Here is a 144,179-nt window from a genome sequence, read left to right as displayed (position 1 = left end):
ATCGCAACGTTGTGTGCACTCAGATCCAACACCTGGGCCCGAGAATGGCTCGGCGATGTAACGTATGCAATGTCTACAAATAACGAAATGCAATTTTGCGATGACAAATATTGTTCAGAATCATACTCAACTTGTATAAGAGATAACTTCCCCGACATCTCTAACCATTGCCAGTAATAGTCAATTCCAGCAACGACGAAGTTTGCTCCACCAAGTATGAACGCAAGTACCAACAAGCATGCCGTGGAACGGTAGAACAGCTCATTACCATATGTCCACGTTGTTGACGGAGAGTAGAGAGAGAGGTGAATGTTTCTCCAATTTTTTGGTTGCACGAAGCAACCATAATACTTCTCCAGCAGGCCAGGTCGATACCCATTACTAATACGACTTGTCAGACACAATCTTAGCAAAACTTTTCTAGTTCTATGAAAATACACCAAGTTTTTCCACAGAGCGATGTTGCGTTGCAACCTGCCACATAATACGTAATCACTTTGAATTACATATTACAAGGCAAAGCACAACATATCAAATGCCCAGCACAACATATCAAATACCCAGCACAATATATTGAATGCCGGTACAACACAATATATTGAATGCCCAGCACAACATATTGAATGCCCAGCACAATATATTGAATGCCCGGTACAACGCAATATCTTGAATGCCCAGCACAATATATTGAATGCCCAGCACAATATATCAAATACCCAGCACAATATATTGAATGCCCAGCACAACATATCAAATACCCAGCACAATATATTGAATGCCCGGTACAACGCAATATATTGAATGCCCAGCACAATATATTGAATGCCCAGGACAACATATCAAATACCCAGCACAATATATTGAATGCCCAGGACAACACAATATATTGAATGCCCAGCACAATATATTGAATGCCCAGCACAACATATTGAATGCCCAGCACAACATATTGAATGCCCAGCACAACATATCAAATGCCCAGCACAACATATTGAATGCCCAGCACAACATATCAAATGCCCAGCACAATATATTGAATGCCCAGCACAACATATCAAATGCCCAGCACAACATATCGAATGCCCAGCACAACATATCAAATGCCCAGCACAACATATCAAATGTCCAGCACAACATATCGAATGTCCAGCACAACATATCAAATGCCCAGCACAACATATCAAATGCCCAGCACAACATATTGAATGCCCAGCACAACATATCAAATGCCCAGCACAATATATTGAATGCCCAGCACAACATATCAAATGCCCAGCACAACATATCGAATGCCCAGCACAACATATCAAATGCCCAGCACAACATATCAAATGTCCAGCACAATATATTGAATGCCCAGCACAACATATTGAATGCCCAGCACAATATATTGAATGCCCAGCACAACATATCAAATGCCCAGCACAACATATTGAATGCCCAGCACAACATGATATTAGTCAGTCATGGCTTCCATAGATTGAGTCGCCTTGTTTATATTCCACAGTTCATTTCCACTAAGAATGTTAATACATCATCAGACAACTTTCCAATAATGCATCTTCCCTATTTAATGCGATAATTTCGTATATTTGTATCCTTGATGATTTTGTTGATCAAAAATGGCTGTACTATGGTTAGTGCCATTTATGGAAATAAATTTACATTTATGGAATCGTTCCGTGCACTGATTCACCGTATTCTCTGTCTCTGCACAGGTCACTGTAGTTTCCATTGGTTGTAACAGTACGATATATCCTGTTGATTTCTACTTCTTACGGTATCTAAAACGTCTCACGCCGGTACATTGGTAACTATCTCTATATAAAGTGATTTTTAAAACTAGCTTCGGAACCGTTGGATACGAAATTACCGGATTTTAGGGATGGGGCTCTGCCAATTTACTCTATTGCTGACGCTCAGTATAACGACTCCCTATCCCTTGATGACGGTGAATGCAAAACGCTAGCTGTGTCCGTTAATTGCCACTGTAATATCGTCCCAATGACTTTTGTCGGGGACCGTCGCATCATGGAAAATGTAACGGTGATATGACGGGAAAAAAGAGCGATTCACAAATTGCTCATTCAAAAACTGACTATGAGGCGCGTTTTATACCTTGGAGATCGATTCATCCTGAATAACAGTAGTATACCTCATTTCAACAGAGTCATGTAATGGTAATTCCCCCTGGCTTTACTTATAAATGTTTTCAACTGATCATTCCTATCGTGTACGCACAGAAAACAGTGACAGAAGTCATGTGAAATGAACTGAAAACACTCCCTTTAGATGCGATCATATCAAATCTTTGCTATTAATGTAACGTTTTCCTTGAAAATTACACAAAGTCGGTGATCTCAATTTGGGCAAGAATGAGGTTGTTGTGCCTGTTAAAAGAAAGCATCTTAAACTGAATTTGCTTGAGGGGGAATACACTCAAAGCCACGCAGAATTTGCTTAGATGATGCTTGAGTCAAAGGAAATTTTGTAATCCCCCGAAAAGAAACTGAAATGATCATCTAGATCGTCATCACCTTGTGGCAGAGATTTTAAAGACAGCGGCAAAATTCCTTAACCCTTTGAGCGCCAAAGTCAATATTTGTCACCTTTATAAATGTGCCCCAGTCAATTTGTTCAGATTTTTGCCAAAAGTTTGGTGAGAAACTGTAGCTAATGAAATGTGATGTCCATTTGATCCAAAATTATGACAAAAATTACAGAAAAATTCATAAAATTGGTAAAATGTGCACTGATATTTTGGTTGGAAAAATTACAGCACTCAAAGGGTAATAAACATCCGTTCAATGTTGTATGATATTGGAGTTCTGTAATACAAGGAAACAAACCTTCCATTCTTCTGGAAGTTGATGCTCTGACTCTTTCGTTCGGTGTATTGTGTAAAACTAAAGGTGAAAATTTGAACGAGTCGACCTAAATTCATCTATGTCATGCTGTGATCTAGAGGCCTGAAGACACAAACAGTAAGAAATGAAATACAGTTTGTGTAATGTATATGACCAGTACAAACACAAGCCTCAAACTGACTGTATTTACCTGAAAGGCTCAGGAATAGAATGAAATGTTTGACATTTATAGAGATAATGACCAGGCTATCAATTTCATTCTTCTCCCAATGCCATGTTGAAAACCTATTTTTAATCTTTTAGCAAATATACGAAAATACAAGCGAAATGTTATCCTGTTCTGCTTTCGAATACGTAGTAGTATAATTCAGTGCCGAAACAGTTAGCATATGAACACTTTGGTTTTCAATAATATTGAAGTAAAATGTTTCAAGAAATTGACTGTCCTACAGAAAATGTCTTACAGAAATTGACTATGTTAACAAATCAAACATAAATAAAATAAATAAAAGTACACTAAAAAAGTTTAGTAAATTGACTTTTTTTCCATCTTGAGTACAACTTTGTAATGAGCTACCCCCTCTTCTTCCAAAGACTCTGATAGCGTCTAGTTAATTACCTTGGTGGCATCGCAATCATGTGTTTACATTATCGAAATGAAATGGACACCAAATAACGTTGTTCCTGTCTTCTTGAAATGTTACACTGTTTTGAAATCTGAAAAATCGTAGAAGAATTGTTATCAGCTGATTTGTTTTTGATCTGCTCAAATGAAGAGTACTTGTTGCAGCAACATCTCTCTGCGTTATAAATCGAGCGCCCCCAAGAGTCATCACCAAATGTGTGTATGTAGTCCAATAGCTGGACAAATGAAGTTCGTATCCTCATGTACGAACGGTAGGTTCGAATACCGGACAGTGGATCATTCTTTGGAAAATGAAAAAGCAATATTTCGAGGAGATTGTACGTCCTTTCACTGCATGTGTTTGATTTCTGGTATAATCCACGATGACAGGGCTCTTATTGTTCGACAGTATTTGAAGAATTTTCATGCCGAGTGAGGGCGCAATGTTGACTATGCCGTCAGGAGCGACGAATGAAAATAAAATCTTTGCGTGAGACTATTTGTCATAATTATATCTTTATCAAAATGTTCATTTCATAATTCCTTACAACATTTTGCCATTTCAAACATTTTATTCTTGAACTTTATTAAAAGTCTTTAAACCTATTTCAATTGGTTTGCTGAATAGATCACCACAACAACAGACCATCTATATCCTGTTCCACAGTGGGACAGTCAGTATGTGTTTGATATTTATTTGTGCATGACTTTATTAATCATAATTTGGTTTTACAACTGAGATTTTAAAAATTTGCGTATAAAAGTAATACGTCAAAACATGTAGCTAATGTACATTTGTATAGTGCACGGGATTGTAACCGCTACTCGTGCCTCAGATAAATGCAGACGCAGCTGCTGTGTGGTCGTATGCTTAACTGAATGACTGAATGTCGATGTGAGAAACTCGCTATTTATATCAGATTTTCCCGCGCTGTCTAGAGATAATTACAATGACCGAAAGTTGAGCTAAAATATATCAATTTTGCCTAAAACCTCTCGCGCAAAGTCGGAACGCATATAATATAAAAGTCGCACTCAACACTGTGCACAGTGCGACTTTGAGATGCGTATTTTTAAAAAGGAAAAAGTAATGAATGAATTCATAGATCACATGCGAGATATTTTTGAGTTGGAATTATTATTTATGTAAAATCTGACAATGATCTACTGAATATTAACCTGAAAGGCAGCTGCAGTGATACTAATCAATTAACAGCTTACACCAGATATTAGTATGATAACCCCTAAACTTATAATATTTTGACTACATTAAATTTTTTCTCAAACTTTAAATGAAATGGTATGTTTTTTTTATAATTTTATTATACAGTAATGTGAAAAAATAGGGGAAATGAATTATCTCCATGTCTAGAGTTTATAAGTCCAGCTAATCAACAGTCATATAAACTATTGAGTGGGGGCTTGAGTCGGTGATCAGGGCTCGAAATGAACTTTTTTGCCTGGTAGTCCCATTGGGCTACCATTTTCTGAAGTTGGTAGCCCAGTGACAAGGTCTGATAGCCCAAGCATGAGTGAAGAGGTTTTTTTGTAAAGGATATTTTATTTATATCTAAACAATGAAAGATTTATTTTTCATGATTCTATCCAGGAAGTGAATTTTCTTGTCATTTGACATCAATACCTGCAGATCATAGCTTTAGGAGAACGGTACATGCGATGTAGCATGTGTAATGGACAACGGTGACGCCTCAAAGTTTGTCGACCTATTCACACATACGCTGAACTTATATGCAAGTTTTGATGTTCGCCATGACAACGATTTTTTAACTCAGCACGTGTAAACATAACATGGCTAAAATAGTTGGCTATGAATTTCAGGATGTATGACAACTTTGTACACTCATGTTCCTAACACTTTCGTGGCAATTTTGACTATATTTCTCCACCATAGTACACTACACCTGTGACTATTTTAGTGTTCAAGTGATCAAGGCTACTTGATACAGACAGAAATTCTGCTTGTACAGGCCCTGCCAAGGGTTGTATCATGGGATGATCTCGTACACTTCGGAAAGCGTAATTTGTGGATGGCCCGACAGCTTTTTCTTTGCAGTTTGAATAACTTTGTGTTTAATTGTCATTGGTACATTGAGGGTTCTGAGCTTATTAAGCACTAGAGAATTGTTAGTTTAAAATGGTCAATTTCTTGTCTTGGAACCTTAAATAACTATGACAATAAATATTCATTGGCGATCATTTCCCGAGCCTGTCATCCAAGTACATCAGTTCAGATAATACTTTATTGAAAGTTTGTCATAATAAATTCGACTGCACTGTTGCCTTTTAATTTGCTTAACAAAGTCATAGTCTGGCCTTTCTGCGTCCGGCTGGGTTGACTGTATGAGCGTCGGTCATCTCGCCCATTAAGTAATATCATGTCCTAGACTTTGGTAGTCAGTGTGGGCTACAATTTCATGGGTTTTGGTAGCTGTGGACACGGGACTACCGATAATTTCGAGCCCTGGGTGATGTTCCTGATATTGTAACAACTGTTGATTAAAGTTTAAAATTGTTACAAAAGAATGGTTAAAAATTCAACATGAAATTTAAAAAGTAATTAACACAAGATGCAAACATTTTGGTCGAAAATCAATCTGTGGCAATCTCACCTGTTTACAGAAGTAACATTCAATAGGTTAATATTAGAAATTAAACTTAATTTTATTGATTTTCTGCTAGTTGTACGTATGCTAAATCAAGTGAATACTGAAATTTGCCCTCAGTTTTTCTATTTCCTATTTTCACTGACAATGTATGATTTCGAATTAAGCACAATTATTATTGTCGATAACAGAGTGCGGCAAAACGCTATATTCTATTTTCACCGTTCCCTGTCCCATTTCTACCGCTGGCTGCCATTCGAAATAACGTCAAAAACGATATTTTTCTCCTCGAGATAAGTTCGATTTTCACATGGCCGCCCATTAGCCACGGATCCTATTTGCAGGGCGAAGGTCATAAGCACGGAAGCAGAGTCGACGGTTTTGCAAGGAATTCCAACTGCTATCGCCCATTTGCTGGTCATAAATTCAATTCGACAGTCAGATTAGGACTGTACTCTTTTTTCTTCAGTAACTTCTTGCAGATGTCTAGGTATCGCTTCAGCATGTCTATAAAATAAAATGTAGAATACTGTGTGAAGTAAGGAAACTTCAAAGATTGATGCACGTGGCAGATAAAGGCCATGTTAAGCAATCGGAGTAAACAGGTCATTGACCCTAAATTTCGCAACACAATTGTCTCGCCTCGTAACTGAGATTATTCCACTCCAATCTAATTATCATATATCCATTGTTGCATACTCAGAGAAGGAGTTCAATTAACGAATCTCGCTTATACTGACTATGGAAGGGGTAAGAGAAAATTTAGGAGGCCATAAAAAATGGTTATTCAGGGGGAAGGCCTTGAGAAATTCCAGAGTGCTAAGAGGGGGCCTCTGTCTTTTCATTTAATGCAAATCATCACGCCGATAAATCTTGTCACGGTGAATACTATAGTGCTGTCCGTAAAATGTGAGAAATGACTGTTAATGTACAGAAGAGGTAGACAGTGGGCTACTGAAAGACATTGACACAAACTGGTCAATTTAACAGATATACTAGTTTGAAATTGATTTGTTTTAGTTAGCCCACGAGACTCATTGTATAACATACGAATATCTTTGACGAAATTTCAATACCATATTTGTTGCACAGCTAAGCACTTCTAATTCCCTATTCTAGTGGATTGAATTTACAAACATACACAAAACGATTGTGCCATAGATAATAATGTATAGTGAAAATAAAATTGGGTGACATTCCAAAATTAAATTTCTCGTACACAAATGCCTTCCTTATCACCGTATTCTAGTGTAGTAAATTCATATTAAATGTCAAACCCAAATAAATGCACAGGTACAGCTAGTTTTGTATTGAAATCAAAGTGAGACTTGAGTGGACACCGTGGGTCATCAGTATGTATTAGGGAGATGGTGCAGTGGCAAAGAATGTGAAATTTTCAGAAGAGTTACTTTCAGAATGTGCTTAGGAATACAATTCAGAATAACATTCAGACACTCACTATGTGAGATAATATTCTGTATATTCCAGAAGAGTGCTTTCAGAATGTGCTTTGGAATACAATTCAGAATAATATTCAGACACTCACTATGTGAGATAATATTCTGTATAGAAGTAACAAGTCATTGACATTGACATAGTCCCCACTTGTAATAGGAGTATTAGTCTTGATGGGGCAGGGAAATGAGGTCATTAAGAAGTATCACTGGAGTGTATATGTTCAGATCTATGGACACATAGGTCGATGTCATTGTTCCCATTTTGAAACAAGAGGCATGTCTAAGTTATGGTTCTAAATCGGGAAAAAGATCAGACCTCTAGCTGTATTGGCCAGCCAAGAAATACATATGTGCATAATAAATGAGGTACAAGATGTGACATCTTAAGGTCTACTATCCTATCAAAATTGAAGCGTAAAGAACTTGTGGTTACTGAGTTATGCATATATATGCATATTCAAGGTCAAAGGTCATCAAGGTCACGTGACATTTTGAAAAAAAAAACCATTGTATTGCTAATTAATCCATATATGCCAAAATTCAGACCTCTAGCTCTATTGGCTTGCCCACAATTATATATGGGCATAATTAACGAGGTAAAGCATGTGTTGTCATAAGGTCTCCCATCCTACTAAATATAAAGGACATAGCACTTGTGGTTACTTATTTATTGACATAATCGTGTATTTTACGTAAAAGGTTATCGAGGTCACATGACATTTTGTCAAAAATTTCTATCCTATAGTCTGTCCCTATATACTAAAAATCATACATTTACCTCTATTGGCTTGCTCAAAATTAGATATGCACATAATTAATGAGGTACAATATGTGGCGTCATAAGGTGTCCCATCATACCAAATATGAAGGGTGTAGCACTTGTGGTTACTGAGTTATGGACAAATATGTATATTTGAGGTCAAAGGTCACCGAGGTCACGTGACATTTTGTCAAAAAAATTGTATTGCTAAGTTATCCCTATATACCAAAAATCAGACCTCCAGCTCTATTGGCTCGCTCAAAATTAGATATGTGCATAATTAATGAGGTACAATATGTGGCGTCAAAAGGTGTCCCATCATACCAAATATGAAGGGTGTAGCACTTGTGGTTACTGAGTTATGCACAAATATGTATATTTGAGGTCAAAAGTCACCGAGGTCACATGACATTTTGTCAAAAAAATTGTATTGCTAAGTTATCCCTATATACCAAAAATCAGACCTCTAGCTCTATTGGCTCGCTCAAAATTAGATATGTGCATAATTAATGAGGTACAATATGTGGCGTCATAAGGTGTCCCATCATACCAAATATGAAGGGTGTAGCACTTGTGGTTACTGAGTTTTGGACAAATATGTATATTTGAGGTCAAAGGTCACCGAGGTCACGTGACATTTTGTCAAAAAAATTGTATTGCTAAGTTATCCCTATATACCAAAAATCAGACCTCTAGCTCTATTGGCTCGCTCAAAATAATCGCAATCATACCAATCCATAATCCAATAACACTAGGTCAAAATTTGTAAGACAATAGTTGTAAACATAGACACAAAACAGCACAGAACAGACAGTAAATAGACGGTACAAACAAAGTCAAATTCATGAAAGAAAGATATATGGACCTCTGGCCAAAAGACCAAGAAGTGATGTCAGGTGTTTCGAAAATAGTAAGCGCATCCTGCCCCACATGTGGCACCCGCCATATATCAATCTGTAAGTCAGATAGGTAGTGGTCACTAACTAAGGCCCATGTCACCGATGCCATCAGTGATCATTTGTCGAAGAGAGATATTGTATTTATCTACCAGCTTGCGATACCTGCCAAAAAAGCGTTTGAATGTAGAGACAAGTCTTGCTCTGGTGTAACCTTGATTTAACAGTTTGAAAGAGAGATGGCCATGTCTCTCTACAAAATCACCATATGAACTGCATGCTCTTGCATATCGTATAAGCTGGAAATGTATACCCCATAAGCAGGTGAGAGTGGAATATTACTAATGAGGTGTGGAAAATTAATTATACTAAAGTTGAAATCATCTCTCTTGTCATATAGCCTAGTAGAAAGGTGACCATTGGAGTCAAATTCAAGTAAAATGTCCAGATATGAAGCAGAAGAGGCCGTTTCTGTAGTTTTTTAATCTCCAATTCTGGAGGATAAATCATAGCGAGATATTTACTGAATTCAGAGTTATTCAATGAAATAACATCGTCTATGTATCTAAATGTAGGTTGAAAGTACGAGCTACAGAGACCTTTTTCTGCTTGATAAGGTTCTGGATAAATTCTGCCTCGTATGAGAACAGAAATAAGTCGGCAAGTAAGGGAGCACAGTTAGTGCCCATGGGAATTCCTATACACTGTTGGAAAATGTGTCCTCCAAATTCAACAAATATGTTGTCAATGAGGAAATCAAGCATACTGATAATGTCTTTCTCGGTATAAAACACTTTAGCATTAGTTGTATTTTTAACAAAATATGTAGAATTATACCCTAATACCACATATTTGTAACGGCGTGAACCGTTTTTTGTAGAAAAATGCTTGGTTGATGATGTTTTTCAAGCGTTCTTTCAATTTATCATGTGGTATTGTGGTATACAATGTGGAAAAATCGAAAGTTTTAATAGATGTTATTTTTGAAACAGATCTTGATTTCAAATTTTCCAAGAGTTCCTTCGAATTCTTTAATATCCACATTTGATTTATACCACTCCGAGAAAAGACAACATCACAATTAGATATGTGCATAATTAATGAGGTACAATATGTGGCGTCATAAGGTGTCCCATCATACCAAATATGAAGGGTGTAGCACTTGTGGTTACTGAGTTATGGACAAATATGTATATTTGAGGTCAAAGGTCACCGAGGTCACGTGACATTTTGTCAGAATAATTCTATTGCTAAGTTATCCCTATATACCAAAAATCAGACCTCTAGCTCTATTGGCTCGCTCAAAATTAGATATGTGCATAATTAATGAGGTACAATATGTGGCGTCATAAGGTGTCCCATCATACCAAATATGAAGGGTGTAGCACTTGTGGTTACTGAGTTATGCACAAATATGTATATTTGAGGTCAAAGGTAATTGAGGTCACGTGACATTTTCTCAAAAAAATAGCATTGCTAAGTTATCCGTACATACCAAAAATCAGACCTCTGGCTCTATTGGCTCGCTCAAAATTAGATATGCACATAATTAATGAGGTACAATATGTGGCATCATAGGGTGTCCCATCATACCATATATGAAAGGTTTAGCACTTGTGGTTACCGAGTTATGGACAAATATGTATATTTGAGGTCAAAGGTCACATGACATTTTGTCAAAGCGTCTGAGATATCTGCGTGAACGGATGGACTCACATGGATGGACTGACGGACTGACATGACCCAATCTATGAGCCCCCTGGACTTTATCTGTGGGGACTAAAAACTGTGTCACTGCATCCTTTTGCAATATGAATACGATGAGAAACTAAATTTTTATTTTTCTTGGCCTTATACATGGGAGTCTATGGACTGCCTTATACATGGGAGTCTATGGACTGCCTTATACATGGGAGTCTATGGACTGCCTTATACATGGGAGTCTATAGACTGCCTTAAACATGGGAGTCTATGGATTGCCTTATACATGGGAGTCTATGGATTGCCTTATACATGGGAGTCTATGGACTTCTTTATACATGGGAGTCTATGGACTGCCTTATACATGGTAGTCTATGGACTGCCTTAAACATGGAGTCTATGGACTGCCTTATACATGGGAGTCTATGGATTGCCTTATACATGGGAGTCTATGGATTGCCTTATACATGGGAGTCTATGGATTGCCTTATACAGGGGAGTCTATGGAGGCGAAAACTAAAAAGTCCTCTAACACGGCCAAATTTGATCACATTGTGAAACAAATCAACGTGCATCTGTATGAGGTAGAGTACTATCCTTTTACCAAGTTTGAACGAAATCGCTCCAGGCGTCTCTGAGATATCTGCGTGAACGAAAAAAGTCATAAAATATGCAAATGAGCAATTAATAAATAAGCCACACCCACCAAAATCTAATCAGATCTAAGTCTCATCATGATAATACCAAATACCAAATTGCATGACATTGGACCTAAGGGTTCTTAAGTTATGAGTGGAACAAAATCTGTCTACGGACGGACGGACGGACGGACAGACGGACAGACGGACGGACAGACGGACAGACGGACACACACACAGACATTGTGGCGACATAGGACACCTTTGGTGCTTCGCACCACGGTGTCCAAAAATGTGTTAATGAATCACAGTTTGCGCCATTTTCATATTGGCGTGGGGCCTCGTTCTTCCGACGATAGTACGATAGCTAATTTGATAATCAAACTACAAAAATGACATGAAAAATAATAATAATAATAAAAAAATTAATAAAAGAGGAAAAAAAATGACATGAGAAATTGAATGGTGACAAACACATACCTTTACGACATTTCTCTCTGATATTTACAAACGCAAGATTACACCCTTCAGCTCCTGATAACCAATCACATCTCCAGGGGAAAAGCGTGGTAAAACATCCCCCGGCATTTTCCTTGCTTCTTCAAAATCAAACAGTTCTTCCACTTTCCCTGAGCCGAATGTGATGACGTAGCCATTAATGCCATGGTAACCGTTCCAAGAGCAGGTTTTCGGCTGCTTTCCGACGTTGCTGTCCAGGGTAACTACCAGTGGATCACCATCTTCTAGGCACATCCTGTACAGTGGTATCGCCTGGGAAAACATTCGAGGGTTGACCTCCATGACCTTAACATCTCCATTCGGTTTCAGAAATACTTCCACGTCGATGAACTGATTGTCAAAGCCTTTCTCTACGGCTTTACCGACCACAAGATCAAACACGTTCCAAAGACGCGTCTCCGTCTCACCACTGACGTCGCTGGACGGAGGGTACACAACACCCATAAACGCCGAAGGGTGACTTTTCCAATACACGTTTTCGAATATGGCCCTGTGGAGTATCTGTCTGTTGAAGACAAAACCGTCCACTGTCAGAGTCTTTGCGCCTTTCACTAGCTCTTCGATAATTGCACAATTATGGGCAAATAAGGGGTAGTCTCTCAAGTTCAAGTATCGGCAAAAGAAAGGCTCAAAAAGGTGTTGGTTGCCGCTGACATTGCGGCATTGGGTTATCTGCTCATAAAGATCGCGTAGAGTCTTGATTTCGCTGACCCCAAACGATGCCGTTCCAGTGCAGGGTTTGAAGAAAGCCGGCATGCCAACAATGTCCAAAACATCAGACAAGTGACCTTCAGGGATGGTATCAACATCGACAACTGTGTGCTTCAATGAAACTTCAGGAGATTCTAACTGTTGACGGGTATAGTACTTGTGGATAGCTAGGCCCACGGATTCAATCGACGGTCCCCGCAAGTGGGAGTACTTGTCGACTAGGGCGGCTTTTACGGAGGCACCAACATCGGTGAAACAAATAACTTGGTCAATGTTTTCTCTTTCTACAATATCTTCACACGCCTTCACGTACTTAACGAGGTCCAGCCATCGCGCCATTCTCCGCGGTTCGCCACACGAAAATTGAAAGCATCCAGAACCCTCTGAGGTAATGCCTCTATAAATGAGGCGTAAGATTCGTCCCTATCGGTCGGACATAAAAGCAAGATAACAGCTTTGTCCATTTTGACATCAGTGTATTGTAGACGACTGTATGCGAAGATGTCGCACGTGCGCAGCCGATGAAAGGATGAAAGAGGTCAAATAGAGTCAATGACAATCACCAACACCGGCCTCGGCGATTCTATTACAACCAGAAACTTGAACTCCGAGGGGTGGTAGCTATCTAGCTGTGGAAACGCAGCTAAGGCCAAACAAAAAAATATGTGCTGTTCCGATTACCCGACCCAACCCAATTTTAACCCCCCCGACCCTAGACTTTTTAGAGCCTCGTAAACCCGGAAGTAAAAATAACGGTATGAAAAAACGTGAAACGCATGAAATCACGCGAGAACTATGACAAATAGCGCGAATCACGCGAGAACTAATACGTCATTCTTCTAGAAGTGATGCCAGACGCTCATGAAAACTTGCGACATGATGACATCGACACTGACAGTTGTTGCACACCGAACGGTGTCCGGTTTTCAAACTGCTGTATCTCAAAAAGTGTTGGGTCTAATTCAATAAAATTATTGATAAAAAAAATTCCAATTCAACTGCTCGTTCTACCATGGGATTTTTTTTGAAAATAAAGAAAAAAATATCGTGTCATTTTAAAATTAGCGCTCAAAATCCAGCATTATTTTCGCCATACAGCGCTGCAGCGTGCCGTACTGCGGCACGCACATTTCTCAGGCCACTACTTCCTATGTTAGAATGGAATGGCTCGTTACAGTATGTTGTTCAGTGCCTAAACGGCGTTTTGTGGGTAGGTTTTCGCTAAAATGCAGGGACAATTTTCAGTGATCGGAGTTAGTATACCAAACAGCAACTGTTATATTAAATTTGTGGAAAGTTTGAAGCATTTTCACGGCCGTTTTTTGATGTAATCTTTCATTTACCTTGTTGTTGTCATTTCCGAACCGCGCCATGCACAGCGCGGCCATGCAGGCCAAGTGAAAACCCGGAAGTGTTTTGTGATAGTGAATCGAGCAAAATTTTGGTCAATTTTACTTTTTATAGTCATTCTATCATTACAATATAAACCCGTACACCAAAAACTGTGTGTTAAGGTCAGTTCTGGACAATGTGTGGAAGTACACTCAGTGTGACAGAATTCGGACAGGGTAGTAAATTTCGCCTAAAGTCGTTTCGTAAATGACCAGCAATACGAAATCTTATTACCATACCTTTCGAAACTTTATTGTGGTTATTCTCAAACTCAGTTGATACGACGGGAGTGATATTTCGGGTCAAAGTTGCCAAAATTTGACCCCATGTCGATGGCGTAGTAATCGGACTGCAATCCCAGAAATCGGACGTCGTGTTTGGAATGTGATTAGGAGCTAAGTATTGATAATTTGAAACTTCAAACCACCAATTTTTAATTTCGATGTGTTTAGAAAACTGTATATAAGAATATTTCATGATAATTAGTTATGTTTAATCCATGGACGGCTCAACTATATTTCGACGTCTATAGCGCTGGATATCGGACACGGGCTGCCTCTGTGTGTGTTGCTTTCGGCACCTTGTATCGTACGGTGGCTAACTTCGCTAAGTTTGTTCAGTGAGTATTACTTATAATTGTTTCAATTGCATATTTTGTTTGTATTAAAATCGCACAGGCATTATTTAATAAAAATAGCGAGTATATTTCATCGTATGGAATTATTTACCTGTCAAGTTTTTACGCGGTAAGTCACTTACTACGTTTACACATGCTAAATATTGTCTGTCCGAAAACTTGTACACTTCTTACGTTCATTAAATCTACTTTTTTTCCTAGAAAGAACTGCACAGTTTTCGTTAAAACTACATGCAATCGTAGTGAACAATGGAAAGAATATTTTCAAAATCATTATTCTCCCCCACATTCAAAATTCAATGCTAAATCAGGACTTTAGTCAAAATTTCAGTTACAATTTGTGACCGCCGCTCGTAGCGAACTCAATAGCTTCTACCAAAAAAACTATCGAAAACAAGACAACATTGTCACCTTACTTAATATGAGGTCACACGACCAGTAAAACGCTATCGATACGGAGCGAAGTGAGTGTAACTAACAGCATGTCACTAAATGTCCGAAAACTGAGGTCGTCCGAAAACTGTCACACTGAGTGTAGTTTCAAAATCTGTGCGTTCGGAATTTACCGTGAATTTTGCCGTACGTACGTACTTCGTTGAACAGCCCCAACTGCCAACGCTACAATCAGCTGTTTTCAAACATTAACCCTGGTACCCTGTAGTTTTGCGAACATTAACTGTGTTCATTTTCATCTGTTGATGTTACACAAAATTTACAAAATGATATTTGACAACAGAAATGAATACTCTTTCAATGATGTACCGGTATGGGAATAAAGTCAGAATGCCATGGTTATTATTATAATAATGTATGTAAACAACCTTAAACGTAAACTGGGGAAAATGACAGATAGGGGTAGTGCAGGAATCGGGAATTGATAAACAAGACAAGTTGAAAGACGGGCAAATGAAGAGAGAATGAAAAATCTAAGGAAAGGAAAGGAAAAAATCATAACCCTGGCTCTAGATTTCAATGCTAAAGGAAAATTGACTACAACAAGATGACAGCTTTTTAGGGGGGAGTAATATTCTTGTGTAAAAAAGGACAGCTCCAGGGGGATTATTCTGTACTGTGAGTTGATCAGTTGAACAATGACTTATTTTATTCATATTCCTATGATTTTTGGTTTTTTGAATATCAGAATTTCTCAAATGTAACACTTAAGAAATTTTACAGATCTAATTGTTATTACTCAAGTTTAACTGTCCAAATTTGACAGAGCTAGCTTAAAAACTCTGAAAATTACAGTAGTTTGAAAATGGCGAAAAATAGCTTTTTGACTGGTAGTATACACGTAACACGGTGCCTTCCAATTAATTTTCAACTCTGTCTCACAAAATTTTTGGCATTTTCAAGTCTCTGTGTAAAGAAAACAAAGCTCCTTATACCGTACTCTTACAATATATTGCACAAAAAGTATTTTAAAGCAGATTAGTTAGAGAATTAATGTTATTATACAACTATATTTTTTCATAGGGATACCCACAAAATGACTCTCAGCCATATGTTGAAATTTTTTGACCTTTTGTCAAAAAATCGATTCTAAAAAAATCGTAACCCTGGAAGTAGACAAGATAGAACCATTATTCAAACAGTTTTTTGAATCCTGAGACAAGATCTTCAAGAAAACATACAATTCAGTAAGTTTAACCGAGAACAAAAAAGGGCCTGGTATGCCTACTTATAGCAGGCCTCGTCTCAAACAAAATGGTGACTCGCGATGGACATAACGTGTACTCAATTTTGTTTCGCAAATGCGATCATGGTGAAGAAAGGTCGATTTTTATCTTCTGTTAAACAGAACCGAACATTCGAAGAAATTTTGGAGGAACACCATCCGGTTTTTCTGAATGTAAAATGTATTCTATTCAAGTTGAATGTGCCAGTGATGCTGCTGGGGCGTGGTTGTAAGTACAACAGACAAATATACAGGTTGGCGAGGCTACAAACAACTTCAACGTAAAGCATGTGCGTTTTTCTTGCGAGTGACTGCTAAAAGCTGAGGATTTACCTTTAGATAAACAGTTCACTTTCGTGTCAAAGAATTATTATTCAGCCATATCAATTTCCATGGCAGTCTAATAAACCACACACTTCAATTCTACTGATGAATATTTTATTTTAATATATTGGTATTCAATTTGAGTGCGTTTCATGAGGAAATTGTTCACTGGTAGTTTGTTGGAACGCGTACAAAATGCACATTGAGAAAAAAAAAAAAAAATAAAAAAAATTTCCCTACCTACCTACCCTATTTTTGAAAACCATGTAATCGGAACAGCACATATTTTTTTGTTTGGCCTAACTGTGGCGCGGGCGGGGTAGCGTGTGACTATGCGGATCATCAAAAGGTCAATCCCGCCATGGATAGGTGACCTTGAACATTGACATGTCCATATACAGCCACCACCTCTGCGGATTGAATGCATTAATATTGGGAAAAAGGTGACTTCAAAATTATTATGAGCTAGACGGCACAGTACTGTAAATTTCTCATAATTCATTGCGATTTGTATCCTCAGAGATTCCCCAGATAAGTCTACCAGTACCAGGTCTCCCATGTGTAAACAAATTCATAGACTAGTTGTAAAAATTCTGAAAACGTACTTTTAAGAACACCATTCTTCTCAATTCTCATTTCAAATGATTTGGAAAATTATGCAAGATTGAGAGAGGAGATAGCATTTTTGTAAAATTTTCCACTGATTGTGTCTTCAGCCATACAGAATAATGTGATGGAAAGTAGGGAGACCAGTTGCATCTGTTTTTTGAAACAAAAGGATTTTTTTCCAATGGAAATGACAAAAGAAATTTGCATTCTAAGTTTTCTCAGAGAATGACCCCTTCAGTTCGTCATAACTTGCCGCCTAAAAAGTATGGCATTTGTAATACCTACAGAACATGACTCCATGGTTGTTTAATGGTTATTTTGAAACTTTTGCTGAAATTTCTAAACGTACTTTTACTGGATATTATTTAACAATTATTCTGATGCTGAACATTAGTGCTTACATGCAGAACTGAAAAAGTTTTTAGAAAAGTAACCTTCATGGATGCAAATCAAAGAGAATTGTGGGTAATTTATTGTACTGTGGACAGTGTGTACTTGAAATACTTTTGAGATTGTTGGTGGGTATTAAGGGTATACAGTCACCTGTAATCCAAATATGCCCATATATGGTCATAGGGGCGTTCCTTGGTATTCAAAATGCCCATGTGAGGGCGCTTGTGATTGGTTAGATTTTCTATGGTAACTGTGGCAAAATTGGAACAGGTGACAGTATACCTTTAAAGGGACAAAGTCGGCCATTTTTTCATGAATTTTGTTTGATGTGAGATACTACTTGTATTGTTTGACATGTCGAAAGATACTGAATGAATGGGTGACCATGCACATATTCGACCCCGGTTTTAGACATGATCAATGAAACCATCGCGAAAATGAATTAATGGTCATGACCATTTCCGATAAAACCACTCTTCTCCGAGTTCTTGTCAAACGGCATTGAAATTTATGATGTAGGCAAAATGATAAAAGATGGTGAAATGTATATATGTAAATCTCAAATTTCTATCTAGTCGAAACTGCTTTCGTCTGAATCACTGAACTGATAGCTTTCGAAAGTTCGAATTTTGGCTAATTACTTTTTTCCGTTTTCTGGCAATCTGCATACTATTTTCCCCTAAATTTACCCACTTTTTGGTCAGCCTTCAGCTTTTACTTTTCGTCAAAAATCACCACTTTTCAGTCTTCGGCAGACTTTCTGCATCCTTCAAAGATCTAATGGCTCATGATAAAAGTCTTTGTTAACTGTCCTCAGATTTAAAACCTACCAGGTCAGCGAAACTCTGAGTTGGCTGGGTTTATTTCTCACACGGACGCATGATGCCCTCCCACCAACGCAATTGCGGGATATATAGGTAAGCAACAAACAACACCACTAAGGGGTGACGTCAAAAGTTCAATGTAGGATAAAAAACTTAATTCCCTTAGTTTCCCCCGAAACCCCCCCCCCCCCCCTAGAAACTTAATTGACTTATATTGAACCTGTTGCCAGGCTCTTTCTATGTAAAGCGAAGCTAAGGATCAGTCAATTTAGGGGTGAAATAAAGTAATGCATCGTTAAAGCCCCACTTGCTGTAACTCTTGAAATTTGTTGACCTCAAATTATCTACCTATTCTCTCCTTTCTGAAATCTACCCTCTGAAGAGATATGAACTTTTACTGCATTAGGAAACCATTCCTTTCAGAAACATTTGACATGTAAATTAAAATTTTAACGGTCATTTTGATTTCCTGGCATTTTCAAAAATTGGTAATATTAAAAAGGAATCAGAACATACAGTGTCACAGTTGAAAACATTCACCCCTATGCATTACATTGGACTACTCTGTGCAGTTTATATGAAGATTTCAGTGCAGATATGCATAGTATCAAGGGTTTTAGCTTTTCTGCATGGGGCTGTGATTTAATGTTTGGGCGAACATTTAATCGCAGTGTAATCTTTATCTTGTTCAAAATTGCATATATAGCCCCGGCAGGTAGTTAATAATAAGTGTGTACACAGACCTAAATGACTACATTGTCACCAACTTATTTTAGTTTGAAAGTAAAATCATAAAAATAATGCTAAAAGATACAGCTAGTGGGGCTTAAGATTGGGAACACACTTTGTGTTTCATCCAATGTAAATACAACATACTAACAACAAACTTGAAGTTTATCAATGAATGAACAAGAACAACAACAATAAAGTCCAGGTTTCTCCTTCCAGAGGCATAAAACTATCTCAACTGTCCTGGTGGTTGTAACAACTCAGTTCACACTGCACTGCTCCATTCAGGCGGACTACACGTGCACCAGAAATGTAGCAAAATACAATTATAAATTCCGAGTGCAACCATAGACAGTAGAGAAACTACCGTCTATGGTGCAACAGAAGCCAACAGCCTGCATTGTTTACACTAACTAGGCCAGATGCAGCTCTGCACCGTGTTAAAACAACTCCCCCCGCTGGCCGCTGGCTTCAACACGAAAGTGTGCATTTCTGCTCTATTTTTTCAAAATATTCATTCCCCTGGCAATTTTTACCTTAAATCGATTTGTAGGATAGAAACTTTTTTAGGTCAACCCCCCACCCCCACCCCCAAACTAAAAGAATTGTTTTTTATCCTTCATTGAACTTTTGATGTTGCCCCTAAGTGTGCATGCTTTTGCGCAAAGAAGATTCAGTTTTTATATTTGTTGACTGATGCTTGATGGTCCTCTTGCACGTGACACTGAAGTAGCAAATTAGTATCGGTGCGGAATTTTAAAGAAAGCCAAATTCTGTTTCTTTTCCCAAGTTCACCGACTCACTAACAAACGGGACGAAAATGAAAAATTTCGTATTTCCGGTTTCTCCGTGAACTATATACAAGCTCAGGAGGCAACGTCCGCCCGAACACACACAATTTTAACGCTGAGCGTAATACGGTTCTGTGAGGAAGTATGGAAACCCTCATACACAAGTAGGAGAAAGCTTGATAATATCACTTTGAGCTTTTGAATAGTGATACAAGGTGTGTTTAATAGTCTAAGAGCAAAACTAATATAGTTACAATTTATCTCAGGAAATCAGGAATGTAAATTTAAGGACAGATCAATATGCAGGAATGAATTATTCACAAAGGGTAAATTGTCATTTCTTTATATGTTGATACAATATCAAACATTCCACAACCATCGTCATATACGGGATACAAAGGCGGACAAATGCGATAGCCTCTTTTCAGTCAGTGCGGACGATTGGACATCTAACGAATATCATCGGTAAACGCTGTTTGCGCTCATGTGGTTGTAGGAGTCGACATGGTATCGATGAGCCTGAAGCTGCAGAATGAACACCAAGAAAGTGTCAAGTTCAAAAGCAGAAAGCTATTCAATAAACATACAACTTATCTAATAGATATATAAAGGAAAGAACACATCAACTGAAATGCGTCTCAGTCAGGAAAATATATCCAATCGAGATAAACGTTTTTTGTTCCGTCTCACAAGTCAGCCACAATTGAAATTTCAAACGTATCGCAAGAAAGTGCAATGTCATCTGTGTAATAATGACCATCAGAACAGTTCTCGAGACCTCAACTCCAGTGTCCCTCTGAGAGCGAACATTTGTTGGCTCCAAAACGATGCCTTCCACACTCCCGTCTGTCGCCGTGTTTGACGTTGAGAAGGTATTGGTGTTGCTCATCGGTCTTGTAGGTATAACTAGTTCTTCAGCGGCTGTACTGATTGATTCAATATCATCAGCCACAACCGTGTTGTTCAGAGGAAGTCTTGCGATGCCGATGTTGCAATTCGTAATGTAGACTGACAATTGCTTGAAAACCTCATCTACCACGGTAACATTCACCTCATCTGGTTGGAAACTAAGGCTCTGAACAGTGTCGTCGGCAGCATTTTTTGCATAACCTCTCAAGAATAACTACATCGAACGAAAGAAGAGAGAATGTTTAGTATTGAGAATTTGACATATCACAAGACTGACCATAGGCGGCGCTTTTGCTTGTGGTCATGGTAAATTGTTGAAGTTTTCCGAATGCGATCGCATTCATGGTATTTGAGTCACTTTTGTTATTTTTGACGTCGCGCTTCATTCAGTTAGTCGGATATTGAGTACCGCATTATGAATATATTGAATTCTGTAAAAGTGAACAAAATAGTCAAGAACACCTTCGAATTCTCTGCAATCCATGTTTTCCGAGTTTGTTTTATTGTTTTAAGGGAAGGAAAGTTTGTGCTTGAAATCTAGTTAGCAGTAAAGACTGCTTGTTATGTTTTTTTTCTTGGTAGTATTAGAGTGTGACTGCCGACTCCATAGCTGAAAATCCTTCCTTTGGTGAGAAAAATTATGTACGATATGGTAAAAATGCAAAAACAATGAATTTACCATTAAGTTAATTTTTAGAATTGCGCGTTCGAGGAAGTACCGTATTCCTGGAAAACTTGCACAGGTATCCGTAAGCCGTGAGTGCGGTTGGTGTTGATCACACCAAAGAATTGCTGGAACCATCGTAAACTTCGACGGTGATAAAGAAGTTCATATCTCCCCTGAAGATCAAAGAAATGCAACAAATGAGTCGGAGTAAAGTTACTCTTTTAAAAACAAACAGGAGTAAGAGTTATAGAACGATCGATAAAACTCGAAAAACAACTTCAACGACACAAGGGATCTCCGATAGGATTACTCATAGAAGCCTATCATTCATTCTAAGACGTGTATAAAAGTTTAATCTCCAGACTTGATATTTTTACCTTTGGGCGCAAGTACTAAATAAGGAGTTGTAAAATATCAAAAACGAGTACCAGCAGTGCACTTGAGTTGCAAAAAGCAGAAATTCTGGAGGTTTAGTCCTCGATTCCTCCTACCTCACTTAACCCTAAGTTCATGTTGGTATCGATTAAATCAAAATGCCCAGGAACACATCAAAGTATTGCATTCTTGACTTGCAAACAGGTTGTGCGAATTTATCTGAATTTTCAAACAATAGTATAGTTTTCAACGCAATGTATCTATTTCAACTTCAATTAAACACTGCATAGTTCATGGGATATATCCATCATGCAATACACTCTGAGGCCAAAAACATGCGTATTTCTGTCAACATGACTGCAGGAAATAGGTCGTACGGGAACTATTGTATTTTTTTTATTTTTAATTTGCTGCGGTCTATCAATAAAAGTCAAAAGTTGGCAAAATCATCAGTGATGAAAAGATGGGAAGTTTAGGGTTAGGGATCTTGAATACGATAGGTCGCGTGACCGGACACGCATATTTTAGTCTTTACCGACCAAGTCATTGATCAGTCTTCACACTTACTTTGGTTAGCGATCTATGACGTGATAATGGAATCGGCATGTCCAATGCCTCGATGTAATTCAACTCCATCCGATTGTCGCCTTCATCAGTCGGCAGTGGGTCCCAACACTCGATTTTCTGAGCACGAAAGGCAGAAGAGCAAACTTAAGAAACTCTTTCGAGAAGATATAAAAATAGTGTTTTGAGTGAAATCAGAATTTTGAATCTGAGTCCCCTAGAATTTCTCACAAAGTAATTGGGTTTTGCAAATGATCGTGTGATTGAAGTTATAATAACATTTTCTGCAAAGATGGACAACCAGTCGATCGGCATTCATAGAGGAGAACACTTAGATTAGACTCAACAAAAAGGACCTTGTGTAAAAACGTGCTAATTCGTTATAAATAAACCATAACCGCAACTTTAAATGGCGGTACATATTTATCCCTTTAACTTTCAGTGAGCACGTTAAAGTGCAAAAAACTCTGATGAACCCAATTGAACGACAATTCTGAAATGTGACTGTCGAAGGTCACTCCCACTTTCAAAGCCAAAATGGTCATTTGACGTCTCGCCAAACTTTCTCCGCCAACTTCTACAATCATACCCTGACATTATTCAATACAGTTGTGGAATTTTCAGTGAACTTTTTCATATATACGCAATATACAAATAAACAAGATACGAAACGAGAGAAATACGTTCAGTCCATGGCTCTAATATAACGGCTCGAGCGTGAAAATGGAAATTATAGAGGGCGCTTTACTATGTTAAACGAAGGAATGGAAAGACGCCACTGCCCCTTATACATGGCTTCGTAGGAATTCCAACGTCTTTCCGTTGGTTTCCATAGATTCAAAATGCACTTTGGGAAACATGTCAACGAGATAGAAGCTAGACTGAAAGAGTCTGAGGGGTAGCTAAGCATTTAATTACAGGAAATTAAACTTACTAATTTTTAATATGTAAAGGCTGTTTGTTGTGGGGTAGTTTGAACAAAATGAACATTTGAGGGGAACCCTGCTACCTGTTCGCCAGCGCTGTTTTTTTTTTATTTGCTCACTGACAAACAGAATAAATTTTCCCCACAAGCCTAAAAAATTACCCTTTCACGTCAATACTAGAAAACTAATACCAACCACCCATTAAGAGCGAACACTTTTACCGCAATCTGCAATCGCAAAACCCTTGAACGTAACCTCACAAACTCATAAAGCTAGCTACAGACACATGTTCTATATGAACTATACGAATATACTTCGGTAGTATGATGCAGGCATGGCCATATACATAATACTGCTTGACAATGAACTTCCAATAGTATGATGTGTAAGGACATATCAGTGGATCTTTGAGGTAGTTAGAACAAGAATATGCAAATAATTTTGCCTTCCAAGATTTTTCTCAGCGTTAGCAGGCTACACATTTTTTTCTGTACCGCCACATTTTTTTCTCAGCTTCAAAGTCTTGAAATTAAAACTCCACTGGTAACACTTCAGATACTTTTTAACAATTTATCCATCCCTCCAGCGTTTTACAGCACATCATGTACTTGAAATCTGAAAGAAAAACTTACGAACTTTCGATAAATTTGGTTAATCTTCATTTGAAGAACATCCAATTCTAGGAGAAGAAGTTGTTTGTGTAGTTCAAGGGCAGGGTTCTCATTCCCCGTTGCCAACGAAGAAGGTTCCGAAGTAGGGTTTTCCCTAACAGTTATCAGATCTGTAGTAGTGAGTGAAGCGTCCGTCAATTCGCCCATCCTGTTGACATGACCAACAACTGATCCAGAATCTTGCACGGCGCCCTCTTCCGTCCGTGGGAAATGTCCTTGGTCCCGTGGCTCACTTTGGGTTGTTGATAATTTCTCAGTTGTAGATGCATAGAAATCGGTCCTTTGCCTCGCTAGAGAGGCTGCGCTAGCTATCCATACCGCGTGTGTCAACAGAAATGTCAAAACTACTGAAGAAAAATCCATGTCAAAGCCATGCAACCTGTTCACTTAAGCGATAACGTTGTTACGTCCGATACCAACACCACCGAGATGCACACTACAGCATTTTTCAAACGGTGATGATGTTACCTATATTTATATTGACGAATGTTGACTGATTCATAAAATTAAGGGATATACATATAGCAAAGTGAAATGTGTGCTCTTCAGTGTAGCCTCATCGTAGAGCTAAATGCACTGACATCAAACGATTTCAGTATACCATAGGATGCATTATTCTAATCTAATAATCAACATTTACAAATTTTAGTAAAATTTAATTACGCGCCCACGTCGGATGAACAGTACGTAAGCAACAGGTGTTGACTTCATTTTTTCAGAATTATTATTGACCAGTTTTAATTCAGTTATTGGGCCATTTCAGCTTGCCCCTCTGATGTTTGTATCAATCAATGAACAAGCCACCGATGTTATTGTGACAGTTAGATTCGATAATATACCAGTGACAATAGCTATATTACAATTAATTCTACGGATACCAGAATCACTGTCGATAAGATCAGTAGAATTTCGATATTAATTATGGAAAAACGATACCGTGCGTAAAAGTAACTACATACCTAATTGCATGACGTCTTTCGCCATCCGATACACAAATGTATCTTTTTTTCGGAAACAAATATCTTATCCGAGGGGAAAAGACTAGTAATGATACGATTCTAACAGACTGCTAATATCGATGGATGAAGTGCTCCTGCCAGCGACTTGATCTTCAAGTCCACAAGTAGTTTAAGTTAGTCCAGGTACCATGTTCTTATATGGCATAAAAGACGTTACAAATTTGACGATTAGGAAATTTATCTACGATATAGCGTTTCCTGATTTGCTAATTGCTGGTAATTGAAATAATATTTCTTTATAGACAACACTATCAATGAGAATCCGATCAAATGGGAATCCTCCGACAACTCCCAAGAAATGATCACATTTACCGTCACTTACGAGTAGCTCATGTTTTGACGTCTTTAGACTTACCATGCCTATGACGAGCCCTGATTTGATTTCTCAAAAGCCGTGAAACTAAAAAATATCTATGTATCAACGTACTGTACATTTCCATAACGGAAATGTCAATTCCAAGAAACGACGACTCTAGTGACATTTTTGTTATAGTTGTTTCCGTGTGATGACGTCAGCACGATAAACCACGAGGAACTTTCATTGGTGGAATCAGGTCAGAAATATGCCCAGTCTTATATTTATAAATATCTTATCATTCCTTAAATTCTCGTCGGTTTAAGTTATCGGACTTAACAAATGACTGTGTCCCTAATTTTCTATGTGGCGCCTGTTCCAATTCAGGAAAACAGAAACAGTACATGGGAAGAAGAACAGTTTATTTGACAAGGAAAGAGAAGGTAAAAACACCAGCGCTTACGAATTATGAATGTTAACAGCCCTGGCGTCAAGGACTTTATCGCGATAATTTTTAAATGTTGTACGTTATGTTATATATTATACTTTTTTCGTTTGTCGTTTATCTTATGGCGCATTAGCCGATCACATATGTGATAAAATGACATCGTAAGATTATCACATGACAAATACATGACACTGTGCATGCAGTGAAGGAGAACAACTTCAACAAGAAATCTTCAGAAAACCAGTTCTATACGACCAAGACACTTTAGGTTGATAGTATAAACCTCTAATGGCAGTAACTACTCCAACGTATTAAAATAAAATAAACAATAGCAACGAAAATCTGTGCTGAGACCAAGACACCCCTTTACCCGCCCGCCCCTGGGACCTGACATGTGAACTGCCCCTATGCTCCTTGGGGAAAATTCACACACATTTGCATGCACAAGTACGATTGTGTGGTACATGCAAGCGTAAAATGTGTGAATTTTTCGTCGGAGGGCGCTTTCCAATTTATGGCGTAAAAGGAGAGACCTCACCATTTGTTTTATTTGCTCCTTTGTTGGGATAAATTTATCTTTTTCAAAAAAAACGAAGAAGTATTTGAGACCTCATCCCTTGATATGCCAGTAGGACCATTTGCCATAATTTAGGTATACTTTGCCTCCTGTGACTTGCTCTGTGTTATCTTTCACCTCCTCAGTGATCGCAATAATAAATTGTTTTCAACAATTTTTTCGTTCTTCCGATACCATGAAGACGTCCTTCCTGCAAGCGGCCTTACACATCCGTATGTACTTTACTGCATGCATTGTCATGACATCTTTTTGACTGCCTAAACTATGATTCTCAGATGCCCCTGTAATCAGTAACATAACTCCAATGTTCCAGAGTGGCAAACATAACACGTGCCGGTTTCATGGCCAGCTGAAATCAATATTCAACAATGGGGCAATATTGTACTCTTTCGTTTTGTTGTGTGTTATCATATTGCTAGTTGACTCCCTTTTTGTCGTAACTTTATTGTGTCTTCTGTTTCAGATGCCCTATCCCCGCCAAAACCGACCCAGCATAATAGTAATTGGCGGACAACAGGGAACAGAAACTGAGAAACCGACGACTTTGCAACGAGGGCCATTATCAAATGTCCATCGAAGTCACACGATGTACATTGAGTAATTTGTACGACACCGAGAGTTCAATGCTTTAAAAGTATGAAAACAAGCAGTATGTCCTCACAGGAAACGGTTTACAATTTAGTATTTTTTTTCATTTATTTGACATCGAAGACGTGAGACGTCCGTCAAGACTGATCCATGGCTGTCATTTAGTTCATTTTTACTTATTAAAGTTTCCTACCACCGGACTTATAAGACTGAATTTTTTTCATCGCCGATGAAAAATTACCCGTCTTGGGCCGTAATTTCGAACAGTCCCCTTTTTAGCCTAATTTTTATCCCAACGATTTTATGACTCGTCTTTTGTAACAGTTTTCACATTTTTAATTTCTTTTTTCATTTTCCACCGTTATTTTGCTCTTTTTTAGATCCCTGATGAAGATCCTCTGTGCAAGACTGAAACGTTAGTCATCGAATTTTTTAGTAATAAAACTATTTGTGAAACCTGACGCTTGTTTTTCCTCATCGATCTCATCAATTTTACTTAAGCCCGAGTTACACAACAGGATCTTGTTTCATCCAACAAATTGTTTATATTTAGAATTTTCATGTAAAGCGTATGCCTTAAGATTTGAAGAATCTTTCGAAGATAAACATGTCTTTAGTGATGAGTAGCATCGCTTTCTTTATTTATTTATTTGTTTGTTTAGTTATTTATTTATTCATTTATTTATTTATTTGATTCGCACAAATAACAATGATAAAATTCCATACATATTAAAAATTCCATTTGAAATCTGAAAAAAAAAAACTTTGGTTATTGATATGAGAATAGGGCAGTAAGGTCGTAGTCTTGAATGATTTCCGCTGTGGCCCGTCATAGTTCAAACGATGATGACAATGAAAAACAGAAAACAAAAGACAGTCGTGTAAAATGCCAAATACTACTCATTTATCAAATGCATTCATTGTCAGATCTAGACAAAGCCACATTACATACGCTACGTACGGTGGGTTATAAATTTCAAATTATTCCGTAACGCGGTAAATGGGCAAGAAATTCCAGATTTTACAATGGGCGAGGAGAAAATTTCTGGCAGTTGGTACCGGAAAATAGGTAGAGGGAGGGGAATGCAGTGGTTCATAGAACTTCAGAGAAGATTTAGCGCTTAACATAGAGGGGAGCAATGTCCCAAGGTTGAAATGATGTTTTGCTTGCACAGTTTTGCGTTTATCTTGGTCGCCACACACGTACATCTGATCAAAAGACAGCGCTGTGCTCATACTTGCATCAAATAATTTTGTATGTTGGAATATGAACATCTAGTTGGCAATGGAGAATTTCAATGGTGCGGAGAGGGCAGCGGGGAGCTTGAATAGTCGTGGGGAGCGTTCAGACCATACTGGATACTGGAGGAGAGTGGGCATCATAATTAAGTGGGAGGGCAGTTACGAACAGCTCTACTTTCACATCAAAGATTTTGCCAAGGTCAAAACATGTAAAATCGGTGTATAAGCCTCCAAACATATTTTGTGATGATTTTGTAAAACTGACGAAATTTTCCCGTTGGCGGCACCTGGATACTTTAGCTTTGATGTTATACACGCAAAGTGTTATGATTGTGGGCCGTCTGAATCGATGGAGCTGTTGCGAAAGGATAAGACCAGCCTCTTTCATGAATATCTTATGATTTGAGTTCGGTTATATATATATATATATATATATATATATATATATATATATATATATATATATATATATATATATATATATATATATATATATATATATATATATATATATATATATTTCAAGTTGGTAAGATATTGAGCAAATTCGGAAAAGGCCACTTTCTTTTCAGTACGATATCATCGGTTAAGTAAAGTTTTCACCATCAGCGTGTCATCATTTGCGTTGTTACACAGAGTGAACGTTCACCGCAATGTGCATATGCTCTTATTGTTCTGATCACCGTGCCACCACAGGAGAACTTTATAGGCTCATGGTGGAAACAAAAAACGTGACTCACTGTCACTTCGTCTATAATCACACGCCTAGAAAAGACTGCGGTCGAAAGTAGTAAAAAATTACTGTTTAACATTTTCAGTATGCAGAAAAAATGGCGATACTCGTGTCTTTTGGGAAGGGTAAGCTTATTGTTGTCATGATTATCATACTGGTCAAATTTTTAAGATAATTTTCAGCCCATGTGTGAACTTTTGAACTACAATATGGCTTTATTGAAGATACAAAGATATGATAGCAACTTTGCAAAAAGCTATTCGTGGCGAGACTTAACTGCTAATTCTAGATCAGACTAAACTGAATGTGAATCCGCCCAGTGTTGAAAAATTGGGTTCGACGTCATCTAATTAATTGCTTATTTCCATATTGAGTCATATCATGTCAATGTGCCCTCACTGCATTTGATTTAACTTGAGTGAACTGAAATATGTATTGTAGGTTGCATATTGACAAACTTTTCAAATTATGCTTTTATCTCAGGAATGGCTTTAGTAAACTTGGTCAAAGAAAGACATAGGCATACTTTCTTAGGAAAGTACGGTGCCAATTTACAGAAAATTGTACACTGTCCACTTGTATTGAAACACGAAAGGTTTTTCCATAGCTGATTAGCTCAATACCCATTAATCGTGTCGATGAACTCTACTAATGGATACTTGGCGTAATTACTAGTACATCGGATTGTGCTGCAAAAGTAGGACGAAACCAGGCTTTGTTACATCTTCGGCAGTTGACTAATTGGGGTGCCCTGTTATCCGATACCACCGCTAAGGGCAAACAAGGAACAACAAATGTTCAAGAAATAGTCATGATCAGACAACAAGTCACGGTGTATATTTAGTATCTCTAATACATGATAACATAATATTTATTATATGCAATACACAACATTTGTCTAGCGAAAGCAGAGGGTGAAATCCCATTGTTTTTGGGTTTTTTGGGGTTTTTTTGTGTTTTTTTGTGTTTTTTTTTGCCGAGTTAAGGTAGAACGCACCTCGGGGACAGACATTCGGACTCTCAAACTTTTACAATTCTCTTCTTATATACCACGTGTGGGGGTTCATTTTAAAGCTCTTGGTGAAAGAAAACTTTTCATGGCTTAGTTTATCGAGATTCGAAAATTTTTAGTTTTCTCCATAGAGTTAACACATAGATGGCGGCCATTTTGAATTTCTAATATCGGTAAATCTTGGGTTATTGTTTCTCTATTAGGGGAACACCATTTGATTTCTGGGGGGGTATGGAGGATTTTGAGAAAAAAAAATTTGTCGCCAGGTGAGATAGAAGAAAAAAAATTGATCCTGTCATGGCCTGAGAAAAAAAAAATTGTCATAACAGACAGAAGTGAAAAAAAAATTGTCACAATGCACCAGAAATTAGCAAAATTTGGAAACCCTATTCTCATATATTCTTTGCCGGCGCGCCGCCATAGGCGGCGCAAATGTTTTTACCACAAGCAATTCTTATGTTTTTTTCCCAGCACTTATGATATAAGCATGCACTACATAGGTCTACTTTACACCTCCGTACACTCAATGTTTTCCTTCCCTTTTCTGACCCAAGAAATCATATATCAGGATTTCTGTTGCAATATCTCAATGGCATAGGCACTATCTAAAGGGGACTTTTTGACTTCTGTAAATTGTGAAAATTTTAAACACAAGACAGGAGTCAATAAACTAGTGTTAAAATCAATATATTATTCTCTCAATATAAATATATTAGGAAGATGTACAAGTTGACAGTGAAAAATTGAGGAACAACAATATAATGAAATACAAGGGAGGGGGTCATGCACTAAAAAAATTGAAAACTTCAGGGAGCGTTACTCAAAATGTTGAGAGGAAGAAGGGGGCGGGGTTACTCAATTTTTTTTGGCGAAACAAATTGAAACATCTCAGATTGCACTATTGCACACATCCATTTCTCAAAATTTTCAATGCGAGAGGGGGGCACTACACTGCACCGTGGCGCACATCATTTCTCAAATTTTCACAGGATCTAGGACAAAACTTAACTGTTGTGAATTCATCCTTTATTATCACAGAAACATGTTTTCATTTACCTCAGTTCAATGACCATTTTGACAGTTAAACATACCATATTCATGCTTTTCATTAGAAGCTGGCAGCTGGAGAAATGACACAAGAAGGTCACAGATTTTCCATTCCTGTATATTTATTTATCTTCTGTCTCTGGCAAACAGAACTGTTTTTCACAAATTGTATTGTCATTGTTTGGTTGTTGAATATTGTGACACAAACACTGATCATGTATAAAATGTAAAAAAATATTGCAGTGTTCAATGTCATTTTCAAACAGTTTTACCGAGTGCAAAACAACCTGAAACTCCTCTCAGATTGCACCATTAAACACATCAATTTCCCAAAATTTCCAATACAAGAGGGGAAACCCCCTCTCGTGCTCTCCCCTTGGGGTGTTCTAACAGTTTCACATAGTAAAAAAATTAAAAAACACCTCTCAGATTGCACCAGACTGCACCATTGCACACATCAATATCTTAAAACTTTCCATGCAAGATAGGGGAAAGCCCCTGTGACTCTTTCCCCCTAAGCCTCTCGCATGTTCCCCCTGTACTTTCAAATTCTGCCCGGTCAGATATCCTAGTGAAAACCCTGTCATAATACCCATCCAAATTAAACAATATATTATATGGTTAGATACTACGTGAGCTTTTATATCTTTATTTTATTGTGACTTGCAATTTCATTTTGATAGGTTCACCTTTTTTGAACCATCATGAGATAACTGATGATAGTCTAGCAGAGTACATCAGGATTTCAAAGGTCTTTACTGTTGCTGTATTTTGTAAATTTACAAATACATGTATTTGTATTTAACTTTTCTAAGTGGGCGGGATCAGTCAAATTTTAGAGTTAGAGAGGGGAGTTACTCAAATTCATCATGGTTGAGGGGGGGCGTCACTCAAAATTCTGAGTTTCAGGCCGTAAATAATGACAACGCATCACAAACTTGATGACAAAGAAAAAAAAAATTTGCATTGCTACTCCATTTGAAAAAAAAAATTGACGCAGCTCTGACAGTAGAAAAAAAAAATTGCTGTCACTGTGACAGGAAAAAAAATTTGCTCCATACCCATTTCCTCAATACCCCCCAAAAAAATCAAATGGTTCTCCCCTTACCAAAATTTGCACGGTGACCCCCTATTTTTATTCTTGATTTAGAAAGAGAATGATTGAAAGATTCCTTGAGGAAAGTTAGAGCAAAAGTTTAAGTCTTTCACTTTCGAGTTGCATACTACCTTAAGGTAGTCTTCAGGAGTTGCTTAGGGTGGGTCGGTGTGATTTTAGGTATGTGGTTCCTCTAAAACGTGACTCTCCCTGTTCTCTTTTCCGAAACGTTACCCTCCCCACAGTCACCTGTGGTCTATTCCGCTCTGCGTCTATACGCCCATAGACGTGTCTATGCGCCCCATAGATGTGTGTATATATGCCTCTTCTTCTCAGGCATATGTACACCACGCAGCGCGGAATAGACCACAAGTGACACTGACTGTGCCCTCCCCTCTTCCAAAGTTGCGAAGCGCGACATCCTCCTCCAGCTACAGACTAGGATTAATTGATTGTGAGATCACACAGCGTATTAATCAGAGTTTTCTTTACAGAGACATGTACAGTAAAAAGACCTTGAACTTCAGGGGGTAAAAAGCAGTGCTGAGATGTCAGCTGCTCGGTCAAAAAGTATCATGACAATCAGCAGGGAATTCTGTCCCATGCAGTGCGTCCTATTGTCTTCATTCTTTCAACTTAGCAAGGGGTTAGGGGTCACATTTTTTTTATTCTTAACTAATTTTAATCGAACAAATATTGGCAGTCGGTTACACATATTACAGGACACCACCCATTGAAAAGAAAGCAAATATATTCTAACGTTCTCGAGAATTATTTGAAAATAGTTTTGGATTAATACAATGGTATTAGCTTCCGCCAGAGTGATCCTCCTTCCGAGTCAGGCTTGTTACCAATGTAAACGTCCCGTACCTCCCTCATGACAGTTTTCCAAACATAACCCTCCCCATTAATATTTTCCTGGTCCATCCCTTCGTAATCAGAATGTTCGTTGATTTGACTGGCCGATCATTAACATACAACATCCTCATAAAAAGATTACTCTAAAAAATTAGTAACTGAAGTACAGAAGTTTGAAAACGTAAGCTTGGGGTTACCATTATGTTATCAGCAACTGTAAGAGAACCTGACAACCCTTTGCTGTTATGGTATCGACCAGTACGTCATCATTCGTTTAACGGCAGCAATGGTGGTGCTGAGGGGAGTTCCGAGGATTGTTTCACCAGAGTTGCTCGACGCTTTAGCTCGTATGGGCCATGGAGATGAGATAGGTATATGCATAGTAAGGTGTCGGGGCAGATATGGTACTTTGCTTGAATTTGAATTTCGCGAGTTTGTACTTGCGATTGTTGTCGACAAATCCGTGCAGGCCTTTGCGCTACACATCTGAAGCTCCAAGCACACGTACGGTACAGCATCACAATGTGAGCTGAGCCGAGCTAAGTTCCTGTGTTTGAACCTCAAATTAAAGGCTGTGCTCAACCTTAACCACAGACAGTAGAAGCTATATGTCTGAGGTTCAAACACTGCTCTGTGCAATATTCAGATATTTTCGTTATTGGACCAATTACAAACGCTCTTGCTGCGAATCCGTAGCCTCTGCCACTCGGGTAGCTTGGTCATCGTAGTCGTACGCAGGGCTAACAGGGACTTGTTCAAAGGTATAATGTAGGCCTAGATGTCGATAGAAATAGTATACGGATAATGGATAATATCATTATTTGACCCAATGCAACTGGCTCCCATTGAGTCCCAAGGTCCACTCTCTCTAGCTTTTCATCTCCTTACATGTAATGATAGGATCCTTATACTGTCTCTTATGACATTTACATTACGTTTGAACACGGTCCCTATAACCTTGGTTTGAAACGAACAACAACACAATACAATTTTTGTTGAATTTTATTGGTCAACAACAACAAAAACACGACTAATATAAACATAAACATAATACAAACAACAACAACAACCAGATTTCTTGGTCCGCTGTGGTCAGAGTCACACTGCATATTATAGTAAGACTAGAAACAATTTGACCCTGTAATGATAGCTGTATGCATTACTTGTAATATATGTAACATATTTTAATAAAGGATTTATGTGGCCTCAGTTTAATTGCAAATTTATAACACTACATGTAATGTGCAACTTTTCATGGTTTCCACTGGGACTCTTCACTTTTCAACCCTTGCCATGTTGTTTAGTTCACACTTTAATATCAAAGAAGCTCACGAACAGTGGGTTTGGACTTTGGCGTCGCAATTCCCAATCACCTTGTCTGTGTTCCAGTCAACATGTCACAGCCAAGGAAAAGCAGAAAGAACAAGGAAGACTGCCAAAGTCAATGCATGAAGTCAAATAAAAAGTGTGATTGAGGTTACCCAACTTAGCCTTTAATTAAAAATCCCAAACCCTAGACTCTTCTTTCGTTTTTCAAAATCACTCATGAGTTTGTCAATGTTTGCTGTTTTCTCGATGGATGTTACCTCATTTAAAATAGGAAATCAAGTTTCTGTCCAACCTTCCTCATTTCCAAAAGGCATGTCCAGAAGAGGAATGCATTATATTACACAATTCCGTGACAGTTTCTTTATGGTATATTTTGTCTAGTAAGCAAAGAATGATTTAAGCAATATATGATATGATCATCAATGACTGTTTCTGGATTTTTAAAGGTCTACTTTGCATGAAATAATGTAAGAACGTGAGACATCTCTCATATTATCAAATTCACACACGTCAGTGTGAACGTTGAACATGAATATTTCATTGTGTTACATATCGATGATGCCCTACAATTTTAATAATTATATTCATCTTCAATGACAAACTGGCAAACTTCAGGAATGTTTTTTTAAAGATACTTCATACCAACTGTGTGACCTTTGACCCCTATTTTGTGGCTAGATGTCAATGCAGCTTGCCCAGTAAGCATTTCATCTGTTAAAGCCCAATAGCTGCAAATTTTATGCATTATTTTCATGATTTTATTTTAAAACCAAAGTTGGTTCGTGTAAATGTGCTAACTGACAGACATGTATAGAAGTATCACTGCTCACTGATTTGGACCATGCCTATGTGTTTTAGCAAGTTAAATAATAAACGGGTGCCACACTCATAAAATGGCACCCGGACAGAAAAGAACAAAAAGTGCAGTATTTCCTACACATACACATCATGGTCATAAAGAAGCAAGCATGATGCCATTTACTTGAATGCACAACACACGATGGCCAACATTTTGTTGTTGTAATATTTATTTTGTCTGTCACATGATTACTTTTTGAAAATGTCAGGAAATCTAAAATTATGTCAAAACGTTTGAATTTACATGCCAGTTTCTACACTTTATCCAGTTTCGACACTTTATGAAAGTGTTATACACTTTTCCAGTCTTTAATGGGTCTTATTCACAGAAAACTCTTGGAAAATGGGGGTATTTTGAAATCGGTTTATCACACATTCGCAGCTATTGGGGCTTCACAGTAGTCTGGTTCCCTGACCCATTTCCCGGTAGAGGGCGTGGGGAAATATAGGGTCAGGTACCGGGTAGCCATCTTGAACAGAATTTTGTTCAAGATGGCGGAGGTTAGTCACCTGACAGAAACATGCTACAACAAATATGGCTGCTGCCATGAAAACGCCGGTCAAAATTCGACTGGATCAGAATTATGTTCGAACACTGGTATCCGAACCAAAAACATTGGCACACGAGACGGGAAACATAAACTGAAAGGATTAATCCAGAAGTACGGGGAAATAGAGATGATTGAAGGCTGGCCGGCTGTGATATCGCAGCAGTACTTGTTGCGTGTATCGAACGCGCTAGGGTCATTGAGGTCATCGCCGACTGTGGCGTGACCCCAATGACCCGAGCACGTTCGATACACGCCACAAGTACTGCTGCGATATCACAGCTAATTGAAAGCAAACTTTGTTGGAACTGTGAACGACGATTGATTTCGATGGATAGAATGGTGTCCGAATTTCGTGAAAAATGCCAGGCATCATGTCGACGTTCTAAAAGTATTAAGAGGTGTGCTAAATCACAGTGGCTAAATCATGGAGGTAGAAAGTCTTTCTTTCTACCTCCACGGCTTTGTGGTACAAACAAGAAGTTGGTGTCAAGTGAGCCTGAAAGTGCGAAACCCAAGAAAGATGAGAAAAAGTTACAAGTGTTACTTTCATCCAATCACAGCTTGTTTTATTTTAACCCAATAGCGTCCATGTTTACATTAGCCGGTACCTGACCCTATATTTCCCCACGCCCTCTACCGGGGAAATGGGTCAGGGAACCAGACTAGCTTCACAGTACAATAAATTACCCACAATACTCTTTGATTTGTATCCTTGAAGGTTACTTTTCTAAAGTCTTTTTCAGTTCTGCATGTAAGCACTAATGTGCAGCATCAGAATCTGTAATTTTACCTTCGCAACTTTCTCTTTGCACTCTATTCAGTCGTGGCACTTGCATATTTTTTGTAAAATCTCTGAAGCTCATTGACTGCAATTTTTCAGCATACAAATCTTTGTAAAAATTCACCTGTTCACTCAAAATGCTACTAAGGTCAGTAACAACTCTCTCATCTCTTGTTTTCAATTTACAATATTCTTTTTCATATGGTTCCTCTTTTCTAAACCAAGAAAATATTTTGTACTTTTTTCACCTTTTCAACCCAGCGTGATCTTGCTATGACTTGAGCTCCCTCTGCTTCCTTCAGCAATATTCCGTTTAAATCAGCTTGGGTTTCTTGGTAAAGAGCGAAGTTTTCCATTGATGGTTCGACACAAAGACACTTCTCTCTTTTCACAAGCAGCTCCTCAAGGTCTTGTTTCTTACTCCGCTGTTTTCTACTCTTTTTACAACTATATGCAATTGTGTACTGCTTTAACATTTTTTTACATAGCTCCCATTTTGTTTGGTGACACTCTAAATGCTCATGAGTATAACAAAAATTTTCGATAGCAATAACTAAGTTATTCAAAAACACAGTATCTTGCAACAGGCTATTGTTGAATTTCCAATACCCTGGCCCTTTTTCGTGCCTACAAAATTCAAAACTCAATTCAACAGCCATATGGTCGGTTCTATATGCAGGGTAAATCTCACACAAACTTGAGGCTTTCTTTATATCAGGCGAAATAAGGAAAAAATCTAATCTATACTGTACTAATGGTGCTCTTCTCCTCCATGTATACTCCCTGTTATTTGGATGTAAGTATCTCCAAATATCACACAGATTGAAATGACTAATAATTTTCTGTAAGGCTAGCCTAGAAGTAGTACACGTGTCTCTATCTGTTTCTGTTACAAAAGGGAATTTGTCAATCACGGGGTTTAAGGTTAGGTTGAAATCACCGCATAAAATAATACTTCATTTACAAAATCTGAACTGAGAATGCGATGAATATACCTAAAAAAGGAACACTTTGCCACATTACTGTTCGTGCATAAACATTACAAATGCTAAAGCTACATCCTTCCACACTGAATTAACAATAATCAATCTTCCTGCATCGTCCTTTCGGACAGTTTCAATTACATATTGTAATTTGTTGGAAAATAAGACTGTGACTCCACAACTATGTACAGTACCATGATTGAAAAGAATATTCCCACCCCACTCGTTTTCCAAAAGATTTCATCTTCACTTTTGCTGTATGTTCCTGAAGACAAATAATATGATAACCTTTTTTGTGGCAAGTATTGAAAATAACTCTTCGTTTTACTTTATCACGAAGACCCTTACATCAATTGAAATAATTTTGCATGTCATAATAGCATGAAACAATCGTTACACTGAGTGTACAGGTCTGACGACATCTCCAGTCTTTTCTCTCTGATCTTCTGGTGAACGAATTGAATTGTCTTTTCCAATGGCAGCCCATAAGCTAGCCTATGGTAAAAAGTAAGCTCAGCAGAAAACTAACAAGACGACACATTTAACAAAAACATATGCGAGTCGGTAATACTCTGACTTCACGGTACCCTTCAAAACATGCAAGTAACAGTCATTCAATACCAATATTTTGTCTGTTAAAAGTCTAACTCATATTTTTGACATGTCCCTGTACCAAGTAAAATATATTTTATACAAAGAATTGCCTTTTGTAATGTGTCTAGAAAAAAATAATTGGTAGAATTTGAGATTAGTTTTGATGATAATTTGCGACATAAAACGTTGGGGTATGAGGTAAGTTTTGATCTTATTTCATGAAAACTATAGAAGATATTGCATATTGCAACATATCATTTTAAAGGAGAGTAAATTAACTTTCTAATGGTACCCCATTTGCCTCGTTATGTTCAAAATAAGCTCAGCAGAAGACTTACAAGAAGACAGGTTTAACAAAAACGAATGAGAGTCAGTAATACTGTGATTTTGCGGAACCCTTCAAAATATGACTGTAACAGCTACAGGATCCCAATATTTTTTCTGTTAAAAGTTTATTCCAAGTTTCTAACATGCACATGTAGCAAATAACACAAAGGTAAAACACAGTTTTGCCTTTTGTATTATGTATAGGTAAAAATTGGTGGAATTTAGATTAGTTTTGACAGTAATTTGTGACATAAAACTTTGGGGTATGGGGTAAATTATGGCCCTATTTCATGAAAACTATAGAAGATATTGCATATTGCTATATACCATTTTCAAGAAGAATAAATCACCTTTCTAATGATACCCCATAACCTAGGTCATGTTAAACAGTAAGCTCAGCAGATCACGTACAAGAAGACAGGTTTGACAAAAATCCATGTGGGTCACAAAATCGTGATTTTGTGGTACCCTTCAAAACATGACCATAACAGCTATTGAGTCCCTATATTTTGTCTGTTAAAATCCCATTTCTTATTCTAGGGATCCAAAGGCTTCTGAAAATTACAAGTTTGTTATCCTGTGGGGTTGGGGGGGAGGTGCATGTAGACGCCCCCTCTAGCCTCGGCCTAATAGATTGTTAGTAATGCTGGCTGTATAAGTAAGACAAGGAGGCACAGACAATTTTCCAAATACGCCTTATCAAAATTATTTTATCGAAAAATATTTAAAAATTAAATTATAAAAATAGACAGTCATCAATAATCTATTTACTTGTTGGAGAAAATTGCAATACGACTATGTGTGCACGTTTTAAAGTCTTCTTTTTAAGGCTGTGCATTAGTTCATTGCATAAAATGCCCATTCACGATATACCAGTGTAGCAAAATTTGCTATTTTAGTGACTAGAGACAATAATGCATGGTAAATACCCAATTTTGACATTTATTTTCTTCTTCAGTACGTTGCAATCAGTAAAGAACATCCATAAATCTCTTTGATTTGCTTCATAAGGAGGAAACAATAGTTATCGTATTTTCTTCCGGTTAAAAATACTGAATTGCCAGAAAAAATCGATTTAAAGTTATCCAATTCTATGACGTCATATTTTTTACTAAAACTTTATGCATTTTAGAAAGACCAGTATCTCAGCTTTCTAAAACTATAAGGTTTAGGGCATTTCAAGCCAGTTTACTTCATCAAGGAAAGAATGTTGTACCCCTACCCCTAGCTTTTGCACACCCCATACAGATACACGCAATTCAAAATTGACTCCAGAGAAGTAGTGTTATAGTTAAATATCTAATGTTAACACTGTTTTCTTGTTTAATATGTTGGAATAAATAATTCAAACACAAAAAGCTGTCAAAAGTTTGCTTAATAAAAAGTAAATCACAATTGTTACATGGTATTTTGGGTAAAAAATTTCAAAATTGTCAAAAACATTCATTTTAAAGTCGTCCTATTCCATGTACACATATTAATTTTGCTAAAATTGGTGTTTCTCATAAAGAGCAGAATCTGAGCTTTCCAAAAATGTATGGTTTGTGCTATTTCATGCTAGTTTACTTAATGTAGGGGAGGATATAGTACCCCCTACCCCTACCCATTTTTCGCCATTTTTTGCGGTACATGCAAATCAAAAACCAGCCCAGATAGGTAGTGCATCCCAAAATATCCAATGTTAACATCTTTTTTCTTGTTCAGCAGGTCCTAAAGAACAAAAAAAATACCCATGTAGTAGGGATGTGGGGGGTGCACGGTGGGCCCCTCCAGCCCACGGACTAAATTACATATTACAAGGCAAAGCACAACATATCAAATACCCAGCACAATATATTGAATGCCCGGTACAACACAAAATATTGAATGCCCAGCACAATATATAAAACGCCCAGTACAACATATCGAATGCCCAGTACAACATATCGAATGCCCAGCACAGCATATCCTATGCCCAGCACAACATGATATTAGTCAGTCATGCTTTCCATAGATTGAGTCGCCTTGTTTTTATTCCACAGTTCATTTCCATTAAACATCATCAGACAACTTTCTAATAATGCATCTTCCCTATTTAATGTGATAATTTGGTATACTTGTATCGTTGATGATTTTGATGATCAAAAATGGCTGTACTATGGTTAGTGCCATTTATGGAAATAAATTTACATTTATGGATCGAATCGTTCCGTGCACTGATTCACCGTATTCTCTGTCTCTGCATGGGTCACTGTAGTTTACATTGTTGCAACAGTACGATATATCCTGTTGATTTGTACTTCTTACGGTATCTAAAACGTCTCACGCCGGTACATTGTTAACTATCTCTATATAAAGCGATTTTTAAAACTTAGCTTCGGAACCGTTGGATACGAAATTACCGGATTTTAGGGATGGGGGCTCTGCCCATTTACTCTATTTCTGACGCTCAGTATAACGACTCCCTTCGATGACGGTGAATGCAAAACGCTAGCTGTGTCCGTTAATTGCCACTGTAATATCGTCCCAATGACTTTTGTCGGGCACTGTTGCATCATGGAAAATGTAACTGTGATATGACGGGAAAAAGAGCGATTCACAAATTGCTCATTCACAAACTGACTATGAGGCGCGTTTTATACCTTGGAGATCGATTCATTCCTGAATAATAGTCGCGCCAGCGGCTTACTACGCATGCGCTTATTCATAATATACTATGCGAGTAACCGGAAGTGTACCCTTCTTTCGTGGGCGCCGCCATGTTTTTTTTTGAGTACTCGTAAATAAACAAATACGAAACAAATTATTATTATATAACATGCCATTTATAAAATATACCTCTTTTATTAGCCAGTAAATGTTATTATGCACCTTGTCGCTGATACAGAATATCGTTAATATAGATAAAGGGAGAAAACAGTCGCGCATATGAACGGTGGCATACGCAAAGAATGCTGGGATTGAATTTTAGAAAAGCGCCCCCAGTGTCAATAATTAAATTCAAAAATTGCCAGTTTTTAGACGGAACGCTATAGTTTTCAGCTTGCAAGTGGAAGTTGGGCAGTGCGGTTACCATTGCAATGATAATGATTGCATGATACGTCCCTTGTTTAACGCAATAGGCTGTTATCAATGTAAAACTTGCCATTTTTGTCCAAAATTTTTACACGTTACAGAAAATCTACAGGCCTACCTGCACTGCTGCAGGGTTTGACGTCCGCGCGTGTACGTACGTGAACTGCTTTCATCAGAGGGAAACTGGGCATAGTTGTCATATATACGTTTATGAAGTAACAATTAATTACATTTTATCATGAATCAATACAAATAACATTGCCAATCTTAACCCCTGGCGCGACACCAAGGGCTGAGCCCTATATAATATTAGTAGTATACCTCATTTCAACAGAGTCATGTAATGGTAATTCCCCCTGGCTTTACTTATAAATGTTTTCAACTGATTATTCCTATCGTGTAAAGAAAACAGAAAACAGTGACAGAAGTCATGTGAAATCAACTGAAAACACTCCCTTTAGATGCGATCATATCAAATCTTTGCTATTGATGTAACGTTTTCCTTGAAAATTACACAAAGTCGGTGATCTCAATTTGGGCAAGAATGAGGTTGTTGTGCCTGTTAAAAGAACGTGCGGCATCTTAAACTGAATTTGCTTGAGGGGGAATACACTCAAAGCCACGCAGAATTTGCTTAGATGATGCTTGAGTCAAAGGAAATTTTGTAATCCCCCGAAAAGAAACTGAAATGATCATCTAGATCGTCATCACCTTGTGGCAGAGATTTTAAAGACAGCGGTAAAATTCCTTAACCCTTCGAGCGCCAAAGTCGATTTTTGTCAGCTTTATAAAATGTGCCCCAGTCAATTTGTTCAGATTTTTGCCAAAAGTTTGGTGAGAAACTGTAGCTAATGAAATGTGATGTCCATTTGATCCAAAATTATGACAAAAATTACAGAAAAATTCATAAAATTGGTAAAATGTGCACTGATATTTTGGTTGGAAAAATTACAGCACTCAAAGGGTTATAAACATCCGCTCAATGTTGTATAATATTCGAGTTCTGTTATACAAGGAAACAAAGCTTCCATTCTTCTCGAAGTTGATGCCCTGACTCTTTCGTGCGATGTATCGTGTAAAACTAAAGGTGAAAATTTGAACGAGTCGACCTAAATTCATCTATGTCATGCTGTGATCTAGAGGCCTGAAGACACAAACAGTAAGAAATGAAATACAGTTTGTGTAATGTATATGACCAGTACAAACACAAGCCTCAAACTGACTGTATTTACCTGAAAGGCTCAGGAATAGAATGAAATGTTTGACATTTATAGAGATAATGACCAGGCTATCAATTTCATTCTTCTCCCAATGCCATGCTGAAAATACCTATTTTTAATCTTTTAGCAAATATACGAAAATACAAGCGAAATGTTATCCTGTTCTGCTTTCGAATACGTAGTATATATAATTCAGTGCCGAAACAGCTAGAATATGAACACTTTAGTTTTCAATAATAATTGAAGTAAAATGTTTCAAGAAATTGACTGTCCTACAGAAAATGTCTTACAGAAATTGACTATGTTAACAAATCAAACATAAATAAAATAAATAAAAGTACACTTAAAAAAGTTTAGTAAATTGACTTTTTTTCCATCTTGAGTACAACTTTGTAATGAGCTACCCCCTCTTCTTCCAAAGACTCTGATAGCGTCTAGTTAATTACCTTGGTGGCATCGCAATCATGTGTTTACATTATCGAAATGAAATGGACACCAAATAACGTTGTTCCTGTCTTCTTGAAATGTTACACTGTTTTGAAATCTGAAAAATCGTAGAAGAATTGTTATCAGCTGATTTGTTTTTGATCTGCTCAAATGAAGAGTACTTGTTGCAGCAACATCTCTCTGCGTTATAAATCGAGCGCCCCCAAGAGTCATCACCAAATGTGTGTATGTAGTCCAATAGCTGGACAAATGAAGTTCGTATCCTCATGTACGAACGGTAGGTTCGAATACCGGACAGTGGATCATTCTTTGGAAAATGAAAAAGCAATATTTCGAGGAGATTGTACGTCCTTTCACTGCATGTGTTTGATTTCTGGTATAATCCACGATGACAGGGCTCTTATTGTTCGACAGTATTTAAAGAATTTCCATGCCGAGTGAGGGCGCAATGCTGACTATGCCGTCAGGAGCGACGAATGAAAATAAAATCTTTGCGTGAGACTATTTGTCATAATTATATCTTTATCAAAATGTTCATTTCATAATTCCTTACAACATTTTGCCATTTCAAACATTTTATTCTTGAACTTTATTAAAAGTCTTTAAACCTATTTCAATTGGTTTGCTGAATAGATCACCACAACAACAGACCATCTATATCCTGTTCCACAGTGGGACAGTCAGTATGTGTTTGATATTTATTTGTGCATGATTTTATTTATCATAATTTGGTTTTACAACTGAGATTTTAAAAATTTGCGTATACAAAAAGTAATACGTTCAAAACATGTAGCTAATGTACATTTGTATAGTGCACGGGATTGTAACCGCTACTCGTGCCTCAGATAAATGCAGACGCAGCTGCTGTGTGGTCGTATGCTTAACTGAATGACTGAATGTCGATGTGAGAAAACTCGCTATTTATATCAGATTTTCCCGCGCTGTCTAGAGATAATTACAATGACCGAAAGTTGAGCTAAAATATATCAATTTTGCCTAAAACCTCTCGCGCAAAGTCGGAACGCATATAATATAAAAGTCGCACTCAACACTGTGCACAGTGCGACTTTGAGATGCGTATTTTAAAAAAGGAAAAAGTAATGAATGAATTCATAGATCACATGCGAGATATTTTTGAGTTGGAATTATTATCAGTGTTCGCGGTGACTTTTTTCTCCTCGCGTACGGCATACGCATTAGTCTGCTAAAATTGCGTAATGGCTGGATTTGAGTGCGTAATTTCACTTCCGCACTCGATTGATGAAAAACTGACAGCAAAATACAATGTGCCGTTGAATAAACCTACACTACATATTCGGATCGTACGATGTAACATTATTTCAATGAAAACAGTTTAACGAACAACTTGAACAATGTTGAAACGTAACAGCAAAGGGTATACATGCAACCGTCACAACACATCGGGCAACCCAAAAGTTAGAGTTATGGCAGCTTATCCAGACGGTTTCTGGACGTTTCGGCACCAAGTCGTTTCGGCCCAAGACGTTTCGGCCTTCCAATTTCAGGCCCCAAGTCCGAGTCGTTTCGGCACCGCAACCCAAGACGTTTCGACACCGCTGAAGGCTACCTGTGGGAACTAGTGCTGGAGCGTAATGTTACAAATCAAAGTACTAAAAAGTATAGTGTCAACTAAACATTCACGTACATGCTTAATCTTTGTGAGAACATGGGAAGAGAACGTAAGAAAAAACTTCATATCATTTTCAAATCTGTGACACAAGTTTATCGATATCAATAGCCGCCGACACGGAAAAAGTTTGAAAGCGGTGAGGAAACAGCACGGCAAAATTCAAACAAAATGCACATAAAGTACTGGTCAGAACACAAAGGTCACGCTTACGAATATGACGGATCAGTCAACTAATTACTAAATAGTTTGAAAAAAAATCGAAACACAGATGCCGAAACGTCTTGGGTCGCGGTGCCGAAGTGACTTGGGACCGGAAATTGAGAGGCCGAAACGACTTGGGCCGAAACGACTTGGTGCCTGAACGACCAGTTACCATCCAGACACTTCTGCTCTACCAATGAATCATTTTTTTCACGGACTCGTAGAGCAAAGTTGAAAGAAATTAAAACAGATTTGTCTGCTTCGACGCCATGCTGCATGTGTGCTTGATCAAAATTTGGGAACTACGCGATAATCGTGCTCGGTTGGCATTTATATAATTTGTCGCAACATTTCTGTCAATCACTCACTTTCAGAAACTATCGCTCGCCTGAAAATTAGCAACGTAATTCATTGGCACAGCTGACATGATAAACGTGCCCAACGTGATAACGTGTGGACTACGATGCCAATTTATCAGACAACGCCCAGAGAATCCAAAACTTTCCACACAAAATGAGTGTTTGACAGAAATGTGTTGCAACAATTTCGTCTGGTTTTCGCCTAAGCTCAGTCGTGGGGAGTGCTTTCGGTGTTATCCTTTGCGTATAGAAAACGCATAATGATGAACAAAATGCGTAGAGAGTCAATTTCAATGCGTAAATACGCACGATTTTTGCGTAAACGCGAACTCTGATTATTTATGTAAAATCTGACAATGATCTACTGAATATTAACCTGAAAGGCAGCTGCAGTGATACTAATCAATTAACAGCTTACACCAGATATTAGTATGATAACCCCTAAACTTATAATATTTTGACTACATTAAATTTTTTCTACTCAAACTTTAAATGAAATGGTATGTTTTTTTTATAATTTTATTATACAGTAATGTGAAAAAATAGGGGAAATGAATTATCTCCATGTCTAGAGTTTATAAGTCCAGCTAATCAACAGTCATATAAACTATTGAGTGGGGGCTTGAGTCGGTGATCAGGGCTCGAAATGAACTTTTTTGCCTGGTAGTCCCATTGGGCTACCATTTTCTGAAGTTGGTAGCCCAGTGACAAGGTCTGATAGCCCAAGCATGAGTGAAGAGGTTTTTTTGTAAAGGATATTTTATTTATCTAAACAATGAAAGATTTATTTTTCATGATTCTATCCAGGAAGTGAATTTTCTTGTCATTTGACATCAATACCTGCAGATCATAGCTTTAGGAGAACGGTACATACGATGTAGCATGTGTAGTGGACAACGGTGACGCCTCAAAGTTTGTCGACCTATTCACACATACGCTGAACTTATATGCAAGTTTTGATGTTCGCCATGACAACGATTTTTTAACTCAGCACGTGTAAACATAACATGGCTAAAATAGTTGGCTATGAATTTCAGGATGTATGACAACTTTGTACACTCATGTTCCTAACACTTTCGTGGCAATTTTGACTATATTTCTCCACCATAGTACACTACACCTGTGACTATTTTAGTGTTGATCAAGGCTACTTGATACAGACAGAAATTCTGCTTGTACAGGCCCTGCCAAGGGTTGTATCATGGGATGATCTCGTACACTTCGGAAAGCGTAATTTGTGGATGGCCCGACAGCTTTTTCTTTGCAGTTTGAATAACTTTGTGTTTAATTGTCATTGGTACATTGAGGGTTCTGAGCTTATTAAGCACTAGAGAATTGTTAGTTTAAAATGGTCAATTTCTTGTCTTGGAACCTTAAATAACTATGACAATAAATATTCATTGGCGATCATTTCCCGAGCCTGTCATCCAAGTACATCAGTTCAGATAATACTTTATTGAAAGTTTGTCATAATAAATTCGACTGCACTGTTGCCGTTTTAATTTGCTTAACAAAGTCATAGTCTGGCCTTTCTGCGTCCGGCTGGGTTGACTGTATGAGCGTCGGTCATCTCGCCCATTAAGTAATATCATGTCCTAGACTTTGGTAGTCAGTGTGGGCTACAATTTCATGGGTTTTGGTAGCTGTGGACACGGGACTACCGATAATTTCGAGCCCTGGGTGATGTTCCTGATATTTTAACAACTGTTGATTAAAGTTTAAAATTGTTACAAAAGAATGGTTAAAAATTCAACATGAAATTTAAAAAGTAATTAACACAAGATGCAAACATTTTGGTCGAAAATCAATCTGTGGCAAATCTCACCTGTTTACAGAAGTAACATTCAATAGGTTAATATTAGAAATTAAACTTAATTTTTATTGATTTTCTGCTACTTGTACGTATGCTAAATCAAGTGAATACTGAAATTTGCCCCTCAGTTTTTCTATTTCCTATTTTCACTGACAATGTATGATTTCGAATTAAGCACAATTATTATTGTCGATAACAAGTGCGGCAAAACGCTATATTCTATTTCACCGTTCCCTTCCCTATTAGTGCATATGCGAGGTATAATGATATTCAAATATGCAGATTACATTAATGAACATTGTTTCGGTATTAAAATTCTATGCTAATGACCCTTAATCAATGTGGAATATTCATGTACCTCGGATCTTGCATTGTATATCCCTTCCCATTTCTACCGCTGGCTGCCATTCGAAATAACGTCAAAAAAGATATTTTTTCTCCTCGAGATAAGTTCGATTTTCACATGGCCGCCATTAGCCACGGGTCCTATTTGCGGGGCGAAGGCCATAAGCACGGAAGCAGAGTCGACGGTTTTGCCTGGAACACGATTGGAACTAATTTGGGAAAATTGGATAAGAGTAATTATTAGGAAAATGTAACGAACGAAATCTTTACAGCTGAAATTTTACAAAATGATAGAATAGTGTAAAATTTGAAATATTGTTCTCATCGGACAAAACAACGAAAACACGATGATTATTGCATACCTCTTTCATCGGATTCATTTTTTATGAAAATAAGTTCATTTTTGTGTAAATGTACTGAAGAAACGAGACAAAATGCTTAAAATTTTCTCTAATTGACGAATTTTGAGTCAGGGCACTTTTGAAATGCCCCTGACTTTTTCATGAATTCACAGAGTAATATCATAGTCAGAGTGGCAACACTTGCATGCCTTTTGTTCCATGGTCGTCTCTGTAGACTATTGGCTTTTCATATTAAAATGAGCTTAAAAAGGTGTTAAACTTTTTGGAGGCTTGTTTGTGGTTGATAATTACACGAGATTATGCGAAACATACGACGAGATGGCATCGTACTGCCAGTCGCGTAGCAACCATAGTTACTTTGTGAGCTCTCAGGCCAGAAACACTGCCTCACGCCAATCAAAACATAACACGCCAGCAGTTTCATAAACATGTCCTTTCTTGGCGCACGTGTAAAAGACGGTATGACTGACCGTAAACCATTGAGTAAAACCAGACAGTATCGATAAAAGACTTTCAATTTGGTTCAAACACACTCATTATATATTCAAAAAATATGAGAGGAATTTTTAAAACGGTAAAACCCACTTTCCTGAAGCTCAAAACACTTCCGTTTTCGCCAGCACATCAATTCCGATCAGCACCACACGACAACAACAACACAAGCTTTGTCGAACATACTTTCGCTGAACAATTGGTGAAAATCCGAAATTACCGAAGGGTGCATGGTCGGCACTCTTCGGAAAAGAGAGCCAAGAGCTTCGTGAGGCGAGGCAAACATGGATTGCTTACGTAACCGCTTCACGCCTTAAACAATAGCTGTTGCCACTCTGTCTGATATTACTCTGTGATGAATTTAAGGCTTCATAAATATAAAATTGAGTCAGGGCACATTTTAAAAGACCCTGACTGACTTAACTGTAAATCAATCGAAAAGCTTCATTTTGGTCGAGGAAAAATGACAAACTGATATTATTACTAGTGTTTCAGTAATGAGAAACTACAGACAAACTCTCATATTTTCATCCAAATGTAATATTGTTCATATGTTTTTGAACAATATTGCATTAGATACTATCATGCACTGATTCTTACTCATAAGATTTCAACAGCATCGTAAATTGTGTATAAAATTTTAAAGATGGTAAGCAAATATGGTGTAAAATTAGAGAAATTTCTAAAATTCTTGAGAAATTCTGCCAATCCAATTATCCCAATTTAGTTCCAATCGTGTTCTGGAATTCCAACTGCTATCGCCCATTGATTCATAAATTCAATTCGACAGTCAGATTAGGACTGTACTCTTTTTTTCTTCAGTAACTTCTTGCAGACGTCTAGGTATCGCTTCAGCATATCTATAAAATAAAATGTAGAAAACTGTGTGAAGTAAGGAAACTTCAAAGATGGGTGCACGTGGCAGACAAGACCATTTAAAGCAATCTGAGTAAACAGGTCATTGACCCTAAATTACGCAACACATTCGTTTCGCCTTGTAGTTGTATCTGAGATTATTCCACTCCAATCTAATTATCATATCCATTGTTGCATACACAGAGAACGAGTTCAATTAACGAATCTCGCTTATACTGACTATGGCAGGGGAAAGAGAAAATTTAGGAGGCCATAAAAAATGGTTATTCAGGGGGAAGGCCTTGAAAATTCCAGTGCCAAGAGGGGGCCTCTGTCTTTTCACTCAATGCAAATCATCATACCGATAAATCTTGTGAATACTATAGTGCTGTCCGTAAAATGTGAGAAATGACTGTTAATGTACAGAAGAGGTAGACAGTGGGCTACTGAAAGGCATTGACACAAACTAGTCAATTTAACAGATATACTAGTTTGAAATTGATTTTTTTTAGTCAGCCCACGAGACTCATTTGTATAACATACGAATATTGACGAAATTTCAATACCATATTTGTTGCACAGCTAAGCACTTTTAATTACCCTATTCTAGTGGATTAAATTTACAAACATACACAAACGATTGAGCCATAGATAATAATGTATAGTGAAAAAAAATTGGGTGACATTCCAAAATTAAATTTCTCGTACACAAATGCCTTCCTTATCACCGTATTCTAGTGTAGTAAATTCATATAAATGTCAAACCCAAATAAATGCACAGGTACAGCTAGTTTTGTATTGAAAAATGTGTTAATGAATCACAGTTTGCGCCATTTTCATATTGGCGTGGGGCCTCGTTCTTCCGACGATAGTACGATAGGTAATTTGATAATCAAACTACAAAAATGACATGAGAAATTGAATGGTGACAAACACATACCTTTACGGCATTTCTCTCTGATATTTACAAACGCAAGATTGCACCCTTCAGCTCCTGATAAACCAATCACATCTCCAGGGGAAAAGCGTGGTAAAACATCCCCCGGCATTTTCTTTGCTTCTTCAAAATCAAACAGTTCTTCCACTTTCCCTGAGCCGAATGTGATGACGTAGCCATTAATGCCATGGTAACCGTTCCAAGAGCAGGGTTTTGGCTGTTTACCGACGTTGCTGTCCAGGGTAACTACCAGTGGATCACCATCTTCTAGGCACATCCTGTACAGTGGTATCGCCTGGGAAAACATTCGAGGGTTGACCTCCATGACCTTAACATCTCCATTCGGTTTCAGAAATACTTCCACGTCGATAAACTGATTGTCAAAGCCTTTCTCTACGGCTTTACCGACCACAAGGTCAAACACGTTCCACAGACGTGTCTCCGTCTCACCACTGACGTCGCTGGACGGAGGGTACACAACACCCATAAACGCCGAAGGATGACTTTTCCAATACACGTTTTCGAATATAGCCCTGTGGAGTATCTGTCTCTTGAAGACAAAACCGTCCACTGTCAGAGTCTTTGCGCCTTTCACTAGCTCTTCGATAATTGCACAATTATGGGCAAATAAGGGGTAGTCTCTCAAGTTCAAGTATCGGCAAAAGAAAGGCTCAAAAAGGTGTCGGTTGCCAATGACATTGCGGCATTGGGTGATCTGCTCATAAAGATCGCGTAGAGTCTTGATTTCGCTGACCCCAAACGATGCCGTTCCAGTGCAGGGTTTGAAGAAAGCCGGCATGCCAACAATGTCAAAAACATCAGACAAGTGACCTTCAGGGATGGTATCAACATCGACAACTGTGTGCTTCAATGAAACTTCAGGAGATTCTAACTCTTGACGGGTATAGTACTTGTGGATGGCTAGGCCTACGGATTCAATCGACGGTCCCCGCAAGTGGGAGTACTTGTCGACTAGGGCGGCTTTGACGGAGGCACCAACATCGGTGAAACAAATAACTTGGTCAATGTTTTCTCTTTCTACAATATCTTCACACGTCTTCACGTACTTAACTAGGTCCAGCCCATCGCGCCCTTCTCCGCGGTTCGCCACACGAAAATTGAAAGCATCCAGAACCCTCTCAGGTAGTGCCTCTATAAATGAGGCGTAAGATTCGTCCCTATCGGTCGGGCATAAAAGCAAGATAACAGCTTTGTCCATTTTGACATCAGTGTAATGTAGATGACTGTATGCGAAGATGTCGCACGTGCGCAGCCGATGAAAGGATGAAAGAGGTCAAATAGAGTCAATGACAATTCACCAACACCGGCCTCGGCGATTCTATTACAACCAGAAACTTGAACCCCGAGGGTGGTGGCTATCTAGCTGTGGAAACGCAGCTAACTGTGGGCGCGGCGGCGTAGCGTGTGCCTATGCGGATCATCAAAAGGTCAACCCCGCCATGGATAGGTTGACCTTTGAACATTGACATGTCCATATACAGCCACCACCCCTCTGCGGATGGAATGCATCATCAGTCCGGGTTATGTCCATAGAGAGGGTATTACGATTGACCAATCAGCGAACCTGCCGCCGCCAACGTCATGAATAATTAACCATGCAATCCTTGGCTCGCAGATTGTAATGAGTTCGGAACTTTCGGCTAGATTTCACTCTTTATTTTTAGCACTAGGTAGTTTTTAGATGTAGACGTTATGCACAATGTTCAGTACGGTCGAGATGGCGACTGACACTGGTGGTTATTACATCGAATATTACTTCTTTGGATGATTTTCCTGGCCAGGTACCGCTCCTCGAAATCAGGATTTGACCCTTGTAAATTTACAGCAAGTTATTTGTCGCCAAATATCGCCTATTTTTGGTCAAATTTAATTTAACCTTTCCATCTGTAGCATGGAGAATGTTTCAAGCTTTGCAACAATGGGTCAACTGTTCTTGTCAATGATCGGAGCACGATGGAGCACGATTTTTTCGATCACCATGCATTTCCCGGTACGATTGACCCTTCGCTCAGAAAAACGCGCGCAGAATCAATCGCCGAGAAGTTAACCAGAAGCTGGTAAAGAGTACGAAAAACGTCAAATAACTCTTTGTCGAACATGGTGTAGGGTAAAGAAACTAAGAACGGTAGAACGTCGCAAATTGACTCGAGACCTCCGGGTAGCCAACATTCTCAATCGATCGGTCACGGTGGATCTGTCAGGTCAGATCGCGATCTCAGCATAACATTTCAAAGTGAACCCATTTAACCTTTAACCGTCATTACATATACAGTATGTGATTGGTTCTTGCCTTAACCTCATTACATATACGGTACGCCATTGGCTTTTCCCAACTATCCTCTATATGGACATAACCCGGACTGATCATTAATATTGGGAAAAAGGTGACTTCAAAATTATTATGAGCTGGACGGCACAGTACTGTAAATTTCTCATAACTCATTGCGATTTGTATCCTCAGAGATTCCCCAGATAAGTCTACCAGGTCTCCCATGTGTAGACAAATTCATAGACTAGTTGTAAAAATTCTGAAAACGTACTTTTAAGAACACCATTCTTCTCAATTCTCATTTTAAATGATTTGGAAAATTATGCAAGATTGAGAGAGGAGATAGCATTTTTGTAAAATTTTCCACTGATTGTGTCTTCAGCCATACAGAATAATGTGATGGAAAGTAGGGAGACCAGTTGCATCTGTTTTTGAAACAAAAGGATTTTTTTCCAATGGAAATGACAAAAGAAATTTGCATTCTAAGTTTTCTCAGAGAATGACCCCTTCAGTTCGTCATAACTTGCCGCCTAAAAAGTATGGCATTTGTAATACCTACAGAACATGACTCCATGGTTGTTTAATGGTTATTTTGAAACTTTTGCTGAAATTTCTAAACGTACTTTTACTGGATATTATTTAACAATTATTCTGATGCTGAACATTAGTGCTTACATGCAGAACTGAAAAAATTTTTAGAAAAGTAACCTTCATGGATGCAAATCAAAGAGAATTGTGGGTAATTTATTGTACTGTGGACAGTGTGTACTTGAAATACTTTTGAGATTGTTGGGGGTATTAAGGGTATTAAAGGTATACAGTCACCTGTAATCCAAATATGCCCATATATGGTCATAGGGGCGTTCCTTGGTATTCAAAATGCCCATGTGAGGGCGCTTGTGATTGGTTAGATTTTCTTTATGGTAACTGTGGCAAAATTGGAACAGGTGACAGTATACCTTTAAAGGGACAAAGTCGGCCATTTTTTCATGAATTTTGCTTGATGTGAGATACTACTTGTATTGTTTGACATGTCGAAAGATACTGAATGAATGGGTGACCATGCACATATTCGACCCCGGTTTTAGACATGATCAATGAAACCATCGCGAAAATGAATTAATGGTCATGACCATTTCCGATAAAACCACTCTTCTTCTGAGTTCTTGCCAAACGGCATTGAAATTTATGATGTGGGCAAATGATAAAAGAGGGTGAAATGTTCATATATAAATCTCAAATTTCTATCTAGTCGAAACCGCTTTCGTTTGAATCACTGAACTGATAGCTTTCGAAAGTTCGAATTTTGGCTAATTACTTTTTTCCGTTTTCTGGCAATCTGCATACTATTAACCCCTAAATTTACCCACTTTTTGGTCAGCCTTCAGCTTTTACTTTTCGTCAAAAATCACCACTTTCCAGTCTTGGCAGACTTTCTGTATCCTTCAAAGATCTAATGGCTCATGATACTTTGTTAACTGTCCTCAGATTTAAAACCTACCAGCAGCGAAACTCTGAGTTGGCTGGGTTTTTTTTCTCACACGGACGCATGATGCCCTCCCACCAACGCAATTGCGGGATATATAGGTAAGCAACAAACAACACCACTAAGGGGTGACGTCAAAAGTTCAATGTAGGATAAAAAACTTAATTCCCTTAGTTTCCCCCGAAACCCCCCCCCCACCCCCCTAGAAACTTAATTGACTTATATTGAACCTGTTGCCAGGCTTTCTATGTAAAGCGAAGCTAAGGATCAGTCAATTTAGGGGTGAAATAAAGTAATGCATCGTTAAAGCCCCACTTGCTGTAACTCTTGAAATTTGTTGACCTCAAATTATCTACCTATTCTCTCCTTTCTGAAATCTACCCTCTGAAGAGATATGAACTTTTACTACATTAGGAAACCATTCCTTTCAGAAACATTTGACATGTAAATTAAAGTTGTAACGGTCATTTTGATTTCCTGGCATTTTCAAAAAATGGTAATATTAAAAAGGAATCAGAACATACAGTGTCGCAGTTGGAAACATTCACCCCTATGCATTACATTGGACTACTCTGTGCAGTTTATATGAAGATTTCAGTGCAGATATGCATAGTATCAAGGGTTTTAGGTTTTCTGCATGGGGCTGTGATTTAATGTTTGGGCGAGTAATCTTTATCTTGTTCAAAATTGCATATATAGCCCCGGCAGGTAGTTAATAATAAGTGTGTACACAGACCTAAATGACTACATTGTCACCAACTTATTTTAGTTTGAAAGTAAAATCATAAAAATAATGCTAAAGATACAGCTAGTGGGGCTTAAGATTGGGAACACACTTTGTGTTTCATCCAATGTAAATACAACATACTAACAACAAACTTGAAGTTTATCAATGAATGAACAAGAACAACAACAATAAAGTCCAGGTTTCTCCTTCCAGAGGCATAAAAACTATCTCAACTGTCCTGGTGGTTGTAACAACTCAGTTCACACTGCTCCATTCAGGCGGACTACACGTGCACCAGAAATGTAGCAAAATACAATTATAAATTCCGAGTGCAACCATAGACAGTAGAGAAACTACCGTCTATGGTGCAACAGAAGCCAACAGCCTGCATTGTTTACACTAACTAGGCCAGATGCAGCTCTGCACCGTGTTAAAACAACTCCCCCCGCTGGCCGCTGGCTTCAACACGAAAGTGTGCATTTCTGCTCTATTTTTTCAAAATATTCATTCCCCTGGCAATTTTTACCTTAAATCGATTTGTAGGATAGAAACTTTTTTAGGTCAACCCCCACCCCCACCCCAAACTAAAAGAATTGTTTTTTATCCTTCATTGAACTTTTGATGTTGCCCCTAAGTGTGCATGCTTTTGCGCAAAGAAGATTCAGTTTTTATATTTGTTGACTGATGCGTGATGGTCCTTTCGCACGTGACATTGAAGTAGCAAATTAGTATCGGTGCGGAATTTTCAAGAAAGCCAAATTCTGTATCTTTTCCCAAGTTCACCGGCTCACTAACAAACGGGACGAAAATGACAAATTTCAGAATTTCTGGTTTCTCCGTGAACTATATACAAGCTCAGGAGGCAACGTCCGCCCGAACAACACACAATTTTAACGCTGAGCGTAATACGGTTCAGTGAGTGAGAAGTATGGAAACCCTCATACACAAGTAGGAGAAAGCTTGATAATATCACTTGAGCTTTTGAATAATGATACAATGTGTGTTTAATAGTCTAAGAGCAAAACTAATATAGTTACAATTTATCTCAGGAAATCAGGAATGTAAATTTAAGGACAGATCAATATGCAGGAATGAATTATTCACAAAGGGTAAATTGTCATTTCTTTATATGTTGATACAATATCAAACATTCCACAACCATCGTCATATACGGGATACAAAGGCGGACAAATGCGATAGCCTCTTTTCAGTCAGTGCGGACGATTGGACATCTAACGAATATCATCGGTAAACGCTGTTTGCGCTCATGTGGTTGTAGGAGTCGACATGGTATCGATGAGCCTGAAGCTGCAGAATGAACACCAAGAAAGTGTCAAGTTCAAAAGCAGAAAGCTATTCAATAAACATACAACTTATCTAATAGATATATAAAGGAAAGAACACATCAACTGAAATGCGTCTCAGTCAGGAAAATATATCCAATCGAGATAAACGTTTTTTGTTCCGTCTCACAAGTCAGCCACAATTGAAATTTCAAACGTATCGCAAGAAAGTGCAATGTCATCTGTATAATAGTGACCATCAGGAACAGTTGTCGAGACCTCAACTCCAGTGTCCCTCTGAGAGCGAACATTTGTTGGCTCCAAAACGATGCCTTCCACACTTCCGTCTGTCGCCGTGTTTGACGTTGAGAAGGTATTGGTGTTGCTCATCGGTCTTGTTGGCATAACTAGTTCTTCAGCGGCTGTGGTGATTGATTCAATATCATCAGCCACAACCGTCCTGTTCAGAGGAAGTCTTGCGATGCCGATCTTGCAATTCGTAATGTAGACTGAAAATTGCTTGAAAACCTTATCTACCACGGTAACATTCACCTCATCTGGTTGGAAACTAAGGCTCTGAACAGTGTCGTCGGCAGCATTTTTTGCAAAACCTCTCAAGAATAACTACATCGAAAGAAGAGAGAATGTTTAGTATTGAGAATTTGACATATCACAAGACTGACCATAGGCGGCGCTTTTGCTTGTGGTCATGGTAAATTGTTGAAGTTTTCCGAATGCGATCGCATTCATGGTATTTGAGTCACTTTTGTTATTTTTTGACGTCGCGCTTCATTCAGTTGGTCAGATATGATTATATATTGAATTCTGTAAAAGTGAACAAAATAGTCAAGAACACCTTCGAATTCTCTGCAATCCATGTTTTCCGAGTTTGTTTTATTGTTTTAAGGGAAGGAAAGTTTGTGCTTGAAATCTAGTTAGCCGTAAAGACTGCTTGTTATGTTTTTTCTCGGTAGTATTAGAGCGTGACTGCCGACTCCATAGCTGAAATTCCTTCCCTTTGATGAGAAAAATTATGTACGATATGGTAAAAATGCAAAAACAATGAACTTACCATTAAGTTAATTTTTAGAATTGCGCGTTCGAGGAAGTACCGTATTCCTGGAAAACTTGCACAGGTATCCGTCAAGCCATGAGTGCGGTTGGTGTTGATCACACCAAAGAATTGCTGGAACCATCGTAAACTTCGACGGTGATGAAGAAGTTCATATCTCCCCTGAAGATCAAAAAAATGCAAAATAAGTCAGAGTAAAGTTACTCTTTTAAAAACAAACAGGAGTAAGGGTTATAGAACGATCGATAAAACTCGAAAAACAACTTAAACGACACAAGGGGATCTCCGATAGGATTACTCATAGGAGCCTATCATTCATTCTAAGACGTGCATAAAAGTTTAATCCCCAGACTTGATATTTTTACCTTTGGGTGACTAGTACTAAATAAGGAGTTGTAAAATATCAAAAACGAGTACCAACAGTGCGCTTGAGCAAAAGGCAGAAATTCTGGAGGTTTAGTCCTCGATTGCCTCACTTAACCCTAAATTCATGTTGGTACCGATTAAATCAAAATGCACCAGGAACACCTCAAAGTATTGCATTCTTGACTTGCAAACAGGTTGTGCGAATTTATCTGAATTTTCAAACAATAGTATAGTTTTTAACGCAATGTATCTATTTCAACTTCAATTAAACACTGCTTAGTTCAAGGGATATATCCATCATGCAATACACTCTGAGGCCAAAAACATGCGTATTTCTGTCAACATGACTGCAGGAAATAGGTCGTACGGGAACTATTGTATTTTTTTTATTTTTAATTTGCTGCGGTCTATCAATAAAAGTCAAAAGTTGGCAAAATCATGAGTGATGAAAAGATGGAAAGTTTAGGGTTAGGGATCTTGAATACGATAGGTCGCGTGACCGGACACGCATATTTTAGTCTTTACCGACCAAGTCATTGATCAGTCTTCACACTTACTTTGGTTAGCGATCTATGACGTGATAATGGAATCGGCATGTCCAATGCCTCGATGTAATTCAACTCCATCCGATTGTCGCCTTCATCAGTCAGCAGTGGGTCCCGACACTCGATTTTCTGAGCACGAAAAGGCAGAAAGAGCAAACTTAAGAAACTCTTTCGAGAAGATATAATAATAGTGTTTTGAGTGAAATCAGAATTTTAAATCTGAGTCCCCTAGAATTTCTCACAAAGTAATTGGGTTTTGCAAATGATCGTGTGATTGAAGTTATAATAACATTTTCTGCAAAGATGGACAACCAGTCGATCGGGATTCACAGAGGAGAACACTTAGATTAGACTCAACAGTAAGAACTTTGTGTAAAAAGGTGTTAATTCGTTAATAATAAACCATAACCGCAACTTTAAATGGCGGTACATATTCATCCCTTTAACTTTCAGTGAGCACGTTAAAGTGCAAAAAACTCTGATGAACCCAATTGAACGACAATTCTGAAATGTGACTGTCGAAGGTCACTCCCACTTTCAAAGCCAAAATGGTCATTTGACGTCTCGCCAAACTTTCTCCGCCAACTTCTACAATCATACCCTGACATTATTCAATACAGTTGTGATATTTCATCGAAATGTTTCATATGTACGCAATATACAAATAAAAAAGGTACGAAAAGAGAGAAATACATTCAGTCAATGGCGCTAATGTAACGGCTCGAGCGTGAAAATGGAAATTATAGAGGGCGCTTTACTATGTTAAACGAAGGAATGGAAAGACGCCACTGCCCCTTATACATGGCTTCGTAGGAATTCCAACGTCTTTCTGTTGGTTTCCACAGATTCAAAATGCACTTTGAAAACATGTCAACGAGATAGAAGCTAACTGAAAGAGTCTGAGGGGTAGCTAAGCATTTAATTACAGGAAATTAAACTTACTGATTTTTAATACGTAAAGGCTGTTGTGAGGTAGTTTGAACAAATCAACATTTGAGGGGAACCTGCTACCTGTTCGCCAGCGCTGTTTTTTTTTTATTTGCTCACTGACAAACAGAATAAATTTTCCCACAAGCCTAAAAATTACCCTTCACGTCAATACTAGAAAACTAATACCAACCACCCATTAAGAGCGAACACTTTTACCGCAATCTGCAATCGCAAAACCCTTGAACGTAACCTCACAAACTCATAAAGCTAGCTACAGACACATGTTCTATATGAACTATACGAATATACTTCGGTAGTATGATGCAGGCATGGCCATATACATAATACTGCTTGACAATGAACTTCCAATAGTATGATGTGTAAGGACATATCAGTGGATCTTTGAGGTAGTTAGAACAAGAATATGCAAATAATTTTTGCCTTCCAAGATTTTTCTCAGCGTTAGCAGGCTACACATTTTTTTCTGTACCGCCACATTTTTTTCTCAGCTTCAAAGTCTTGAAATTAAAACTCCACTGGTAACACTTCAGATACTTTTTAACAATTTATCCATCCCTCCAGCGTTTTACAGCACATCATGTACTTGAAATCTGAAAGAAAAACTTACGAACTTTCGATAAATTTGGTTAATCTTCATTTGAAGAACATCCAATTCTAGGAGAAGAAGTTGTTTGTGTAGTTCAAGGGCAGGGTTCTCATTCCCCGTTGCCAACGAAGAAGGTTCCGAAGTAGGGTTTTCCCTAACAGTTATCAGATCTGTAGTAGTGAGTGAAGCGTCCGTCAATTCGCCCATCCTGTTGACATGACCAACAACTGATCCAGAATCTTGCACGGCGCCCTCTTCCGTCCGTGGGAAATGTCCTTGGTCCCGTGGCTCACTTTGGGTTGTTGATAATTTCTCAGTTGTAGATGCATAGAAATCGGTCCTTTGCCTCGCTAGAGAGGCTGCGCTAGCTATCCATACCGCGTGTGTCAACAGAAATGTCAAACTACAGAAAAAAATCCATGTCAAAGCCATGCAACCTGTTCACTTTAAGCGATAACGTTGTTACGTCCGATACCAACACCACCGAGATGCACACTACAGCATTTTTCAAACGGTGATGATGTTACCTATATTTATATTGACGAATGTTGACTGATTCATAAAATTAAGGGATATACATATAGCAAAGTGAAATGTGTGCTCTTCAGTGTAGCCTCATCGTAGAGCTAAATGCACTGACATCAAACGATTTCAGTATACCATAGGATGCATTATTCTAATCTAATAATCAACATTTACAAATTTTAGTAAAATTTAATTTCGCGCCACGTCGGATGAACAGTACGTAAGCAACAGGTGTTGACTTCATTTTTTCAGAATTTTTTTTTTGACAGTTTTAATTCAGTTATCGGGCCATTTCAGCTTGCCCCTCTGATGTTTTTATCAATCAATGAACAAGCCACCGATGTTATTGTGACAGTTAGATTCGATAATATACCAGTGACAATAGCTATATTACAATTAATTCTACGGATACCAGAATCACTGTCGATAAGATCAGTAGAATTTCGATATTAATTATGGAAAAACGATACCGTGCGTAAAAGTAACTACATACCTAGTTGCATGACGTCTTTCACCATCCGATACACAAATGTATCTTTTTTTCGGAAACAAATATCTTATCCGAGGGGAAAAGACTAGTAATGATACGATTCTAACAGACTGCTAATATCGATGGATGAAGTGCTCCTGCCAGCGACTTGATCTTCAAGTCCACAAGTAGTTTAAGTTAGTCCAGGTACCATGTTCTTATATGGCATAAAAGACGTTACAAATTTGACGATTAGGAAATTTATCTACGATATAGCGTTTCCTGATTTGCTAATTGCTGGTAATTGAAATAATATTTCTTTATAGACAACACTATCAATGAGAATCCGATCAAATGGGAATCCTCCGACAACTCCCAAGAAATGATCACATTTACCGTCACTTACGAGTAGCTCATGTTTTGACGTCTTTAGACTTACCATGCCTATGACGAGCCCTGATTTGATTTCTCAAAAGCCGTGAAACTAAAAAATATCTATGTATCAACGTATTGTACGTTTCCATAACGGAAATGTTAACGGAAATGCCAATTCCAAGAAACGACGACTCTAGTGACATTTTTGTTATAGTTGTTTCCGTGTGATGACGTCAGCACGATAAACCACGAGGAACTTTCATTGGTGGAATCAGTCAGAAATATGCCCAGTCTTATATTTATAAATATCTTATCATTCCCTAAATTCTCGTCGGTTTAAGTTATCGAACTTAACAAATGACTGTGTCCCTAATTTTCTGTGTGGCGCCTGTTCCAATTCAGGAAAACAGAATGAAACAGTACATGGGAAGAAGAACAGTTTATTTGACAAGGAAAGAGAACGCAAAACACCAGGGCTTACGAATTGAATGTTAACAGCCCTGGCGTCCAGTACATTATCTCGATAATTTTAAATGTTGTATGTTATGTTATATATTATATTTTTTTCGTTTGTCGTTTATCTTATGGCGCATTAGCCGATCACATATGTGATAAAAAACATCGTAAGATTATCACATGACAAATACATGACACTGTGCATGCAGTGAAGGAGAACAACTTCAACTAGAAATCTCTAGAAAACTAGTTCTATAAGACCAAGACACTTTAGGTTGATAGTATAAACCTCTAATGGCAGTAACTACTCCAACGTATTAAAATAAAATAAACAATAGCAACAAAAAATCTGTGCTGAGACCTAGACATCGCTTTCCCCACCCTCCCCTGGGACCTGACATGTGAACTGCCCCTATGCTCTTTGGGGAAAATTCACACATTTGCATGCACACGTACGATTGTGTGGTACATGCAAGCGTAAAATGTGTGAATTTTTCGTCGGAGGGCGCTTTCCAATTCATGGCGTAAAAGAAGAGACCCCACCATTAGTTTTATTTGCCCCTTTGTTGGGATAAATTTATCCTTTTCAAAAAAAAAACAAGAAGAAGAGACCTCACCCCTTGATATGCCAGTAGGACCATTTGCCATAATTTAGGTGTACTTTGCCTCCTGTGTCTTGCTCTATGTTATCTTTCACCACCTCACTGATCGCAATAATAAATTGTTTTCAACAAATTTTTCGTTATTCCGATACCATGAAGACATCCTTCCTGCAAGCGCCCTGTGTGTACTTTACTGCATGCATTGTCATGACATCTTTTTGACTGCCTAAACTATGATTCTCAGATGCCCCTGTAATCAGTAACATAACTCCAATGTTCCAGAGTGGCAAACATAACACGCGCCGGTTTCATGGCCAGCTGAAATCAATATTCAACAATGGGGCAATATTATACTCTTTCGTTTTGTTGTGTGTTATCATATTGCTAGTTGACTCCCTTTTTGTCGTAACTTTATTGTGTCTTCTGTTTCAGATGCCCTATCCCCGCCAAAACCGACCCAGCATAATAGTAATTGGCGGACAACAGGGAACAGAAACTGAGAAACCGACGACTTTGCAAAATGGCCATTATCATCCATCGAAGTCATACGATGTACATTGAGTAATTTGTACAACACCGAGAGTTCAATGCTTTAAAAGTATGAAAACAAGCAGTATGTCCTCACAGGAAACGGTTTACAATTTAGTATTTTTTTTCATTTATTTGACATCGAAGACGTGAGACGTCCGTCAAGACTGATCCATGGCTGTCATTTAGTTCATTTTTACTTATTAAAGTTTCCTACCACCGGACTTATAAGACTGAATTTTTTTCATCGCCGATGAAAAATTACCCGTCTTGGGCCGTAATTTCGAACACTCCCCTTTTTAGCCTAATTTTTATCTCAATAGATTTTATGACTCGTCTTTGTAACAGTTTTCACATTTTAATTTCTTTTTTTATTTTCCACCGTTATTTTACTCTTTTTAGATCCCTGATGAAGATCCTTTGTGCAGGATTGAAACGTTAGTCATCGAATTGTTTAGTAATAAAACTATTTGTGAAACCTGACGCTTGTTTTTCCTCATCGATCTCATCAATTTTACTTAAGCCCGAGTTACACAACAGGATCTTGTTTCATCCAACAAATTGTTTATATTTAGAATTTTCATGTAAAGCGTATGCCTTAAGATTTGAAGAATCTTTCGAAGATAAACATGTCTTTAGTGATGAGTAGCATCGCTTTCTTTATTAATTAATTTATTTGTTTGTTTAGTTATTTATTCATTCATTTATTTATTTGATTCGCACAAATAACAATGATAAAATTACATACATAATAAAAATACCATTTGAAATCTGAAAAAAAACTCTGGTTATTGATATGTCGATATGGCAGTAAGGTCGTAGTCTTCAATGATTTCCGCTGTGGTCCGTCATAGTTCAAATGATGATGACAATGAAAAACAGAAAACAAAAGACAGTCGTGTAAAATGCCAAATACTACTCATTTATCAAATGCATTCATTGTCAGATCTAGACAAAGCCACGTTACATTACGCTACGTACGGTGGGTTAAATTTCAAATTATTCCGTAACGCGGTAAATGGGCAAGAAATTCCAGATTTTACAATGGGCGAGGAGAAAATTTCTGGAATATAGGTAGAGGGAGGGGAATGCAGTGGTTGATAGAACTTCATGGAAGATTTAGCGCCTAACACAGAGGGGAGCAATGTCCACAGGTTGAAATGATGTTTTTTGCTTGCACAGGTTTGCGTTGATCTTGGTTGCCACACGTATGTCTGATCAAAAGATTCGCTCATATTGCGTAAAATAGAATGTTTATGTTGGAATATGTACATCTGGTGGGCAATGGGGAATTTCAGTGGTGGGGAGAGGGCAGCGGTGAGCTTGAGCCGTTGTGGGGAGCGTTCAGACCATAGATACTGGAGGAGAGTGGGCATCATAATTCTGTGGGAGGGCATTTACAAACAGCTCTACTTTTACCTCAAAGATTTTGCCAAGGTCAAAAACATGTAAAATCGGTGTATAAGCCTCCAAACATATTTTGTGGTGATTTTTGTAAAACTGACGAAATTTACCAGTTGGCGGCACCTGGATACTTTAGCTTTGATGTTATACACGCAAAGTGTTATGATTGTGGGCCGTCTGAATCGATGGAGCTGTTGCGAAAGGATAAGACCAGCCTCACCCATGAATATCTTATGATTTGAGTTCGGTGTTATATATATATATATATATATATATATATATATATATATATATATATATATATATATATAATATATATATATATATATATATATATATATATATATATATATATATTTCAAGTTGGTAAGATATTGAGCAAATTCGGAAAAGGCCACTTTCTTTTCAGTACGATATCATCGGTTAAGTAAAGTTTTCACCATCAGCGTGTCATCATTTGCGTTGTTACACAGAGTGAACGTTCACCGCAAATTGTGCATATGCTCTTATTGTTCTGATCACCGTGCCACCACAGGAGAACTTTATAGGCTCATGGTGGAAACAAAAAACGTGGCTCACTGTCATTTCGTCTATAATCACACGCCTAGAAAAGACTGCGGTCGAAAGTAGTAAAAATTTACTGTTTAACATTTCAGTATGCAGAAAAAATGGCGATACTCGTGTCTTTTGGGAAGGGTAAGCTTATTGTTGTCATGATTATCATACTGGTCAAATTTTTAAGATAATTTTCAGCCCATGTGTGAACTTTTGAACTACAATAAGCTTATGGCTTTATTGAAGATACAAAAATATGATAGCAACTTTGCAAAAAGCCATTTGTGGTGAGACTTAACTGCTAATTCTAGATCAGACTAAACTGAATGTGAATTCGCTCAGAGCTGAAAAATTGGGTTCGACGTCATCTAATTAATTGCTTATTTCCATATTGAGTCATATCATGTCAATGTGCCCTCACTGCATTTGATTTAACTTGAGTGAACTGAAATACGTATTGTAGGTTGCATATTGACAAACTTTTCAAATTATGCTTTTATCTCAGGAATGGCTTTAGTAAACTTGGTCATAGAAAGACATAGGCAACATTTCTTAGGAAAGTACGGTGCCAATTTACAGAAAATTGTACACTGTCCACTTGTATTGAAACACGAAAGGTTTTTCCATAGCTGATTAGCTCAATACCCATTAATCGTGTCGATGAACTCTACTAAGGATACTTGGCGTAATTACTAGTACATCGGATTGTGCTGCAAAAGTAGGACGAAACCAGGCTTTGTTACATCTTCGGCAGTTGACTAATTGGCGTGCCCTGTTATCCGATACCACCGCTAAGGGCAAACAAGGAACAACAAATGTTCAAGAAATAGTCATGATCAGACAACAAGTCACGGTGTATATTTAGTATCTCTAATACATGATAACATAATATTTATTATATGCAATACACAACATTTGTCTAGCGAAAGCAGAGGGTGAAATCCCATTGTTTTTGGGTTTTTGGGGGTTTTTTTTTGTTTTTTTTTGGGTTTTTTTTGCCGAGTTAAGGTAGAACGCACCTCGGGGACAGACATTCGGACTCTCAAACTTTTACAATTCTCTTCTTATATACCACGTGTGGGGGTTCATTTTAAAGCTCTTGGTGAAAGAAAACTTTTCATGGCTTAGTTTATCGAGATTCGAAAATTTTATTTTTCTCCATAGAGTTAACACATAGATGGCGGCCATTTTGAATTTCTAATATCGGTAAATCTTGGGTTATTTGTTTCTCTATTAGGGGAACACCATTTGATTTCGGGGGGGTATGGAGGATTTTGAGAAAAAAAAAATTGTCGCCAGGTGAGATAGAAGAAAAAAAATTGATCCTGTCATGGCCTGAGAAAAAAAATTGTCATAACAGACAGAAGTGAAAAAAAAATTGTCACAATGCACCAGAAATTAGCAAAATTTGGAAACCCTATTCTCATATATTCTTTGCCGGCGCGCCGCCATAGGCGGCGCAAATGTTTTTACCACAAGCAATTCTTATGTTTTTTTCCCAGCACTTATGATATAAGCATGCACTACATAGGTCTACTTTACACCTCCGTACACTCAATGTTTTCCTTCCCTTTTCTGACCCAAGAAATCATATATCAGGATTTCTGTTGCAATATCTCAATGGCATAGGCACTATCTAAAGGGGACTTTTTGACTTCTGTAAATTGTGAAAATTTTAAAACACAAGACAGGAGTCAATAAACTAGTGTTAAAATCAATATATTATTCTCTCAATATAAATATATTAGGAAGATGTACAAGTTGACAGTGAAAAATTGAGGAACAACAAATATAATGAAATACAAGGGAGGGGGTCATGCACTAAAAAAATTGAAAACTTCAGGGGAGCGTTACTCAAAATGTTGAGAGGAAGAAGGGGGCGGGGTTACTCAATTTTTTTTGGCGAAACAAATTGAAACATCTCAGATTGCACTATTGCACACATCCATTTCTCAAAATTTTCAATGCGAGAGGGGGGCACTACACTGCACCGTGGCGCACATCAATTTCTCAAAATTTTCACAGGATCTAGGACAAAACTTAACTGTTGTGAATTCATCCTTTATTATCACAGAAACATGTTTTCATTTACCTCAGTTCAATGACCATTTTGACAGTTAAACATACCATATTCATGCTTTTCATTAGAAGCTGGCAGCTGGAGAAATGACACAAGAAGGTCACAGGTTTTCTGTTCCTGTATATTTATTTATCTTCAGTCTCTGGCAAACAGAACTGTTTTTCACAAATTGTATTGTCATTGTTTGGTTGTTGAATATTGTGACACAAACACTGATCATGTATAAAATGTAAAAAATATTGCAGTGTTCAATGTCATTTTCAAACAGTTTTACCGAGTGCAAAATAACCTGAAACTCCTCTCAGATTGCACCATTAAACACATCAATTTCCCAAAATTTCCAATACAAGAGGGGGAAACCCCCTCTCGTGCTCTCCCCTTGGGGTGTTCTAACAGTTTCACATAGTAAAAAAATTAAAAAACACCTCTCAGATTGCACCAGACTGCACCATTGCACACATCAATATCTTAAAACTTTCCATGCAAGATAGGGGAAAGCCCCTGTGACTCTTTCCCCCTAAGCCTCTCGCATGTTCCCCCTGTACTTTCAAATTCTGCCCGGTCAGATATCCTAGTGAAAACCCTGTCATAATACCCATCCAAATTAAACAATATATTATATGGTTAGATACTACGTGAGCTTTTATATCTTTATTTTATTGTGACTTGCAATTTCATTTTGATGGGTTCACCTTTTTTGAACCATCATGAGATAACTGATGATAGTCTAGCAGAGTACATCAGGATTTCAAAGGTCTTTACTGTTGCTGTATTTTGTAAATTTTACAAATACATGTATTTGTATTTAACTTTTCTAAGTGGGCGGGATCAGTCAAAATTTTAGAGTTAGAGAGGGGAGTTACTCAAATTCATCATGGTTGAGGGGGGGGCGTCACTCAAAATTTCTGAGTTTCAGGCCGTAAATAATGACAACGCATCACAAACTTGATGACAAAGAAAAAAAAAATTTGCATTGCTACTCCATTTGAAAAAAAAAAATTGACGCAGCTCTGACAGTAGAAAAAAAAATTGCTGTCACTGTGACAGGAAAAAAAAATTTGCTCCCATACCCATTTCCTCCATACCCCCCAAAAAAATCAAATGGTTCTCCCCTTACCAAAATTTGCACGGTGACCCCCTATTTTTATTCTTGATTTTGAAAGAGAATGATTGAAAGATTCCTTGAGGAAAGTTAGAGCAAAAGTTTAAGTCTTTCACTTTCGAGGTGCATACTACCTTAAGGTAGTCTTCAGGAGTTGCTTAGGGTGGGTCGGTGTGATTTTAGGTATGTGGTTCCTCTAAAACGTGACTCTCCTGTTCTCTTTTCCGAAACGTTACCCTCCCCACAGTCACCTGTGGTCTATTCCGCTCTGCGTCTATACGCCCATAGACGTGTCTATGCGCCCCATAGATGTGTGTATATATGCCTCTTCTTCTCAGGCATATGTACACCACGCAGCGCGGAATAGACCACAAGTGACACTGACTGTGCCCTCCCCTCTTCCAAAGTTGCGAAGCGCGACATCCTCCTCCAGCTACAGACTAGGATTAATTGATTGTGAGATCACACAGCGTATTAATCAGAGTTTTCTTTACAGAGACATGTACAGTAAAACGACCTTGAACCCCAGGAAATAAAAGCAGTGCTGCGATGTCAGCTGCTCGGTCAAAAAGTATCATGACAATCAGCAGGGAATTCCGTCCCATTCAGTGCGTCCTATTGTCTTCATTCTTTCAACTTAGCAAGGGGTTAGGGGTCACATTTTTTTTATTCTTAACTAATTTTAATCGAACAAATATTGGCAGTCGGTTACACATATTACAGGACACCACCCATTGAAAAGAAAGCAAATATATAACGTTCTCGAGAATATTGAAATTTTGAAATACAATAGTTTTGGATTAATACAATGGTATTAGCTTCCGCCAGAGTGATCCTCCTTCCGAGTCAGGCTTGTTACCAATGTAAACGTCCCGTACCTCCCTCATGACAGTTTTCCAAACATAACCTTCCCACGCAATTATTATTTTCCTGGTCCATCCTTCGTAATCAGAATGTTCGTTGATTTGACTGGCCGATCATTAACATACAACATCCTCATAAAAAGATTACTCTAAAAAATTAGTAACTGAAGTACAGAAGTTTGAAAACGTAAGCTTGGGGTTACCATTATGTTATCAGCAACTGTAAGAGAACCTGACAACCCTTTGCTGTTATGGTATCGACCAGTACGTCATCATTCGTTTAACGGCAGCAATGGTGGTGCTGAGGGGAGTTCCGAGGATTGTTTCACCAGAGTTGCTCGACGCTTTAGCTCGTATGGGCCATGGAGATGAGATAGGTATATCCATAGTAAGTGTCGGGGTAGATATGATACTTTGCTCGAATTTGAATTACGCGAGTTTGCACTTGCGATTGTTGTCGACAAATCCGTGCAGGCCTTTGCGCTACACATCTGAAGCTCCAAGCACACGTACGGTACAGCATCATCGCAATGTGAGCTGAGCCGAGCTGAGTTCCTGTGTTTGAACCTCAAATTCAAGGCTGTGCCCAACCACAGACAGTAGTAGCTATATGTCTGTGGTTCAAACACCGCTCTGTGCAATATTCAGATATTTTCGTTATTGTACCAATTACAAACGCTCACGACTTCCCTTGTTTATACGAGCTGCGGAAAGGTGGCATTGGCTTGCCCTATGGTGGCAGGTGTCGCTGCGCACGTGTATCTGATCATATACGAGCAGACAGAGGTCGGAGCACAGGGGACCAGAAATCTGGTTGTTGATGTTTGTATTGTTGTTTATGTTTATATCAGTCGTGTTGTTGTTATTGTTGTTGTTTATGAAATTCAATGAACTGAACTATTATGTTGTTGTTGTTTCAAACCACAGTTACAGGGACCTTGTTCAAAGGTATAATGTAGGCCTAGATGTCGATAGAAATAGTATACGGATACTATCATTATGTAACCCAATGCAACTGGCTCCCATTGAGTCCCAAGGTACACTCTCTAGCTCTTCATCTCCTTACACATAATGATAGGATCCTTATACTGTTTCTTATGACATTTACATTATGTTTGAACACAGTCCCTATAACCTTGGTTTGAAACAACAACAACACAATAGTCATGTTCGTTGAATTTTATTGGTCAACAATAAAAACACGACTAATGTAAACATTATAAGCAATAATACAAACAACAACAACCAGATTTCTTGGTCCCCTGTGGTCGGAGTCACCCTGCATATTACAGTAAGACTAGAAACAATTTGACCCTGTAATGATAGCTGTATGCGTTACTTGTAATATATGTAACATATTTTAATAAAGTATTTATGTGGCCTCAGTTTAATTTCAAATTAATAACACTACATGTAATGTGCAACTTTCATGGTTTCCACCGGGACTCTTCACTTTTCAACCCTTGCCATGTTGTTTAGTTCACACTTTAATATCAAAGAAGCTCGCAAACAGTGGGTTTGAACTTGGCATCGCAATTCCCAATCACCTTGTCTGTGTTCCAGTCAACATGTCACAGCCAAGGAAAAGCAGAAAGAACAAGGAAGACTGCCAAAGTCAATGCATGAAGTCAAATAAAAAGTGTGATTGAGGTTACCCAACTTAGCCTTTAATTAAAAATCCCAAACCCTAGACTCTTCTTTCGTTTTTCAAAATCACTCATGAGTTTGTCAATGTTTGCTGTTTTCTCGATGGATGTTACCTCATTTAAAATAGGAAATCAAGTTTCTGTCCAACCTTCCTCATTTCCCAAAGGCATGTCCAGAAGAGGAATGCATTATATTACACAATTCCGTGACAGTTTCTTTATGGTATATTTTGTCTAGTAAGCAAAGAATGATTTATGCAATACATGATATGATCATCCATGACTGTTTCTGGAATTTTAAAGGTCTACTTTGCATGAAATAATGTAAGAACGTGAGACATCTCTCATATTATCAAATTCACACACGTCAGTGTAAACGTTGAACATGAATATTTCATTGTGTTACAATCGTGCCCTACAATTTTAATGATTATATTCATCTTCAATGACAAACTGGCAAACTTCAGGAATATTTTTCTTAAAGATTACTTCATACCAACTGTGTGACCTTTGACCCCTATTTTGTGGCTAGATGTCAATGCAGCTTGCCCAGTAAGCATTTCATCTGTTAAAGCCCCAATAGCTGCAAATTTTATGCATTATTTTCATGATTTTATTTTAAAACCAAAGTTGGTTCGTGTAAATGTGCTAACTGACAGACATGTATAGAAGTATCACTGCTCACTGATTTGGACCATGCCTATGTGTTTTAGCAAGTTAAATAATAAACGGGTGCCACACTCATAAAATGGCACCCGGACAGAAAAGAACAAAAAGTGCAGTATTTCCTACACATACACATCATGGTCATAAAGAAGCAAGCATGATGCCATTTACTTGAATGCACAACACACGATGGCCAACATTTGTTGTTTTAATATTTATTTTCTGTCACATGATTACTTTTTGAAAATGGCAGGAAATCTAAAGTTATGTCAAAATGTTTGAATTTACATACCAGTTTCAACACTTTATGACAGTATATATACACTTTTCCAGTCTTTCATGGGTCTTATTCAAAGAAAACTCTCGGAAAATGGGGATATTTTGAAATCGGTTTTTCACACATTCGCAGCTATTGGGGCTTCACAGTAGTCTGGTTCCCTGACCCATTTCCCGGTAGAGGGCGTGGGGAAATATAGGGTCAGGTACCGGGTAGCCATCTTGAACAGAATTTTGTTCAAGATGGCGGAGGTTAGTCACCTGACAGAACATGCTACAACAAATATGGCTGCTGCCATGAAAACGCCGGTCAAAATTCGACTGGATCAGAATTATGTTCGAACACTGGTATCCGAACCAAAAACATTGGCACACGAGACGGGAAACATAAACTGAAAGGATTAATCCAGAAGTACGGGGAAACAGAGGTGATTGAAGGCTGGCATGGCTGTCATATCGCAGCAGTACTTGTTGCGTGTATCGAACGCGCTAGGGTCATTGAGGTCATCGCCGACTGTGGCGTGACCCCAATGACCCGAGCACGTTCGATACATGCCACAAGTACTGCTGCGATATCACAGCTAATTGAAAGCAAACTTTGTTGGAACTGTGAACGACGATTGATTTCGATGGATAGAATGGTGTCCGAATTTCGTGAAAAATGCCAGGCATCATGTCGACGTTCTAAAAGTATTAAGAGGTGTGCTAAATCACAGTGGCTAAATCATGGAGGTAGAAAGTCTTTCTTTCTACCTCCACGGCTTTGTGGTACAAACAAGAAGTTGGTGTCAAGTGAGCCTGAAAGTGCGAAACCCAAGAAAGATGAGAAAAAGTTACAAGTGTTACTTTCATCCAATCACAGCTTGTTTTATTTTAACCCAATAGCGTCCATGTTTACATTAGCCGGTACCTGACCCTATATTTCCCCCACGCCCTCTACCGGGGAAATGGGTCAGGGAACCAGACTAGCTTCACAGTACAATAAATTACCCACAATACTCTTTGATTTGTATCCTTGAAGGTTACTTTTCTAAAGTCTTTTTCAGTTCTGCATGTAAGCACTAATGTGCAGCATCAGAATCTGTAATTTTACCTTCGCAACTTTCTCTTTGCACTCTATTCAGTCGTGGCACTTGCATATTTTTTGTAAAATCTCTGAAGCTCATTGACTGCAATTTTTCAGCATACAAATCTTTGTAAAAATTCACCTGTTCACTCAAAATGCTACTAAGGTCAGTAACAACTCTCTCATCTCTTGTTTTCAATTTACAATATTCTTTTTCATATGGTTCCTCTTTTCTAACCAAGAAAATATTTTGTACTTTTTTCACCTTTTTCAACCCAGCGTGATCTTGCTATGACTTGAGCTCCCTCTGCTTCCTTCAGCAATATTCCGTTTAAATCAGCTTGGGTTTCTTGGTAAAGAGCGAAGTTTTCCATTGATGGTTCGACACAAAGACACTTCTCTCTTTTCACAAGCAGCTCCTCAAGGTCTTGTTTCTTACTCCGCTGTTTTCTACTCTTTTTACAACTATATGCAATTGTGTACTGCTTTAACATTTTTTTACATAGCTCCCATTTTGTTTGGTGACACTCTAAATGCTCATGAGTATAACAAAAATTTTCGATAGCAATAACTAAGTTATTCAAAAACACAGTATCTTGCAACAGGCTATTGTTGAATTTCCAATACCCTGGCCCTTTTTCGTGCCTACAAAATTCAAAACTCAATTCAACAGCCATATGGTCGGTTCTATATGCAGAGTAAATCTCACACAAACTTGAGGCTTTCTTTATATCAGGCGAAATAAGGAAAAAATCCAATCTACACTGTACTAATGGTGCTCTTCTCCTCCATGTATACTCCCGTTATTTGGATGTAAATATCTCCAAATATCACACAGATTGAAATGACTAATAATTTTCTGTAAGGCTAGCCTAGAAGTAGTACACGTGTCTCTATCTGTTTCTGTTACAAAAGGAAATTTGTCAATCACGGGGTTTAAGGTTAGGTGAAATCACCGCATAAAATAATACTTTCATTTACAAAATCTGAACTGAGAATGCGATGAATATACCTAAAAAAGGAACACTTTGCCACATTACTGTTCGGTGCATAAACATTACAAATGCTAAAGCTACATCCTTCCACACTGAATTTAACAATAATCAATCTTCCTGCATCGTCCTTTCGGACAGTTTCAATTACATATTGTAATTTGTTGGAAAATAAGACTGTGACTCCACAACTATGTACAGTACCATGATTGAAAAGAATATTCCCACCCCACTCGTTTTTCCAAAAGATTTCATCTCCACTTTGCTGTATGTTTCCTGAAGACAAATAATATGATAACCTTTTTTGTGGCAAGTATTGAAAATAACTCTTCGTTTTACTTTATCACGAAGACCTCTTACATTAATTGAAATAATTTTGCATGTCATAATAGCATGAAACAATCGTTACACTGAGTGTACAGGTCTGACGACATCTCCAGTCTTTTCTCTCTGATCTTCTGGTGAACGAATTGAATTGTCTTTCCAATGGCAGCCCATAAGCTAGCCTATGGTAAAAAGTAAGCTCAGCAGAAAACTAACAAGACGACACATTTAACAAAATCATATGCGAGTCGGTAATACTCTGACTTCACGGTACCCTTCAAAACATGCAAGTAACAGTCATTCAATACCAATATTTTGTCTGTTAAAAGTCTAACTCATATTTTTGACATGTCCCTGTACCAAGTAAAATATATTTTATACAAAGAATTGCCTTTTGTAATGTGTCTAGGAAAATAATTGGTAGAATTTGAGATTAGTTTTGATGGTAATTTGCGACATAAAACGTTGGGGTATGAGGTAAGTTTTGATCTTATTTCATGAAAACTATAGAAGATATTGCATATTGCAACATATCATTTTAAAGGAGAGTAAATTAACTTTCTAATGGTACCCCATTTGCCTCGTTATGTTCAAAATAAGCTCAGCAGAAGACTTACAAGAAGACAGGTTTAACAAAAACGAATGAGAGTCAGTAATACTGTGATTTTGCGGAACCCTTCAAAATATGACTGTAACAGCTACAGGATCCCAATATTTTTTCTGTTAAAAGTTTATTCCAAGTTTCTAACATGCACATGTAGCAAATAACACAAAGGTAATACACAGTATTGCCTTTTGTATTATGTATAGGTAAAAATTGGTGGAATTTAGATTAGTTTTGACAGTAATTTGTGACATAAAACTTTGGGGTATGGGGTAAATTATGGCCCTATTTCATGAAAACTATAGAAGATATTGCATATTGCTATATACCATTTTCAAGAAGAATAAATCACCTTTCTAATGATACCCCATAACCTAGGTCATGTTAAACAGTAAGCTCAGCAGATCACGTACAAGAAGACAGGTTTGACAAAAATCCATGTGGGTCACAAAATCGTGATTTTGTGGTACCCTTCAAAACATGACCATAACAGCTATTGAGTCCCTATATTTTGTCTGTTAAAATCCCATTTCTTATTCTAGGGATCCAAAGGCTTCTGAAAATTACAAGTTTGTTATCCTGTGGGGTTGGGGGGGAGGTGCATGTAGACGCCCCCTCTAGCCTCGGCCTAATAGATTGTTAGTAATACTTACTGTATAAGTAAGACAAGGAGGCATAGACAATTTTCCAAATACGCCTTATCAAAATTATTTTATCGAAAAATATTTAAAAATTAAATTATAAAAATAGACAGTCATCAATAATCTATTTACTTGTTGGAGAAAATTGCAATACGACTATGTGTACACGTTTTAAAGTCTTCTTTTTAAGGCTTTGCATTAGTTCATTGCATAAAATGCCCATTCACGATATACCAGTGTAGCAAAATTTGCTATTTTAGTGACTAGAGACAATAATGCATGGTAAATACCCAATTTTGACATTTATTTTCTTCTTCAGTACGTTGCAATCAGTAAAGAACATCCATAAATCTGTTGATTTGCTTCATAAGGAGGAAACAATAGTTATCGTATTTTCTTCCGGTTAAAAATACTGAATTGCCAGAAAAAATCGATTTAAAGTTATCCAATTCTATGACGTCATATTTTTTACTAAAACTTTATGCATTTTAGAAAGACCAGTATCTCAGCTTTCTAAAACTATAAGGTTTAGGGCATTTCAAGCCAGTTTACTTCATCAAGGAAAGAATGTTGTACCCCTACCCCTAGCTTTTGCACACCCCATACAGATACACGCAATTCAAAATTGACTCCAGAGAAGTAGTGTATAGTTAAATATCTAATGTTAACACTGTTTTTCTTGTTTAATATGTTGGAATAAATAATTCAAACACAAAAAGCTGTCAAAAGTTTGCTTAATAAAAGTAAATCACAATTGTTACATGGTATTTTGGGTAAAAAATTTCAAAATTGTCAAAAACATTCATTTTAAAGTCGTCCTATTCCATGTACACATATTAATTTTGCTAAAACTGGTGTTTCTCATAAAGAGCAGAATCTGAGCTTTCCAAAAATGTATGGTTTGTGCTATTTCATGCTAGTTTACTTAATGTAGGGGAGGATATAGTACCCCCTACCCCTACCCATTTTTCGCCATTTTTTGCGGTACATGCAAATCAAAAACCAGCCCAGATAGGTAGTGCATCCCAAAATATCCAATGTTAACATCTTTTTTCTTGTTCAGCAGGTCCTAAAGAAACAAAAAAATACCCATGTAGTAGGGATGTGGGGGGTGCACGGTGGGCCCCTCCAGCCCACGGACTAAATTACATATTACAAGGCAAAGCACAACATATCAAATACCCAGCACAATATATTGAATGCCCGGTACAACACAAAATATTGAATGCCCAGCACAATATATAAAACGCCCAGTACAACATATCGAATGCCCAGTACAACATATCGAATGCCCAGCACAGCATATCCTATGCCCAGCACAACATGATATTAGTCAGTCATGCTTTTCATAGATTGAGTCGCCTTGTTTTTATTCCACAGTTCATTTCCATTAAACATCATCAGACAACTTTCTAATAATGCATCTTCCCTATTTAATGTGATAATTTGGTATACTTGTATCGTTGATGATTTTGATGATCAAAAATGGCTGTACTATGGTTAGTGCCATTTATGGAAATAAATTTACATTTATGGATCGAATCGTTCCGTGCACTGATTCACCGTATTCTCTGTCTCTGCATGGGTCACTGTAGTTTCCATTGGTTGTAACAGTACGATATATCCTGTTGATTTCTACTTCTTACGGTATCTAAAACGTCTCACGCCGGTACATTGTTAACTATCTCTATACAAAGCGATTTGTAAAACTTAGCTTCGGAACCGTTGAATACGAAATTACCGGATTTTAGGGATGGGGGCTCTGCCCATTTACTCTATTTCTGACGCTCAGTATAACGACTCCCTTTGCTGCTGTGAATGCAAAACGCTTGCTGTGTCCGCTAATTGCCACTGTAATATCGTCCCAATGACTTTTGTCGGGCACTGTTGCATCATGGAAAATGTGACTGTGATATGACGGGGAAAAGAGCGATTCACAAATTGCTCATTCACAGACTGACTATGAGGCGCGTTTATACCTTGGAGATCGATTCATTCCTGAATAATAGTCGCGCCAGCGGCTTACTACGCATGCGCTTATTCATAATATACTATGCGAGTAACCGGAAGTGTACCCTTCTTTCGTGGGCGCCGCCATGTTTTTTTTTGAGTACTCGTAAATAAACAAATACGAAACAAATTATTATTATATAACATGCCATTTATAAAATATACCTCTTTTATTAGCCAGTAAATGTTATTATGCACCTTGTCGCTGATACAGAATATCGTAATATAGATAAAGGGAGAAAACAGTCGCGCATATGAACGGTGGCATACGCAAAGAATGCCGGGATTGAATTTTAGAAAAGCGCCCCCAGTATCAATAATTAAATTCAAAAATTGCCAGTTTTTAGACGGAACGCTATAGTTTTCAGCTTGCAAGTGGAAGTTGGGCAGTGCGGTTACCATTGCAATGATAATGATTGCATGATACGTCCCTTTGTTTAACGCAATAGGCTGTTATCAATGTAAAACTTGCCAATTTTTGTCCAAAATTTTTACACGTTACAGAAAATCTACAGGCCTACCTGCACTGCTGCAGGGTTTGACGTCCGCGCGTGTACGTACGTGAACTGCTTTCATCAGAGGGAAACTGGGCATAGTTGTCATATATACGTTTATGAAGTAACAATTAATTACATTTTATCATGAATCAATACAAATAACATTGCCAATCTTAACCCCTGGCGCGACACCAAGGGCTGAGCCCTATATAATATTAGTAGTATACCTCATTTCAACAGAGTCATGTAATGGTAATTCCCCCTGGCTTTACTTATAAATGTTTTCAACTGATTATTCCTATCGTGTAAAGAAAACAGAAAACAGTGACAGAAGTCATGTGAAATCAACTGAAAACACTCCCTTTAGATGCGATCATATCAAATCTTTGCTATTGATGTAACGTTTTCCTTGAAAATTACACAAAGTCGGTGATCTCAATTTGGGCAAGAATGAGGTTGTTGTGCCTGTTAAAAGAAAGCATCTTAAACTGAATTTGCTTGAGGGGGAATACACTCAAAGCCACGCAGAATTTGCTTAGATGATGCTTGAGTCAAAGGAAATTTTGTAATCCCCCGAAAAGAAACTGAAATGATCATCTAGATCGTCATCACCTTGTGGCAGAGATTGTAAAGACTGCGGTAAAATTCCTTAACCCTTTGAGCGCCAAAGTCAATTTTTGTCACCTTTATAAAATGTGCCCCAGACAATGTTTTCAGATTTTTGACAAAATTTTGGTGAAAAACTGTAGCCAATGAAATGTGATGTCCATTTGATCTAAAATTATCAACAAAAATTACAGAAAAATTCATAAAAATTGGTAAAATGTGCACTGAAATTTCGGTGGGAAAATTTATAGCACTCAAAGGGTTAATAAACTAACATCCGCTCAATGTTGTATAATATTCGAGTTCTGTTATACAAGGAAACAAGCTTCCATTCTTCTCGAAGTTGATGCCCTGACTCTTTCGTGCGATGTATCGTGTAAAACTAAAGGTGAAAATTTGAACGAGTCGACCTAAATTCATCTATGTCATGCTGTGATCTAGAGGCCTGAAGACACAAACCGTAAGAAATGAAATACAGTTTGTGTAATGTATATGACCAGTACAAACACAAGCCTCAAACTGACTGTATTTACCTGAAAGGCTCAGGAATAGAATGAAATGTTTGACATTTATAGAGATAATGACCAGGCTATCAATTTCATTCTTCTCCCAATGCCATGTTGAAAATACCTATTTTAATCTTTTAGCAAATATACGAAAATACAAGCGAAATGTTATTCTCTTCTGCTTTCGAATATGTAGTATGTATAATTCAGTGCCGAAACAGTTAGCATATGAACACTTTGGTTTTCAATAATATTGAAGTAAAATGTTTCAAGAAATTGACTGTCCTACAGAAAATGTCTTACAGAAATTGACTATGTTAACAAATCAAACATAAATAAAATAAATAAGAGTACACTAACAAAATTTAGTAAATTGACTTTTTTCCATCTTGAGTACAACTTTGTAATGAGCTACCCCCTCTTCTTCCAAAGACTCTGATAGCGTCTAGTTAATTACCTTGGTGGCATCGCAATCATGTGTTTACATTATCGAAATGAAATGGACACCAAATAACGTTGTTCCTGTCTTCTTGAAATGTTACACTGTTTTGAAATCTGAAAAATCGTAGAAGAATTGTTATCAGCTGATTTGTTTTTGATCTGCTCAAATGAAGAGTACTTGTTGCAGCAACATCTCTCTGCGTTATAAATCGAGCGCCCCCAAGAGTCATCATCAAATGTGTGTATGTAGTCCAATAGCTGGACAAATGAAGTTCGTATCCTCATGTACGAACGGTAGGTTCGAATACCGGACAGTGGATCATTCTTTGGAAAATGAAAAAGCAATATTTCGAGGAGATTGTACGTCCTTTCACTGCATGTGTTTGATTTCTGGTATAATCCACGATGACAGGGCTCTTATTGTTCGACAGTATTTAAAGAATTTCCATGCCGAGTGAGGGCGCAATGCTGACTATGCCGTCAGGAGCGACGAATGAAAATAAAATCTTTGCGTGAGACTATTTGTCATAATTATATCTTTATCAAAATGTTCATTTCATAATTCCTTACAACATTTTGCCATTTCAAACATTTTATTCTTGAACTTTATTAAAAGTCTTTAAACCTATTTCAATTGGTTTGCTGAATAGATCACCACAACAACAGACCATCTATATCCTGTTCCACAGTGGGACAGTCAGTATGTGTTTGATATTTATTTGTGCATGACTTTATTAATCATAATTTGGTTTTACAACTGAGATTTTAAAAATTTGCGTATACAAAAAGTAATACGTTCAAACATGTAGCTAATGTACATTTGTATAGTGCACGGGATTGTAACCGCTACTCGTGCCTCAGATAAATGCAGACGCAGCTGCTGTGTGGTCGTATGCTTAACTGAATGACTGAATGTCGATGTGAGAAAACTCGCTATTTATATCAGATTTTCCCGCGCTGTCTAGAGATAATTACAATGACCGAAAGTTGAGCTAAAATATATCAATTTTGCCTAAAACCTCTCGCGCAAAGTCGGAACGCATATAATATAAAAGTCGCACTCAACACTGTGCACAGTGCGACTTTGAGATGCGTATTTTTAAAAAAGGAAAAAGTAATGAATGAATTCATAGATCACATGCGAGATATTTTTGAGTTGGAATTATTATCAGTGTTCGCGGTGACTTTTTTCTCCTCGCGTACGGCATACGCATTAGTCTGCTAAAATTGCGTAATGGCTGGATTTGAGTGCGTAATTTCACTTCCGCACTCGATTGATGAAAAAACTGACAGCAAAATACAATGTGCCGTTGAATAAACCTACACTACATATTCGGATTGTACGATGTAACATTATTTTAATGAAAACAGTTTAACGAACAACTTGAACAATGTTGAAACGTAACAGCAAAGGGTATACATGCAACCGTCACAACACATCGGGCAACCCAAAAGTTAGAGTTATGGCAGCTTATCCAGACGGTTTCTGGACGTTTCGGCACCAAGTCGTTTCGGCCCAAGACTTTTCGGCCTTCCAATTTCAGGCCCCAAGTCCGAGTCGTTTCGGCACCGCAACCCAAGACGTTCGACACCGCTGAAGGCTACCTGTGGGAACTAGTGCTGGAGCGTAATGTTACAAATCAAAGTACTAAAAAGTATAGTGTCAACTAAACATTCACGTACATGCTTAATCTTTGTGAGAACATGGGAAGAGAACGTAAGAAAAAACTTCATATCATTTTCAAATCTGTGACACAAGTTTATCGATATCAATAGCCGCCGACACGGAAAAAGTTTGAAAGCGGTGAGGAAACAGCACGGCAAAATTCAAACAAAATGCACATAAAGTACTGGTCAGAACACAAAGGTCACGCTTACGAATATGACGGATCAGTCAACTAATTACTAAATAGTTTGAAAAAAATCGAAACACAGATGCCGAAACGTCTTGGGTCGCGGTGCCGAAGTGACTTGGGACCGGAAATTGAGAGGCCGAAACGACTTGGGCCGAAACGACTTGGTGCCTGAACGACCAGTTACCATCCAGACACTTCTGCTCTACCAATGAATCATTTTTTCACGGACTCGTAGAGCAAAGTTGAAAGAAATTAAAACAGATTTGTCTGCTTCGACGCCATGCTGCATGTGTGCTTGATCAAAATTTGGGAACTACGCGATAATCGTGCTCGGTTGGCATTTATATAATTTGTCGCAACATTTCTGTCAATCACTCACTTTCAGAAACTATCGCTCGCCTGAAAATTAGCAACGTAATTCATTGGCACAGCTGACATGATAAACGTGCCCAACGTGATAACGTGTGGACTACGATGCCAATTTATCAGACAACGCCCAGAGAATCCAAAACTTTCCACACAAAATGAGTGTTTGACAGAAATGTGTTGCAACAAATTTCGTCTGGTTTTCGCCTAAGCTCAGTCGTGGGGAGTGCTTTCGGTGTTATCCTTTGCGTATAGAAAACGCATAATGATGAACAAAATGCGTAGAGAGTCAATTTCAATGCGTAAATACGCACGATTTTTGCGTAAACGCGAACTCTGATTATTTATGTAAAATCTGACATGATCTACTGAATATTAACCTGAAAGGCAGCTGCAGTGATACTAATCAATTAACAGCTTACACCAGATATTAGTATGATAACCCCTAAACTTATAATATTTTGACTACATTAAATTTTTTCTCAAACTTTAAATGAAATGGTATGTTTTTTTTTATAATTTTATTATACAGTAATGTGAAAAAATAGGGGGAAATGAATTATCTCCATGTCTAGAGTTTATAAGTCCAGCTAATCAACAGTCATATAAACTATTGAGTGGGGGCTTGAGTCGGTGATCAGGGCTCGAAATGAACTTTTTTGCCTGGTAGTCCCATTGGGCTACCATTTTCTGAAGTTGGTAGCCCAGTGACAAGGTCTGATAGCCCAAGCATGAGTGAAGAGGTTTTTTGTAAAGGATATTTTATTTATATCTAAACAATGAAAGATTTATTTTTCATGATTCTATCCAGGAAGTGAATTTTCTTGTCATTTGACATCAATACCTGCAGATCATAGCTTTAGGAGAACGGTACATGCGATGTAGCATGTGTAGTGGACAACGGTGACGCCTCAAAGTTTGTCGACCTATTCACACATACGCTGAACTTATATGCAAGTTTTGATGTTCGCGATGACAACGATTTTTAACTCAGCACGTGTAAACATAACATGGCTAAAATAGTTGGCTATGAATTTCAGGATGTATGACAACTTTGTACACTCATGTTCCTAACACTTTCGTGGCAATTTTGACTATATTTCTCCACCATAGTACACTACACCTGTGACTATTTTAGTGTTGATCAAGGCTACTTGATACAGACAGAAATTCTGCTTGTACAGGCCCTGCCAAGGGTTGTATCATGGGATGATCTCGTACACTTCGGAAAGCGTAATTTTGGATGGCCCGACAGCTTTTTCTTTGCAGTTTGAATAACTTTGTGTTTAATGTCATTGGTACATTGAGGGTTCTGAGCTTATTAAGCACTAGAGAATTGTTAGTTTAAAATGGTCAATTTCTTGTCTTGGAACCTTAAATAACTATGACAATAAATATTCATTGGCGATCATTTCCGAGCCTGTCATCCAAGTACATCAGTTCAGATAATACTTTATTGAAAGTTTGTCATAATAAATTCGACTGCACTGTTGCTTTTAATTTGCTTAACAAAGTCATAGTCTGGCCTTTCTGCGTCCGGCTGGGTTGACTGTATGAGCGTCGGTCATCTCGCCCATTAAGTAATATCATGTCCTAGACTTTGGTAGTCAGTGTGGGCTACAATTTCATGGGTTTTGGTAGCTGTGGACACGGGACTACCGATAATTTCGAGCCCTGGGTGATGTTCCTGATATTTTAACAACTGTTGATTAAAGTTTAAAATTGTTACAAAGAATGGTTAAAAATTCAACATGAAATTTAAAAAGTAATTAACACAAGATGCAAACATTTTGGTCGAAAATCAATCTGTGGCAAATCTCACCTGTTTACAGCAGTAACATTTCGATAGGTTAATTTTGGAAATTAAACTTAATTTTTTATTGATTTTCTGGTACTTGTACGTATGCTAAATCAAGTGAATACTGAAATTTACCCCTCAGTATTTCTATTTCCTATTTTCACTGACAATGTATGATTTCGAAATAAGCATAATTATTATTGTCGATAGCAGAGTGCGGCAAAACGCTATATTCTATTTTCACCGTTCCCTGTCCCATTTCTACCGCTGGCTGCCATTCGAAATAACGTCAAAAAAGATATTTTTTATCCTCGAGATAAGTTCGATTTTCACATGGCCGCCTTTAGCCACGGGTCCTATTTGCGGGGCGAAGGCCATAAGCACGGAAGCAGAGTCGACGGTTTTGCCTGGAATTCCAACTGCTATCGCCCATTGATTCATAAATTCAATTCGACAGTCAGATTAGGACTGTACTCTTTTTTCTTCAGTAACTTCTTGCAGACGTCTAGGTATCGCTTCAGCATATCTATAAAATAAAATGTAGAAAACTGTGTGAAGTAAGGAAACTTCAAAGATGGGTGCACGTGGCAGACAAGACCATTTAAAGCAATCTGAGTAAACAGGTCATTGACCCTAATTACGCAACACATTCGTTTCGCCTTGTAACTGAGATTATTCCACTCCAATCTAATTATCATATATCCATTGTTGCGTACGCAGAGAACGAGTTCAATTAACGAATCTCGCTAATACTGACTATGGCAGGGGAAAGAGAAAATTTAGGAGGCCATGAAAAAATGGTTATTTAGGGGGAAGGCCTTGAAAATTCCAGTGCCAAGAGGGGGCCTCCGTCTTTTCACTCAATGCAAATCATCATACCGATAAATCTTGTGAATACTATAGTGCTGTCCGTAAAATGTGAGAAATGACTGTTAATGTACAGAAGAGGTAGACAGTGGGCTACTGAAAGGCATTGACACAAACTAGTCAATTTAAGGTAGAACGCACCTCGGGGACAGACATTCGGACTCTCAAACTTTTACAATTCTCTTCTGATATACCACATGTGGGGGTTCATTTTAAAGCTCTTGGTGATAGAAAACTTTTCACCGGCTTAGTTTTTCGAAATTCGAAAATTTTTATTTTTCTCCATAGAGTTAACACAGGGATGGCGGCCATTTTGAATTTCTAATATCGGTAAATCTTGGATAATTTGTTTCTCTAGTACCAAAATTTGCACGGTGACCCCCTATTTTTATTCTTGATTTTGAAAGAGAATGATTGAAAGATTCCTTGAGGAAAGTTAGAGCAAAAGTTTAAGTCTTTCACTTTCGAGGTGCATACTACCTTAACAAATATACTAGTTTGAAATTGATTTTTTTTTAGTTAGCCCACGAGACTCATTTGTATAACATACGGATATCTTTTGACGAAATTTCAGTACCACATTTGTTGCACACCTAAGCACTTCTAATTACCCTATTCTAGTGGATTGAATTTACAAACATACACCATTGAGCCATAGATAATAATGTACAGTGAAAAAAAATTGGGCGACATTCCAAATTAAATTTCTCGTACACAAATGCCTTCCCTATCACCGTATTCTAGTGTAGTAAATTCATATCAAATGTCAAACCCAAATAAATGCACAGGTACAGCTAGTTTTGTATTGAAAAAATGTGTTAATGAATCACAGTTTGCGCCATTTTCATATTGGCGTGGGGCCTCGTTCTTCCGACGATAGTACGATAGGTAATTTGATAATCGAACTACAAAAATGACATGAGAAATTGAATGGTGACAAACACATACCTTTACGACATTTCTCTCTGATATTTACAAACGCAAGATTACACCCTTCAGCTCCTGATAAACCAATCACATCTCCAGGGGAAAGGCGTGGTAAAACATCCCCGGCATTTTCCTTGCTTCTTCAAAATCAAACAGTTCTTCCACTTTCCTGAGCCGAATGTGATGACGTAGCCATTAATGCCATGGTAACCGTTCCAAGAGCAGGTTTTCGGCTGCTTCCCGACGTTGCTGTCCAGGGTAACTACCAGTGGATCACCATCTTCTAGGCACATCCTGTACAGTGGTATCGCCTGGGAAAACATTCGAGGGTTGACCTCCATGACTTAACATCTCCATTCGGTTTCAGAAATACTTCCACGTCGATGAACTGATTGTCAAAGCCTTTCTCTACGGCTTTACCGACCACAAGGTCAAACACGTTCCAAAGACGCGTCTCCGTCTCACCACTGACGTCGCTGGACGGAGGGTACACAACACCCATAAACGCCGAAGGGTGACTTTTCCAATACACGTTTTCGAATATGGCCCTGTGGAGTATCTGTCTGTTGAAGACAAAACCGTCCACTGTCAGAGTCTTTGCGCCTTTCACTAGCTCTTCGATAATTGCACAGTTATGGGCAAATAAGGGGTAGTCTCTCAAGTTCAAGTATCGGCAAAAGAAAGGCTCAAAAAGGTGTTGGTTGCCGCTGACATTGCGGCATTGGGTTATCTGCTCATAAAGATCGCGTAGAGTCTTGATTTCGCTGACCCCAAACGATGCCGTTCCAGTGCAGGGTTTGAAGAAAGCCGGCATGCCAACAATGTCCAAAACATCAGACAAGTGACCTTCAGGGATGGTATCAACATCGACAACTGTGTGCTTCAATGAAACTTCAGGAGATTCTAACTGTTGACGGGTATAGTACTTGTGGATGGCTAGGCCCACGGATTCAATCGACGGTCCCCGCAAGTGGGAGTACTTGTCGACTAGGGCGGCTTTTACGGAGGCACCAACATCGGTGAAACAAATAACTTGGTCAATGTTTTCTCTTTCTACAATATCTTCACACGCCTTCACGTACTTAACGAGGTCCAGCCCATCGCGCCATTCTCCGCGGTTCGCCACACGAAAATTGAAAGCATCCAGAACCCTCTGAGGTAGTGCCTCTATCAATGAGGCGTAAGATTCGTCCCTATCGGTCGGACATAAAAGCAAGATAACAGCTTTGTCCATTTTGACATTAGGGACGGACCATTAGATCTTGGGAGGGGGGGTGGTCAAAACAGAAAAAAAAAAATTTTCAGAGCAAAAAGTTAGGAAAAAAAAAATCTTCAAACTAGTTTGCAAAATAAAAAAAAAATAAATCGGAAGACAAAGGCGTAAAAAAAAAATCTGCAAAAGTCTTTAAAATTTTGAATTTTTTTTAGATTTTACCGACTGAAAGCAACTTTCTGTATTTTTTAGTACATCCTCCAGGCACATTTTTCATTGTAATTTATACATTTAGAGTGACTGTATCCCTTATACTGGAAGTTGTGATTATCTTAGCTTTTCAGGACTTTTGTATTCTGATCACTTGAAAATTATGAAATTATAGAGCCTGTTTTCTACTTGTTTCCTGCGTACAAACCAAGCAGGTACACTAGGTAAAACATTGAAACTATGGTATGGTTGTCAAGACAGAAAGTTGTATTTGCCTTTTAAGATCAAGGTAAACAGATGCAGGCTACATCAGTTTCATTTTTTTCACAGCATTTTATTGCAATGATGAATGCAAGAATGGGTGAACAAGTAGAAACACGTCAATAATGATAAAACAACATATCAAGTCATTATGTGTTATTTTGCTTTTAAAAAGGCATTTTCAATTCTTTTTTTCTCAAAAAACAGCCTCAAAAAACAACAGCAACACATGTTTTAACATTCAACATATACACTACCGTACGTAGAATGCCATCTATCCAACAAATCCCAACACAAAAACACACAAAAGGGTTGAACTTTGGAAGTTTCTCGATAGCAAATACTGAATAAATCTGCATGAATAATCGTTTTGTGTAGCAAATTTCAAAGAAATTGGACAAGCCCTTTCAGACAAATATTGAAATTTCAACACATCTATACACATCCAATCAATTTGGACATGCTGCTACAGAGAAATAGATGTTTCTTTGATCAAAAAAGTGCATCAATTGCTCTAAAAACACAAATATGCAATTTTAACTATATTATTTAGCTTATTTTAGCTTCTCAGCTTGTCAAAATTAATTGTAAATCATGAGATATGCATGATGTTTGGTGGGGTGAATGTAGGCATTTCACCACGCAGTAGAAAGGGAAGCCAGGAAACCAAAATAGTAAACCAAATAACACCATTTTTATCTCTATTTTTCAAAAGCTCCAACAGCAGGAGGGGGGACACCCCCCTCCTGACCTCCCCCCGCAAAAATACTCCCCAAGTGCCACCAAATAACACCATTATAATCTCTATTTTTCAAAAGCTCCAACGGCAGGAGGGGGGACACCCCCCTCCTGACCTCCCCCCCCAAAAATACTCCCCAGTGCCACCAAATAACACCATTATAATCTCTATTTTTCAAAAGCTCCAACAGCAGGAGGGGGGACACCCCCCTCCTGACCTCCCCCCGCAAAAATACTCCCCAAGTGCCACCAAATAACACCATTATAATCTCTATTTTTCAAAAGCTCCAACGGCAGGAGGGGGACACCCCCTCCTGACCTCCCCCGCAAAAGTACTCCCCAAGTGCCACCAAATAACACCATTTTAATCTCTATATTTCAAAAGCTCCAACAGCAGCAAGGGGACACCCCTCTCCTGACCTCCCCCCCCCCCCCCCCCCCCGCCGTGACCGCTTCGTGGCCGCTTGTGGTGCTTGGCACCACATCTTTGCCCTCTTATCTTCAGACAGCGACGAACTAAAAAAAAAATTATAAATCTGAAAATTTACTCTGAAAAAAAAAATTTGCACAGCTAATCTCAATTGGAAAAAAAAAAATTCAGAAATTTACAATAGTAAAAAAAAAATTTTCACAATTTCATTGTGACCACCCCCCCCTCCCAAGATCTAATGGTCCATCCCTTAGTGTATTGTAGATGACTGTCTGCGAGGATGTCGGACGTGCGCAGCCGATGAAAGGATGAAAGAGGTCAAATAGAGTCAATGACAATCACCAACACCGGCCTCGGCGATTCTATTACAACCAGAAACTTGAACTCCGAGGGGTGGTAGCTATCTAGCTGTGGAAACGCAGCTATTAAACTGTGGCGCGGGCGGGGTAGCGTGTGACTATGCGGATCATCAAAAGGTCAATCCCGCCATGGATAGGTTGACCTTTGAACATTGACATGTCCATATACAGCCACCACCTCTGCGGATGGAATGCATTAATATTGGGAAAAAGGTGACTTCAAAATTATTATGACGGCACAGTACTGTAAATTTCTCATAATTCATTGCGATTTGTATCCTCAGAGATTCCCCAGATAAGTCTACCAGTACCAGGTCTCCCATGTGTAAACAAATTCATAGACTAGTTGTAAAAATTCTGAAAACGTACTTTTAAGAACACCATTCTTCTCAATTCTCATTTCAAATGATTTGAAAATTATGCAAGATTGAGAGAGGAGATAGCATTTTTGTAAAATTTTCCACTGATTGTGTCTTCAGCCATACAGAATAATGTGATGGAAAGTAGGGAGACCAGTTGCATCTGTTTTTGAAACAAAAGGATTTTTTCCAATGGAAATGACAAAAGAAATTTGCATTCTAAGTTTTCTCAGAGAATGACCCCTTCAGTTCGTCATAACTTGCCGCCTAAAAAGTATGGCATTTGTAATACCTACAGAACATGACTCCATGGTTGTTTAATGGTTATTTTGAAACTTTTGCTGAAATTTCTAAACGTACTTTTACTGGATATTATTTAACAATTATTCTGATGCTGAACATTAGTGCTTACATGCAGAACTGAAAAAGTTTTTAGAAAAGTAACCTTCATGGATGCAAATCAAAGAGAATTGTGGGTAATTTATTGTACTGTGGACAGTGTGTACTTGAAATACTTTTGAGATTGTTGGTGGGTATTAAGGGTATACAGTCACCTGTAATCCAAATATGCCCATATATGGTCATAGGGGCGTTCCTTGGTATTCAAAATGCCCATGTGAGGGCGCTTGTGATTGGTTAGATTTTCTATGGTAACTGTGGCAAAATTGGAACAGGTGACAGTATACCTTTAAAGGGACAAAGTCGGCCATTTTTTCATGAATTTTGCTTGATGTGAGATACTACTTGTATTGTTTGACATGTCGAAAGATACTGAATGAATGGGTGACCATGCACATATTCGACCCCGGTTTTAGACATGATCAATGAAACCATCGCGAAAATGAATTAATGGTCATGACCATTTCCCATAAAACCACTCTTCTTCTGAGTTCTTGCCAAACGGCAATTTCCGAAATTTATGATGTGGGCAAAATGATAAAAGAGGGTGAAATGTTCATATATAAATCTCAAATTTCTATCTAGTCGAAACTGCTTTCGTCTGAATCACTGAACTGATAGCTTTCGAAAGTTCGAATTTTGGCAAATTACTTTTTTCCGTTTTCTGGCAATCTGTATACTATTGTAATTTCCCCTAAATTTACCCACTTTTTGGTCAGTCTTCAGCTTTTACTTTTCGTCAAAAATCACCACTTTCCAGTCTTAGGCAGACTTTCTGTATCCTTCAAAGATCTAATGGCTCATGATACTTTGTTAACTGTCCTCAGATTTAAAACCTACCAGCAGCGAAACTCTGAGTTGGCTGGGTTTTTTTTCTCACACGGACGCATGATGCCCTCCCACCAACGCAATTGCGGGATATATAGGTAAGCAACAAACAACACCACTAAGGGGTGACGTCAAAAGTTCAATGTAGGATAAAAAACTTAATTCCCTTAGTTTCCCCGAACCCCCCCCCCCACCCCCCTAGAAACTTAATGACTTATATTGAACCTGTTGCCAGGCTCTTTCTATGTAAAGCGAAGCTAAGGATCAGTCAATTTAGGGGTGAAATAAAGTAATGCATCGTTAAAGCCCCACTTGCTGTAACTCTTGAAATTTGTTGACCTCAAATTATCTACCTATTCTCTCCTTTCTGAAATCTACCTCTGAAGAGATATGAACTTTTACTACATTAGGAAACCATTCCTTTCAGAAACATTTGACATGTAAATTAAAATTGTAACGGTCATTTTGATTTCCTGGCATTTTCAAAAAATGGTAATATTAAAAAGGAATCAGAACATACAGTGTCACAGTTGAAAACATTCACCCCTATGCATTACATTGGACTACTCTGTGCAGTTTATATGAAGATTTCAGTGCAGATATGCATAGTATCAAGGGTTTTAGCTTTTCTGCATGGGGCTGTGATTTAATGTTTGGGCGAACATTTAATCGCAGTGTAATCTTTATCTTGTTCAAAATTGCATATATAGCCCCGGCAGGTAGTTAATAATAAGTGTGTACACAGACCTAAATGACTACATTGTCACCAACTTATTTTAGTTTGAAAGTAAAATCATAAAAATAATGCTAAAAGATACAGCTAGTGGGGCTTAAGATTGGGAACACACTTTGTGTTTCATCCAATGTAAATACAACATACTAACAACAAACTTGAAGTTTATCAATGAATGAACAAGAACAACAACAATAAAGTCCAGGTTTCTCCTTCCAGAGGCATAAAAACTATCTCAACTGTCCTGGTGGTTGTAACAACTCAGTTCACACTGCTCCATTCAGGCGGACTACACGTGCACCAGAAATGTAGCAAAATACAATTATAAATTCCGAGTGCAACCATAGACAGTAGAGAAACTACCGTCTATGGTGCAACAGAAGCCAACAGCCTGCATTGTTTACACTAACTAGGCCAGATGCAGCTCTGCACCGTGTTAAAACAACTCCCCCCGCTGGCCGCTGGCTTCAACACGAAAGTGTGCATTTCTGCTCTATTTTTTCAAAATATTCATTCCCCTGGCAATTTTTACCTTAAATCGATTTGTAGGATAGAAACTTTTTTAGGTCAACCCCCACCCCCACCCCAAACTAAAAGAATTGTTTTTTATCCTTCATTGAACTTTTGATGTTGCCCCTAAGTGTGCATGCTTTTGCGCAAAGAAGATTCAGTTTTTATTTTTTTTGACTGATGCGTGATGGTCCTTTCGCACGTGACATTGAAGTAGCAAATTAGTATCGGTGCGGAATTTTCAAGAAAGCCAAATTCTGTATCTTTTCCCAAGTTCACCGGCTCACTAACAAACGGGACGAAAATGACAAATTTCAGAATTTCTGGTTTCTCCGTGAACTATATACAAGCTCAGGAGGCAACGTGCGCCCGAACACACAACTTTAACGCTGAGCGCAATACGGTTCAGTGAGGAAGTATGGAAACCCTCATACACAAGTAGGAGAAAGCTTGATAATATCACTTTGAGCTTTTGAATAATGATACAATGTGTGTTTAATAGTCTAAGAGCAAAACTAATATAGTTACAATTTATCTCAGGAAATCAGGAATGTAAATTTAAGGACAGATCAATATGCAGGAATGAATTATTCACAAAGGGTAAATTGTCATTTCTTTATATGTTGATACAATATCAAACATTCCACAACCATCGTCATATACGGGATACAAAGGCGGACAAATGCGATAGCCTCTTTTCAGTCAGTGCGGACGATTGGACATCTAACGAATATCATCGGTAAACGCTGTTTGCGCTCATGTGGTTGTAGGAGTCGACATGGTATCGATGAGCCTGAAGCTGCAGAATGAACACCAAGAAAGTGTCAAGTTCAAAAGCTATTCAATAAACATACAACTTATCTAATAGATATATAAAGGAAAGAGCACATCAACTGAAATGCGTCTCAGTCAGGAAAATATATCCAATCGAGATAACGCTTTTGTTCTGTCTCACAAGTCAGCCACAATTGAAATATCAAACGTATCGCAAGAAAGTGCAATGTCATCTGTGTAATAATGACCATCAGGAACAGTTCTCGAGACCTCAACTCCAGTGTTCCTCTGAGAGCGAACATTTGTTGGCTCCAAAACGATGCCTTCCACACTCCCGTCTGTCGCCGTGTTTGACGTTGAGAAGGTATTGGTGTTGCTCATCGGTCTTGTAGGTATAACTAGTTCTTCAGCGGCTGTACTGATTGATTCAATATCATCAGCCACAACCGTCCTGTTCAGAGGAAGTCTTGCGATGCCGATCTTGCAATTCGTAATGTAGACTGAAAATTGCTTGAAAACCTTATCTACCACGGTAACATTCACCTCATCTGGTTGGAAACTAAGGCTCTGAACAGTGTCGTCGGCAGCATTTTTTGCAAAACCTCTCAAGAATAACTACATCGAAAGAAGAGAGAATGTTTAGTATTGAGAATTTGACATATCACAAGACTGACCATAGGCGGCGCTTTTGCTTGTGGTCATGGTAAATTGTTGAAGTTTTCCGAATGCGATCGCATTCATGGTATTTGAGTCACTTTTGTTATTTTTGACGTCGCGCTTCATTCAGTTAGTCGGATATTGAGTACCGCATTATGAATATATTGAATTCTGTAAAAGTGAACAAAATAGTCAAGAACACCTTCGAATTCTCTGCAATCCATGTTTTCCGAGTTTGTTTTATTGTTTTAAGGGAAGGAAAGTTTGTGCTTGAAATCTAGTTAGCAGTAAAGACTGCTTGTTATGTTTTTTCTCGGTAGTATTAGAGCGTGACTGCCGACTCCATAGCTGAAATTCCTTCCCTTTGGTGCGAAAAATTATGTGCGATATGGTAAAAATGCAAAAACAATGAACTTACCATTAAGTTAATTTTTAGAATTGCGCGTTCGAGGAAGTACCGTATTCCTGGAAAACTTGCACAGGTATCCGTCAAGCCATGAGTGCGGTTGGTGTTGATCACACCAAAGAATTGCTGGAACCATCGTAAACTTCGACGGTGATGAAGAAGTTCATATCTCCCCTGAAGATCAAAAAAATGCAAAATAAGTCAGAGTAAAGTTACTCTTTTAAAAACAAACAGGAGTAAGAGTTATAGAACGATCGATAAAACTCGAAAAACAACTTAAACGACACAAGGGGATCTCCGATAGGATTACTCATAGGAGCCTATCATTCATTCTAAGACGTGCATAAAAGTTTAATCCCCAGACTTGATATTTTTACCTTTGGGTGACTAGTACTAAATAAGGAGTTGTAAAATATCAAAAACGAGTACCAACAGTGCGCTTGAGCAAAAAGGCAGAAATTCTGGAGGTTTAGTCCTCGATTGCCTCACTTAACCCTAAATTCATGTTGGTACCGATTAAATCAAAATGCACCAGGAACACCTCAAAGTATTGCATTCTTGACTTGCAAACAGGTTGTGCGAATTTATCTGAATTTCAAACAATAGTATAGTTTTCAACGCAATGTATCTATTTCAACTTCAATTAAACACTGCATAGTTCAAGGGATATATCCATCATGCAATACACTCTGAGGCCAAAAACATGCGTATTTCTGTCAACATGACTGCAGGAAATAGGTCGTACGGGAACTATTGTATTTTTTTTTAATTTTAATGGGCTGCGGTCTATCAATAAAAATCAAAAGTTGGCAAAATCATCAGTGATGAAAAGATGGGAAGTTTAGGGTTAGGGATCTTGAATACGATAGGTCGCGTGACCGGACACGCATATTTTAGTCTTTACCGACCAAGTCATTGATCAGTCTTCACACTTACTTTGGTTAGCGATCTATGACGTGATAATGGAATCGGCATGTCCAATGCCTCGATGTAATTCAACTCCATCCGATTGTCGCCTTCATCAGTCAGCAGTGGGTCCCGACACTCGATTTTCTGAGCACGAAAAGGCAGAAAGAGCAAACTTAAGAAACTCTTTCGAGAAGATATAAAAATAGTGTTTTGAGTGAAATCAGAATTTTGAATCTGAGTCCCCTAGAATTTCTCACAAAGTAATTGGGTTTTGCAAATGATCGTGTGATTGAAGTTATAATAACATTTTCTGCAAAGATGGACAACCAGTCGATCGGGATTCACAGAGGAGAACACTTAGATTAGACTCAACAGTAAGAACTTTGTGTAAAAAGGTGTTAATTCGTTAATAATAAACCATAACCGCAACTTTAAATGGCGGTACATATTTATCCCTTTAACTTTCAGTGAGCACGTTAAAGTGCAAAAAACTCTGATGAACCCAATTGAACGACAATTCTGAAATGTGACTGTCGAAGGTCACTCCCACTTTCAAAGCCAAAATGGTCATTTGACGTCTCGCCAAACTTTCTCCGCCAACTTCTACAATCATACCCTGACATTATTCAATACAGTTGTGGAATTTTCAGTGAACTTTTTCATATATACGCAATATACAAATAAACAAGATACGAAACGAGAGAAATACGTTCAGTCCATGGCTCTAATATAACGGCTCGAGCGTGAAAATGGAAATTATAGAGGGCGCTTTACTATGTTAAACGAAGGAATGGAAAGACGCCACTGCCCCTTATACATGGCTTCGTAGGAATTCCAACGTCTTTCCGTTGGTTTCCATAGATTCAAAATGCACTTTGGGAAACATGTCAACGAGATAGAAGCTAGACTGAAAGAGTCTGAGGGGTAGCTAACCATTTAATTACAGGAAATTAAACTTACTAATTTTTAATATGTAAAGGCTGTTTGTTGTGGGGTAGTTTGAACAAAATGAACATTTGAGGGGAACCCTGCTACCTGTTCGCCAGCGCTGTTTTTTTTTTTATTGCTCACTGACAAACAGAATAAATTATCCCCACAAGCCTAAAAAATTACCCTTTCACGTCAATACTAGAAAACTAATACCAACCACCCATTAAGAGCGAACACTTTTACCGCAATCTGCAATCGCAAAACCCTTGAACGTAACCTCACAAACTCATAAAGCTAGCTACAGACACATGTTCTATATGAACTATACGAATATACTTCGGTAGTATGATGCAGGCATGGCCATATACATAATACTGCTTGACAATGAACTTCCAATAGTATGATGTGTAAGGACATATCAGTGGATCTTTGAGGTAGTTAGAACAAGAATATGCAAATAATTTTTGCCTTCCAAGATTTTTCTCAGCGTTAGCAGGCTACACATTTTTTTCTGTACCGCCACATTTTTTTCTCAGCTTCAAAGTCTTGAAATTAAAACTCCACTGGTAACACTTCAGATACTTTTTAACAATTTATCCATCCCTCCAGCGTTTTACAGCACATCACGTACATGAAATCTTAAAGAAAGACTTACGAACTTTCGATAAATTTGGTTAATCTTCATTTGAAGAACATCCAATTCTAGGAGAAGAAGTTGTTTGTGTAGTTCAAGGGCAGGGTTCTCATTCCCCGTTGCCAACGAAGAAGGTTCCGAAGTAGGGTTTTCCCTAACAGTTATCAGATCTGTAGTAGTGAGTGAAGCGTCCGTCAATTCGCCCATCCTGTTGACATGACCAACAACTGATCCAGAATCTTGCACGGCGCCCTCTTCGTCCGCGGGACATCTCCTTGGTCCGTGGCTCACTTTGGGTTGTTGATAATTTCTCAGTTGTAGATGCATAGAAATCGGTCCTTTGCCTCGCTAGAGAGGCTGCGCTAGCTATCCATACCGCGTGTGTCAACAGAAATGTCAAAACTACAGAAAAAATCCATGTCAAAGCCACGCAACCTGTTCACTTTAAGTGATTACGTTGTTACGTCCGATACCAACACCACCGAGATGCACACTACAGCATTTTTCAAACGGTGATGATGTTACCTATATTTATATTGACGAATGTTGACTGATTCATAAAATTAAGGGATATACATATAGCAAAGTGAAATGTGTGCTCTTCAGTGTAGCCTCATCGTAGAGCTAAATGCACTGACATCAAACGATTTCAGTATACCATAGGATGCATTATTCTAATCTAATAATCAACATTTACAAATTTCAGTAAAATTTAATTACGCGCCACGTCGGATGAACAGTACGTAAGCAACAGGTGTTGACTTTGCCATTTTTTCAGAATTTTTTTTTGACCAGTTTTAATTCAGTTATTGGGCCATTTCAGCTTGCCCCTCTGATGTTTGTATCAATCAATGAACAAGCCACCGATGTTATTGTGACAGTTAGATTCGATAATATACCAGTGACAATAGCTATATTACAATTAATTCTACGGATACCAGAATCACTGTCGATAAGATCAGTAGAATTTCGATATTAATTATGGAAAAACGATACCGTGCGTAAAAGTAACTACATACCTAATTGCATGACGTCTTTCGCCATCCGATACACAAATGTATCTTTTTTCGAAAACAAATATCTTATCCGAGGGGAAAAGACTAGTAATGATACGATTCTAACAGACTGCTAATATCGATGGATGAAGTGCTCCTGCCAGCGACTTGATCTTCAAGTCCACAAGTAGTTTAAGTTAGTCCAGGTACCATGTTCTTATATGGCATAAAAGACGTTACAAATTTGACGATTAGGAAATTTATCTACGATATAGCGTTTCCTGATTTGCTAATTGCTGGGTAATTGAACTAGTATTTCTTATAGACAACACTATCAATGAGAATCCGATCAAATGGGAATCCTCCGACAACTCCCAAGAAATGATCACATTTACCGTCACTTACGAGTAGCTCATGTTTTGACGTCTTTAGACTTACCATGCCTATGACGAGCCCTGATTTGATTTCTCAAAAGCCGTGAAACTAAAAAATATCTACGTATCAACGTATTGTACGTTTCCATAACGGAAATGCCAATTCCAAGAAACGACGACTCTAGTGACATTTTTGTTATAGTTGTTTCCGTGTGATGACGTCAGCACGATAAACCACGACGAACTTTCATCGGTGGAATCAGGTCAGAAATATGCCCAGTCTTATATTTATAAATATCTTATCATTCCCTAAATTCTCGTCGGTTTAAGTTATCGAACTTAACAAATGACTGTGTCCCTAATTTTCTATGTGGCGCCTGTTCCAATTCAGGAAAACAGAAACAGTACATGGGAAGAAGAACAGTTTATTTGACAAGGAAAGAGAAGGTAAAAACACCAGCGCTTACGAATTATGAATGTTAACAGCCCTGGCGTCAAGGACTTTATCGCGATAATTTTTAAATGTTGTACGTTATGTTATATATTATACTTTTTTCGTTTGTCGTTTATCTTATGGCGCATTAGCCGATCACATATGTGATAAAATGACATCGTAAGATTATCACATGACAAATACATGACACTATGCATGCAGTGAAGAGAACAACTTTAACTAGAAATCTCTAGAAAACTAGTTCTATAAGACCAAGACACTTTAGGTTGATAGTATAAACCTCTAATGGCAGTAACTACTCCAACGTATTAAAATAAAATAAACAATAGCAACAAAAAATCTGTGCTGAGACCAAGGCACCCCTTTACCCGCCCGCCCCTGGGACCTGACATGTGAACTGCCCCTATGCTCCTTGGGGAAAATTCACACACATTTGCATGCACAAGTACGATTGTGTGGTACATGCAAGCGTAAAATGTGTGAATTTTTCGTCGGAGGGCGCTTTCCAATTCATGGCGTAAAAGGAGAGACCTCACCATTTGTTTTATTTGCTCCTTTGTTGGGATAAATTTATCTTTTTCAAAAAAACGAAGAAGTATTTGAGACCTCATCCCTTGATATGCCAGTAGGACCATTTGCCATAATTTAGGTGTACATTGCTTCCTGTGTCTTGCTCTATGTTATCTTTCACCACCTCACTGATCACAATAATAAATTGTTTTCAACAAATTTTTCGTTATTCCGATACCATGAAGACATCCTTCCTGCAAGCGCCCTGTGTGTACTTTACTGCATGCATTGTCATGACATCTTTTTGACTGCCTAAACTATGATTCTCAGATGCCCCTGTAATCAGTAACATAACTCCAATGTTCCAGAGTGGCAAACATAACACGCGCCGGTTTCATGGCCAGCTGAAATCAATATTCAACAATGGGGCAATATTATACTCTTTCGTTTTGTTGTGTGTTATCATATTGCTAGTTGACTCCCTTTTTGTCGTAACTTAATTGTGTCTTCTGTTTAGATGCCCTATCCCCGCCAAAACCGACCCAGCATAATAGTAATTGGCGGACAACAGGGAACAGAAACTGAGAAACCGACGACTTTGCAACGAGGGCCATTATCAAAGGTCCATCGAAGTCACACGATGTACATTGAGTAATTTGTACGACACCGAGAGTTCAATGCTTTAAAAGTATGAAAACAAGCAGTATGTCCTCACAGGAAACGGTTTACAATTTAGTATTTTTTTTCATTTATTTGACATCGAAGACGTGAGACGTCCGTCAAGACTGATCCATGGCTGTCATTTAGTTCATTTTTACTTATTAAAGTTTCCTACCACCGGACTTATAAGACTGAATTTTTTTCATCGCCGATGAAAAATTACCCGTCTTGGGCCGTAATTTCGAACACTCCCTTTTTAGCCTGATTTTTATCCCAACGATTTTATGACTCGTCTTTTGTAACAGTTTTCACGTTTCTGTTTTATTTTCCACTGTTATTTTGCTCTTTTTAGATCCCTGATGAAGATCCTCTGTGCAGGATCGAAACGTTTGTCATCGAAGTGTTTAGTAATAAAACTCTATATTTTTGAAACCTGACGCTGTTTTTCCTCGTCGATCTCATCAATTTTACTTAAGCCTGAGTTACACAACTGGATCTTGTTTCATCCAACAAATTGTTCCATTAAGCGTATGCCTCAAAATTTGAAGAATCTTTCGAAGATAAACATGTCTTTAGTGATAAGTAGCATCGTTTACTTTATTTATTTATTTGTTTGTTAGTTATTTATTTATTCATTTATTATTTATTTGATTCGCACAAATAACAATGATAAAATTCATACATAATAAAAATACCATTTGAAATCTGAAAAAAAACTTTGGTTATTGATATGAGAATAGGGCAGTAAGGTCGTAGTCTTGAATGATTTCCGCTGTGGCCCGTCATAGTTCAAACGATGATGACAATGAAAAACAGAAAACAAAAGACAGTCGTGTAAAATGCGAAATACTACTCATTTATCAAATGCATTCATTGTCAGATCTAGACAAAGCCACGTTACATTACGCTACGTACGGTGGGTTAAATTTCAAATTATTCCGTAACGCGGTGAATTGGCAAGATTTCCAGTTTTTACAATGAGCGAGGAGAAATTTCTGGAATATAGGTAGAGGGAGGGGAATGCAGTGGTTGATAGAACTTCATGGAAGATTTAGCGCCTAACACAGAGGGGAGCAATGTCCACAGGTTGAAATGATGTTTTTTGCTTGCACAGGTTTGCGTTGATCTTGGTTGCCACACGTATGTCTGATCAAAAGATTCGCTCATATTTGCGTAAAATGGAGTTTTTATGTTGGCATTTGCACATCCAGTGGGCAATGGGGAATTTCAGTGGTGGGGAGAGGGCAGCGGGGAGCTTGAATAGTCGTGGGGAGCGTTCAGACCATACTGGATACTGGAGGAGAGTGGGCATCATAATTAAGTGGGAGGGCATTTACAAACAGCTCTACTTTTACCTCAAAGATTTTGTCAAGGTCAAAAATATGTAAAATCGGTATATAACCCTCAAAACATGTTTTGTGGTGATTTTTGTAAAACTGACGAAATTTACCAGTTGGCGGCACCTGGATTGTTTAGCTTTGATGTTATACACGCAACGTGTTATGATTGTGGGCAGTCGGAATCGATGAAGCTGTTGCGAAAAGATAAGACCAGCCTCACCTATGAATATCTTATGATTTGTGATTTGGGTTCGGTTATATATATATATATATATATATATATATATATATATATATATATATATATATATATATATATATATATATATATATATATATATATATATATATAAAAGGGATGCTGGAGAATTGATTTTACAATGTCATCTCTACAACATTGTTTCGTGAGTCGCGAAACTCACTCATCAGGAGACTAGACTAGACTGGAAAGCTAAACAATCCAGTCTAGTCTCCTGATGAGTGAGTTTCGCGACTCACGAAACAACGTTGTAGAGATGAAATTGTAAAATCAATTCTCCAGCATCCCTTATATATCTCGCTCTACTTTTGTATTGAGCACTTTGTATCGGACAAGTCGAACCGCATACTTCGTATATATATATATATATATATATATATATATATATATATATATATATATATATATATATATATATATATATATATATATATATATATATATTCAAGTTGGTAAAATATTGAGCAAATTCGGAAAAGGTCACTTTCTTTTCAGTACGAAATCACCGGTTAAGTAAAGTTTTCACCATCAGCGTGTCATCATAGCCTGAAATTTGCGTTGTTACACAGAGTGAACGTTCACTGCAAATAATGTGCATATGTTCTTATAGTTCCGATCACCGTGCCATCACAGGAGTTATGGGCGAGATAATTTGGCTTGTTAACAAAATGTAATAAAATAAGAATGACAAGATCATGGTGGAAACAAAAAACTAGACTCACTGTCATTTCGTCTATAATCACACGCCTAGAAAAGACTGCGGTCGAAAGTAGCAAAAATTTACTGTTTAATATTTCAGTATGCAGAAAAAATTGCGATACTCGTCTCTATTGGGAAGGGTAAGCTTATTGTTGTCATGATCATCATGCTGGTCAAATTTTTAAGATAATTTTCAGCCCATGTGTGAACTTTTGAACTACAATAAGCTTATGGCTTTTTTGAAGATACAAAATATGATAGCAACTTTGCAAAAAGCCATTTGTGGTGAGACTTAACTGCCCATTCTAGATCAGACTAAACTGAATGTGAATTCGCTCAGAGCTGAAAAATTGGGTTCGACGTCATCTAATTAATGCTTATTTCCATATTGAGTCATATTATGTCAATGTGCCCTCACTGCATTTGATTTAACTTGTAGGTTGCATATGACAAACTTTTCAAATTATGATTTTATCTCAGGAATGGCTTTAGTAAATTTGGTCATAGAAAGACATAGGCAACATTTCTCAGGAAAGTACGGTGCCAATTTACAGAAAATTGTACACTGTCCACTTGTATTGAAACACGAAAGGTTTTTCCATAGCTGATTAGCTCAATACCCATTATGAACTCTACTAATGGATACTTGGAGTAATTACTAGTACATCGGATTGTGCTGCAAAAGTAGGACGAAACCAGGCTTTACATCTTCGGCAGTTGACTAATCGGGGTGCCCTGTTATCCGATACCACCGCTAAGGGCAAACAAGGAATAACAAATGTTCAAGAAATAGTCATGATCAGACAACAAGTCACGGTGTATATTTAATATCTCCAATACATGATAACATAATATTTATTATATGCAATACCCAACATTTGTCTAGCGAAAGCAGAGGGTGAATCCCATTGTTTTGTGGGTTTTTCGGGGGGGGGGGGGGGGGTTTGCGAGTTAAGGTAGTCTTCAGGAGTTGCTAAGGGTGGGTCGGTGTGATTTTAGGTATGTGATTCCTCTAAAACGTGACTCTGCCTGTTCTCTTTTCCGAAACTTTACCCTCCCCACAGTCACCTGTGGTCTATTCCGCTCTGCGTCTATACGCCCATAGACGTGTCTATGCGCCCCATAGATGTGTGTACATATGCCTCTTCTTTCTTAGGCATATGTACACGACGCAGCGCGAAGTAGACCACAAGTGACTGTGCCCTCCCCTCTTCCAAAAGTTGCGAAGCGCGACATCCTCCTCCATCACACAGCGTATTAATCAGAGTTTTCTTTACAGAGACATGTACAGTAAAACGACCTTGAACTCCAGGGGTTAAAAAGCAGTGCTGCGATGTCGCGATGTCAGCTGCTTGGTCAAAAAGTATCATGACAATCAGCAGGGAATTCCGTCCCATGCAGTGCGTCCTATTTTCTTCACTCTTTCAACTTAGCAAGGGGTTAGGGGTCACATATTTTCTTATTCTAAAAATGATTTTAATCGAACAAATATTGGCAGTCAGTTACACATATTACAGGACACCACCCATTGAAAAGGAAGCAAATATATAACGTTCTGGAGAATTATTTGAAAATAGTGGTATTAGCTTCCGCCAAAGTGATCCTCCTTCCGAGTCAGGCTTGTTACCAATGTAAACGTCCCGTACCTCCCTCATGACAGTTTTCCAAACATAACCCTCCCCATTAATATTTTCCTGGTCCATCCCTTCGTAATCAGAATGTTCGTTGATTTGACTGGCCGATCATTAACATACAACATCCTCATAAAAAGATTACTCTAAAAAATTAGTAACTGAAGTACAGAAGTTTGAAAACGTAAGCTTGGGGTTACCATTATGTTATCAGCAACTGTAAGAGAACCTGACAACCCTTTGCTGTTATGGTATCGACCAGTACGTCATCATTCGTTTAACGGCAGCAATGGTGGTGCTGAGGGGAGTTCCGAGGATTGTTTCACCAGAGTTGCTCGACGCTTTAGCTCGTATGGGCCATGGAGATGAGATAGGTATATCCATAGTAAGGTGTCGGGGTAGATATGGTACTTTGCTTGAATTTGAATTTCGCGAGTTTGTACTTGCGATTGTTGTCGACAAATCCGTGCAGGCCTTTGCGCTACACATCTGAAGCTCCAAGCACACGTACGGTACAGCATCACAATGTGAGCTGAGCCGAGCTAAGTTCCTGTGTTTGAACCTCAAATTAAAGGCTGTGCTCAACCTTAACCACAGACAGTAGAAGCTATATGTCTGAGGTTCAAACACTGCTCTGTGCAATATTCAGATATTTTCGTTATTGGACCAATTTATTACAAACGCTCACGACTTCCCCTTGTTACGAGCTACGGAAAGGTGGCACTGGCTTGTCAGTGGTGGCAGGTGTCGCTGCGTGTATCTGATGATATTCACGAGCAGACTGCAGAGGTCGCAGCACAGGTGACCTAGAAATCTGGTTGTTGATGTTTGTATTGTTGTTTATGTTTATATCAGCCGTGTTGTTGTTGTTGACAATAAAATTCAATGAACTGAACTATTATGTTGTTGTTGTTTCAAACCACAGTTACAGGGACCTTGTTCAAAGGTATAATGTAGGCCTAGATGTCGATAGAAATAGTATACGGATAATATCATTATGTAACCCAATGCAACTGGCTCCCATTGAGTCCCAAGGTACACTCTCTAGCTCTTCATCTCCTTACACATAATGATAGGATCCTTATACTGTTTCTTATGACATTTACATTACGTTTGAACACGGTCCCTATAACCTTGGTTTGAAACGACAACAACACAATACAATGTTTGTTGAATTTTATTGGTCAACAATAAAAACACGACTAATGTAAACATTATAAGCAATAATACAAACAACAACAACCAGATTTCTTGGTCCCCTGTGGTCGGAGTCACCCTGCATATTACAGTAAGACTAGAAACAATTTGACCCTGTAATGATAGCTGTATGCGTTACTTGTAATATATGTAACATATTTTAATAAAGTATTTATGTGGCCTCAGTTTAATTTCAAATTAATAACACTACATGTAATGTGCAACTTTTCATGGTTTCCACTGGGACTCTTCACTTTTCAACCCTTGCCATGTTGTTTAGTTCACACTTTAATATCAAAGAAGCTCGCAAACAGTGGGTTTGAACTTGGCATCGCAATTCCCAATCACCTTGTCTGTGTTCCAGTCAACATGTCACAGCCAAGGAAAAGCAGAAAGAACAAGGAAGACTGCCAAAGTCAATGCATGAAGTCAAATAAAAAGTGTGATTGAGGTTACCCAACTTAGCCTTTAATTAAAAATCCCAAACCCTAGACTCTTCTTTCGTTTTTCAAAATCACTCATGAGTTTGTCAATGTTTGTTGTAACACACCTCATCCGCAGTCTGTATTCTAATTCGCCAATCGATAGTCACGTGGGATGCGTTCTTTTTGTGCTGATCCACGTAAACGACGTCATCAGGCATCATTCGTTGAACTGTTGCCTGCCAGGCATCAGTTCTGAAAAATGATGCCCGCTGACGTCAAAAACGATATTTGACGCGAACGCGGACCGGAATGTAAACAAAGATGTAGTCTGTGGCCGATCGAAACGATAATCCAGAAATTTCTTGGTTTATCCTACTTTCTGAAGAAGAATTGAATGCTTTGGTTTCCAACAAGGACTCGATACGGACAAAAACTATAATCAAAGGTGAATTGAACGTTTTGCAGAAGTATTGCGGTCTTTTTAGGAAAAACTTTTTCTTACTGAACCACTCCAACATATTACATCATAGACCTACATGAGACAAGTTTTGTGTATAGTACGTTCTTATGCATGGCTACGGATGAGGTGTGTTACAAAACACATATTGACTGGCATGAGGGCAACAGCATACGTCTTTAACCCCTCGGGCCTGTGAGTCACCCCCAAAAACAGACTGTTTCCCTCGGCCTACGGCCTCGGGAAACAGTCTGTTTTTGGGGGTGACTCACAGTCCCTCGGGGTACAGACGTATGCTGTTGCCCTCATATCCAGTCAATATGTGTATACTGTTTACTTGATGGATGTTTCCTCATTTAAAATAGGAAATCAAGTTTCTGTCCAACCTTCCTCATTTCCCAAAGGCATGTCCAGAAGAGGAATGCATTATTAGCTACTATAGACTTATAGTCTATAGAAGCTATTGGGATGGGTATCCGTCCGGCGTCCGTCGTCAGTCTGTATGTATGTATGTATGTATGTATGTATGTCCGTTTGTGAGGCGTCCGTCCACTCAAATATCTTGAGAACCGCAGTACTTACTGATTTGATATTTGTTGTGTAGATGAAAAATATGATTTTGAGAAACTATTTTTTTTAATTTTTTGATATTGTTGAAAATAGGAAAATTAATGCCAAAAAAGGTGTTTTTGGTAAAAAATCTTCTTCTTCATAACCGCTGGTCAGACAGCTTTGTTACTTGGTATACAGGTCCCTAGGGATAACCCAACTTAGATTTGTTCAAATTGTGATGAAATATGCAAATGTGTATTTTTAAGGAATTTTTTGTCATTTTTGGTCAAAATTTGACTTACATTGTATGTAATTGTTGTACTGTATAAACCCTATCAATTCACCTAGAAAAAATAATTAATATGATTTTAAATAATTGAATTATTAATCAGGAAATCATCAAAGCCAAAATAATTTTAGTGTGGAATTATCAGAAAGTTCAACTTTTTTTGACAGTTCATAGTGAAATGCTTACCATCTTGGAGGATTAAAACATGTAAAGGCAACTTTCCTGAATCCCAACTTTGATATATTCTGAACCACTATTTATGTTATCTAAAAGAAATTGCTCATAATAGTTTGTCATGATAGGGTGGTCAAATAAATAGAGATAGAGAAAGTTCTAATTTCCATTTATGGTTGACTTGGTAAGGATAAAATAAGATTACTTTTTGAGGAAAAAAATAGAGTGGTCAATTAAAAGAGTGGTCAAAGTGATAGGGTTTTTATGGTACAGCTGGGCTGTAAGATTCCTCATGTGCTATTTATAGCAATTATGCAATCTGTGTAAACAGTGCAATGAAAGTGTAACATGATTCCTTATAATGCTTTTGATGACCTTGAACTTCTTAAGTTTCAAACATTTGTCTCTTCAGTGTGCTTTCTCTGAGTACGCACAGTCTCAACTTATTTAACAGAACTTACTTATAATGTTAATTTGAAAGTTAAAATGTGCTTGGTTAATGGGATGAAAATACTGATAAAGATAAGCAGCTGAAGATTCTTTATAACCTGACAGATATGCTGTTTTTTTTATGACATAAATCTTGATTTAAGCAAGTCTTGTTTACTTTAATTAGAATGTAATTAACTCTCGTTTATTTGCTATTATTGACTAATATAGTCTGATGAAATAAGCAAATCTGTATTTTTACAGAATTTTTTCCATTTTGGTCAGGAGCAATCAAAGATATCCACCTTCTTCATCAATACATGTGTCACAAAAGGTTAATCTCTACATAACACAGCAGAGCTCTGTCAACTGTTGAGTCACTTGTTTTTTCAAAACCGCCGGTCAGACAGCTTTAATATTTGGTTTACATGTCCCTAGGATGACCTTAGTGAGATAATTTCATACAGACAGGAAATACTTAATTTTGTATCCATGTCTATAGTAGCTTCAGGGACTTTGGCCCTATGTTATTACACAATTCCGTGACACAGTTTCTTTATGGTATATTTGTCCAGTAAGCAAAGAATGATTTATGCAATACATGATATGATCATCCACGACTGTTTCTGGAATTTTAAAGGTCTACTATGCATGAAATAATGTAAGAACGTGAGACACCTCTCATATTATCAAATTCACACAGGTCAGTGTGAACGTTGAACATGAATATTTCATTGTGTTACAATCGTGCCCTACAATTTTAATGATTATATTCATCTTCAATGACAAACTGGCAAACTTCAGGAATGTTTTTTTTAAAGATTACTTTATACCAACTGTGTGACCTTTGACCCCTATTTTGTGGCTAGACGTCAATGCAGTTTGCCCAGTAAGCATTGTCATCTGTTAAAGCCCCAATAGCTGCAAATTTTATGCATTATTTCATGATTTATTTTCAAACCAAAGTTGGTTTGTGTAAATGTGCTAACTGACAGACATGTATTGAATTATCACCGCTCACTGATTTGGACCATGCCTATGTGTTTAGCAAGTTAAATAATAAACGGGTGCCACACTCATAAAATGGCACCCACGGAAAAGGACAAAAAGTACAGTATTTCCTACACATATACATAATGATCATAGAGAAACAAGCATGATGCCATTTACTTGAATGCACAACACACGATGGCCAACATTTTGTTGTTTTAATATTTATTTTCTGTCACATGATTACTTTTTTGAAAATGGCAGGAAATCTAAAATGATGTCAAAATGTTTGAATTTACATACCAGTTTCAACACTTTATGACAGTATATATACACTTTTTCAGTCTTTGATGGGTCTTATTCAAAGAAAACTCTCGGAAAATGGGGATATTTTGAAATCGGTTTATCACACATTCGCAGCTATTGGGGCTTCACAGTACAATAAATTACCCACAATACTCTTTGATTTGTATCCTTGAAGGTTACTTTTCTAAAAACTTTTTCAGTTCTGCATGTAAGCACTAATGTGCAGCATCAGAATAATTTTTAAATAATATCTAGTAAAAGTACGTTTAGATATTTCAGTGAAAGTTTGAAAATAACCACTAAACAACCATAAAAGTCACATTCTACAGGTACTACAAATGCCATACTTTTTAGGCAGCAAGTTATGACGAACTGAAGGGGTCATTCTCTGAGAAAACTTAGCATGCAAATTTCTTTTGTCACTTCCATTGCAAAAAATCAATATCCTTTTGTTTCATAAAACAGGTGCAACTAGTCTCCCTACTTTCCATCACATTATTCTGTATGGCTGAGGACACAATCTCTGGCAAATTTCACAAAAATGCTATCTCCTCTCTCAATTATGCATAATTTTCCAAATGATTTAAAATGAGAATTGAGAAGAATGGTGTGCATAAAAGTACGTTTTCAAAATTTTGATAAATAGTCTGTGAATTTGTCTACACATGGGAGACATAGTAGACCACTCAGGTATCTCCGAGGATACAAATCGCAATGAATTATGGGAAATCTACAGTACTGTGGGCTTTAAGCACATACAGTTTCATCTCTCCTTGGTGACTGCAACAGTGCAGTACCTCCTCTACAGGCAACAGCGACTGAAGAAAATGTTGATTTTCGGTTAATTTTGCATTCATTATGCCTACGTAATTAGCACACTTTTCCTTTCAATTGATAATTACGACATTTTCAAGTTGTGATGAACCACAACTGTTAACATAGTAAATTTCAATCTTATTTTCTCCATAGTTCTTGCTGATGCATATTTTCCAACCAGCTCAATATGTCAACATGGTCCAAAGGAAATAAGAGCTGATGGTAGGTAAAAATATAAATATAGATACGGCAAAAGAAGCTATAGGGGTGTGTCTATATGTATGTATGTATGTATGTATGTATGTATGTATGTATGTATGTATGTATGTATGTATGTATGTATGCATGTATGTCATTTTGTCTGTCCACTCACTTTTCTCAGAAACAATGGCACTTATCAGCTTGAATATTGGTATGTGGGTGTACTTCGCACCAAGGATGGAATTTTCAGGACTTTCATGTCATGACTACAGAAATATGCAGATGAGCTCAATAAATGCACAAACAATAAGAAAATTTAATGTTAAAGCTGCCTTGCCTAAATCTTTGAAATCTTGCAAAAATAGTCATTCTTTGTAGCAGATCGTAGTTTGTTCAAGCCAAGTTGATCACATGACTAACATACAGATGTAGCAAAGTTGGTGTAATTATTGGAAAAAATCTGAAAGTTAGAAACCACTTGCTGCAGGACTTTGAAATTATTGACAGCTTTTTCTGTCGTATTAAGAGGCAGAATGTCGTTTGTTCAAATAAAGCTGATCAAAAGACTAAGCAAATGACCAAAAAGTATCCTTAAAAATGGTAAAAAATTCTAAACAAAATTAATACTTTCTCAGTGACTTTAACATTTGCTTAATATATTCCTAAGAGCATTGAGATACAATTTTGTTCAAACCATAGTTTATAGAATGACTTATTTGCAAATGAGAAATATAAAAGTAGATTGTAAAATGAGCAATATAAAAGTGAAAAACTGTCAAAAATTACAAACTCCAGAACTATAAGTGGCTTTAACGCTTTAAAATTAGGTGTGTATAGTTCTATTTTGAAGCAAATTTAAGTGTTCGCCTACCAAGTTGATAAGATTAATATTATGCAAATCAAAGAAAACGATCAAATATTCTTTACATCCAAAAATTTTTCTATGACTTTAAAAGTTTTAGAGATGTTCACAGTGGCATTTAAATGCATGTTTGTTCAAATCAAAGTTGGATATATGACTGATACTCAAGTGAGCAAAATAAATGTGAAAAATGGTCAGAAATTGCAAACTCATAAGCTTCTTGCCCTAGTTACAGTATATGAAACTTTGTAAAGTATTCCTGTTTTGATGCAAATTTAGGGTTATTCAAATCAAACTTATTAGATTAGTAAAATGCACGTGAGTGAAATAAATGAAATAGTCAAACTTTTACAGTAATCTTTGACTTCAGTATTAACCAAAGATGTTCATATTCTGCTAGTTTATTGGAACAAAGTTGATGTAATGAATGATATGCAAATGAGCCAAACAGATGGTCAAATAGTACTAAAAGCTAATGAACTAATTAACAGCTCTTTTACTCTCACTGTCAGAATACTCTTATTGCATAGCATTCTAAGTGTAGTAGAAAGTGAAAATTATGGAATTTTACCATAATATTTGTTCTGATTTCACACATTGTTGAACGTGGATCAGAAAACATTTTGTGTAGCTTCTATCCTAAAGAAAGGAAAAATTTTACCATTCTTCCTCAAAATCTATAATAGGTCCATTTGAATACATTTTTTTAAAAGTGGTTTCTTAAATGTCCCCTTAAACTTTCAGGAAAATACCTTCACAATGGTGTTTTCGTTCATTTTTATATGCAAGTCAATTGAATCAGGCTTTTAGCAAATGTTGTCATATTTTCCCTTTATTAATATGCAAAAATAAACATTTGTCTGGAAATTTACATTAATATTTTGAAATAACGCATGTAAGAATGACAAAATTAACTGTAGAGGCAAAAATGAACTGCTATGAAATGTTATGATGCACACCAGAAAAGACATGAATGGCTCAGACTACAAGCTGTAACAACAGAAACGCATGCAACACTGATAAAATTTGTTCAATTGTTAACAGCAGTGTCTGATGTCACACACAGCTATATTTAAAACAAACTAGCAACGGCAATCAGACCTATTGCTACCATTCATGAGCGGTTACATACCTTTGATAACATTTTGTGTAAAATCATTCTAATCACTTTCTCTGACGATACTTTCCCCATAAATTACTATCAACTAATCTAGATTGTCCAGCTTGTTGATACAAGGGAGCAATGTAGGAACATTTTTGTTCAGTGTCCTGATACCTTGTTGGCCTGCCAATACAAAAGTTTTAGATTGTGATTCATGCATTCAGAATGTGTAAATGTATCATGTTTTATAGGCCATGGTATTCCAGAATTACTAGATGCCATAACAAAATTGATGCCCTTGGATCAATATGTTGACGAACCTGTAAGTTGATTGCTTTTACTTGTTGCCGTTTTAATCTACCTGCGGTTCATACAACCTTTAAAGGGAGAGGGCTTGTCCTGTCTATGGCTGGGCAATCTTCTTTTTGATAAACATAACCTCTTCCCAGGAATTGGGGATGAATGTCGAGCGAATGTGAAGCGATTCAGCATTTGATGCATGTCCATAGTTCACCAGTTTTGTAGCTTTCCAATCATTGCAAGACTTTGACAAATGAAGTTTGTTTGTGTCCCTTCATTTATAAGAAGCTGCTTCAGTTGTGCTCACCTGTTTTGGTACAGGCATCATTTGAATATTTTGGATTTGCACAAGGGATGTTTGGATATGTTGTACATAGCAACAGACCTGTCATATGAGGCTGATATGCACAACTGCATTAGAGATTACCCCCGCCTTCAAATGACATTGTATATGTGAACAAAAGCATGCTGATACATAAGTTTCTAATGTATATAACAAAGTGCTCTTTCATAGACACTTATCATGTGACAAAGATTCTTTATCCCCTTTCACTTTTAGAGTTTACCAATTTGTTGTTATTTGTGGTATTTTTTATCCTATATTTTCATATTATGTTTTCTCTTAGTATAGGAACTCACGTCATACTAACTTTTGATTTTGATAGCTGTATAATAAACAAGTCATCGTTGATGACACAGTCCCCACTTGTTAATGGGTACTTTGATTACAGGTCCTCAGAGAGGATAGAGTCCTCTTCATTAGGTCTGTGATAAAAATACTTTTGAATAAATTCGCTTGATACATGTCTGAGTTGTAGTTCAAGACATGAAAAAATCGTAATAAAATTGCCACACGGTGGCCATATTGGATCGTATCCCAAACAAATCAATGTGCATATGTATGACAAAGGTGAATGTCCTTGTACCAACTTGGATTAAAATCGGTTGAGATATGCCTGAGTTATGGCTTTGTACATGAAAAAAATCATAACAAAATGGCCGCACAGCAGCCATATTGGATTGTATCACAAAACAAATTAAGGTGCATATATATGACATTGGTCAATGTCCTTGTACCAACTTTGAATAAATTCGCTTGATACATGTCTGAGTTATGGTTCTGGACATGAAAAAAATCATAACAAAATGGCCGCACAGCAGCCATATTGGATTGTATCACAAAACAAATTAAGGTGCATATATATGACATTGGTCAATGTCCTTGTACCAACTTTGAATAAATTCGCTTGATACATGTCTGAGTTATGGTTTGGACATGAAAAAACGTAATAAAATGGCCACACAGTGGCCATATTGGATTGTATCACAAAACAAATCAATGTGCATAGCTATGACATTGGTCAATGTCCTTGTACCAACTTTGAATAAAATCTGTTGAAACATGCCTGAGTAATGATTCTGTACATGAAAAAATCATAATAAAATGGCCGCCTGGCGGCCATATTGGATTGTATCACAAAACAAATTGACGTGCATATGTATGACATAGGTCAATGTCCTTGTACCAAGTTTGAATAAAATCGGTTGTGATATGCCTGAGTTATGGCTCTGTACATGAAAAAATCGTAACAAAATGGCCGCACGGCGGCCATATTGGATCATATCACCAAAAAAATTGACATGCATATCTATGACATTGGTCAATGTCCTTGTACCAACTTTGAATAAAATCAGTTGAAACATGCCTGAGTTATGGCTCTGTACATGAAAAAATCGTAATAAAATGGCCGCCTGGCAGCCATATTGGATCGTACCACAAAACAAATCGACGTGCATCTGTATGACATATGAAGTAATCCTTGTACCAAGTATGAATGAAATCGCTCCAGGCATCTCTGAGATATCTGCGTGAACGGACGCACGCACTGACGCACGCACGCACGCACGCACGCACTGACGCACGCACGCAAGGACATGACCAAACCTATAAGTCCCCCCGGACGGTGTCCGTGGGGACTAATAAGACTCTCTTTCAAATCTTCTCAAACCAGGCTAATGTGATGGACTTGGTTCCGTCTGACAAGGAGAAAGGATTGAAAACTCCTGTTTGGGACAAATATCAAGCCATAATCAACAAAGCTGAAGGAAAAGAGGTTAGCAGTACACTTAATATTTTTGTAAAAATAAATTCCAAACTTTTGCATATTTTTTTTTGGTGTAATATATGGACAAAGATTGAAATATTTTTTATTTTTCTACATTCATTTAATTTTTAATGCAGTACGCTCACTTTTGTTGTTTTTTTGTGACTTACTCTCCATAACAAACATTATAATTGATAGGATGTATGATTTGAATATACCGGTAGTCAACTGATGATTCTACTAAATTGATAATTGTATCTTCTTCTCATTTCTATACAGTTTCAGAAATAGGTATTGTTAATGTCAGTAAGAATTCCAATGGATGAGAAATTGCCTCTATGAATTTTCTCACTGTTTTGTATATATTACATTGGCTAGTGTATTTTTACTCTTGTCAAACACAGACAATGTGTAAATATTACTGCTTCAAATTATTAATGTTCAGTGGTCTAGAACATGACTTCCCTGTTTCATCATAGACAGTGTCTGTGGTTTCATTCAGCATTTCTGAACATCAGTGTCAACAGCTGACTGAAATGATACGTACCTTTGACTTTTTCTTCAGGTAAAAATTGGTCGAATAGAGCGATTTGCTTTCTACGACAGGGCCAAGACGACTTTCGCAGTTGTTCACACTGGGTAGGTTGTCACATCTTTGCAGCCAGAATTTCATTATATACAGGTGACCCTACATACATCCATACAAGAATAAGCTGAATATATGATAATATGGATATATGCACATATCCCTGATGCAAAAAATTTGCCTCATCCAAAAAGTCTGGCTATAGGACAGCTGCATATAATTTCTTTGAATTCAAAACTATTCTAGAAAAGATTTATTATTGTATTTATCTTATGTCAGTATGTTTTGCCTTGAACTTTTGCTGCTGTTTTCTATTCAAAGGAACAAGACAGAAGCATTGCCTTGTGAATGTCGGTGAAACTGTATACTTGAATGAAATGTACAAGAGAGGGATCTGGTCTGGAATAATAATTAAGTGGATTGTTTTCCTTCCACAGGGAGACAGCACAGTATGGAAATCTGATCCTCAAGAAAGGAGTCCTGACCGAGGGATAATTCAAACATTTTTGGTTCAGTCCAAGTCAGAGATGGTGCCAGTATGACTAGTATCAACGTTGATATCATAATCTTGACAAAATAAAATTTTATTGGGGTTAAAAGAAGTTCATCAGAGGTTCTTGAGGATATCCTGGTGTTGACCGCAAAGGTTGCTTTGGCCGCAAAGACGCAAAACACACATTGCCAGTAGCTTGGTGTGGACTGCAAAGGACTTTGTGGATTGTGGTGTAGACCACACAGCACATTTTGCCATCTTACTCAATACCGCTGAGAGACTACTGTCAAAAACTCAGCAATTTTTTCCATTTTCAGTCCATAGAATAATTCTGAGTGAAAATTCTTGATTGTCTAAACATCTCTATCAGTGATGGACTTGTTAGCTCATATGGTGTACATAAATATTCATGTTCAGGAGGTTGGCATTCGTATCATAACCACAACCATCTCAAAGTGTCAGTACCATCTAAAAGTGGATCTTTCAGCAACACATCAGAAATGCAGACATTTTCTAATTTACTTCGTCTACCACCATGTACCATGGCAATGTTTTGTGTATGAACACAGAATGAAGATTTGGCACAAGTGAAATTTCTGAATTAATGAACTTTTTATGACTCTATGAAAGTTGTAAGACCACCCACTTACTGAGATTTAACCCTTCAACCCCGATTTCCCTCTATAAAGATTCAACTCTGCCATTGAAAAAAGTACTTTTGGGCCAAACCATAAAAGCCAAAGGGTTAAGGCTTTGTGATATTTGATTATTAAACATCAGAGAGACATTGTTCTTTCTTTTAAATCTACGTTTCTCAAACCAAGTGAAGAGTCTGTGACTTCTTTTCATTATTTGCAATACTGAAAGAATGGAATGATGTAGTGGGATGAGAAGAAAGAAAGACTTGAAGGATGGCAAATTTTCCGTATTCGTATTCCGTATATTTCCAATTTTTCCTATTCTGATACAGAGCAAGAATCGATAAAAGGCAGTTAATTAATGACCTGTGGTCATACCCAATTACCATCCAGTTACAGCCATGTGCATGCTCACATAATGAATCTGGGTCAGTGTGTGTGAAAAAAAACAAAGTTGCTGAGAAATAAGGTGAACAGAGATCCCGACCAACACACACAAGGTTCTTAGATCACCTGTGTAGAGTGATTGGCACTGCAAAGACTGCTCTTCCAATAACTTCATGGCATGACCTGTATTGTACCCATCTGATATCTTACTTTTCAGAATCTAGGGCAATGATTACAAACATGATGTCATGGCAAAAATCCTAAACTAAGTGGGAGTACTACTTCTTCTTTCAATATAGCAAGATCCTGAAAAATCCAACTGGGATTCTATTTTGAGGTGACATGTAAGCCATATCAGAAAAGGGAATCGGGAAGGGGTATTTGTGGAGTTCATCCAATTGGGTTTCTGATAATAATTTTATAGAGGAATTTGCAGATGGTGTGTGAATGTTATGCATCATAGTTTCTCACTTGCATTTATTCATGAATAGTAGAATATTGAGAAATGGAGTGACATGGTGATAGCCACATGCTTGACACCGAAAGAAATTTGGGATTTTGGCCAAGGGAAGAAATTTCACAAATTCTTCAAATTGATCAGTAACAATCACAGGTACTTATTAGGTGAGTTTAGATTGATTTGAAAATCTTATTGAAACAAAAGAGGATAAGTTTTAAAAGATGTGGCAAATACATATGAAAATGAAAATGGAATATTTTGGAAACCAGACAAATAATTCCTCTGAGGTACAGGTGGCCTACAGGTCGCTTCCTTCATACAGCATATGGTAACATAAAGGTATCCTGGCTAGTTCACTATTCTGTAGTGTACCAGAAAAAGGAGCTTCATTTTGGCAATCAAAGGCTCTGCATTGAAATGACTAGAAAGTGTTCCACTCACCAAAGAGATTGACAACTACTGGTATTAGGTAACCAGGATTTAAGTTTCAGAAACACAGAAAATGGTTTCTTTATCATAAATACACATTCACAAAGTTGAAGGTATGATACGTGCGAAATCTTTTATTTCTGTACGTACACTAATGGTGAATTCTAAATTGACATTTATTAACGCAGTGCCATGCTTCATTAAATAGTATGTGTTTTTACATAACATTTCATATGTTGAGAAATATGTATTTCTTTTCATTGGATACTTGACGAGAATTCAGTACTGGAAAATCAATCACACACACTCAGATTTTGGTTTTGTTCAAAAAATACTGTACAAGTCAAGTGCTTGGCTGGCTACTTGCTATCAGTGATTTAATCACAATTATACCAAAAATTACACCAACTTTTCAAATATTTTGATGAAAAAACTGCTCAGGCTTGATGAGTTTTTATAAAATGCGTAATACATGCACGCTGACTGTTCGATATAATTGATGCTGTGTTTTAAATTTGCCCAGATTCATGTACCAGATATCAGGGTTGGTAACTTACAAAAGTTGCCACCCTGATATTTTGCGCCTTTTTTGTACATCCACATGCATAATAGCAATTTACAGTTTTAAATAACATGATAAACTGCGTGTAGTTACCGGTACATTGTACACTGGAGGAGCATCTCCATGTTCACATGCAATAGTTCCTACAATCAATTGGAAACTGAAATTGAAAAACTTGCAACTGTCACACACCAGTACAAAGGTCAACATAGGTCACCCAAAGTCGCATGGTGTATCTGGTACTTGTACTTGGGGAAAAAGTTCGGGTAAATGGCAAGGCAACAAACAACATACCCTGAAGCAAACAAGATTTATAATTTAGTATTTTGTATTTATTGTTTGCATTGCTTACCACTAGTATCAATCCATTGAAAGTTATCAGTCATCCAGACCCTTGCTCAGACTTTTCATTTCCAAGAAAAAAGATTTTCCAACCATCCGGCAGGTAAGATTTACCAAGCCCACGCCAAAGTTATCCATCTCAGGCATGTGGTCAGGCAGATTCCAAACACTGGTTGATGGATTCTGAACTTAAAGTGGCAAATAGTGCTAATTGCGATTGTAGGTTTGTTACTAAATATAGCAACACCCGCATGACATTTGACCACTGATGACACAAATTCAGACAAATTTTGTCTCATGCCACATGCCTCGATTACTACTACCTTAGGTGGTATCGTTTGGCACTTAATTTGTATATTTCATTCAGAACATCATTGGTATCAAAATTTTTATATTTATTTTTGCATATTAATTATGGAATTCCGACATCATCACAGATCAGTCCCCATAAGAAAGACGGGTAGTTTGATTCTGTTACACAACGTCAAACCTCAATATCTAATCAGTTTAGGGAGCAGATTTTGAACACAGCCTATTTTACTTGTCACTTGTTTTGGTACACTCTGTGCTCACAAAATCTAGGAATTCATATTCACTGTAAGGTTCAAGTTATTGTGACGATCATCGTTCTTTCATGATTGTCAGAATTCAAAAGACCCAGTAACCAAAATACATAAAGTGATATTGTAAGTTCACAAGAAACTCAAACATCAGCTGCCTTTGGTGAACTATGAAATCCCAAGCTGATAAAAAGAAATAACAAAGGTCATAGCTTGTCTATACCTAGACTGAAAGAGCTGTCACTTGAGGTGCTCTCTACGCTCCCAACCTCTTACATAAGAGGAGCGTAGAGAGCGCCCTCAAGTGGCAGATCTTTCAGTCTAGTCTATACTCTGTCTGTAAACTTTATTAAGGTAGTATGCACCTCGAAAGTGAAAGACTTAAACTTTTGCTCAAACTTTCCTCAAGGAATCTTTCAACCATTCTCTTTCAAAATCAAGAATAAAAATAGGGGGTCACCGTGCAAATTTTGGTACTAGAGAAACAAATTACCCAAGATTTACCGATATCAGAAATTCAAAATGGCCGCCATCACTGTGTTAACTCTATGGAGAAAATAAAAATTTTCGAATTTCAAAAAATTAAGCCGGTGAAAAGTTTTCTTTCACCAAGAGCTTTAAAATGAACCCCCACATGCGGTATATCAGAAGAGAATTGTAAAAGTTCGAGAGTCCAAATGTCTGTACCCGAGGTGCGTTCTACCTTAACTTGTAAACTTTCAAGTGATCTGTTGTAAAATCTTAGATTTCTTTGGTTTGGTTTTGGTTTGGTCTTCCACAATGACATAGAATTAGCAGACATGTTCCACTAGTGGATTTACTACTTTGCATGAAGGCACCGTGTAAAATTCACTGATTGAAAAGTTTATATTCCATGTTGAATCTGCTCTGGCAATTTTGTCATCATCCGTACCAATCCAAGAAGAGTAAGGAGAAGGAACACATCATCAGGAAAAATAAAATCCAGACTCTGAATCCGGCATTATTTTTGATTGCCTGGAAAACAAACAATAATATACAAAGTTTAAGAACTATGTTACAGATATTGATACAAATACCTTGTACAAGGTATTGTAAAAGACATCATGTGGAGTATGGTAAAAAAGAACAGTATTTGTTTTTCATTCTCACATACTTCAGTACAGACTGATTCAGTCAAACTCTCTTGCATTTCTTAAAATATACATACCAGATATGAGCTAAAAATACACAAAATACCGCAATTATTCGGTATCGCTCAAATTTGATCAGATTGGTATATACCAGTATGGGTTACCAAAGATCAACAATACATATTGTTTCTATCTGTTCAGTGCAGGAAAATTCTACATTGATGTTATGACAATGATTTCTGCACAGTAAAACCAGAAAAACGACAAGAATATTTAAACCAGCAAAAGAATGGCAAAAGTAAATAAGGTCTGAAACTTTAGGTACTGGAGTTCAACTTTAGCAACATGCATAGCAGAAACAGTTAGTCCCTCTTAGTTGGACCATAGACAGTCTTCCCCCCTCTACTGTCTATGGTTTGATCTGGTCTGTTAATATGTAACAGTTCATAAACAATGACAGGAAATGACTCAAGCCTGTTTCAGACACTGGCCATCACTCCTGCACATTTGCAGGATTTCGCTTTTTCTTACCTCATATGCACATTTTTGACACTGACAAGTTCATTTGAACAAATTCACATCTCAACCCCTGCAACAACCTGTACACCAAATACTGAGATGGTAGCTTTGGCGGTATGGGAGCCTTTGTGTGTGACAGACATACATCCGCACATACCCACAAATATACAGACATACAGACGCCACTCAGACTCATCATATAAGCTCTTTTTGGTATTTATATATAAAACCAAATATGAGCTAAAAACTGATGGTGTCATACAGAGAAGAAAATGTTGTTTGCTGTCTGATCAGGCATATATGCACAGAACAGTTGTGAAATACAGTTCTTAACCCTTTGAGAGCCGTAATTTGTCCTACCAAAATTTTAGTACAGCATTTTACCAATTTTTATAAATTTTTTCTGTATTTTTAAAAATAATTTTCGACAATATGACCATCACATTTCACCGGTTACAGCTTTTAATCACAATTCTGGCAAAAATCTGAAAAAGATTGACTACAGTATATTTTATAAAGGCAACAAAAATTGACTTTGGCACTCAAAGGGTTAACCATGAATTCAGTGTCACATGCAGGAGTTTTCAAGAGCCAAGACTGATTCCCTTTCACCCCCAGTTCCCTGTATACAGGTCCACTTTACCATAGAAAACAATGGATTTGGGACAAACCATGGTGGTGAAAGGGTTAATGAAACCAGGTCTCAAGATACACCACTGCTACTTTTGGAGTAATTCAGGTACCTGTACAAGTAAAGAAAGTTAACTTGAGATCCTGTTAACAAAAATTGAATCAGTTTTCCTGATGGATGTTGACAGATAAGCACCTGTTTGATGTGTTCTGCATTAATGCCAGTAGTGTAAAATGGTTGATAATGCAGATGTAGTTTCCCTACAGACTGGAACATGGCAACTCACCTCTCTGATTTCTTCATTTCCTTCTTTGATATTTTCTGTCGTTTCGACTACTTTTGTTTCAATGGTATAAATATCCTTTTCCTGAAAGAAGATGGAGAAGCGATATTATTTCACTGACATAAAACTGAGTGTAATATTTGCTTTACCATACTTATAAGCACTGTTGTAGAAGATTGACAGAACATGACAAACATCATATCAACGTCTGCTATTCCAATGTGTTCATGTCTTATGGACTCTTAATTACCTATCACCCAAGTGCACACCAAACTTGAAAAGTTTTAACATGGATGATCCACTGAAATGTCTGGATAAACACGGAGCATCCATTCTTATAAGCACACAAATCATGTAGTATTGATCAATACATCGATAAATTTATCCTAATGCTTGTTTCCAATTATGCAACTAATATCCCATCCCATCCCACCCCAACCCCCACCCCTACCCCAACCCAAAGCAAACTTCCTATTCTGGAATGTAAGAAGGTCAACAACGAAATACATTCAGCTTACCTGCTGCAACACCTTGTCAGAAAATATTTCCTGTAATTTGGCAATTTCCACAACTTTTCCTTCAATTTGCCTGAAAAAAAATGCAAGTTGGATAAGGATTTGCACTCTTTAATTCTTCAAAATAGACAGCAAGCCCGCTTACGGAAATAGGCATTTAATTTGTGGCCTTAAAAATCAGAACCAACCATGTCACCTATAGAGTTAACACCACGGTATATGAACTGAAAATGAAAAAGAAAGGTTTTATATTGAAGGCTCAACACTGTTTTTCGTCACTTATACATTATCCCCATAAGACCATGGTAAATCTTTGTCAGCTACCATACCAAAAAACTGAAAAATTGCCAAAATTCCTATCATTTTGTTTGAATATGGATGAATATTTTTAAACAAACAAAAAAATCACAGTACTTACTTGACTTCATCCACAAGACTGTTCATTTCATTAAATAACGTTTGGTTCTCTTGTTCAAACTGGTAACAGACAGCCAGACAAACAAAAATGCTTGTGTTACACTAGTATTTGCCAATAAAATAGCTTAAATTTTGATGATATTTTCATTGTTTTTGTTTGATTGAACAACTTCATTTTCTTATTTTCAATAAAAAAGAAGTTGAAACACAGAGAATTAATCTTTTCCACACTGTGCATTGTATACAATATGACATGTTATAGTTGACGAATGAATTCTAGTTTGGATGAAAATTTAGTTGTACACAGTTACAACAAAAACATATTAAACACACATACAAGTTTTGTTGACAAGTCAAAAACTGGACATTTCAACATGACGTTGACAATGGAACCAGAAACTGTGTTAACAAACAAAACATAGAAACTCTAAAATATATCACAAATTACAGTCAAAGAAATTGTTTTAAACTTGCATTGTTGGGGATAGAATCACTCAATGAAATTTTGAACACCAATGGGAGATTATGCTTTTATGACTTTGGGACACGTTGAAATAAACAAACACGGTAGCCAACATGTAAATCTGTAGAATTTGGTGATTCTGGGATGCCACAGAAACTGACAACTGAAAAATTTGCTGTAAAATTACTTATATGACAAACTTCAAGGCACCAGCATTGATTTTATCTGTCCTCCAAGAGAGGTTTTGGAAAGGCTAACATGAAATTTGTCATCCTTCTTTATTATGAAAAAGTCTTTCATCATGAAACATGACACTCAACAAATTTTTGTGAACAGTTTTTTTCCTTGTGGCTCCCTCTGTTATTGATAATTGGTATTGATAATTGGTCAATTTAAGAACGCCCAGAGAAAACACACGATCAAAACTGCATTATGCAGAAATATACTGCAGCAGTACACTATAAAATAGAATGTAGAGACTCCATTGATTGAGATTGGACGACACGATATCAAAACTCATGATGTATTAATTCATGATGTATTAATTAATCTTTATGCCAAGAAGTGTTATGTGGATATTACATATACAACCAATTCTTGTTTATGTGCTTGTACCAGTATATTGCTACAAGCTAGATGGAACTTTACCATCAGAAGTTCATCCGGACTTAGATCATCATCATTGTCATCATCCTCTGGAAGCAACCTGATGGTTTCCTTGGATGGAGTTGGTTCTGAGGGAAAAGGCATCAAATACTATCATCAGCCTTTGTAAGTGTTTATAGAAATGTGACAACCACATGCATTGCTACTTTTAGTAAACACACCTTAAATTGCTGCCACCATCACATAAGAGCTTGCCAAGCTACTTTCAAAACATACTGTTAAGAACAAATCTCAACTTAGCTAAAACAAGCAATCTGTGTGATAAAAGTCATTTTGCAATCCTATCTACAGAATGCAGTGCACATGCTTGGTCAATCCCTGAAAACCACAGCTGGGAGCCAGGCAAGTTTTCTCTATACTCACCATTTGATGATTTAGGAGTGCTTGATACCTCTGGTGTTATTGAGCTATCTTGACTTAATCTCTGCTCTGGGGTCAATCTTCCTCTGTTTACATTACAAATTGTTGAAATATGAAACAATAGTTCAGTACACCTGTCATCAATTTGGTTTTATTTTATTATCAAATGTCATAATTTAAATCAACCTCTGTGTTATTATCTTTATACCCAGAGTGGATACTTTATGGGGTATGACAATGTGCATGTATCACTGAACATGAGCAAATGTTACTAACACATGTCCCTCATACTCACACACGTCAAGGTATACATCTACATTAACATTAACTTAAATACCACTACACAAATCAAAGGTCAGACTGGAGCTGATTCGGCTGTATAGGTATCCAGTCAACAATAATGTCAGTGTGCAAATTGGGTGGAAAAACATGGTCTGACATTTGGGGGGTGGGGGGGGGGGGGGGGGGGGGGGGGGGGATATTTGTTTGTTTGTTTGTTTGTTTGTCTACTTCTCAACGCAAGAAGAAGGCAGGAATTTTTTCTGAAAATTTAAAACATTTTATTAATTACATCACTGTTGTTTGATAAATATAGGAAACAGTATGGCCTTTGTGAAGAGTAACTTCATGTGATACACAACACAACAGGTATGACATGATTTTCATACACAAATCCATCAATATGCCCATACGCATTTTAAATGTCAAATATTTCTAATGAATACCCTAAATCAAAGAGTTATTTTGAATTGATAGAAATTATTTTATCAGGTCAACTGTCACAACACAACACGAGGAAATAATTTGATTCTACACTGAAATGAAAAGTAATCTACTTACATCCTTTTCTTGTCAACAACTCTCTTGACCCTGATAGCTCTCTGCTCACTGTAAATTTTACACACAACTATGAAACACAAAAACAATTAAAATTCATGATTACTCTGATAAATTGTTTCCTATCTGAAGATCTGTTGTTCATAAGCAGAAAGAACAATTTTACACAATGTACCGTGAAGTGAGTATGAGCTGAAGCCAGCTAGTGGTCTCTCACTCTTATGATGGGGCAAACTGTTCATTGATCTGATGACAAAAATTGTTCAATGAGAAGCTGAAATTATGCCATATTGACATGACAGCATGGCTGGCTTTATCCCCAGGCTTACAAGTCTACACCCTTGAATAACTTTACTATTTACAATTGCTTTCATCTTTCTTTGAGAGAGACAGAGTTTCTGATTTTGATTTGTGAGCATGACCAGAGCAGTGTTGATATTGTGCAGCATTGACCAGTGTCAACTTCCAGCATGTTTCAAGAAGTAAAAGAGCACAATCTACTTTTTATATCAAACGAATACATGAAAAAACAAAGCTCAAAACAGAGCAACATTCTGGACTACCGGTATTTGAGTCAAATGCCACACTCCGACAAAACTCTTTGCAAAAGTTCTTAATTGATAGTAAATGCTAAAATTTCTCACACCCCGATCTGTTAGATGTCTCGTCATGATAGCTAACACGTCAGGTAAAGGTGACAATTTTGGAGACATTCAGCATCTTCTTACCTTTTAGATACTCCTCCAGAAGTTCTAGTACTCGCTCCCTGTGCTCCCGAACTTGAGGCAGTGCTGCCTGATTCTCCACTATGCAAGAAAAATATGAAAGATTTGGCTTAGATTATTTTTAAATTTATGTGCTTCTTTTTCACTGAAAGCAGAAAGGGAAATATTATAATAAAACAACAGAGGAAAAAACAGGTGAAAACTATTTGAGGATTTTGCAACAAAGAAAGTCCCTCTCTGTCAATATACATTCACTCCTCTTCCATAGTGTACAGTCCCAATTTTGCAAGATAGAGGGCCCCTCTCTCTCAGTACATATACAGTCCTCTTCCATAGTGTACAGTCCAAATTTTGCAAGATAGAGGGCCCCCTGTCTCAATACACATTCACTCCTCTTCCATAGGGCACAGTCCCAATTTTGCAAGATAGAGGGCCCCCTGTCTCAATACACATTCACTCCTCTTCCATAGGGTACAGTCCCAATTTTGCAAGATAGAGGGCCCCCTGTCTCAATACACATTCACTCCTCTTCCATAGTGTACAGTCCCAATTTTGCAAGATAGAGGGCCCCTCTCTCTCAATACACATTCACTCCTCTTCCATAGTGTACAGTCCCAATTTTGCAAGATAGAGGGCCCCTCTCTCTCAGTACATATACAGTCCTCTTCCATAGTGTACAGTCCCAATTTTGCAAGATAGAGGCCTCCTGTCTCACATTCACTCCTCTTCCATAGTGTACAGTCCAAATTTTGCAAGATAGAGGGCCCCTCTCTCTCTTTCTCAGTACACATACAACCATACAGATCACATCTACATATTCTGATATATTCACATTAAGACTTTACCACAGCAGATACAGTTTTGAGGTCAGCTAACCTTCACTCCGAAAAGCTTTAATGGTTTCTGAACATGTTCTCATGAATATCTGGGCATCTGTGTCGATTTGATCTCGTTCTTTGTCTGTCATGCTTGACATTTCAGATGATAAATGGCTGTTGGTAGAAGAAGAAATAACTAGATACGGTATACTTAAGGTAGCACGCACGTTGGGGACAGATATTCGGACTCTTGAATTTTTATCATTCTTTTCTAATCTACCACTTGTGGGCACTCACTTTAAAGCTCTTGGAGTAAGAAATTTTTACCATCTTAGTTTTTTGTAAATTGAAAATTTTTCCCTATACAGTTAATACAGGGATGATACCCATTTTGAATTTCAAATATCAGTAATTATATTATTATAGTTTTGTCAATACCAATGGATTTTGTGACATCATACTCTTAGATTTTTAATGATAATGTATCCGATTATCCAACATTGTAGCCCCAGATGTTTTCTTCATTTACAAAATCACTGGCATTGCCAAACTATCAAATACTAGCACTAATGCACCCCCTTGAAGCCTATAATGGACGAAAGCAAACTTTGCATGACATAATGTACGACGCAGAGGCAAGTACCTTAAGTCGTGTTTGCCAAGTACATTATGTTTGCTTTCATCCATTATGGTCTGGTATGGGAGGGGTAAATTATAGCTGAAATGGTAGGTAAGGTAATTTGTTTAATATCTAGTACCAAACCTAGCATGGTGACCCCTGATCTTAAATCTTGATTTGGTAAGAGAATGGTTGAAAGTTGAATCGAGGAAAGTTTGAGCAAAAGCTTAAGCCTTTCACTTTTTTAGGCACAGACTTCCTTCATATGAATCTATGAATGACATCACATGCACTATGCATACACAATCTAAAGAATCTGGATTTCAAGAAAAAGACCCTACTATGGAAAAGTATTTTATGTGTACTGTAACTTTATATAATTTCCTCATGGTTATTGTGTTCATGGAATGATAAATTTAGAAACAGCATTAAGGTGGTTGGAAAGGCTAGAGCGTCAGTTATAAATTTCAACAAAAACTATTAAAATACAAAAGTAGTCAACATTCTCTGTGGATAAAAAAACTAGACATTTGGGCACAAAGGCATTGCAGAGTTATAGCCAGTTAAAACTTCTGAAAAACTGACCAAATAAGAAGAAGTTGGGGAGTCCTTTGTGTATTAACTATGGTAGAGGTCCCCTAGCTTTTAATAAAATGTTTGAAAAGGGAAAGTCATTATTTGCTGTTTTTCAGGAAAGTTTGACAAGGCGGTGCTGGCATTCAGAGTGAGTGACTGCTATTGTAAATGCATTTTTAGATTCTTTGAGTGTCAAAGAGGTGTCAAAAGTGAGATTAACCAAAAAAACTGCTCTATGACTTCAAACGAGGGGTGCAAATATGGCTTGTTTTCAACATTTTTGACAGAATAACAGTTTTCCTACATAATTGTATACCAATTTAATCCAACTTTGAAATGAGATATGGACATGGAATTTTTACAGCCTATTAACAAGGTTACAGATAAGATTTGTACGGCACAATTTTCCTGTATTTGAAGTACTTTTTGAAAAATCACATTTTGAAATTTGAAAGAATTTTTAATAATTTTTGATATATAAACCCATGTAAAATCATAAAAACAAATTTTATTTACAAATCCTGCCGTACAAATCTCACAATAAATAGTGTCAACATATTTATAACTAATTTGGTAATATTAATACTATCCAATTATTATTAAATTCAAATATGTAAAAAAAATATGAAAAAATAAATTTTAATATTTACTGGTGTCATATTTCAAAATCATGGCTGCAAATATACAATTTTTATATTCTTTGGAGAAAATATTAACTAAGGGAGTTATCCTGAAAATTTGAACTAAATATCTTGATTCTAACACTTGAAACTTGACATTAACTCTGAGAAAAGAATTGGTGCAAAAATAGCCTTTCCAACCACCTTAAGCTAGAATGGTACAGTCAAACTCTGAATGAGACTACACAATTATAGTTCCTCTTATAATCTCACAAATATTTCCCTGCATATATATATAAAATTGTTAAGCCAAAATACCTGGTTGCATTGATGTATGCTTTCCTGTGTTCGAGAAGAAATTCCCGAAGTTGTGTAATACTGACAACCTGTAAAAATAAGAAGCAAGTCATTTTGGGAAGACATTGCTGAATTGGCCAAAAGTACTGGCACATTCTTCTCATTAGTTTTGACTGACAAGCAAAATAATTTTCCTGGTAAGAAATTTTCATTTTTGCAGCAACATGCAGTAACACACACAAAGTGACTAAATCCTTTGACCTATTTACAGCAGAGAGAAATACACTTTGTATGAAACAAGAGGCTGTGCTGTGTGAAGTTCTAAATTTGACAAATCATTCTCTTCCAAACTTTCTGAAAAAGAAAATTCCTGCATTTGGAACCATTGCTACTTGTGAAAATTTCTCTGCTGTTTCAGAGCTTACCCTATATTTGTATGTTTCAACTGCCATAACTGTGACGTGTTCTTAGCTTCATACATGATATACATAGCAACTATATCTGTCAACTAACCCAGGACAATATATGAAAGTCTAAAAGATCTGCAGATTGGGTACTGCACATTGGCCATGATAATTCTTTTGTCATATTCTCCAGAAATTTAAAATAATATTGAGAGAGAAAAATACACTAGTGTGCAACATATAGCCGCTCCCTTGTTACAGCTCTTTCAAATGTTGTATCTACTAAAGTCACAGACTGCATTTCAATAACGCCATAAAAGACATCACATTTAACACATTGATTAGAATAAGGGTGTCAAGTGTGATGTATAAGCCATTCAAAAGTCAAAATTGTCTTTTTATTGACAAACTGACCATCAAAATGAAGGTTACTTTACAACTGTGGGGCTGGTTATGACAAACCACGGAAGTGTTTCCTTGAAGTTGAAGTTGAGGAGAACACTTCCATCACTTGATGCTAAATCGTATGAAACTGACCGAGTGGAAATTCCTGTTACTTCTTGATAATACTTACAACTTCAAATACCACCTAACAAAATAGTGACTGTTTTATTTCGAGCAGCGTAATTCAATATTACTTTCCGTATCAGTAACTTGAGTAAAGCTCTCTCAGCAAAATTTGACAAGTCATTAATTCAAAAATCTGCTCTTTGATTCAAGAACATTTTTGGTATGACAACATATTTGGTAAAAGGCTGACTCAAGAAATTCCAAAAATGACTAAAAGAGTTTAGAAATCTTCAGTTGGTACACTAGATCATTCTTCTGTACCAGCTGCAATAATTTGTAGCCCTGGGCAATGCCCTGGCTTCTTCCGTCATGTTGGCTGTGGTTATAGACTGAAAAAAGACAGTTTAATGTGTCACATTTGGTTAGATCTAATCTTGTGTGGCAGCGGGTGTACTTGAAAACGTCACTCAAATTTCGAAGATGCATACAATCAGGATAATGCACAACACACATCTTCCACACGTTGCACTGGTCTGTAAACTGCCACTGTTATCACCTGATACATGTACTAGTGTCAGTGATGACGACGGATTGACGTTCTCATCATATGGTTGCATCATTGGTAACTCTAACTCACCACATCTTTTGCTTTAGTTGCAAATTCTGATTTTGGTCTTGTAGGGGGAAGGATGATGTTCTTTACATTGTCTTGTCCTTTACCAATGGCTTTGTTCCTTGTTCGTACAGTTTTTAACGAAGCTTTCCACAGAGGAGTGATGTCAGCCATCTTGACGTTGATGAGAACTTATTTAGAACTGCCTAAGTAGCTGTTTATTAAAAAGTTGCATTCATTCCTGGCATCCATTGACATTTCGCGAAATATTACACCTGAAACTTGAAGGTTTTTAGTTTTTAGGTCCATTTTCTATTATCGATAATGCAAATATTTGAAAAAACTAACTTTCTTCCATACGTACTGCGCAAGGGAAACTCACAAATTCATCATCCTAGGGAGATCTGTTGAGGGCGCTGTTAAGTATGGCGACGAAAGGAGCTGTGGCCCTCTCTTTCTTTGCGGTTTTGTTTGAAATACTCAAATTTTCACTGACCGGCGAAGTTCCAGTTGAGGGACCTTGTTGGAATGAAAGCTGTGGTGACACATATGAGCCGCATTCATCACTTATACTCTGCTCATACCTGTAAGTGCAACATCATTATCCCCACCAGAAAAACAATAGAAATCGGAAGTCAGAACACAATAATAGTGTAGTACAGGTGTACAGGTATTACATATAGATAATACAAAAAAATCCTTTGGCTAGCAACATTCCCCATTCCTCATATACACAGCCTCAACCCTCTTTACTGCTCCGAACGATACAATAATCATCACATAATACTTTTTTAAAATATCGACCATAATAAAAAAGCCAATAGTGTGGTCTGTACATTTGCAATTTTCTGTAATGCTAATGGTGCTGAATAGATTTACCCATGGTCCCTCACCTTTTGTGGAGGGACCGTGATTTACCTGAACTCATTTTTATCTCACTTGTACGAAAACAACGACCACTCCGGTGATATCAGGAAGAAAATAACATAGAGAAAATGATCTTTAGGGGTTTAATCTTGGATTTAAGCAAGGTGCCCAAATATGGTATGCATTTTACCTATTTTCAACGCAGTCCAGATACTTGCAGGTTCTTACGTGATTTTTTGTCACAAGCGCAGTGAAAACAAATAATTGAAGTTCGGATTATTCAACCATCAAACCAATAGTTGAAGTTGCAAAATACATAAATGACATAACTTTTAGTTCTTTTTTCCACACAATTTCTGTATCATTTGCTCTTCTGTATCGTCTGATCTCTCATTCACCTCACTCACATACGTTTCACCTAATGACGTCACTCCACAGTCAAGAATAACTTGTTTTAAGTAATTATCTTTTGTTTACACACCTGTTTAACAAGATCATTAATGTATTACATGCCAAGATGTAGACAACCTTACAAATACCCTGCAAAACTATGATGGAGATTATACTTCAAACCATTACTTCAATACAGCATTCATCTTGCGTGATGTTGCATAGTTGATTTTGAAAGAGACCAATTGGCAAGCAAACACACAAAAAACTGACCAGCTGTAACTGTCCAACAATCATCACATTGCTTTGTTCCGTACAAATATTTATGTAACTGTTACTCATGCTCAAGTTGATGAAGAGTTGGTGTGCTCTTTTCAGTACTTGGCTTTTATTTTCCAGTCCAATGGAGTATCTTGAGTGTGATGACCCAGTCGACCTGAATGGCAACAGCACGGCAAAAGAAGAATTGGGTTATGGATGTGTGAAGGTGAGGGAAAGACTTGTCAGGCCAGTAGCTGTAACTTTTGATGATTTTTTTCCCACCATTTCTGTTTTAGTATCATCTTCTGTTTCTTGGTCTACTTCCAAATGCATGTTGTGATACACAGTGTTCAGTTTGTCAACTCAGCCTGTATATGTGTAGACTGCATTGTTATTGTTGACAAGTGAACTCTTGTCTGGACTAGAATGTAAATGTAACCAATAAAAGTGCATTATACACATGTATAGATGCTGTGCAAGCTAAATAGTAGCTGTTTTAACATGCGTAAAAGAGGAACTTGCAATTTACATAGAAAACTTAAATGGTGAAAAAATTATCAAAAGTTACAGCTGCGTCCTGGAGTCTATGAGCAGCTCCTGTAGATTGCTCCAACTTCTAAGCTATTATGGCTGCACAAGAGAATAATTTAACCTAAAAATTCATTGAGATTTTCATTTATTATTGTTCAGCCTGTGTGACTGTATGAAGATTAACACATTCACAAGCTTTTTCATTAAACAGACATTCATGTTGCCTACATGTAGCTGTTTCCAAATGCTTTCTTTCCTTAGTCCATATTTCTGTCTTCCTTCATATGTAACCTTCCTAGTATGGTGGTCAGGCCCATGAAGATGTTGAATTTACCTCAGTGACTTGCCGTGCACTCAATGGGATTGAATGCTATGGTCCAAGAAGCTTCCTCCGAGATGGTTTTCCTTGCATAAAGTAAGTTGACATCAAATCATTGAACAGAACATTGTCTTACAGTTGAGACACACAGTCCATGCTGCTTCTATTATTGTACCAAATATTACACTTTATAAAAAAGTAGTTTGGTTAAGTATACAATAGTTATTCGGTTACAAAAAATTTTGAACAATTTGAAATTAGGCTTGAAATCGGTGCATATGTCTAATACTAACAGAAAGATTACCGCCAGTTCAATAGATTTTGCAGTTATCATTTGATAGAAACCTCATGTCAATAACAATCAGATATCAGTGTATATCTGAGACAACTCACATAAAATGAACGGAAACTTTGATTGATTCCAGTCAAAATTAATTGCACTAAATGAAAATGGTGGAATGTTAATAAGGGGTTTCAGCAGCTTTGTCATTTTATCCATCACTGACCATTAGGTACACACACCACTACTTCCTACCCACGCTGCTCTTCTCAGTGTTGCTCGGATTTCTTGGAGTGGATAGATTTTGTCTTGGACACACAGGCACAGCTGTTGGAAAACTTCTCACCCTTGGAGGCCTTGGAATCTGGTGGATTGTGGACGTCATTCTGTTAGTGCTAGGGGGACTGCTACCGGCAGATGGCAGTAACTGGTGCCCCTATTACTGACATTTATTTTTTCAGGTTGTCAAAATTTGATAACCCCAGGTCTGATAATTACTCATTAAGGATACCAGGATAAGATGGAGAAAATGAGTAACTACATACAAACTGCAGAAGTTCTGCCAACCAATCAGGGTGAAAAGTAATTCGCAGGCTTCAAAGATGCACCTAACTCAATGTGTCCCTCTCTGTCATGTTCAATTAGAAGTTCAAACTGGGTTTTCCATAAGACCATGGGACTGCAAGCCATAGCCCAGTTATATAAATCTGAATAGAGGGTTCATGTAATTTAACACATGTAATTGATAAAATGGCTAAAACGTTTCATGTGAGTAGTACCAGTTGTTATTGCAAGGCAGCTCAACAGAGCTACCGACACATTGCATTATAATGGCTACTGGTATGACTGTACTCATTGCAGATCACTTGTAGGACGCCACCTAGTGGCATGAAATGACATCTACTTTGTTTACTGTACCATCTCAGGTACTGCTCTTGGACCTTGCAAGTTTCACTGTGCTTGACATTTTCCATGTTCTCTGAATGTCTGTCAAGTTTTGCATAAAGTCAAGAAATATGGCAATGAAAAGTACTAGTTGTATTGACACCTAAAAGTGCCTAGATTATTTCATCATCAATTCCATATTTCACAGTCCAAAGAGACTTCCATTTGTCATGTGTGTCATATTTTTATTTAAAGTACTAGTATTTACCTTATGAATCCTTTAACTTTTCTGAATAAGCGATGGTCGTGTTTCACTTTGTGCAGATGTGAAAATGAACTTAAGATGTGAAACTTGAATGGAAGTATGCAGTAGCAGCAGAAAAAAACAAAATGTGTTATGAAATGCATAATCAGCTTTATATTGAAATGGACAAGTTTAGTAACTAACAAGGAAAAGGCAACCATTGAGTCCCTTGAGGGATAGAATAGGATGTTAGTAGATGTTTTCAATTACAAAACATACAAAGTGTATTTACTAAAATCAAGATTGTGTTACTACTTTGTGTAGACAGAGTGGACAGCTGAGTCCGTACACAGAAAACTGAGCTGGCAAGTTATCAGTACAGTTCTAAACATTGTCTTTTTTCCAAGTGACCATTCATTGTCTTTCATACACATTTGACAAACACATTTGTGTATATGTAAAGGTAAATTATTTTATTGTTGTGTAAAACATAAACACCTGAAGTTCCTTTGGGTTTATCTGGAAAGCAGTATGTACGGTAAAGTGGTAGAAACTTTTGGCGTCTAATCATTTACTTTTATTTCTTTTATGTTGTGTCACCAGACTTGAGTTTTCAAGTAACGAAATGTAAAAATACAAAAATACAAAAATGTATTACATTTGTGAAAAAAGTAAAACAACGAAACCAAAGTTCATGACTTCTTTCTCTTAATTTCCAACAGAATAAAAACAGCCTTGTGTACTACTTAAAGTGGTTTTGTCTTTCTTTAACATCTATTGTGCATATTATTTTGGTGCTTACAGCCCTTATTTGACTCAGATATTATGCACAGATAAAATGAAATTGAGAACAAAAGGATGGTTTTATGGCTTGACATTGAGAATCCATTTCCAATTTTGAAGTATATGCTCTGAAGGTGTCTTTGTACTGTTCAATGCTATTCTAGGGAGTCCACTGCAAGGTGCATGCCACTAGCACTATAGTGTGTCATACTACACAGTACAGTAAATTACCCACAATGCTGTTTGATTTGTACCAACGACGTTAGTTTTCTTATAACTTTTTCAGTTCTGTATAAAAGCAATAATGTGAAGTCTCACGATAATTGATTAATTATATTTATTAAAAGTACGTTGAAATATTGTAGTATAAATTTCAAAAAACCATTAAATGACCATAAAAGTCACATTCTGCAGGTACTACAAATGTCACAGTTTTGGGAAGCAAGTTATGACCAACTGAAGGGGTCATTCTCTGAAAAAAGTTAGCATGTAAATTTCTTTTGTCTTTTCTATTTGGAAAAAATCAATATCCTTTTGTTTCATAAAACAGGTGCAACTAGTCTCCCTACTTTCCATCACTTTATTCTGTATGGCTGAGGACACAATCAGTGGAAAATTTACAAAAATCCTTTCTCTTCTCTCAATCAAGCTCAATTTTCTTAATCCTTTAAAATGGGAATTGAGAAGAACGGTGTTTTTAAAAGTACGTTTTCAGAATTTTTACAACTAGTCCAGGAATTTGTCTACACATGGGAGACATGGTAGACTTCACAGGGGAATCTACGTTGGTACAAATCATGATGTATTATGGGAAATCTCTAGTACTGTGTACTATATATGCTCACTGCGTTTCCAATGATTGTGTACTCCCTAGCTCAGGTTATAAAAGTGCCAGTGACAAATGTTAAATCTTCAGAAGTCCAATTTAGTTGCCCATTGAAAGGCAAACTTCTACCAAAAGGTTAATAGCTTTATATTGATTTCAGAGATCCATGATAAAGTGAAAGGTCAAATGTCAAATATGGCTTTAAAGTAGCATTTTAGAAGATGTTGCAGAAAAGATAATGCCACTTTAGATTGACTGTAAACTTTCAGTCAATTCCCAGGTTATACAGTCACAACCTATTTGAATATAGAGACTAGAGCTTTAATTTCTTTCACTTTGCTTGACCTGTTCATCCCAGTACCCTGTAAACAGGCCCATAATCAACAGTGATAACAATAGGTTTGGGCCAAACCATGGTGGTGAAAGGGGTAATAAATATAAAATTGTTGGTTAGAACTGCAGCCTCTGTGAAGATCCATTGACAGGGAAAATTAACAGTATTGAAAGCAAGTATGAGGACTCGCCACTTTTTCATGGTTTCTGATCATTACAAATATTCTATGTGTACATGCATACATTATACATTAATGTTGTACTTTGGTTTTCAATCATTTCTCTATTGCACTAAAATTATATTCCATTTAGCTTTGATGGGACTTATTTCTTTGCATTGTACACTTATTGTTAATGTGTGTACATTGGCACTGTACACATACTGTGTATACCTATCTAATTTACAATCTGAAAGTCTTTCCTTTCTGCAGAAACAATGTGATTTCTGTTTGATCTCATCAGGTATATGTTCTACACTCAGTTTTAAAGGGTCGTAGGTCGCAGTGCGCCGGAGCGTCCGCACGCGACTGAATCTTTCAGTCTAAGTATGACCATGATGTGTTCAACAGTGTGTGTAAACGCTAAACTTTGGTGTGGGAGATTTGAACAATACAATTATGGATGGTTGCTTTATGTACAGAGATATACTCTGACAAACTTTGCTGTGCCAGTGCCGACAATGATAGCCACATGGATATGCCAGATAAATTTGGGAATATCAAGATAGATTATGGATTACTGTCATGGTATTCAAACTTGACAGTGTGCTGATTCAGCTATCAGATCATGACATGAAGTCAGGTGTGATAGTCTCTGCCTGAACATTTATTTATAATACTTATTCTTATTACTTAGAAATCTGCACTTTCTAGTGTGGGGCAGAATTTTAATTCATGTATATCATGCACTAGAAATCTTATAAACAGCATGTTGTCCATCTGAACATATGAATTTTGTCTCTTTTCAAAAAAAATTATCTGAATCACATGTGCAATGTTGATTTTTGTAGTTGCAATTTATTGCTTCCTCCTGCGTTTTGACATCCATAATTTTTCCAGCCTGTTTTATTTTTAATAGAAAGAAACATCAATTGTTTCCACCACACAGATCAAGTTGAATATTTCTTTATTTGTCACAATTACGACACACAATTTACTTTACATCTGCAACAAAATAATATTTTACAAACACATCTTTTAGTACACCCAATGCCCCAAGTGGAACAGATAACAAATTATACAAGTTCTTGACAAGGTTTATACACGTATTTACAATCAATGAACATGGATTTGGCAAAATGGACGGATTCATCTCTCAAGCATCAGTTGTTTTCCCAGGTACGGCACCAATCATTATTGCAACATGACTGAAATGCATCTTCTAATTGACAATGGAGGGGAACTATACCTGTAAAGTGATGAAAATCTGTCAATTTTGAATTTTGAATCCCTTTCAAAGTGCAATGAGAACTTTTTGGATAAAGAAAACATTACATGTGAAAATTGTGACATCTCATTTCTATAAATATTGCATGCAGTGAGGAATTACAAATTGTTTATATTACATGCAGTATTAGGTGTATAAAACAGACATACAACAAATCTTTGACTTTTTGAAAAACACGTAAATTCATCAACAAACAACAAATATCAGTAGACCCATATATAGCAGATATGGGCCACACAAATTTGCATAGATTTCAGGTCACACAGTTTCCCAAACCACATATACATGACTTTAGGAATACAACCTATGTAACTGATAGTAGTGAATGTCACTGTGAGGTGTCAATTTCTGCATTTTACTACAATATATTGGTGCAGTTCTGTAACTTCAATGTCACACAGGACAGAATGATGTGAGGGCTGGAAAGAGTGCCACTGTGAAAGAATTTGGTGATTTTTATGAAAAAGCAAGTCCATTCAAATCTGCTGTTGTAAAAATATATCTTCAGCAGGTGCAAAATCAGCAAATGGTGACTTATAAAGCAAGTGTGGGCATTTCAAAATATTGCACACAATATATATCTGTTGAATTTTTACATGATTTTCATAAAAATAAGGGGTATTTACTCTTGAGTTGATATATATGCACACAAAGATTATATTTCAAAATGAACACCCATTTGTTTCACAATAAGATCGTACATAGCGCATTGTATATAGATTCCAAAAAATTTGTAACCTTATCTTCATGGAAACATAAAAATTTTAGCCAGGAACAAAACACTGCACAATATTCCCATTTGATAGATATATACAGTTGCAAGTTTACAAATATAAGTTTTGCAGACTTTGTTCAGATTTGCAATTCCCACAACTTTGCATACATATATCCATTTTTTTTGTAAATACCACTTCAAATTTAAAAGCACTTCCACATCTTATTTGTTTATTTATCAAGTAGCTTCACAGTCATATGTTATGACAAACCACCTCTTCTTGTAAAATAATAGCATAATCCGAAAATTTTACTTTTCCCTGAAGTTGTGTTTTGACAGGAACTGAAGACGTACAATCTGTTATCTAGTTATATGAACAACATAGAATTTCACTCATGTATGTCGATCTGTCTGTCCATATATGCCACGTTTACCAGTGTTTCCTAAGTTGACATATTCTTGAAGAAACTGCATGCAGCTCTCCTTGTGACATGTCTCAGTTTGCTGTGTTTATGGTTTAAAGGTTGGTATTCAAAATGAAGTGAATGCCACTTTCATAGAAAGGTACAGTGAGTTGAAAGTCTACAATAAACAGATTTCATACCATGGCAAGAAATGAAAATTAAGAGTTAGTAAGGTCTAAAGGCACCATTGTGATCTACCACTTTCACATTTGAATTGTTATTTTCCTTCTTCTGATAACTGCAGTCCTCTCTGGTAACCATTCTTGTAAAGACACCATTTTGAATTGTGAACCACATCATTCAGAAACAAACCAAAGAAAACACTCAATAAGACTCTGAGAATACCAAACCATCCACAGTTGCTTTCATTGAGAGTGTGTCTATGATAAATAATATGTTTCAAACAAATTCAAGAGAGGGTAAATAGTAATCTTTGTACCTCAAGTAATGGAGTTTAGTTTCAAGACACAACCTGAGTTCCTTTATGTTCGTGTCTTCTTCATTTTGACATGCTAAATTAGAAGTGACATTTTAATGTGTGACCTTTATGAGTGTTTGTCAGCAGTTGAATTCCTTCAATGGAGAAACCATTGAAAAACTAGCCGCTAACCCTGTCAACGTAGTTGAACTAATAACAGAGCTGACTGACCATCAACTATGCAGTGACGAGTCACCTCTCAACCCTTCTTTCATGGGTACACGAGCCTATCGCTCATATCTTACAATGGTTGGATCAAACCAGGGTTGCAAAAGGTGAAATAGGTTAAAACAACTTTAATGGCTTTCTCAGTGAATCAAAGATCAAAAGGTATTATGATTATAAGAAAGCTTTGACAATACACCATCATACTGGAACTTAACTCTCATACAATTTATTTTTTCATTGGTCAATAGACACCATGCTCTTTTCATTATGGCATAATAAACGGTCACTATAACAACGCCCAATGGTACAAAGGCTCTTTGTAAACCCTCCTTGTTTACATGGCAACAATACATTTCAATGACTGAAAAGATGATGATGATGAATGTTCCTGTTTTTTATAAACTTTTATTGGCATACCTTTTCCAGTGTATACTGGATTTTAAGGCTGCTCTTTTCAGAACAATCATTGATCAAACTCCCGGCTTTACAAGTCACCAAACTGTACCTGTGAAAGTCATATTTCTAAAGTACTCAAGGTGTTGAATTGCTCCATGTGCTCATCTTTAAAAAAAGTAAAAATAGAAAATCTCAACTACTGCAACTGTTTCTTTTTCAAAGAACGAGTCTCGTCGTTTGTGCCCTGTATGAATATTTCCAAGGGTTGTGTTTGAGGAATGGTTCCTGTGACGATGCTAGAGTCTGTGTTGGAGTTCTGTACGGCACCTCTGGTGACCTGAACCATTCCGTTGTGGTGGTGTCTATTTTGACATGCCCTGGTTTTCCTTCCGGGTGGATTTTAGGAAAGCGACGACGAGTTGGGGGGTTTTTGCAATGTCTCTGTTGATAGGACGTGGCATGAATTGTGTTGCCGTAGAAGTCTCTTTTCTCCCAGGATACTAGATCTTTTGAGAAGTGTTGCCTTTCATGTGGCGGCATGAGTCGCTTGCCAAGCCCCTGGATAAGAATCAATAAATGTGTTCCATGACATATCTGTATACATTGGTGGTATATTACCAATTACATGTGCTGGGTTAAGTTGGAATGACATTGTGAAAAACATATCCATACAATGGTATTCTCTAATTTACATCTCCCCATGAGTGATATTTTACTCATTCATGTAAGCAAGGTGAGATCATAGGCTGTGAAAACTGAGATTTTTCTTTGATTAAAGATACGAAAATGAAAAATTCCACCACAAAATTCAATATGGACATTATTTTCAGAGTTTTACAATAAGTTTTAAACCCTGGATATTCTCAATGTTCACTAAAATGAAGGTATTTATGGAAGTGTTTTTCTCTTCTTTGGACATATGCCTTTTGTTGAAGTATGATCTTTCATTTTTTTGTAAATTGCTGTATGTGTTTCTGAATATCCAAAACTCTTGACAGGAGCAAATGAAAAATTACTTTCTCATATGGTGACCATTCTAATAAGTTGCTCCATGAGGAACACATGTAGTAAACTAAAAAATTTAATAAAATCAACGTCAACCATTTTGCCAATAGCAGTGACAAATTTCAAACAATAGAAGAATGATGATTAAACAAACACTTGTACATAACATATAAAAATCTATTCTTTTGGAATGGAATTATTTTATTTTCAATATAAAAAGATCTTTGTTCAATTATAAATCTAACTGTTATTGAATTCATCCAAAGATTCATGGTGCTACAGTGATATGTTTTTCATTTAACTGTAAGGACAAGTTTCAGTGTCATTTTGTCACCAGCACGAATACCAATGCAACCAGACAACACGTGTATAAATAGCTTATAAATGGCACAATGAAATCGACCATGAAAAGCTTTCCCACTTTGATATAACTTAGATGGCAACAAATGTTGTTGACTGAGGTCTCACAAATGCATGTCCATACCAACGTTAATAAGGGGCCAAGGGTTCAGGGAAAACTTTGAACCCAGTTGAAGTGAATTATTGCATTACATGTGGAGGGATGTGTTATGTACATAGCCAATGGCCCTGGATACAAAACTATTGTGTACTGTGCTGGTCCAGACTGTGTATAGCCAGACTGGTGTATTGGTAACAACATAACAAGCATTGGTCTGTTGCAGCTTTTAGCATCCGCCAGTGCGACAAAGGGACTAACAGTGTTGTATCAATGTTGATTTATTTCAAAAGACTCTTGTATTGATTTCTCCCAGAGAGGCTATTGTTGTTTACAATGATCTTCTTATTGGCTCTTTCTTCGGTACCTGTTGGCAGCATTTTATTTATGAAATACGTCACTAAGTTATCCACATCAAGACTTACAAATGAACTGGTGGATAGCCATTATTCACTGATTGGGGGAAAAACCAAGTCTGTCCTGGATCTGGAAGTAGATTTAAATAACTCGTTAAACAATATGAAAGTTCTTTACTTACATGACCAAAATAAACTCCATGATCCTGGAATGAATGTCTGTTGTCATGAAGAGAAAATGGATTTAACTTGTCGTAGGTTGACTGCAAAAAAACAGAAAATAGTCATTAATAATCCTCCATTTTTTTTATTGTTTGTTTGTTTGTTTGGAAAAGTGTTACATCTCAAAAAAAAAGTTTAATCACATATCATGCATTTGTTTGTTAATATTTTCTGTCATCTGGTTGATGTCAATTCAGGAATACTGTTCTTTCAAAGAAGTATTACGGTTTTGCAGAATAAAATTATCTCTTTATGTGAAATAATAAAATCATCTCCAGGAAAAAAAATTTTGAATAATTTTGGTGAAGTTCATGTAACCATAACAAGACATCAATTTTTCATTTATCACTCAATTGCTACGGAATCAAGAAATCACCATACGTAAATATATTTTTAACTTGGTTAATGAAGAAATACAATCTGTATTATAGTTTTCATACATTATGGAAATCTCAACTGAAACACAAAGGACAGAAATTATGATCAATATTGTTATCTTTCTTTTTTTTCATTTTCGTCACTTGAGTATGAATTTTAATCATCATGTACTGTGGTACGTACTTCACTGGACTGTGTAATGTCTTCATTGAGCAGTGACTATGGATAAAGCATAATTCTACCATACAAATGTGATCTAGCTTTGTGAATAAGGTGGCAAAGACCAGCAGTTACACTGCTTCATGTACGCCCAACCTTTCCATCATGACTTCATTAGTATTTTACATTTTACCCTTTTTTTTACCCTTTGACATATTTGTGTGCACAATATGCAACTGCTGTATCCACAAAACAATATGTGCCTCCAGGCTTGGTCATAAGGTTTGCATCAATTGTTTATTAATCATTGTGAGTTTTTCATGCTTTCTAATTGGTATTAGAGTCTAGGGGCTCAGTTTGGGCTAACCAATGGACTTTTCAATACTGTTAAAGCTGCTTTAAGACACCTGGTTCTGCCAAACCCATATTGTTCACTCCACATCACAATTGAGTCCAGTTTCTCTCTTTAATCCAGAGCAGACAATAGTGTGATCAAGCACCAGTGCTAGACCAGCCCACAGAGAACAAAGGACTACCGCACTCAGTGAAGGTCAGAATACATCAATGAGATACCAACTCACTGTGCTATCCTTGGTGTAAAGTTCAACGTTAAATAAAGCATAACCACAGAGTTGAAAGTCAATGCTTTTATGCTTTGACTGTGAAGGAGCAGGGTGGTACTTTCTCTTGACACACAAAGGACACTTGTCAATGCTGAGCTCTACAGTCTGGTCTGAGTGGATTTTCTGACTGTATGGCAGTATGGATTACACATCATCTGTTTGTGCAACAGGTTGCTATGTATGATCTTTCAAACAGAGGGACTATATACAAAGGTAACTTTGATAAAAATTTTGAAAATCAAGCTACATTCAACATGTTTTAGTGTTAAAACAATATCTCTGTGAAAATACAACAGCATTTCAGCTTAGTCAGCTAATATGCAAAATTTCATAAAAATGGTGAAATCAATGACCCATTTCACAGTCTGGTTTCACCCATATTATATATTGATTCAAGATTTTAACTACATCAGATAACATTAAAAAATGAAACAGAAAATTGGATTTTTTGTTTCTAAAATTCAAAGGAAACCATTATTTTGACATTATTGTTGACATAGCAACTGCAATCAGACATATATTGACAGGTTTGGCTCTCTCTAGAGCTATGGTGTTATGTAATGCTATACCAAAGGTTATTCCAAAAGACTGAGGCAAAGCCAAGATGAAATTACATTTGTGAACAATCAATTTATACCAGAAATTGAGGTAGATTCCTCCGGGCACATTGTAGAGGGAGTATTAATCAACACCATACCAGCAAAGTCTGAGTAACATGAACAAATTAAATGCATTCCAATTTTCATCAGCGCAGCCCAGAATTGCTCCCACTGCTGAAATGATTGATGTCAAAAAGAGTCGTAAAATTGCTGCCTACACTTGATATTAATCACCATTTCCTATAATTATCAAACACGCACAGCTTTCACGAAAGAATAAATTTCCTGTAGTAATACACTTAATATTTGAACTAATGATGTGAAATTAAGGCCTGGTCAAATATTGTGCACTGCATGCTTTCAATATGAATGGTTGTCCATTATAACTTGTATTATCAGCTGCTATCTTTCAAGACAAACAATATGTCAGCTGATTTTCCAATGAGCAATCAATCAACCAACCAACCGACTTTAGTAATTGCCCTATAGTATATATTACAAAAAGTTAAATTAAAATCGATTCATGAAATGTTTGTGTACATTGTAATTTTTTGCCTGAAGAAGAAAAAGAAAATTGAAACTATGTTTATACCTTTGAGACACTAGAATTTGTTTTTATAATATGAAGTAATGAAAATAAAAAAATACGAAAAAATGTAACATTGAAGGTAAATTTTGTTAAAGTCTTTCACTGCTAACAACTTGGCGGCATATTTGCCTATTATTTTTTATACAACATAATGTCAATTTGTGTATATTGACAAAATGCTTGCAATCGTGATATGAAACAGTAGGAACTCTATGCAATACTTTTGGGTGGGATTTTCATTTACCTGAGACCAGTCTTCAAATGGTGATGGAGGTGGATTTGGCTTGGTTATCTCTGATCTTAAACTAGCCGACAACATCTCACCAGTGCTGGTTGCTGTATCCCTGAGTATAGGGGCAGACTGATATCCCCTTGTCTGAAACTGAAATATTAAGACATACACACTCTGTAAATTTGATGAACTTCACACAACACTTTGACATGAAAATGTATAGAGCAGCTATCTCTGTCCCTATATATAGTTTTGTTTAATAAAGGCATTCTTAACAAAAATAATTTTTGATCGATTGAAAATTCAACACATCTTTTAAAAACACAGGAAAATTGTAAACCAAAGATTTTACAAGAAGAATATATGGTGTAATTGTGTACTTTGTTATTTTGCCCGGCTTTTTTTTCCTTAAGTGGAAGATGTAAAATGGTGAGGAAACATTTTTGAAAGCTGAGGAACTGTGGCATGCACGTCAGCAAATTATGATCCCGGTAAAAACAAAGCTCTTAATGTGAACAATCTTGACTTTGCTTGCGGCATATTAAAAGCATATAGGATGCAGTTCTACACGAGTTGTAGTTTACTCTCAAAAAAGGGAAAAAGGCAAAAACTTTAATAGGTATTTCACCAAGAATTCGTAAGCTGGTCAAATATATTAGGATTTCAAGGCATAAACTGAAATCTTGACTGTAAGCCAACTCGTCCCATTTGTGTAGTCAACCTATCAACAATCTTAATCATAATATTTTTATGGCTGCGATCTTAGTTGTTTTTAAACTTTCGGCAAGCAAATTTGATTTTTACGAGTAAGTAATTACGAAAATAATTGAATAGATTACAGTTATATGTTGTTGAGAGTAAAGATAGTTGCTAAGGTGTTAAGTCAACGTCGCCCGTTCGGAACGTACGTCGTATCGAGATAAAGGGCGATAATTTACTGACATAAAGTACATACTTTGCACAACAATGAACTCACCCAAACTCCATCATTATCTGTGGAAGGTGCAAATTGCCTTCCTTTCGGCATGGCGGCTTATTTTTCTGGTATTCTCCGTGTATCGGATCGTATAGAGTTGGGACTGCGCCGTGCTGGAACCCGATCGGAAAAGTCGTCGTTTACACTCGGAAACGTAAAAGAGCACCTGTTACTGGTAGCCTAGCAATAGTCTGTGGTGTCTTTTCCGTTCAGCAAGTTTGCACAGTGCAGTTTGAAAGCACAAATTCGTTTCAATTTATATCCTGGATTTGGCAATTCCTCGGTGTACCCGGTAGTTGTATAGAACCACAACGTTAAGCCTGTTGTTTGTGTTCAACGTGAAGATTTGTTACAGCGAGCAGGTTGTTCTTTACAAAACTTAGCCAATGACCGGACCGTTGCACAAACATGCCGGGGCTCGGAGCTTACGCGCATACAGAATGTAACGCCTAATACTTTACGAAAACACGGTCAACTTCACGATCTTGGCTAGCCCTAACGTAACATATACTGAAAGATAATACATGTTACAGGGGATTTCAGTACAAAAACTCTAACGAAAGTAGAATGTTTTGACATGATAACGGTATCGCGCATTGTTTTAATCAGTACAACGCAGTAAGGCGGCCTTAATTGTTGATAGTCGGTCTCCCGGGTAACATGCATGAGCGCCCTCGCCGCCGATAGTCGGACTTGCATGGGCAATCAAGTGTAATGAACATACAGCTGGGCTCCATGAATATGAAGGTAGGGTACGTGCATCATCGTGCCTGTGCTGCTGAGCATGGTGCAACAACGGTTGTCAAACTGACCCTGTTATCTTGTCGAAAAAGAAAATTGTGTTTCATTTTCCCATCACCAACAATCGGCTCACTTGTGCAAGTATAAATTGAATCATTCAACATTTTCCCCCTAACTCAACCATTTCAACAAAATTTGAAAACGCTTCGTGCCTGTGTTGTTTGTTTACAACAAAGTTAATTTAACTCGTCGCGGAAATTTCAAGACACGTTCTGGGCAACCAAAAAGTGATCCTCTGTCTTGTTATTATTGCCACCATCAAAACAAAGTATGCCTCTAGAAGTAGACTGTGAGGGCGTATTACAAGAAGGTTCAGAATTTTTAAGCAAAAATTTTGATCAGAGCATTTGACAGTGGAATGGCATTGTTTCGATGATAGAACCACCTTAAGGAACCCTAATGAAAGCGCATAATTGCCAGAGTGTACTTGTATTATGCTTTCCTATTGTGGTAATCATTACAAAATCTCAAAACAAGATCAAATCTTCAGTTTATAAATTGGTTAGGCTCAACCCACTAAAGTGAATTGTTACAGAGCCAGTCTTTCCATCAATGTTCAATCGTAGGGGATTTGATCTCCGATGATGACGATGATGATGATGATTAAATATTTAAAATGAAGATAAGTAAAAATATATTTGGACTCAGTAAATTTGTTGTTATTGTTGTTGTTATTGTTTTCGTTGTTGATACTATTTGCAGAAAAGAACAAAGTATGCGCTGCAAATTTCAACACAGCCTAACTATACTATGCGTTGCAAA

The 144,179-nt window shown here is 37.3% G+C and overlaps 6 protein-coding genes across 10 annotated transcripts; 2 read left to right on the top strand and 4 right to left on the bottom strand.

The window, feature by feature from the left end:
- Positions 1 to 5,731: 5,731 nt before the first annotated feature.
- LOC139119711 (uncharacterized) lies at positions 5,732 to 53,895 on the bottom strand. Of its 3 annotated transcripts, none has more exons than XM_070683572.1 (2): positions 50,365 to 53,895; positions 5,732 to 6,623 (listed from the first exon to the last, which is right to left on the bottom strand). In XM_070683572.1, exons 1-2 carry the CDS (start codon positions 51,578 to 51,580, stop codon positions 6,535 to 6,537), a joined length of 1,305 nt encoding a protein of 434 aa, XP_070539673.1. In that variant the 5' UTR covers positions 51,581 to 53,895; the 3' UTR covers positions 5,732 to 6,534. The 3 variants fall into 3 exon arrangements, with proteins under 3 accessions (XP_070539673.1, XP_070539676.1, XP_070539674.1); XM_070683575.1 differs by lacking the exon at positions 50,365 to 53,895 and adding an exon at positions 12,049 to 13,578; XM_070683573.1 differs by lacking the exon at positions 5,732 to 6,623 and adding an exon at positions 43,914 to 49,429.
- Positions 53,896 to 81,873: 27,978 nt separating this feature from the next.
- Positions 81,874 to 85,954, bottom strand: LOC139119710 (uncharacterized). Its single transcript, XM_070683571.1, has 2 exons — positions 84,737 to 85,954; positions 81,874 to 83,447 (listed from the first exon to the last, which is right to left on the bottom strand). The coding sequence occupies exon 1, from the start codon at positions 85,947 to 85,949 to the stop codon at positions 84,999 to 85,001; it is 951 nt and encodes a 316-aa protein (XP_070539672.1). The 5' UTR covers positions 85,950 to 85,954; the 3' UTR covers positions 81,874 to 83,447; positions 84,737 to 84,998.
- A 16,299-nt stretch (positions 85,955 to 102,253) lies between these two features.
- On the top strand, positions 102,254 to 114,094 carry LOC139119709 (fucose mutarotase-like). Its single transcript, XM_070683570.1, has 6 exons — positions 102,254 to 102,361; positions 107,776 to 107,844; positions 110,039 to 110,109; positions 112,100 to 112,201; positions 112,758 to 112,831; positions 113,216 to 114,094. The coding sequence occupies exons 1-6, from the start codon at positions 102,277 to 102,279 to the stop codon at positions 113,271 to 113,273; spliced, it is 459 nt and encodes a 152-aa protein (XP_070539671.1). The 5' UTR covers positions 102,254 to 102,276; the 3' UTR covers positions 113,274 to 114,094.
- A 1,198-nt stretch (positions 114,095 to 115,292) lies between these two features.
- On the bottom strand, positions 115,293 to 127,845 carry LOC139119708 (syntaxin-18-like). Of its 2 annotated transcripts, XR_011548979.1 has the most exons (12): positions 127,659 to 127,845; positions 126,129 to 126,196; positions 124,054 to 124,169; positions 123,181 to 123,258; positions 122,456 to 122,522; positions 121,619 to 121,701; positions 121,238 to 121,323; positions 120,128 to 120,186; positions 119,713 to 119,782; positions 119,198 to 119,278; positions 117,353 to 117,645; positions 115,293 to 116,993 (listed from the first exon to the last, which is right to left on the bottom strand). XR_011548979.1 is itself a non-coding variant. In XM_070683569.1 (11 exons), the coding sequence occupies exons 1-11, from the start codon at positions 127,806 to 127,808 to the stop codon at positions 117,553 to 117,555; spliced, it is 951 nt and encodes a 316-aa protein (XP_070539670.1). In that variant the 5' UTR covers positions 127,809 to 127,845; the 3' UTR covers positions 115,293 to 117,552. The 2 variants fall into 2 exon arrangements, 1 of the variants encoding a protein (XP_070539670.1); XM_070683569.1 differs by having other exon boundaries at positions 115,293 to 117,645.
- A 204-nt stretch (positions 127,846 to 128,049) lies between these two features.
- Positions 128,050 to 132,162, top strand: LOC139119707 (TM2 domain-containing protein 2-like). 2 transcript variants are annotated; one of them, XM_070683568.1, is made up of 4 exons: positions 128,050 to 128,220; positions 129,291 to 129,378; positions 129,983 to 130,098; positions 130,744 to 132,162. In XM_070683568.1, the coding sequence occupies exons 1-4, from the start codon at positions 128,060 to 128,062 to the stop codon at positions 130,799 to 130,801; spliced, it is 423 nt and encodes a 140-aa protein (XP_070539669.1). In that variant the 5' UTR covers positions 128,050 to 128,059; the 3' UTR covers positions 130,802 to 132,162. The 2 variants fall into 2 exon arrangements, with proteins under 2 accessions (XP_070539669.1, XP_070539668.1); XM_070683567.1 differs by having other exon boundaries at positions 130,515 to 132,162.
- A 2,299-nt stretch (positions 132,163 to 134,461) lies between these two features.
- LOC139119706 (testis-expressed protein 36-like) lies at positions 134,462 to 143,052 on the bottom strand. Its single transcript, XM_070683565.1, has 4 exons — positions 142,617 to 143,052; positions 141,653 to 141,790; positions 139,021 to 139,101; positions 134,462 to 137,578 (listed from the first exon to the last, which is right to left on the bottom strand). Exons 1-4 carry the CDS (start codon positions 142,665 to 142,667, stop codon positions 137,237 to 137,239), a joined length of 612 nt encoding a protein of 203 aa, XP_070539666.1. The 5' UTR covers positions 142,668 to 143,052; the 3' UTR covers positions 134,462 to 137,236.
- Positions 143,053 to 144,179: the final 1,127 nt, after the last annotated feature.

Source organism: Ptychodera flava, chromosome 20 (assembly GCF_041260155.1).
Source record: "Ptychodera flava strain L36383 chromosome 20, AS_Pfla_20210202, whole genome shotgun sequence".
Lineage (NCBI taxonomy): Eukaryota > Metazoa > Hemichordata > Enteropneusta > Ptychoderidae > Ptychodera > Ptychodera flava.
This window is presented reverse-complemented; position numbering and strand designations above follow the sequence as displayed.

Bases quoted from the DNA above. Each gene is read 5' to 3' on its own strand.
- LOC139119711 (XM_070683572.1), bottom strand. From the start codon at position 51,580: ATGGACAAAGCTGTTATCTTGCTTTTATGCCCGACCGATAGGGACGAA. The intron at 6,624-50,364 runs GTATGTGTTTGT...TTTATTTTATAG, and splicing joins CAGAGAGAAATGCCGTAAAG to ACATGCTGAAGCGATACCTA.
- LOC139119710 (XM_070683571.1), bottom strand. From the start codon at position 85,949: ATGGACAAAGCTGTTATCTTGCTTTTATGTCCGACCGATAGGGACGAA.
- LOC139119709 (XM_070683570.1), top strand. From the start codon at position 102,277: ATGGTGGTGCTGAGGGGAGTTCCGAGGATTGTTTCACCAGAGTTGCTC. The intron at 107,845-110,038 runs GTAGGTAAAAAT...CATGTTTTATAG, and splicing joins AAAGGAAATAAGAGCTGATG to GCCATGGTATTCCAGAATTA. The intron at 112,202-112,757 runs GTTAGCAGTACA...CTTTTTCTTCAG, and splicing joins ACAAAGCTGAAGGAAAAGAG to GTAAAAATTGGTCGAATAGA.
- LOC139119708 (XM_070683569.1), bottom strand. From the start codon at position 127,808: ATGGCTGACATCACTCCTCTGTGGAAAGCTTCGTTAAAAACTGTACGA. The intron at 124,170-126,128 runs GTATTTTGGCTT...TTCTACCAACAG, and splicing joins GCATACATCAATGCAACCAG to CCATTTATCATCTGAAATGT. The intron at 119,783-120,127 runs GTAAGTACTGTG...ATTTTTTTTCAG, and splicing joins AGTCTTGTGGATGAAGTCAA to GCAAATTGAAGGAAAAGTTG.
- LOC139119707 (XM_070683567.1), top strand. From the start codon at position 128,060: ATGGCGACGAAAGGAGCTGTGGCCCTCTCTTTCTTTGCGGTTTTGTTT. The intron at 129,379-129,982 runs GTGAGGGAAAGA...TAACCTTCCTAG, and splicing joins TGGGTTATGGATGTGTGAAG to TATGGTGGTCAGGCCCATGA. The intron at 130,099-130,514 runs GTAAGTTGACAT...ACTGACCATTAG, and splicing joins GATGGTTTTCCTTGCATAAA to GTACACACACCACTACTTCC.
- LOC139119706 (XM_070683565.1), bottom strand. From the start codon at position 142,667: ATGCCGAAAGGAAGGCAATTTGCACCTTCCACAGATAATGATGGAGTT. The intron at 141,791-142,616 runs GTGAGTTCATTG...TTAATATTTCAG, and splicing joins CAGATAATGATGGAGTTTGG to TTTCAGACAAGGGGATATCA. The intron at 139,102-141,652 runs GTAAATGAAAAT...GTTTTTTTGCAG, and splicing joins CATTTGAAGACTGGTCTCAG to TCAACCTACGACAAGTTAAA.